The sequence below is a fragment of the Spinacia oleracea genome, chromosome 3, assembly GCF_020520425.1.
Source record: "Spinacia oleracea cultivar Varoflay chromosome 3, BTI_SOV_V1, whole genome shotgun sequence".
Classification (NCBI taxonomy): Eukaryota; Viridiplantae; Streptophyta; class Magnoliopsida; order Caryophyllales; family Amaranthaceae; genus Spinacia; species Spinacia oleracea.
Window position 1 is genome coordinate 2,051,520 of NC_079489.1, and position 112,587 is coordinate 2,164,106.

A 112,587-nucleotide genomic window follows, 5' to 3' on the forward strand; every position below is an offset into this window, starting at 1 on the left:
ATTTGCTTATCAACCTCCAAAGTTTAAGGTAATATACTTACTTAATTAAATTCATCTTAGGAGTAGCTAATACTATTCTTATTTTCAATTCTAACCTCTAGGGTTACATATTTCCTTTATTTAGCATGTAGGAAGATCGTACCAAATTCATGTATTGCGTACGCAGTTCAATATTTCTCCCGCGAGAATTAAGCGCGCACAAATGGCCCTATATTTCAAGTATCAAATATCTTGAATTAAGCGCGCAAACTTAGCGCGCCATTTAAAATTTAGCGCGCCAGTTAAAATCGTGGTTATTAGACAAGTCATCAATTTTACGATAGCTTTCTATAATAGCATTAATATCGGTATTCCTCGATTTTTATGGATAAATATATTTTATTACTCGATTGTCCGGGGTATATTTTTGGGATCATAATTCGTTTAAGGACATTTTAGAAACGGCCTAATATATTTATCATTTATTGTTAACGATATATTAGTTAATTTGTACATAACTTTTTTTTGTACATACCTAGTTTTTACAATATATTTTGGTGTAATGGATGTAGGTATTTGACATAATAAAATAAACAATGGTGTTTATCATAAAACTTATTTTTTCTACTAAATTGTGCTTGCGTTGCCTAGTTTCTATTTTTTTCTTGCAATATAAGGATTTCAATCCAACTAGTTAGATTTTTAGGCATGGATTATATTACAATTCACAAATGTGCATCCAAAAACAAATGATTGAGAAAAAAAGCACTAACAATTGTGCAATCTAATATTTTATTTACTTTTTTATCACATTTTTTTTATCTATATAAGTTATATTTAACTTTTGTAAGAGGTAATTAGTTTGACAAAAACAAAATGCAAATTATCTATTTCAAGTTGTAATTTTTTTAAGCAAATGATTAGAGAAGGTGAAAATCAAATTAATTAAACCGTACTAATTCTAAACCTTTCCTCTTTTGGATGGTAATTATTATTTTTTATTTTTTTATTTCAGTTTATAATCTTTAATCTTCCTTAATGCTAAAGAGGTCTATTGCAATTAAAAGAAAATGGAGAAACCATAAATATTTATACACAAATGAAAAAGGAAATAAATTGTAACCAATTACATATAAAAATGACTTCATATGTTCACCTTAATTCCACTTTTAGGCCATGTTCTGTTCTACTTATTTTAACTTATTTCAGACAAAATAAGTTCAGATAAGTTCAGTTAAGTTCAGATAAGTTTATATAGTATAAGTTCAGCAAAAATAAGTTTTTTTCAGACATTGTCACACACAAATAAATTTATTTCAGACAAAATAAGTTTTTTTTCAGATAAAATAAGTTCAAATAAGTTCAAATAAGTTAAGTTAAGTTCAGATAATATAAGTTCGGTCAAAATAAGTCCAATAGAACAGAGCTTATTAGGACTAAGTCTGGAATTTTTTTTATTAATTTTAAAAATGCTTATGAATACAATTTACAACTAAAATAAGTTATGATAAATTTAATATGTTCAATTGTTCAAATAAGCGAAAACAAGTGAATGTTTTTTTTTTTGGTTCTACTACGAGGAGTTCCCACCGCCTTCGGCGAGTGGACTAATCTCGCACGGGAGTTTACATGGGTACCTCGATGAGCAGCATCAAAACAAGTGAATGTGAATACACTAAAACCTCCTACATAGTCACGTTATTTTCCCACATAAACACAAAGGGTAAAAAATGTGACAATGAACTACCGCAAGTAAGAAAAACGCATACGTTACATTATTACATTATCAAACTTTACTTTTACTTTTTTTAAACACAATTCAAATCCAATTAATTAATAGGTTAATTTGATAGAAGAGGAACAAAATCATCCCTGATTTCATGGTGTTTGATTCTTTACCTTTTATGAAAATGTGGTAATACTAAGTGAATAAATTTAGTTAAAATACCACGTATTGCAAAAAAAAAAAAAGGAAATATATCTCTTTTTGATATTATAATTAATGTTTGATATGAAATTAGGTTTTTAGAGCATATCCAATGCAAGCAAATCCCTAGTTACAACCATTGGAGATGCTCTTAGGCTCTGTTCTGTTCGACTTATTTCAGACAAAATAAGTTCAGATAAGTTTACTTAAGTTCAGATAATATAAGTTGAGCAAAAATAAGTTTTTTTCAGAGATTTTCACACACAAATAAGTTTATTTCAGACAAAATAAGTTTTTTCCAAATAAAATAAGTTCAGATAATTTCAGATAAGTTCAGTTAAGTTCAGATAATATAAGTTCAGTCAAAATAAGTCTAATAGAGCGGAGCCTGAAGATATATGTATCTTGACAATCTAATAACCGTTGGAGATGCTCTAATAAAGTTAATTACTTAATTAATGTGACTTTTCTAAACACACGTAAGATGTAATACGTGGCCCAACAACACGTTTACAATCAAGGTCACACTTCACGTTTTGAGTGAAGGATGAATACTGACAAAGAATTGACCTTGACCCAACTGCAAAAGGAAATTAGCCGTTTGGTAAATAACCGTTTTAATTTCATTTGTTTTATTTATTTTGAAAATGAAAAATACACAAAAATTAAGTTTAGTTCTTTTCACCTTATTTTCACTTATTTCAGTAAAATTAAATAAGTTATGTTCAGAAAAAATAAGGGTTGATAAGTACAACTTGTAATTAAAATAAGTTTTTTGATAAGTTCACGTAAGTTAAGTTAAATACAAATAATATAAGTTCAGAAAAAATAAGTGAAAATCAGGTGAATAAACACACCCAAAGATAGTTTTTTCTCAAGACGATATCCTAATTAAAAGAAATAAATCAAAACATTAATTATGTATTCAAGGGCCAATATATTGATGACCTATTACTTCAACAAAATATGCTCAACCATTAGCTTTCTGATACACATGACGAGATGTAACTTCTTCAAAATGTGGGTTGCCGTTTTTGAGATGATGTTGTAGGGGCTCAACTTAAGCCCGAGATTGGTACCAAAAAATAAAGTCAAGTTCTTGTCGGTATTCATTCCACACTCTAGGTGAAAAGTTTGACCCTACTACAAACGGGTTGTCGTGTCACGTATTCAGAATGAGTCATCAAATACTTAACATCGTGATAAACACTCATGTAAGACATGACACGACAACCCGTATGCAACCGAGCAAAACTTTCACCCCGAGTGTAGGGTGTACACCGACGGGTTATTGTATCACGTCTTCGAAATGAGTCATCAGATGCTTATCATCGTGATAAATACATATATAAGACGTGACACGACAACTCGTATGTGATCAGGTCAAAATTTTTACCCCTGGTGTAGGATGGACACAGAAGGGTTGCCGTATCACATATTCAAAATGAGTCACCAAATGCTTATCATCGTGATAAACACTCAGGTAAGACGTGATACGACAACCCGTAAGTGATCGGGTCAAAATTTTCACCCCGGGTGTAGGATGGACACAGACGGGTTGTCGTATCACGTCTTCAAAACGAGTCATCAAATGCTTATCATCGTGATAAACAGTCATGCAAGACGTGACACGACAATGCGTATGTGATCGGGCCAAAATTTTCACCCCGGGTGTAGATGGACACAAACGGATTGCCGTATCACGTCTTCAAAATGAGTCATCAAATGCTTAACATCGTGATAAACACTCATGTAAGACGTGACACGACAACCCGTCTATATTCAGGTCAAAATTTTCATCCCGGGTGTAGGATGTTCATCGACAGGTTGCCCTATCACATCTTCAAAACGAGTCATCAAATGCTTATCATCGTGATAAACACTCATGTAAGACGTGACACGACAACCCGTATGTGATGGTCAAAATTTTCACCCCGAGTGTAGATGGACACAGACTGGTTGCCGAATCACGTCTTCAAAATGATTCATCAAATATTTATCATTGTGATAAACACTCACATAAGGCGTGACACGACAACCCGTCTGTAATCAGGTCAAAATTTTCACCCCGGGTGCAGGATGAACACATACGGGTTGCGGTATCATGTCTTCAAAATGAGTCATCAAATGCTTAACATTGTGATACACACTCACGTAACATGTGACATGGCAACCCGTCTGTAATCGAGTTAAAATTTTCACCCCGAGTCTAGGATGGACACAAACGGGTTGCCGTATCAGGTCTTCAAAACGAGTCATCAAATGCTTAACATTATGATACACACTCATTAAGAAGTGACACGACAACCTTTCTGTAATCGGGTCACAAATTTTTACCCGGATGTAGAATGGACACCGATAAAGACTTGGACTTTGTTTATTGGTACCAATCATGGGCTTATGTTGGGCCCCAAAAACATCATCCGAAAAAACATCAACCCACAGCTTTTGAACCGCTAATCTCTCACTTTCTTTCCCCTATCTCATTTTCTCCCCAATCTCCGGCAACAATCTGCTCCCTCAACCACCGTCTCACGGCGGCGAGACGGTGTTTTCAGCAATGTCAACATCCATAATCTCCACCGCACTCTCTCTCCCCACAAAAACCCACCTCCAATCTCAACAACCCCAACAATTCACCACCCTTAAACCCTCAATTCCCCTCTCCACTTTCACCCCCAAACCCCTTTCTCTCTCCTCCCGCAAATTCTCGCCTCTCTCCGCCATGGCAATCGAGAAAGAAACCCCGGAAACAGAGGCCCCACCCACATTCCTCCGTGACGGGTCCACATCATCCGATACTGTCCGAGGAAGGTTCGAGAAGATGATTCGAGAAACACAAGATAGGGTTTGCGAGGCGATTGAGGCTGCCGACGGTGGTGCGAAGTTTAAGGAGGATGTTTGGTCGCGACCTGGTGGTGGTGGTGGGATTAGTAGAGTTTTGCAAGACGGTGCCGTTTTTGAGAAAGCTGGTGTAAATGTTTCGGTTGTTTATGGTGTTATGCCACCTGATGCTTATCGCGCTGCTAAAGGTGGTGGTGGGGACCACAAACCTGGTCCAATCCCTTTCTTTGCTGCTGGTGTTAGCTCGGTAATTTGATTTTTCCCCTTTTTTTTTTTGGGGAAATTACGAGGATACAATCTCAATTTTGTGGATGAGGTTACTAATTTTAGTAGGATTTGATTTTTGTTTTGTTTGATTTGAAAGGTTTTGCACCCGAAGAATCCATTTGCTCCAACATTACACTTCAATTATCGGTACTTTGAGACTGAGGCTCCTGAAGGTATAGACTAATTTTGATCCAATTTTGTTGATATTGATTGAAGTGTAGCATTTTTGTTAAGACTGACTAAGTTATGCTTATTAATTTAGCTTGTTATAAATGTGGCGATTATAGTAAGCTTTGGCATGAATCCAAAAGTGTTCCATTGTACCAATTCGATACCTATAATTAATTAGGTAATGCTGGTATGAATCCTTGTTGTAATATCATTGTGGCATCACTATAAGGTAATAGATGATAATGATGGGATTTGACCATTGAATTTGTGTTTTGAGCCATGTCTAGATTAGTTGAGGTAGTGAAGAACATGAGGACATAGCATAAAACGGATCATATCACTCAAAGACGTTTGCTAATTAGTCGCCTACTACCATCATTATTAAATGAGTCAGAATGTTAGGCATTTAGGAAGGAATGAAGGATCATATTAAAGAAGTTGAGTGTAGCATAGACGCATGGTTTGAGATGGATGAGCTGAAACACCTTAAGGGATGATATTTGAAATGAAGATATTCGGTGTATGGTTGGAATTGCAGATACTAAGAATCTAACAAGGGAGAATTGGCTAAGTTGGTTCTACCATGTGCGATAGCGAGTAGTTGCACCAATGATTGGGAGAAATGTGATCTAGGTGAATATTTCACTAGATAGGACTCACAGAAGTGAATAGAGGAAAAAGATCTTTGTGGACGACTATAGGAGATAAGCGACCACATCCTTTTGGGATTAAGACTTTGGTGTTTTTCATTGATGTAGGGGTCTTTGTAATATTTACGGCCTTCATAAGGCCTTTTGGTAAAAAGGCGGAGCATTATGGGCCTTATGGTTGACTTCGGGAGCTAAATTCTGATTTTTTGGGTCAAGGAAAGGTTTCGTGTGGCAGCATTTAAAGGTAGTATGATGGTTCTTTGATGAATGGATAATTGGTGGCTGTTTTCCTTTAGTGTGAAATACTGCTGATTAGTTCAATTCGTGTTGATGTCCGCTTTCAACTTTTTGTAGCACTTTTGGTGTGGATGAGTGCTTTACGATTTGGGAGGTTTTTATTGATGCTCAAGTGTATGAGGGAGCGTGTTTTTATGCTCCAAAGGAAGCATCTTTAGCACCAACTTCATTCATATCAAATTGTTATAAAGGGAAGGGAAATCTTCTAGTGTCTAGGAATTTTTTTCCATGTTGAATATTTCACTGTAATGAGTTTCCTCTTGTTCTAGCCTTCTAGGTGTATATCAAAATGGCATTATGAAGTTCCTAACTTCCTACTCCGAATATCCATTGGTGTTTTCTCCTCTCCATGCTAATGAAATGATCTCTTATTCTCTTAATCATCTATAAAAAAGAAAAACACCAGGGATACCAGACAACTTATGGTAGTATTTAATTATGGAGTTGATGTTTTATGGTTGTTAACTTGAAATGGTTCGTTGCACTTAAATTTGTTGTATCTTCTAGGCAGACAGAGAAAGGGAAAGGGAAAGGGAGCTGTAGACCTCAATGATGGTGTATCTCTCTTGATTTAAATGAAAATTGCAAGTAAAGATTTTCATTTATTTCTTTCTCACTCCCTTGCTGGGCCACAAGTGGGTATCGCTCAATTAAATTGTCTTCACATATTACCAATTATGCTTTTGTTCGTAAAGGTTATGGTGGTGTTGCTTCTATTCTGTTGCATGAATTTTAAGTTCCAATAATCTTTCCTCTGGCTTTTGCAAAGTGTAATATGACCTAGATACACTGTGTATCACTAACCGAAGCTAGAAATTGATTTATAAGTTGTCTGTTGGTAGAAATTGATGTATAACTTGTCTGTTGTTGGTAAACGTTTTAGTCTTTTGTGGTTTATTTTAGGCTGATATCTTTGTGGCATGAGGTAGATTTTATGGTAGGATTTCTTCGAGAGTATTCTCTGTTGTGAAAATGTTCAAAAGAAATCCAAGGATAGAGCAGAAAAGTATGCTCTTAGAAGCTTGTTGTAAAGCTTTGTTATGCTTGACACCTTGCAATGTCTAATCATATGAGGTTTTGAATGCACAGATGCTCCTGGAGCACCTCGGCAATGGTGGTTTGGTGGTGGTACTGACTATACTCCTGCCTACATTTTTGAGGAAGATGTTAAGCACTTCCATCAGGTATTTGCCCCAGCTTTAAGTAAATCACAAGGGTTGGCATTCTCTTAATCTATGATGTGAAACTGGTGTTTACATTGCAACTTATGCTGATCTAAGAGCTTGACAATAAATAAGAGAATAAATCATTTAACGCCTGAAGGATATTAAGTAGACTATGAATTCCACATTAACAAAGTATTTTATGAAGAGTGTATAACTTGAATCTGGTCTTCATTCTTATCCTGCATTTCTGAATCATTCATTTCAAAGTCCCACGCGACTTCCCTTTTTCTTCTTGAGAAAATTGACTGAACACTTGGTGTTTTCTCATTTTTTTGTTGGTTAATTAATCAAGTCTTTGTTAGCTGATAGCTGAACTCCGTTATCTGTGCTTAACAGAATGACATTATTTGCTTGCTGCTTATTGAGTCGACATGAAATGTTTCTTTACTAGGATTCTTTGCTAAAAGATTTTAAGTTGTGGAGATGTTGATATCTTTTGATGCATTGTAATGATACAAGGGATTCAACCTCACAATCACATTACACTTATATATGGCTCACTTTGTAGGTCCAAAAAGACGCTTGTGATAAATTTGATCCTAGCTTCTACCCACGTTTCAAGAAATGGTGTGACGATTATTTCTACATCAAGGTGTGTTTCTTATAGCATTTCATCATATTCAATGCTACCGTTTGCTGTCTATTCTTCTTGCGTGCACGTGCCCATCTTATTCTTCTAATTATTTTCCAGTTTCCATAGCTTTGTTTAGTTGAATTGAGATTTATTGAATCCGAACCTTCTGAAAATTTCAAGCATTTGATATACAGGAGAATTTCGGATTTTCGGTTGTCTTGACAATTTACTGATGACCTGATGTGTCATGCTCTAATGGGCCTATGGCCTATATCCATGTCTGACACATATACGATCTAGTATATATTTATATGGATCAAGGTTCTTGTATGATCTTCCAAATTCAATTATAAATACTTCGAATTTAGAAAAGCTTGATCTGTTTGTCTTAGATATCTCTAACGAGTCTGACAATCTCTTAAGTATCCTAGTAATTTAAGGAGTACATTCTTAAATATTTGAATTGTACAATTTCCTTGTAGATAGTTTTTATTTCCACTTCATATGCTATTTAGCCAGTTGTTACACTTCTACATAAATAGAATTTTAAATTAGCATTTTTCAACAGCACCGAGATGAGCGAAGAGGGCTCGGTGGAATCTTCTTTGACGATCTAAATGACTATGACCAAGAGATGCTTCTTTCTTTCGCCACTGGTATTTTTCAACAAACAACCCTCTCATTATCTATTACTTAATTATTATAGTTCTGTTCATGCTTCCCTGGCCTGTTTGACCTCTTCTGTGATGCTTATACCCTCAAATTTGCAGAATGTGCAAGCTCTGTGATACCTGCATATCTTCCCATCATAGAGAAAAGGAAAGATACACCTTTCACTGAAAAACACAAGGAATGGCAGCAGTTGAGACGGGGACGTTATGTAGAGTTTAATCTGGTATGAAAATAATGTTGAAAGCTTGAAATTTATTTCAAATTCCTTTGAACTTGGCTCATTGTTGTATTCTTTGACGGGTTTATAGGTTTACGATAGAGGCACTACATTTGGACTGAAAACCGGTGGTCGGATAGAGAGCATTCTGGTCTCTCTTCCCTTGACTGCTCGCTGGGAATACGATCAAGTAAGTCTTCTTCTCATAGCCTTGTGAATTTAGGGGTGGCAATTCGGGTAAATGGGTCAGGTTCGGGTTTAGTTTCGAGTCAATTTTGGGCTGTGTCAAAAAGTATCAGAAATGTTGTAAAACTTAATTCGGGCCGATTTCAGGTCATTCGGGTTCGGTTGTGGGTCAGGTCAGGGATTGCAAGCCCTACTTGTGATTCTTGTACCGACTAGAGACTAAATAATTACCCCCCTCCACCCGTGGTCGCAGCTCAAAGTTAACATTTGAGAAAAATGAGTCGGTTGTTCTCAGTGAAGGAAGTAGAAAGTTACTTCCTCTGTTCTTATTTAGTTGACATAGTTTGACTTTAACACTATTCATACACTTTCCTTTAACCTAATTTATTATCGTTGCGTAAGGTAAAATATAGTCACCTGAGATCCTGATCCTATTAGATTCATCTTGATAAGCGTAAGGTAAAATATAGTCATCTGAGATCCTGATCCTATTAGATTCATCTTGATAAATACTTTCAAAACATCAACTTTTTATAATTTTTTCTTTTACATAATTTAAGGATATCAATGGTAAAAGTAATGTGCATTGGCAAACGTGACTAAAGAAATCCCTCAACTAAATAAGAACAGGAACAGAGGAAGTACGTGTTGAACCTTTTTTATAAACGTTAAACTTTGAGCTAAGACGAAGAGGGTAATTAGCAACGAGAACTTACACATTGCTATTCATTGCTCGTATTACCCTTTCATATACGAAGAGGGTAATTAGCAACGAGAACTTAAACATTGCTATTTATTACTCGTATTACCCTTTCATAAGACGAAGAGGGTAATTAGCAACGAGAACTTACACATTGCTATTTATTACTACTCGTATTACCCTTTCATGGTAAAACCCACTTATATTTTCTGTATCTGGTCATACTTGGTGTGTTTGCAGAAACCAGAAGAGGGCAGTGAAGAGTGGAAATTGCTGGATGCTTGTATCAACCCTAAAGAATGGTTATGATTTGTGACTCTGCCCTTTTGTAGAACCCACCGGCCCGGCCCGACGACTTTTTTCGACCTCCTCCGCCTCCCCGAGTTCCTTGAGTAGACTGCTTGAAGATGTAACGAAAATCCCGAGTTCTTTCTTGTTCATAAGCTAGTGATTTACCCCTTTTTAGAGGGTGTGTTCATCTGTTCAATTGTAGATTAATTATGTTTTATCATCTTGTGCAATTGTAGATGTAATAACCTGCAAATAAATGTAATCTGGTTATAAAATGTAAGAACTTCCCGGTTTCCACGCAAGCACTAGTGTTGTTGACCACTGAGAGCCTGGTCTAGGTTGTTCAGGCTTTGACCCGTGCCATCCCTTGCTAGGTTCGCCGTTTTCCAAGAACGGTGGCTCGGTTTGGGATGAGCTAGAGGTAGACCTGATCAAATTGCGGGCCCTGTCCAGGTTCAGGTTGAGCCACGGCTTAAATATTCTGCCCACTAGGTCGGGCCAAACTTTGTGCCGAGATTTTTTACCTGCTATTTCAGGCCCAAAATAGGTGTTGTTCGGGCCATTTGGGTCGCGCCAAATTGGTAACGGAAATAGCATACCTTGCTACATTAGCCGTTCTCCAAAGACGGTGGCTCGGTTTGGGATGTGCTAGAATTTTTGAAAGTTTCAGCCCAGCCCGACACGTAACAAGTGGGTTGGCCTGTTTAAGCCCATGGCACATGGGATAGTTACGAAGTACGACCCAGTTTGGCCCACATCCATCTTCAGCAACAAGCATAGTGAAATGTTTGAGCCTGGATCTAGTGTGGTCGTCTCTGGCCGAGCATACGACACGCTATGACCCATCTTTAGCAACAAGCGTAGTGAAATGTTTGAGCCCGGATCTAGTGTGGTCGTCTCTGGCCGAGCATACGACACGCTATGACCTATCCTTTAAAAGGCGCAAGGGGTTCGTAGTTTGGGTTTATTGCCCTAGACCAAGTACATGAGAGTCAAACCAGGGTCAAGCCCTTTGATGAGTGAGAAAAACAAAGACAAATATGAAGGGAAAAAAAACAAAGAGTGCCTATAGGATATAGAAATGTTATCCTGGCAGAAATTAGGGAGAGATGCAAGGTCAAGACTTACAAAGACAAATAAAGTAGGCACCTTGCCAACCATTACTCTTTTGATTTTTGTGGAAAGTGCCACAAAGGCAGTGATGTAGATAGAATTCGATTCTGGATTAAGTCAAATGTCTTAGCATGGTCAAGTAGTCGATACGTGTAGAATAGGGTCTTTAGTAGGATGGATATTGAGATTTGTTTGCAATGCATGTTCTTTAACCGTTATATTCCGTTATGGACTAGGCTTAACTCATTTGGTCGGTCTAGTCTAGTCAAGTGATGTGGCATGAATGCATGGTTAGCCCTGAATGATAGAGGTTGATAACGACACCTCAGATTAGAAACAGTGCTTACAAAGTTACGAGTTGTTACTCGGACTCGGATACCAGCGTCGAATATGAGTATGTGTCCAAGTGTCCGACTCAACTAAATTTTGAGAACTTTCCACGATTTTAGACCAAGATGAAGTGACGAATGTTCATATCTATATCTGAGTGGGTAGGATTCAACACAAGTACTTGAGGTAAATGAAAAGTGTGTGAGTTGACTTATGAGTTAAGAGATTAAGCTTGAAAGTTATATTATGACGAGTATTGTTGCCGTTATTTAGCAAAGTGTTCGTCGTTGATGAGTCAAGTCAACGAAGTTCTAAAATGGAGTAGTTAACTTCACTTACTTAATTAGTTCACATGGCTCGGTATCCTAATTTTCTAATTATAGAAATGGACCCCATTTATAGCCTCTTGTCCTTCCTACTTATCAAGGTATCATCAACTTTCATTTTCACAATCCACAAATCCTTGCACCATCAAATCCTCATCCTATATTCAACAAAAAAAATCTTGGTAGCGAGTATCGTGTACATGTGTTTATAGTCAATATCTTACATTTATACCAGTAACGATTACCTTCTTGACAACCCATACATACTCATATCGACGCAATTGGAATCTTGCAATTGCTTAAATGAACTATGTACCGGTGGCGGAGGGAGGGAGTTTAAGTTGGATCACGTATGGTTAATGGACCATGAAGAAAAAATATCACCTTAAATTTCATTCATTTTTTAAAAAATATACTAATTTTCACATCAAACGTAAATGTTATTGTTGTACATGCAATTAATTGACACTAAACAAAATTTACCCTAATGGTAAACTTTGGATTTTATAACTTTTAGGACGTGAGATCAAATCTTATTATGAGGCGAAGATTCCCTTATTCTTTCCCCCACCATCAAGGTGATTGTCGCACTCACTCTACTACAATTTGACCTACAAGAATAAACGGTCAAATCTTTTGAGAAACGGTCCTTTAAAAACCTATTGTTAAATAAGTACGCATTAGTATTAAAATAAAATAAACATTTTATAGGCTAAATGCATAGTGGTACCAAACATTTATAGGATAAATAAATATATTCATATTTATTAATACGTCAATTAAATGTTAATTAAATCTTTTTCTAGGTATAGTATCCCTAATTCCCTATGATAAATAACCAATCAATTAGTTTAGTCATCTAGAAAAGCTAAAAAGGGCTATCTAGTTAAATTGAACCATTTAAGCATTTTTTTGGGTCCAAACTATGCGCTCCCTTAACTACTCTGACCTCCTTAATACTCCACCTTATATTTTTAACTCTTTGTTTCTGATTGATAACACTAACTGAAATATAGATGAAGTTGATAGTTAGCTGAAATTGAAAAAAAGTAGTAGCTGAAACTAATAAGTTACCTGAATGAATAACTCATTTGGTAGAACTAATTATTAAAGGATCGGAGTCGGACATTTTTAAAATAAATTATTTTAAATAATATAACTAGATAGTGTACATGAAATTTTGTTTACCTTAAATTGAGATGAAAATTGCCCCTTAAATATTGTTTCATTGCAATTGGGTCGAAGTTTATATATTTTCCTTAATCTATAAGAAATAATATAACTACATAAGGTATTGTTAGATTTGGTTCGACATAAGTATATAGAATTTGAAATATCAACTTTTTAGTATGTTTTAACGTATGTAGAATTAGATATATTTATGTTTTAGGAATCGGGGTGTGTAAGTCGTTTCTTGGAGACAATGGTAAATCAGATGGATCAATTTTTAACTACTCTTACCTCCTTAATACTTCACTTATAAATCTTCGTCTCTGTTTGGAAACACTAACTGGAATATAGTTGAAGCTGAAAAGTAAGCTAAAATCGAAATGGTAATAGTTGAACTAAAAATCACAGTAGTTGTAGTAAGGTGCTGAAACTGACAAAATACCTTATGTTATGAGAAATTATCATCTTTACATTTTAAATTGTGTTTTAATGGCCGTAAAATGTCAAATGGACCAACCTTTAAGGAAACGAAAGAATATCGATAATTTTTCTTTGTGAAACTTTTCCCATTTAAAGCAATATATCAACCTTCCTTGACACCCATGAATTGAAAACACACGTCCATTATTATGAAGTATGTACTCTTCTCCATTTTCCAATAATTCAACTAAATTCAAAGTAAAATACAACCAATAATAATAATAATTTCCTTAATGAATTCTCACCCACATACCAAAATAAACAATCTCAATTTTCAACACACCCTTTCACCAATATAAATACTAAACTCTCATAAAAAAACTAGAGGGATAAACTTTAACAAAATTAACACAAAATCATGGGAGGTTTAGACTCACCACCATACAACCCAACCTCAAAACCTTCCTCTTATTCATCTTCCTCATATTGGAATCGAACAATAAAAAACACAAACAAACACAACATACTCACTTTAATCTTCATCTCTTTCCTATGCTCTTTCTTCTACCTCCTCGCTGTATGGCAGAACCGCAGTAGCGGTCCTGCCATCACAACAACCGCTACCTGCACCGCTACCTTAAACACCACCACAAACCTGGGCCCGTTAGACTTCGTGGCCCATCACACGGCGGACCATGAATCGAGCCCGGGTTCGGGCTCACACCGGGTGTACCCGCCGTGCGACGTCACGTACAGTGAGTACACCCCGTGTGAGTACAAAAGGAGGGCAGTCAAGTTTACAAGGGATAGGCTCATATATAGGGAAAGACACTGTCCAAAGAAATGGGAGCTCTTAAAGTGTCGGGTACCCGCCCCGTACGGGTACAAAAGCCCGTTTAAGTGGCCCGTTAGTAGGGATTATGTATGGTATGATAATGTACCACATAAACATTTAACGGTCGAGAAAGCGGTTCAGAATTGGATCCGGTTTGAAGGGGACCGGTTTAAATTCCCTGGGGGAGGGACCATGTTTCCCAATGGTGCAGACGCATATATTGATGATATTGGAAAGTTGATTAATCTTAATGATGGGTCTATTAGGACTGCCATTGATACTGGTTGTGGGGTAAGTCAATTTATTTTTGTTTTTTTAAAATTAATTAATTTTGTTGGAAAGCTTGTGTATTTTTGTGTCTCGTTCGGTACCATTATCAGTTTACAGTTTTTTTCATTTTTGTGTTTTGAAAGTAGAGTAAGGAGTATGAACTAAAAAATAGTCACACCTATATTAAACCTGATCAATTATAGCTCAGTCAATTGACCCGACCTGACAAAAATATGGGTTTGGACAACTTTAAATACACATTTTTAGACTAAAGACCGAGCCTGATCTGAAAACCCGTTTTGGACCAAAAAACCCGCACAAAATTTATGGGTATATACAAGAGTTTTTGTGTTAAAATCATGCTTTGTCCAAAATTTAATCACCTCTCACTATGTTAATCAGGTTGATTTTGAAATCCGAAGACAAAAAACGATGCAAACGTCCTTATTTTTTTGGAATTTCCTTCTATTTTTTTTCGTGGTATATGATTGGGTAATACTACGTACTCCATACATTGTCAACTTGTCATCGATACGAACTTTAAATAAAGATTGTACCACGTAAGTTGTAACTTTGTGAGTGTGCAACTTTCATTCCTTTGTCGTAATTGTGTAGTGTGCTAGGAATAGTCAGAAATAGGGATGTATCATTTAATGGACTATGCGAGTTCATATATGGCCGAGTCGGGCCGGGTTATCTTAACGATTAACTTGCATATTGTGATTTTTGATATTAAGTTTTATTATAGATTAACATAATGATATCTTTCATTAAAGAAAACAAAAAGAGAAATCAATTGTAATGATTCTAGTGTAGTTGTATAGCTATTATGGTAACAAATAAATAGATTAAGCACAATATCATACGTAGCACTATACATATCTTTGTATATCGTATATGTAGTATGAAATTATCATTATGTATCATATATGATATTAATTACTAGTTTAGGGTATGCAACGCACAGTTACTACTAAATTAATTTATTATAATAATACAACATAGTGTGAATTGAGTACAATTACTATGTAATATTATTTTAATTAACATTTATACATACCATGTATTATATTATTAACGATAGATTAACATTTGAAGACCATATATTCACACTTACCATGTATGAATATATGGACTTCTAATGGAGTACGTGAGTTCATATATGGTCGGGTCGGCATGGGGCTGGGCCGGGTGATCTTAACGATTAACTTGCATATATATTGTGATATTTGAAATTAAGTTTGATATAATGATATCTTTCATTAAGGAAAACAAAAAGAGAAATCAATTATAATGATTTTAGTGTAGTATGTATTTGGCACTATATCAAACCTATAAATATACATATCTTTGTTGTATGTAGTATCATTATGTATCGTATATGATACGAATTTTCATATCTTATGATATGTAATTTAATTGGTATGGAATCCTTGTGCTAGTAGGTCACAACTAGGGCCGAACTCGTTCCATGTCTCCATCGACTGTAAAATGTTTGGGAGTGGCATAAATGTAAATCTATTTAACTAGACTGATGACTAACATATAAAATACTCATTAGTTAGGCTAGACTAGGTAATGGTTTAGTAGGGTACTTCTTCTTACAAAATAAAAACAAAAATATAATGTATTCCGTATTTCAATAGTTATTTTTAGTGAATGAATGATTAAACGCAAATTTTTCAATTTTCACCAATGTCTTTTTCCAAAATCATATCAAGTTATAGCCCACGACCCCGGGTTTCAAAATACGGTCATTTAAGAGTATCTCCAATGGTTATATATAGAGATTAGCTTGTAATTTTTATAAACCTTCTAGCTACTAGCCAATCATTTGAGTACATATATGAGCAATTAGTCAACTTAAGCAAATTAGCTCTACAAAGCTTGGGAAAAAAAAACGGAAAAGAAATTGGTTATTTTATAAGCATCTGAATTGAATAATAAAAATAAACATTGTTAAAAAATTCAAGCAACTTGCTAACCATTAGAGCAAAATACACATGAAAAAATAATAGCTTGAAAAATCTGACATGGCAAATGAAAGAAATTTATCAATTTGCTTACCATTAAAGATGCTCTAATTACTCTATGTGCACAATAAAAATAATAGCTTAAAAATCTTACATGGCAAATGAAAGCAACTTACCAATTTGCTTACCAATAAGGATGCTCTAATTACTCTATGTGCAAAATAAAAATAATAGCTTGAAAATCTGACATGGCAAATGAAATCAACTTACCAATTTGCTTACCATTAAAGATGCTCTAATTACTCTATATGCACAATAAAAATAATAGCTTAAAAATCTTACATGGCAAATGAAAGCAACTTGCCAATTTGCTTACCATTAAAGATGCTCTAATTACTCTATGTGCACAATGAAAATAATAGTTTGAAAATCTTACATGGCAAATAAAAGCAACTTAGCAATTTGCTTACCATTAAAGATGCTCTAATTACTCTGTGTGCACAATAAGTTTATTATTTTGGTTAACTCGAGTTATGTTATTTTGTTGTTGAATAAATATGAAATGACTTTTAATTAGGTAGCAAGTTGGGGAGCATACTTGTTATCAAGGGACATATTGGCAATGTCCTTCGCACCAAGGGACACTCATGAAGCACAAGTTCAATTTGCCTTAGAACGTGGTGTTCCTGCTTTGATTGGTGTTATTGCTTCAAAGAGACTACCTTATCCATCAAGGGCTTTTGATATGGCTCATTGTTCTCGTTGCCTTATTCCATGGGACCAATATGGTAATTTCCACACTCCAACATTTTTGGACTAGAAAAAATTCTAATATACTTCCTATGTTTCTATATAAGTGCAACAGTTTGACTGATACACGTGACATGCACAATTTTGACCATTAAAATCTTATTTAGTATTCTATAGTTGAATTTATAAAATTTTGATATTATGAAAATATATATTGCAAGAGACCTGGTTATTGGACAAGGTTAGTAGACCAATGAGTAAAGAGTTTGGTCAATGTAAAAGGGTTTTCATTGGACAAAGACTTTAGTGGACAGAGCTTTTATTGGACATGATCGATATAGGGCTAGAACATTAGTCCACTAATTTAGTAAAAAAAGAAAATAGATAACGTAAAAGTAAACATATGAGTAGATTAGTATATATTTACATGAAATGTTTATTGACTCCCTTTTACATCTCTTTTTCTTGTTAGTTTATTGACTTGTCGAGCCATTGATCAGACTCGCTTTGGCCCTTTAACAATGACCCTCTAATAACACGGTCTGTAACAACCCTAACCCGACCGCTAACTAGGTCCCATTGTAACTAATCCAAAAACATATATTATACAACAACAATTTATTTTTATGAATTGTTAAAAAATCAAGCTAAAATTAACATTTGGATAGTGTTGCACTTATTTAGAAACAGAGGGTACTTATTTAGAAATAGAGAGAGTTGAGAATTGTATAATGAAGAATAACGTTTTTATTGGTTTGTTATTAAAATTGGAACAGATGGAGTATATTTGACGGAAGTCGATAGAGTACTTCGACCCGGAGGGTATTGGATCCTATCGGGCCCGCCCATCAATTGGAAGAAGTATTGGAAAGGGTGGGAGAGGACTAAAGAAGACTTGAATGCAGAGCAAACTAGGATTGAAAATGTTGCCAAAACCCTTTGTTGGAAGAAATTGATAGAAAAGGGTGACATTGCTATTTGGCAAAAGCCAATCAATCACAAGAATTGCAAACGGGCCAAGAAAGTCAATTCCATCCGACCCTTTTGCCCTAATCCAGATCCTGATCGGGCATGGTTAGTTTTTCTGTCCCTCCTAAATAGCTATTAGCTAACATTGGTTGTATGTAAAACTAGGGATGATAATGGTTCGGATTCGAATCGGGTAGATTGAGCTTCACCCGCATCCATCCAACATTCGCTTAACCCATCACCCACATCCATCAGTCCTCACAAATAGAAGGTACACCCGATTGTATGTAACTCTACATACAACCGGGGTAAAAAACACATTTTTACTATTTAAAAGCACATTTTACTGTTTAAAAGCAAATACTTTTTTTTCATAAAAGTTCTTGTTATTTTAATGATCGTGTTGTTCTTAACAATATGTGTTCTTTTTAAAAGAGGTGTGTTTTTTGTCTGTAAAATGTGCTTTTAGTCGGTAAATATGTGTTTTTAAGCGGTAAAAATGTAAATTTTGAAGGATTAAAAATACAAAATGACCCGATTGCATGTAGAGATACATGCATCCGGGTGTACCTTCTACCGATTGATCAATCCTTCACCCGATGATCAAATCAGTGGATCGGGTGACTAGTGGATGTTTTGTATTAAAAAAAAAATCATATCAACTCTAACCTATGGTAATTTTCAACAAAAAAGAAATTATTGTATACTTCCTATAAAAATGGTTTAAAAAAATAATCTGCAACAAGAATTAAATATATTTTTCTTGAATATTTATTATCTTTATTAGAATTTTGGATGAGAAATATAATAAACGGATGGATGGATGGTCAACAGATAGAGTGATGCATCATCCAAATCCGGCCTGATCCGTCACCCCCATCTCACCTGTTTAATTCGAATATTCATCCATTTGATAATTGCGAGTGAATTGGGGGTAAATGAATATCCATTTAATATCGTCATCCAATCTATTACGTACATATAACTGATTTTATAATATAAACTAGTGTGTAGCCCGGGCGATGCCCCGGTTGCTACATTCAATACTTAAAATTTTAGATTTTTCTTGAGCTCAATATTTGACTAAAATACATGTATTTCATAAAGTGAAAACATCCATGAAGTTTGTCAATTACAAAGACACACTACGTCATTTATCATACTAAGTAATTTTTCAATTAGATCTTTTTCCCATTTGTATAATTTGTTTTCTAGTGGAACTAAATTCTTCAAATTATTAAACACCAAATTATATATATAAAAAATTTATGTCAACATGTTTTTCTTGTTTTAATGCTATAATTATTATTACTTTTTTCAAAATAGTCCAAAGAAAATAAAATGTCATGTAAAAATTTAGTTGTGTTTAGACTTATGTTAACATTTATTTATAAATTAATGTGAATAAATAAACAACAATTAGTGGTTGGTTAAGATGGTAATGAAACTTATCATCTACACATGAGGTCTTGTGTTCGAATCTCATTGCATTAGTTTCGGTTGTCTATGACATGGCATAACACTCGGTGAGTGAATGATATAGCATAAAGGGGAGAGTACTATGTGCCACATATACATTTTCCACAACGTCTTTTAATATATTATATAGATTGTCGGATTTTGTTACCCTAAGATTTAGTGTCGTATTAACAAGAATATATTTATTATATCCAACTACTCCGTAATTATTTTCTAGGTACACAAACTTGGAAACATGTCACACCCCTTTACCAGAAGTCTCAAAGGATGAGGACTTTGCAGGAGGGCAATTAGCAAAATGGCCAAAAAGACTAAATGCAATCCCGCCAAGAATTTACCGCGGGTCAGTAAAAGGAGTTACCGCGAAAATTTACCAAGAAGACATAAAATTATGGACGAGGAGAGTTTCTTACTATAAGACGGTGAATAACCAGCTAGGGCAGCCGGGAAGGTACCGGAACCTTCTAGACATGAACGCGTATTTGGGTGGTTTTGCCGGGGCTTTGGTGGATGATCCGGTTTGGGTCATGAATGTGGTTCCGGTTGAAGCAAAGGTTAATACTCTTGGTGTGATTTATGAAAGGGGGTTAATTGGTACTTACCAAAGTTGGTAAGTCTAAAATAAGACGTTATATTTTGTATTCCGTATTGTTGTTTTGATGAATAAATGTAGTGGGCCGGGTCGGTTGGGCTCTATGTTGAGCCCATACATCTTTGGGCCCAAATAGGCCGATTCACACAAGCCCCTTGATTTTATGTCGGGTGGGGCCCACATGTCATCGTGTCAGGCTGGACCTTCGTGCTTAAGCCTAATTACCCTCAGTTAATGTGTTTTGTTGTGTCGGGACATGTCGAACCGAGCTTGTCATGCTTTTCCAAAAAAAATACGACCCCACCACATCCTACTCGTGCTCGTGTTGCGCCTCAAACCGACCTGACCCAGTGACATCTTACGTAGTACTTATTATGAACTAACTAAAAATAAATCATGTAATATTTTTCTGTAGGTGTGAAGCAATGTCCACTTATCCAAGGACTTACGATCTCCTTCACGCAAATTTGATTTTTACACTCTATGAGAATAGGTATGTTATTCCCAATTTTCGAGTTTGGTCATGAGTCAAGACAAAAATTATCCTTTTTTCCCTACTTATGTGAACGTTTTATTTTATGTAAGCTCTGATACCATATTAAATTGTGTAAATTAATAATATTCAATTCGGAGTCTATTCTCCATCATCGGCCCAAGATTAACTCTAACTCGTCTCAATATACCTCTCTCTATGTGGTGCAGATGCGAGATGGAAGATATATTGTTAGAGATGGACAGGATACTGAGGCCGGAAGGGAGCGTAATTTTTCGAGACGACGTAGATATTTTGGTAAAGATAAAGAAGATAACCGATGCATTGCAATGGGATAGCCAAATTATAGACCATGAAGATGGGCCTCTTGAAAGGGAGAAACTTCTATTTGTTGTCAAAACTTATTGGACTTCCCCTCCCATCACTACTAATGAACAAGACACCAATACTTCTCCTTAATTAGCTTCTTATTTTTATTATTGCCCTAATGATTTTTATTATTGCTATCCTGACGATGTCTTGAAATTAATTTACGAAATTAGTAGTCATATAATTACTGAGTCAATGTTATGATTAGGCGTTAGACACTTAGACCTAAGTAAATCCGATTTTGCGTAGTCACATATGAACAATTCCCGTGCCTTCAAATTTCTCCAAAAATGGATATGTATGTATGACTATTTTGAGTGTTTAAAGGCTTTGTTCTCTCCATCTTGTTCGATCAGACTAAAAAAACTAGAATAGATCAGAGCAGATCAGAAAAGAAAAGATAAAAAAATTGACAGAAAAATATTTAGACAATTTCGAATCAGGCCAAATCAGAAACTTAAAAAAGCAGATCAGAAACGTAGACTTATTGCCGATTTTGTTTTGGAAAAACAATTTTGATGTCAATGAGTTGTTTTGACGTGTTTTTAAGACCAATTAGTAAACCATGATGATGGGCCCCTTATAATTCTTGATAATGTGTAGAAAAATCTATGACTGATTATGTGACTCGGATAATACAAAGTAGAGGAATGCTACATCGCTGGTGGACAGCGACAAAAAGAGCCCATACCCAGGGTAAAATGGTATTTTCGCTACATGAGTTGAAAAGTCAAACAAATTACTAAATATTGGCAATATGACAGCAATTAATACAACAATGACAGTATTTTAATACAACAATGACAGTATTTATGTAAACGATGATAATACTTATATAACATTTGTATACATATTTTTATCTATTCATTTAATATGCAACACTTTTATCCATTTATTTAAGTGATCCCTTTACTTTTTCTATTTCATTACACTTGTATACATAATTTTCTTTTTTGGGTGATTGTGGCAGTATTTTAATACAACAATGACAGTATATATATAACAATGACAATACTTATATTACCGATGACAGTATATAAGAAGTTAGCAATACTTGTACACATGTATTTAAGTGTGGGCTATCTTTCCAATTTTTTTTTTTTTTAGGGTGGATATGGGTCCTTTTTATCGCTGGTAGACAGCGATGTAGCATGCCTCTACAAAGTATACTATGACTGATTAAGAGAAGTACCAAGTGCAATTCTCTATAATATATCAATGTGAGATATCTAGCTAGAATATTCTAGAAAATTAGTAACAACTATAAATACATACTTGTTGTATGATAATGTGGCGTGTGTGAAAGATATTATCTCATATAAGCTCACTTTTGCTCTCCATGACCATCAAATTAGACCGAAAAAATATTAATAATTGTCAAAGTTTTTTTATCTTTTACCAATGTAAGATTAAGAAAAAAAATTGATGGACGATTAGCAATGGTGAAAATTTGGGTGTTAAAAATTCAGACAAAATAAACCGAATACTTCGAAAAGTTAAATATTTGTTTGACAACCTTGTAAACCTTGTACAAAAGGGTTTATGTATTTATCAGTGAGATGATTTTTTTACACTAAGAAACTCGAATCTATTATATTGTTATTTGACTTGTGTATCTATTATTCAAACTCACATAACGTTCTTGTGAAATTCATTTATATTACATGAAAGACGAACAACCAAACCTATTCAATTTATCGAATTGGAAAGTTTTCTTTATACATCCGTACGTATTTTATCACAATTGTTACATACTCACACTATTACAATATTTAACAAATGTGACGACTAACAAAGGGCTAATGCGACGACACTACTGAAACCGTCATAATAGATATGTCTGATGCAACACACTAACGCGACGGTCCTTTCCGTTGTATTATAATTAGTGGACCGTCATAATAGATTGTTTGTAAATCGTGGTATAATATCATAATTTCTCCCGAGTTCTCTATTCGGCGTCATTCTTGTGGTCGTTATGTCTCCCTGTTGCTTGAAGGCCCATTCCATGGTGATAGTATAGAGTATTTATTGACTGAGCTACAACAATCCACCAAGATCAACCCGTTAGGTGATCTTAATGTGGACAACCATTTTACAATCAGGATAAAACTCAAGTTAGATTACCCACTTAAGGACTTGCAATTGGTAAATGAATGCAAGGGTTTGATTTGCTTGAAGACTTTTAGGTACTTGAGCCCTTTCATAATATGCAATATTCTAACAGACCAACATGGGGTGGTCAAACAGTCTGAAAGGATTTTTGTCAAGTGGTAAGCTCTGCATTGGGTTATAATGGTGCTTCAAAGCAATATAAGGTACTCAGACTTCTTAGTTCTAACATTAGGAAGAGTCTTGTTGCTGAAGTAGTGACCTCAGGGATGAATACAACAGAGTGGAGGCATGTTGGTGATTCACCCCTGTCAAAGCTAAGTAGAGTATTTCTCAATGATGCTATCTATGGTTTTTCTTGTGAGAGCAACCGTATATGGTGTTTTAACTTTGGGTCAGATTTTTTTACCCAAGTTAATGTATTCAACGACATGATTGGACAAAGAATCACACGATTAAACATATTTGAGTCTAAACTCCATTGCATAATTAATAATACTCCGTAAACAAATTTAATTTCATCCGTACGTCAGCACAAATTTAACCATTAATTTTAGTTGGTTATTAACTATTTTAATTACTCGGTTAATATATGTAGTGATGACTTACTCCATGCATTCATATATCATGATTCTTGATTTTATCCTTCAACATGCTTCATCCTTATAGATCCTACCATTATTCCACGTAACCGTTATTCCAATTTTCGAGAGTAAGATCCTATTCTTTTCGATTATTACATACTCTAATTTCATAGCATTTAACGTAAGATACTACCCATCAATTCTTTTTCTTATTGTTATTATTCATAAATCCTATGAGATACAAATTAACCTTAAGAATAAGAAAAACAATTTCCAATGACTCTGCTGAATATCTCAAAACAAGGAAAAAAAAACTCTTGTCCGCAAATTTGGTTTCTGCTCAAAGAAGGAATAAAAAAAACTCTTGTCCACAAATTTGGTTTCTACTCAAAAGAAGGAATAAAAAAAAAATCATGTCCGCAAATTTGGTTTCTGCTCAAAGAAGGAATAAGAAAAACTCTTTCTCCTTTCTCCTAATGTCTGAAATTGCATGTCTGACACGTCCATTGTATCAGGATCTAACGTACTTGAATTTGAAGAATACCTGTCGCCTCTCTGAAAAAAATCTCAGTCAGAGGAAACCACACACATTGAAAAATGGATACTAAATGCAGGTGTTATTTTACAAATCAGCAACCTCATTCACAAATTAAAAATCAACGCAAACATCAATGAGTAAAGAATTAAAAGTGTACAACACAGAGATTTAAATAGGTTATTAAACGAGTCTGATATATGCAGCCTTAGGGCTTTGCAAAAACTAGCAAAATCAACCATCTAATGCTTATTTTGTATTTTCAAAAGAATATAATGAAATGACTGACAATAATTATTACGTAATTGGTAACATAATTAACGAATATAAATCATTTTTTTTTCATTAAAAATATTTTTTATTTATAGATTATTGTTTACGAGTAATTAATAATATTCGGTAAACAAATTTAACAAGACAGAAACAGAACAAATTAGAACTAAACAAGAATTGAGTCAAATCACCAAACCCCACTAATCACATCTAATCAAAGAATCAAATAATCAGAAAATTCAATAGGTGAACATATTAATGGAAAAATGATAAAACCCCATGAATTATTCACATATTGACTGGGATATTAAACTTCACTTACTAACATAATCAAGAAATCACAAATTAATTATTGTTACTATTTTTCATTATTTACGACACTAAAGATTGAATTGAGTTCCCATCAAAAAAAATATTGAATTGAGCCTTTACCTTGTAATTTGCTAGTTTGCGGCAGATAATTGCTGAATGGTAGTGATGATCGAATGCACAATATACTAAATTATTCAGGAAATTGTTTGGTTTTTTTTTTCAACGTAGCAAAAACTTTGATTTTTTTTTTGCTGAAAATAAATGGGATGGTTTTACAAAAAGGGGAAAATAAAATAGAGAGAAGTCAGACAACTTTTATAAAAAAGAAAAATATAAAATCAAAAGGGCTTACTATTTACCGCCCTATAGTACTCAAAACCGCCACATTTATTTACCCATATACCCTCCTTTATTTATCCCCTCATTTATTTACTCAAAGGCAGCAACACCGGCCACCACCTCATGCAACGATGTTGCTGCCTTTGAGTAAATAAATGAGGGGATAAATAAAGGAGGGTATATGGGTAAATAAATGTGGCGGTTTTGAGTAATATAGGAGGGTACATGATAAACTGATGTGTTGAACAATAAGTTATGTCAGAATGAGGTTTTATCATGCTCATTCTTAAATGGGTTGATCGTTGGGTTGGACCGTTGGGCTTTGCCCCATTTATTAATCCGTATAATTTTTAGCTCAATATAAGCTAAGATTGCAATTTGAATTGATTTTTTCTTGCTACAACTTCTACGAAGTATCATCTAAAGCTCATTCTACATTTCAATTCACACAAATACACTGACGAAGAAGCATTCTATTCGAACTAGTGCAATTTTGATGACCTATTAATTAGATAATTCATGCAAAACATCACACATCCTTTTTCCACATAAAATACTCCATTTTCCCACATTATATAAATCAACCCTTCGGAAAATTCAATTCAACTCAATTCAAAGCAAACATATATCACAAAACAATCAAATCAAATCAAAACAAATTCATACAAATAATTCATAAGATATGGCAAACATTAACATGAAGTCAATTTTGGCTATACTCGTAATTGTACTAGTGGTCCAAATGAACGGCTCAGTGGCTCAAGAAAACACTTGTGCCGCCGAGCTAGGTGGGTTGAACCAATGTGCACCTTTTGTGGTCCCCGGTGCCGCCAACACAATGCCGAACTCTGATTGTTGTGCCGCCCTCGGGGCCGTGACACACGACTGCCTTTGCAACACCCTTAGGGTTGCTAGTCGTCTCCCCGCCTCTTGCAACCTTCCCGTCCTCAATTGTAGTACGTACTTTAATTTACCCTTATACCCTTTCCTCAATTTTTCATACTTTATATATTAACATGGTACGATATATGTGAACCTACGTGGCTACGTGATCACCACGTACGTAGGGTCGCATATGGTCAAGACATATTAACTTTTTTTTTTTTTTTTACTAATTTCATGGTTAAAATTTAATTGCAGGTAACTGAGCTGGAGAAGTGCTGATCAAGAAATAAAGTTTGAAGCTTTTGCAATTTTCCCTTTATTTTTTCTTTCCACTGTTTTAAAATGAGCCCATACCAAAACTATTGGGCCATTTGGTATGCAAGTATGTACGAAAAGAGTGAGAGATAAAGGCACAAATTATAAAGTGTGCAATTATTACTGAATAAATAAAAATCATACTACTACTCCGTTTATGAGAATTCGTCACTTTATACTTCCTCCGTTTTTTTGCATTTGATTTTTGATGCATTTTTTTGGTCACTGGCTCGTATTAGATCCCCGAGATAACGCGTTAATGAAAATTCATTTCGTATTATTATCGATTAAAGATCATAATTTGTACTATACAAAAAGTTAAATTTTATGTGGTTCAAAAAAAAATATATATATACTTATGAGTTATGAGTTATTAATAACTGATCATTTTCCTCAAAAATGAAAAAAAATACTGATTAACATTTAGCAGTAAACAAAGCCCATGAACACCTTTTTGTTCATTATCATATATTGGGCCTCAAAAGTCCAAGTGAATGCAAATCTAAGTTAGCCTCCTTAAGTCCTTAGCCCTTACATTAAAATAACACTATGATTTATGCACCAAAAAATAGCATTATGATTTATCAAGGTTTAATTTTTGACAATAAACATTCAACTTATTGTTTGGTTGATAAAAACGAGGGAGGTCACACTTTTCAGTTGCTTACCTAGAGTTTCCTAGGTAAGTGAAACTTTCTACCGAAATTTCACTTCCTATGTTTAACCAAACAATATCACCCACTTCCTAAGAAATGATTACATGGGGAAAAACTTCTTCATAGAAAGTTCTACTTCTTAGGGTCAACCAAACGACCCATAAGAACACACGTGTAACCAATATTCTATACAGATGTTCAATAGCCGGCTTAAAAAAGGTTTCTAAAACACGTTATGTGAGAATGTGAGGTAGTAAAATCATAATATTTTAGTGCGTTTTAACATTTTAACCTACCGTTCTAAATAATCTAAGTAACCATCTCATGCATGATATAATCGGTTGTAATTTACAAGGTACAATCACGGCTATTTTCTTCTTCTTTTTATTTGCCTAAGAAACAATAATAACCTAATAATTATATTTATTGGGCAAAAACCATCAATTAATCTTTATGTAATTATGTAGAAGAATTCTGTAGTAACTATTAAGAGGTTTAGTTGGGCCAATCGTTAATGGTTGATATTTGGGCCGAAGCCCAAAATAAACCATTACCCAATTACCCTTTTCTTCATTTTCGGTCTTTAATGGTAGCAAAGCTCCAAATTAGAAAGAGAGGGAGAAACTGAAGCAGAAGTTCATCGAAATTCCAAAATTGCGCCATTTTCAATCTAAATTTCACTAACGGTAAGCATTTTCTCTTTCAAATTTCCTCATTTCGTTTTCTCTTTCAATTTAATACTCCTTATTCAAGTATTTGATTGTGAAATTATTGGGGGAAAAAGCTCAATCGTAATAAACTTTGTTTGTTTTCCTTTCAATTATGCAATTAGTCTCCTGGGTTACCTATGTTATAAATTTATAATTGGTCTTCTGGGGTGTTTATATTATGATTTATAGCAATTTTGATGGTCAGATAATGTTGATTTTCTTTTATTTTTGCAATTTTGTATGCTGGGCATAGGAAATTATTCAATGTAGGTTCAGAATTCAGAATTTTGGGAAACTTATGATGAATTGGTTTATTTATTTATATGATGAATTATTTGACCAATAAGTTTGTGGATGTAACAGGAATATGAATTTGTGAATTGTTTTGAAGAAAAATGGAGAAAAATCAAAAACCACCACCAATCTTTTGCTTGAAATTGCCATGGGATAATACCAGTAACCAACACCAGAAAAACCCTAGTCCAAGTCCTTGCGATTTCGATACACCATGGCTCATCAAATCTTTACAAACCCTAGGAACCCTTTCTTTCAATTTCATCAATTCAATCTCAAAAAACACTTCCAACAACAACAACAACAACTCCCCACTTCAAAACTTCCAATTCAATTTCGCCGTTTTTTCGCAGAAGAGTAAAATTAACCATGAAAATAGTTTGAATTTGAAGGAGAAGCAACCAGTGGGGAAGGGTTTAACTTTAACCCCAGAAGAACAGGCGGAATCCGAGCAAAGAGCTTTTGCAATGGCATTGGCTAGTGGGAAAGAAGCAACAGTTCTTGAGTTTTATTCTCCAAAGTGTAGACTTTGCAATTCGCTTCTTGGGTTTGTGATGGACGTTGAGAATCGTAATTCTGATTGGCTTAGCATTGTTATGGCTGATGCTGAGAACGAGAAATGGCTACCTGAGGTATCATCAGTTTTTCCATATTGGGTAGTCATTTAGTTTGTTATTTTGAGGGATGTTTAAGCTTTAATTTGTTTCAAATTTTATGATATTATTGTGTTGTGCATATTCCAGATTCAAATATGAGTACACATTATGTTCCTTGAATTGTGCTTGTGATAAGCATATAGGTTTAGTGTAAACATTTATCCCTGCATTGTAGGAGTAAACTTCAAGTATTAAGAGGGAGTATATTTGGATTAGGTACATTTCATAATGAACAAAGTATGGAGGTGTAGTATTTTGAAACTTTAGATTTTGGTAGTTCTTCATTTCGAATCATCTAGTGTGGGAGAAAGGTGCTATACTAGTATTCGCACATAAATGATTCTATTTTGAACTTAAATCGATTGTGGGATTTGCTAGACTTTCCTCCCTGCAAAATTAAGCTGGTAATGTCTCAGAAGTCAGAACTTACAGAGTTTCGTACAGTACTATCTATACTCCTGTATAGTGCAAGAAAGGAAGTTCTCACTCTTCTATGTTAAACAGTTTGGGATGGAAGTTCCAGACAGTCAAACATACTATTCCTGAATGTTTCGTCTGAATACCAGTAAATGAATTAGATCACAGTCACAGTCACAGTCACAGTCAATATCCTCGATTTCTCAGTTTCATAAATAGCATATTTTTCCATATAACTCTGAATGAGAGAATTAGCGGAATGGTCTAATTTGGTATCTGATGTAGCTTATCTTGTCTCCTGTGTGTTTGTCCTGTCTTTTAATGAGCAATCCTTCTGATGTGCACAAAATTTGCTGAAGTCATAATGAAACACTATCTCAAAGATAAAGGGAGGAATGTTACGTTGTTTCACTGATTCTTTAAGTTTCTGAGATAGCATGGCTGGATACAAATTACTACCTACTGTTAGAGTGTTAGAGGGGATATGATGCTGCAGTCCAGTGTTACATAATTCTCTAATCTCCATGCGAATCGCAATCCGAAAAGAGCGAATTATGGTCGGTTTTCGCCTATTTTTTGTCCCATTTTGGGCGAACCGCCAATTGAAAAGGCGAATTATATAGCGAATTATGTTACACTGCTGCAGTCCCACGATGCTCTTGTAACATTCATAAAACTGTATTTGTTGTGTGTGCTATGTGTTTACACTAGTAATCTCGCTGCTCATAATATCCGGCTCTCTACGTGTTGCACTAGAATGACTAGATAAATCTGATTTTATATTTAGTACCTCTATACTAATTCGAACAGATGATTTTTGGTTTTCAGTTGCTATTAAACACACAGAATTTGCTTAAGCGTTATGTTTAAGAAGTGTCGTCTATAAATTGCTTGTTTTATTTGAACATATACAAGATTCTAATTAGTGATCAGTTTCTCTTAATCTTGGCGTTCACTGTTGGTGCAGCTTCTTCACTATGACATAAAGTACGTTCCCTGTTTCGTTATCTTGGACAAGCACGGCAAGGCATTGGCTAAGACCGGTGTTCCCAGCAGTCGGCTACATGTAGTTGCAGGCATTTCCCATCTTCTGAAATTGAAACATCCTCCACAGAATTGAATACGAGACTTATATAATATGCTCAAACACTGTATACTTGATATTCATTTCTCATTACTCATGTCCTCAACATTATAAACTGGTGGTAAATTCATCTTAGTGATCCTGTTCAGTTTTTCGTATAGTGTAATTTAGTAAATATATTTGCTTTAATTTCAAAGCATCAGAGATTACAATTCTAAGAGTGTGTTTGAAAGAGTGGAACTTTCGTCTCATACTGTTCAATTACAGATATAAAACTACCTTTCATGCAAAATGTTAAGTATGAGTTTTGAGACATTTCCATCATGATTTAGCAAGGGAGAAACACAGACTAGAAATGATAACAAGCTCTCTGTTTCATAGAATAAACAGTATGTTAAAGTTGTTACGAAATACGAGCTGTCGAGCTTGGGTGATGATAGAACTTCGTGCAAATGTTGTAGCTATGGCCAAACCAAGCTATAAACCACCCTCAGGACGCTCGATCAACTCCAGCAGGTTAACTTTTTCTCTGTTGTTTTTACAGTATTTTTTTTTTTGCCTTTCCATTGCTTGATGTTCCCCACTCTATTTCACAAAGTGCACTTACTTAATTTCAGAAACCAATTAGTTGTAGTATGGGCATTCAGATATGTTTCTGAGTACTTTGTCTGTATGTCACAAAAGATTGTATATTAAACAGTCTTTTCTATGTTCTTTTCTATGTCTTTATTTTATTTTTTGTGGCAAGTTGAATCTATCTCTTCCAGGAGTGCCGTGATCCGACCTTAGCTTTGTTGGTAGAGTGGACTGTAACTGTTTAGTTTAATGACAATAGATGATTTTTTTGCTGGTTTAAATCCAGTTGGTGTAATTCGTGTGAATAACTCTTTTTAGATTATTATCATTATTGCAGTTGCCATTTGTTTCTTTTCTGCATTTACCGTTTGTTTCAGTCTTTAGTCCCATTCTCTGCTAGATTGATAGATTCGTTGGCCTTTTGTTTTTGTTTCTCCCCTTACCTGAGAAATTCTAGTTTGTTCTTAGTAATGTACACTGGTCTGTCTTATATGACAACATGGTTTTTAGTAGGGTTGGCAATCTCTGACCCGACCCGATAACCCCAGTCGAACCCGACCTGAAGTTAATGAGAGAAATCCGAACCCGAGCTGAACCGAACAACCTGAAATCGACCCGATTTATCATATTTTGTGGTAATATTAAGTTTTATAATATTTCTGATACTATTGACACACACACAACCCGAAATTGACCCAAAACCAAACCCGAACCCGACCCATTGACCCGAATTGCCACCCCTAGTTTTTTTGTCGTAAGATTTCATTGAACGTGTCACAAAAAAACATTTAGTTGTGGAGTTTCTGCAGGAATGAAACCAGACCAGATAATCCTTAGATCGCTTGATTGAATCCGGCTGGTCAGAAATCTTTTTTGCCTTTGATTCCGGCCTGTCTTTTGTGTATTTAATACCTTAGGTTGCTCTGTCTAACATTTTTGGCTAATTCTTTATGTTCTTATTTTAACAACTATATGGAATGTGCAAGATGTTCAATTGTAGATAGTGGAAACAGACATTCTGCTACTGTTTTATTAGGTTCTTTTTAGTTATCCAAAGCCAATCTGTTGTCTATTTCCTATTCTTTTTTACCTCTCATTGGTTTTCTTTTAAGAGAGTGGGGTAAATACAATAACCTTTTCCTGTTATATTATCTTTGCAGAAAATAACGGGAGTAAGGATCGACTAATCATGGGAACGAGAGGTCTAGTTACCAACTTACCATCGAGGTAAACTGTAAGACCCTCAGACAAGTTTATTTATCTGTTTACCATTATACTCCCGTAGTTCCATTTTATCGTCAAGAACACGTGCAAATGGTTGAACTATTTTGGAGTTAGGCTCTGTTTGGTTCAACTGAATTTGACTGAAATTAACTTTCCTGAACTTATTTTTGTTAAAATAAGTCAAAATAAGACAAAAAGACAAACCCTTTATCATTTGATCCAGGCTGGTTGCGATCTGCACTGGGTAGAACAAAAAATTGGACCGAAATTGTGTGCTTAGATTCTTGGTTATCTTGAATCATTGAATGTAGCAAACATCAAGCCAAAACTGGTTTGCATGGGACTAGTCAGAATTTTGTACACTTTTCCCTGACCTTGTTTTTTCACCATGACAGAAATAATACATGATTCTTGTTATTAGTTATATACTATTCCATTCCAAACTAAGTAACTAATTGTCCCCTTCTGAGATTTTACCTGGGTAAAGATGGGAGAAGTAAAGTACAGCATAGATGGTGTAGAACTGTAGAATGTTAAGGCTCTTTGTTTTGCTACATCCGAAAAACCCATGTTGCTTACTATGACACTGTCTGATTCAACAGGAATAATACATTGGTCTGACAAATGACAGTAACATTATTTGATTTATGGGTCTTACCCACAGATAATAGTCTAATAATACCTAAATCAGTAATTAGAATCCTGTAAATCCCATTTGCATTTGCTGATAATTTTTCCGTATTGCTTATAGCACATGTTTGACTGTTTGTTGGCGGTAGAGATGGCCGGCCTCTGCGTTGGTTGACCCGAGCCAATTTAACAGTCCAGTTGCTTCGTGTGCTAGACATAGCCTATGGGCCGTGGGCCGGGCCCACGCCAGGCCAGACCCACACCAGGCCCCTTATGCATAGTGCAGTGCCGTGCCGGGCTGAAATGTTCAAAATAGGGCCAATGAGTTGTCGTGATGGGCCGGACAGTCGTGCCAAGCCTAATTTTACTAAATTTAGCGTGCTTTGTCGTGCCGGGTCGAGTTGTGCCGGGCCTCCGGGCCCGGGCGGGCCACCCCCCGCAGCCATCTTTAGACATAGGTCCGCGGGTCCAGCCCTGCACTATGATCTAATGGAAGATGCCAACATGAAAAAAAAGCTGGGTGACCGATAGAATGATGTTTCTGATGTCTGTTGGAAATTTTCACATATCTTCGAATTTTATTTCATTAGAACACTAATCAATCCTTAAACATACAAATAATTTGTTCATGCTTGAATGTAATTACTGGAAGTCCTGTTGTTAAAAACACATAATTTAGTTTTAACAATATGAAATGTCAAGTCTAGTTGCGAAATACGAGCAGATAGTTTGTCATCAGACATGTAAATGATTTATGCATATGTGCTCTGTCTTGCTCTGTCTCTTGGTCTGTTTTCATATTTGGCTCAGTAGTTATGCAAATGTTTTATTTTGGGACATCCCACGTACGTGGCTGTTTACGTTGACGGCCTTGAATCTCACAGGGAGTGATCCGGCTTTTGGCAACGAGTTCTTCCGGGCTTCCGGGCCTCTAACCCTATACTGAAGCTCTTCAGATTGTCGGTGTCCGGCTCATTTCTAGGTAATCCCGTTTTATCTGCTTGTTATCTGTCGTTAATTTGAATGACGCCGGAATAGTTTTATCTTGCTCCTTAGGCTGCTTGTTTTGTGCATCCTTGGTTGAAAAGAAAATTAGAGCAAAATTACAGATCTTACGCTAGACCGATGTACAAAAAAAATTTGGATTGGGCTTAATGTCGGGCCCATGTACCTTTGACCTGAATGAATTGGGCCCATGTCAAGCTCGTTTGTTTCGGTCCTGGCCGGGTCGAAAATTTCAAAAAGGTGGTCCAGGAATGGCCCAAGCCAACATGCCTTCGTGCCAAAGCCTAGTTTCACTAAATTTAAGTGGTTTACATTGTCGGGATGTGTCGCGTCGTGCATTTTCCAACAAAAAATGCGGCCTAAGCCTAGCTCATGGCCCAGGACTTTGTACTCTTGTCAAGCCGTGCTTTTTTCGTGTTGGGTCGTGCCTCGGGCCGTTCCGGCCCGGCCCAGAGTCATCTTTACCCTGTGTGACCATCTTTTACAAATACCGCGAGAAAAACATATAGGACATAGCGACTTAAACCTAAAAGCGACTTCTTTGTCATCGTACCCTCGTCTTTTACAAAAGAGGTTACGATAACTTTTTCCGGACCCCTCCCCTTCGTTCTCTTCCCCTATATTGTTTTCATCATAATTCATGAAATATACACTTTTGTTTCAAGAATTTGTCGAAGGTACAAGAAGAGTTTGTAATGAAATTTGATTAATAAAGGAAGATCCAAAACAATTGGTACTAGAAAAGGACAGTGAAAAGAGCTACTATATAATTAGCAAATCCATCTTATCACTATGATTATAGGGGGTGGACACAAATTATCGTAGAGCTATAGAGGGGGGTATGGGGTTGTGAATAGTACATTTGATTTGTCCTTCATTTCTCAAAATTTCTAATTTGAGTACTCCATAGTGTTATTGAGTTTCTTGTACGGATTAATATTCAATCAATACAATTACCGCATCATCCTCTACAACTTTTAATGAGTCTGACCTGCAAAGCTGGTTGAAAATACATGTAAGAGGTATGATTACATGTTGAAAAAACATAATTGATCTCCGGTTAACTATTGTACTCCTTATTTGTTTGAAGTAATAATGGGTGTAGTGAAAACAAAAATACTAATTTGGTATTTTGTTATTTGTTTGAAGTAATAATGGGTGTAGTGAAAACAAAAATACTAATTTGTATTTTGTAAGTTGTGACTTCTTGTATACTCTAAAACTTCACTCCTAAACAAAAAGTGAAATGTAAAATCATTGGAAATTTTCTAATTTGAGTACTTCGTAATGTTTCGAGTTTCTTGTAAGGATTAATAATCAATCAATACAATTACCGTATCATCCCCTCTCACTTCTAATGAGTTTGACCTGCAAAGCTGGTTGAAAATACCTATATGAGGTATTGTTACATGTTGAAATAACATAATTGATCTCCGGTTAACTATTGTACTACGTATTTGTTTGAAGTAATAATGGGTGTAGTGAAAACCAAAATACTAATTTGGAAGTATTGTTGTGACTTCTTGAATACTCTAAAACTTTACTCCTACACAAAAAGTGAAATGTAAAATCATTTGAAAATTTCTAATTTCAAGAGTACCAATCCGTGGACTATGGACCGTAGTGTATATAGAGCATGGTGCACCAAAAGAACATATGTGCATAAGCAAAAGAACATGACACTAACGGTAAAAGAACATGTGATATAATATTTCACTTTTTTTGTTATAAAAATAATATATTATTTTACTATTTATTAAAAACCTAAATAAAAAAAAAACACTCATGTTCTTTTATAGTAACCAGATGTTCTTTTCTCGTAACCAGATGTTCTTTCAATTGTATACTAGTGTTCTTAAGTGCACCATGTTCTATGTGTACCATGGTCCACCTTCTAAATTGCGCTTTAATTACGCGCCGTGAAAACACGGATGATCTCTGATTAACCATCGCACTCCTTATTGACTTGAAGAAATGGGTGTTATTGAAAACCAAAATACTATATTATATTTGAAACGTTCTGCGTGGGATTTTGTATTTGTTATTTTATTTTCTACAAAAGAAAAGAGAATAAAAAAACTCTTGTATTTTTATCAGGAAAGAAAATCAGACAGATTACGTGAATCATCCTTTCAGATGATGTACTTACAAGTTGTGACTTCTTTCATACTCTAAAACTTCACTCCTAGAGTCCTAGGTAAAAGTGAAGTGTAAATTCGTTGGAAAGAAGTATAATTATGGTTGACGAAATAGTAAATTCGTTGGGAAGATGAATAGTAATATTGTTGGAGAATAGTGTTTGTTTGTGCGTGTGATTAAATAAGGATGGAACTCTTATTCCATAAAAAAGAATACGGTTCGAGGAATTTTCTGTAGCGTAAAGTTTAGCCTAGGAGAAAGGACGAGGGTCCCTTACCCAATTGGCTTTACCAGAGCCGACTAAAGGGAGGTCCAGGCGGACCTACAGCACCGGGACATAAAATTTTAGGCCTCAAAAAGAAATTATGTTGGTTAAACCCCCAAGAACAAATGTTATATATTTAACAGCTGTTTTGTTATGCATTTTGTAATATTCGTCCCAGTTGGTAAGGACCCATAAGGGTGGCAGCTAAGTCCAGGGTTCGGTTCTTCACGTGTTGCCTTTTTTTATTTGCTTTTTCCATGTCCATCAAGCCTTTACATCATTTTTTCAAACCATCACACATAAAACGTTAAACCATAATATTAATTTGACTTATATTTATAAATAAAACAATATTAATATAATAATTATGTGTTTTATATTAAATAATTGTCCGTTAAAATTTATAGGGGACCAATATCTGTATTTTAGCACAGGGCCTCCAAATTACCGGAGACGGCCCTGGGCTTTACTATCAAAGTGTTTAACCCGTTAATTAATTTTTGTGTGGGGTTTATCCGAGAGGGATTATGGCTAACAACAAAATTAGTAAGAAATTATTTTTGGAAAAAAAAAAGCTTGATGTAGAAATCCTAAAAAGTTGCATTTAAACATCATAAGTATAAGTATTTCCTAAATAAAGTATTTCTTACTAATATAGAAATTTGTTGAACAAATATGAATAATGTTTGGTTAAAGACTTTAAAAGCTCAATATATATTTTCAATAATGAAACCAAATGGTTTAGTTTGGAGTTCATTCATCATTTATCGATCATTAGTCAATTATTGATGCTTATTAACCAAGTTTACTTGAAACTGAGGTTGAGGTAGTTGATTCTGCTACATCTCACATAAATATAGCATAATTTAGGATGTGTTATTTTCGCCTTATTGGTCTTATAAATACAATCATGTCCTATGAGTGGTCTTACCAAACCAATTAGATTTAATCTGTTCTAATGAGTTAGGATAAGTTCAGTTCATAACAGTTCAGATAAGTTCATTTTTTATTATTACATTCGTCAATCACTGATGCTTACTAAACTAATTAAGTTTTCTTGGAACTGAGGTTGAGGTAGTTAATTTTGACACATCTTATGTAAAAAGAGCACAACTAAGCTAAGAGTGCGTTTCTTTCACCTTAAAAGGTAATACATTTCAATAGTTCTATAAATTTCAATCAAATCCTATGAGTTTCAATCAGATCTTATAGGTTTACTCTTCAATAATTAGGTCCAGTAAGATCTTATCAGGTCAATTAATCGATTTTAATCAGTTCTAATAAATTTAGTTCAGATAAGTTCAGGTTTTTATTATATGTGTATGTTTTATTTGCTCGTTATGTAATTTGAAAGGATAATTTAGGTCGTCCGTCTAATTTTATTTTTCTTATTAAAAAAAAAAAAAAAAAATTACTGAACAATGAAATTAAATACTAAAAATAAAAAAAATAATAAAAAAAATTGAGTCATATATGTGGGGGTCAGTCCAACCTCGTCCTACTAATTCTCCCCTTTCCTCTATAACAGAAAACAACCTCTCCTCTTTTCTCTCTCTCTCCATTCCCATAACAAACTTACTCATCAAGCCTCACTCTCCTTCTCCCTCTCACCTCCACACACCATGCCTTGAATTTAATCAACAATGGCCAAATCTACCCCTTCCAACTCCTGGTTCAACAAACTCTTCCGCCGTCGCAGTCGCCGCCGCGGCAAAACCATCTCCCCTCCCCCTTCCACCACCACTACCACAACCACCACCACTACTACCGCCACTACCGATTCCAACTTCTACGACATTGACAATCTCGATGCCAACAAGCATGCAATAGCAGTGGCAGCCGCAACAGCAGCCGTTGCCGAAGCTGCTCTCGCGGCGGCGAAAGCCGCTGCCGAAGTCGTCCGCCTCACTTCTAATGGCCCTTCGCCTTCTCCGGTGGCCGGACACGTCAGCAACAGCTGTAGTAGGAGGTGGTCGTTAGAGCATTTCTCTGCTGTTAAGATTCAGTCCGCTTTTCGAGGCTACCTGGTTAGTTGTTATTCATTTAACAGAGTCAATTTTATTTTTCTAAGTCTAAATAAAATACCAATAAAATATTAATCTTTTTTCACATCATATAATTTGAAATTGAGTAACATCAAACAGTAAATATATAGTGATAATGATACATTTAATTACACTGATCGACGTGTGATTTTATAAATATATAACTCGGAAATTTTAAAGTACCTCAAATTCTTGGTATGTTAACATTTTGATTGAGAAATGTTAACTCATAACCATATTTGACACCATTTTTTTTTTTTTTAAATTTTTCTGATTTTGAGAGTTCCATAAAGAAATAAATGGTGTAGACGAGATTTAATTACACTGATCAGGTGATCAACACGTGATTTTGTGCATAAATTTCTGACTCGGGAATTTAAAAATACCTCGTATTTAAATAGTACGAGTAAATTCTCGGTATGGTAACATTTTGATTGACGAATGTTAACCCATAACTATATTTTCATTCTTTTTGGGAAGGTAACATTTTTATAGTAGTACTCCATTGATATTGTATACAGTACTCAATTAATTAAAATTAATTAATTACTGATTAATCGTGTGTTTTTGTCAAGTAAATTCTCGACTGATGGCTTATTTTACTGTATTACGCGTAAATTCTTGGTACGGTAAAATTTATGGGGGAATGGGGTAGTTAGTTTGACTTTGATTTTAGTCGGTGAAATTTTGTCATTTTTGAAGTAAATATTTATCGCATAGGCTTTCTGAAAGTTTGCTCCCAGGAAGTGTTGATTTGCTAGCTTTGCATGTTTTTGAGCAATTACTCAAAACTTAGGTGTTTGTTTGACAACTTCTTTGTTCATGAGTTCCAAGAAATCTCTATTTTTTAATATTCTTTTCCCTTTTCTTATTTTTTTTTAATGTTCTTGATGACAAATGTTGAAAACAAGTACACTACGGACAGACTGTAGGATACAGTATTAAGAGAAAACTATCGTAATTTTCTTGTATTTTTCCATATTGCGAAAACATAATTACCAAATTACATCATTTTTTACATAAAATGTGGGACAGAGGATTTTGTTTCGACAATGTGTATCTAGGAGATGATGATAAGAACATCATACCTAGACAAATTACTACGGAGTAAAATTAAACCATTAAAATCTTAATTGGTGATTGATTTTGTGTTATTTTTGGCCAGTTAGGATAATTAAAATCCACATGTTTGAGCAATTAATTTGATGTATCCAAATAGAAAAGTTTTAATGGTCCCTTAAGTATAAAATCCACATGTTTTGTTTGTTTGTGTTTCTGCTTTTGGAAAGAAAATAATGGGGGAATCAAAGTGTTAGTAAGAAGGATCAAGTTTATTAGTGGGCCTATTATTTACTTGAGTTTTCAGAAAGAATTAGTTCCCTTCAATTCACGGCAGGCAGGTTTGCATATATGACGCGTTATCGGTTCGTTTGGATCAGTTTTGGATCAGATCGATTCGGTTCGGGTCATTTCGGGGTACTCATATTTTGGGTTGAGTAGGGTTTGGTCGGGTCTATTCGGATATCGGGTGTTATTCGGTTTATGCATGGTGGGATTGGGTTTGGTTCGGGTTATATCGGATCGGGTTTTTTCGGGTAAGATCGGGTTTATGTGTGGTGGGATCAGATTTGGTTCACGTTAAGATTTTGGTTTAATTTCGGTTCGGGTCATACCGGGTTAGATCAAGTTATGAATATATTATATATGATGTATTAGTAAGCTAGCTAGCTAATATTTGGAGTAGGGTGATTCGGATCATCTCGGTTCATTATTTTGATCTGGTCCGGTTACTTGGTTTGAGACCTTCGGGTCAATCCAGGTATCAGTTAATTTCGGGTCTGTTTCGGTTTCAGTACGGATCATTTTCAGATTCGGTTCAGATCGTCTAGGTAGAGGGAGGTGATACCGTGTCTCAACTCGTTAATTAGCCAATTAGGCATTACTAATCTTTAAGTGGAAATGATTGAATATGTACGTAATTGCTTTAAATTATGAGTTTTGTATCAAAACTTGATCTTAAAGTTTAATCAAGTGACATGTTTTCGACTTAATTAAGCCACACATTGCAATAGTGCAATGTGATGCCCTTTAACTCTTTAAGGCTTAAAGTGCATAAAGTTAATAAGTTGTCACTAAACCTTTGCTTCATTCATTCATCAATTTGGGTACTTTTCTTTCATTCTACACTTTATTTAAACTTTTGATCTGCCTTTTTAAAGTTAATAAGTTAGAACAAACGAGGTTTTGGCCTAGTAATTAAGATTAAGGGTCTGTGTACGACAGTTTTCAGCTATGAATTCTCAATCCTCCGCCCCCATCTGTAATTTGCATTGCCCCTTTACCCTGGCTCAATTGCACCCAAAAAAAGTATCATTTAACTCAAAGAGATTATTCCTAATAAAGAACTACACAAAGTATATTTAATTACTATAAGTACTTACTAAAAAGTAATTAATTTTGAAGTGTATGAACACTCCTTAGTCAAAGTGACTTTGACCTTGGTTTTTGTTTATTCTTTCTTTTGTCTGTTTTTTTTTTAATTCGTCTTACACGTACAAGCTGGACCTCATAGGTACTTTTTTTCGTTTACGTCGAGGGTAAAACGGTCATTTTAAACCGAGTATGAAAGGCCATTTTCAACATTCCACCAACCTTTACTAGGATAACTACAAAAGCTTGAGTTTTTGAGTACAAATGGGACCGATCTGGGTTTCTGTGGTAGATATAGTCACCTCCCTAGTATTGGTAATGTATTGAGTACCAAGTTTTTACTATTCTTAGATTCCCTACTATAGGCCTCAATTTGTTTTGCTAGCTTTTAATATATTGCATAGTTTTTCAATCTTAATAATGAAGAATGTATGTATTTAGGTAACAAAAAATTAGTTGAGTGTTTAATTTACATCCCCTAGCCAATCCATTAATGTCGAAAGAGAAACATTCCGAAAGATTTATTCCCTTTTGCTAGTTCATTTGAATATTTTGCTTCAAATGGAACTTAATTAGTGCACCAGGATTGTTGTGGGTTTAGGTTTTTGTAGAACTTGGTTTCCTTGTTGAATAAAGACCTGATCATCTTAAGCCCGACCCAACTCGGCCCGAAAAATCAGTTTTGTCTACCAGGATTCTTGTGGTTTAGGTTTTTGTAGAACTTATTTCCCTTGATGAATCACGTAGACCTGATCATCTTGACCCCGACCCAACTTGGCCCGAAAGTCAGTTTTGATCGGTAAAAATCAGTTTTGTCTATAACTTGAGCGTGTTTTGTGAGTGTTACCCTAAATGTACGAAACTTGATTAGCTCCAATTTCATGCTTGGTGTAAAATGTAGACCTGATCAAGAGTCGGGCCGGGTTTTGGTCGGGATGCGGCCAAAAAAGTCAGCCCATTATCTTGGGTCGTGTTGACCTCTGTCGTTTTGTGCCCAAATCCACTACTTTGAGTCAAAATAGTGGGCTGTCCGTGTCAGACTTGAGAAACGGGTCTAATACACTTGTCCGGGCCCGTCACTTTCGGGCCGGTTGGGCTCAAGACGATCAGGTCTAGTAAAATGTGAACACTTGTAATAACGGTCAGCTTGTACGTGCACGGGCTATACTTTGCTAAGGGTTCCCATCACATAAAGATTAAAGACCATACTAATTCATGAATGACATATAAATGTGGTCCATTTTCGAGTTCCTGGTGCTTCCTCTAACTACCCTAGTTTCAACTTGTATCTTTCAAGTCTCTTTCACTTTCATAAAAATAAATAAAAAATAAAAAAATAATAAAAAATAAAAAATCAATTGGTAGTGCAGTGCATCACCCACTTGGGGACCTTCTGCATTACATCATGAGCTCATAAATGGTGTTGAAAAGTAAAAAAATTACCTTGTTTGTCTTACTTGCTCTTCTGCATTTCAAGTTTTCAACCCCACTATTTGATTTTGTACCCGTAAACTGTAAAAAGGTCGCCTTCGTTAAAGGAAATATCTGTAAAATTTACAGCTAATTCCTTTGTTTCTGTTACTTTATCTGATATAATTAGTTAAATAACCTTTGTTTTGATGCCCTTAATCAGAAAAACTGCCATTTTTAGTGCTGTAAACTGCTTTTTTTCCTGCTTTGATGCTCCTTTTTGGGATCAAATGAGTTGTAAAATGATATTTTTTCTGTACAATATCTTTTTAGAATGTGAAGGGCAATGATTTCAACCACCACCACTGCTTCCTTTTGTTGATATTGATTACGGGTCTGTCAAATCTGACCCGACTCAGACCTAAACGTACCTTGAATTGGATGATCCGATTGTGATCTGAACTGCGATTTTCCTGACCCGAATCCTAAATGTTAATTGACACTTCTTTGTACTGTGACTGCATCTGCATAGTTTTCTTCAAATTCCTTGGGTTTGGGCAATGATTTTAACCACCACTTATCCTTTTTGATATTGATTACGGACCTGTCAAATCTGAACCGACTCAGACCTAAACGTACCTTGAATTGGATGATCCGATTGTGATCTGAACTGCGATTTTCCTGACCCGAATCCTAAATGTTAATTGACACTTCTTTGTACTATGATTGCATCTGCATAGTTTCTTTGTACTATGATTGCATCTGCATAGTTTTCTTCAAATTCCTTGATCTTTTTAGAATGTGAAGAGCAATAATGTCAACCACCATTGCTCCTTTTCGATATTGATTACGGACCTGTCAAATCTGACCCGACTCAGACCTAAACGTACCTTGAATCAGATGATCCGATTGTGATCCAGACTGCGATTTTCCTGACCCGAATCCTTAATGTTAATTGACACTTCTTTGTACTGTGACTGTATCTGCATAGTTTTCTTCAAATTCCTTTTTTTTTTTTAGAGTGTGAAGAGCAATGATTTCAACACCACTGATCCTTTTTCGATATTGATTACCGACCTACCAAATCTGACCCGACTCAGACCTGAAAACTAGATGATCCGATTGTGATCCGGACTGCGATTTTCCTGACCCGAATACTAAATGTTAATTGACACTTCTTTGTACTGTGATTGCATCTGCATAGTTTTCTTCAATTTCCTTGGTTTTTTGGACCAATATCTGGAACTTTTTCTTTCTCAGATTTTAAGACAGTAATGTTGGAATTAGAGTCATAATACTGAAATTAATGCATGTTGATTAATCTAATTATATTACTTTTTTGGCATGCTGTTAAAGGCAAGGAGGGCTCTGAAGGCACTAAAGGGACTAGTTAAGCTTCAAGCTCTTGTTAGAGGCCACTTTGTTAGAAGACAAAGCACAGACATGTTACGGCGCTTACAAGCCTTGGTTCGAGTCCAGAATCGAGCTCGAGTTAACCGTGTACTAAACTCGGATTCACCTAGTCATGTAAGACCCCTTCTACTTTCCCTCTTCGTACTGTAAATCTCAAACTCAATCCTTGTAAATAACGAGTTGACTTAGGCTCTAATCTGTTCATCTTATTTCAGGAAAAATAAGTTCAGATAGATTCAGTTAAGTTCAGATAAGAAAAATAAGGGTTGACCAAACACAATTTATAACTAAAATAAAGTTTTAATAAGTTCAGACAAGTTCAGTTAAGTTTAGTTAAATTCGGAAAAAATAAGTATAGAACGTACCCTTAGACTATTACCTCGTCCTTTCTGGATGCAGCGCGTATTTAGTTACATGAACATACATAAAGACACCTCGACACACCAAAACAACAGAAATAAAACAAAACAAAACAAAAAAAACAGAACAAAACAGAACAAAACAAAACGATATGAAAGAAAAGGATGTAGATATCTGAAAATGATGGAACAAAATGAGCATTGGCTTGTTTCTTAAGAACCAGACTTGATAACAGATTTTACTTATTCAGAGTTATTAGTATGTACTCTATACTTGTTTAGTTAAACATGTTTTATGTTTGGAAGTTAAAACCCTTCTACTGCGAAACAACATTCCGTTAATTTCATATAATTACCAGGAATTCTTATTAGACATGGTTTTTTACTTCTGCAGGACGAACAGAATTCCAGAAGTTATGAAGTCTATGACAGGAGTGAAAAGCTTGAGGATTCTCCTATCATCAAGGTACTAATTGTGGTTAATTATATATATGCTTCTTTTACAATAACCCTAGTTTTTGCTAGATAAAGACCATCTCTGCAGTGTTTTAGTCGCGGCCATTGATCTGTACGCTCAGTTCCTAGGTGAAATAACCAAATGACTCCGATAAAGAGTCTGTTCTGTTTTCTTTATTTCCACTTATTTCAGGAAAAATAAATTCCTATAAGATCAGATAAGTTCAGATAAGATCAAATCAGTAATGTTTCTCTTATTGTAGACCCGTCTTAGGACATTTTGATGCCCTTGATCTGTACGTTTAGTTTTTCCTAGGTGAAATAACCAATTACTACGATAAAGGCTTTGTTCTTGTTCTGTTCACCTTATTTTCACTTATTTCAGGAAAAATAAGTTCAGATAAGATAAAATCAGTAACCTTTCTCTTATTGTAAACCCGTCTTAGGACATTTTTCATGTATATCCTGTTAATGCAGAGGTGTGGAAGCAACAGAGAGGCGAAGAGCAACGACAGCAAACTTTCAGCAACAAATTGGGTAGAAAACTGGGTGGAAGCCGGATCTTCGGTTAACAGCCATAGCTCGATCAAGGTTCCTTTAGCAGATGATGAAAAGAGTGACAAAATCGTAGAAGTCGATAGCTGGATCAAACCTCACACAAAAACAAGAAACAGCAGATCCTTCCAACTGCCAAGAATGCAGCACATTTCAGTGCAAGACTACCACACTCGCAGCTTTGCAGCCTCCGATTACCTAGCAAAATACAGCCCGAATGATCTTTTCAAGCCCGGTTCAAGCCCGTGTGCAGAGGACGTTGCTTCGATGAAATCCCTGCAGTTTCCCTGCACTGCAGAGAGCAGTCCTGCAGATCAGGCCTTATCTTCAGCTCCTCGGGCTTTTGGTAGTTCTAGAAGAAGCCCGAAAACCCCGTTGAGGCATGAGTTTTCGAGTAAGAGGAGCTTATGGAGTGGGTACACGGGCTTTGCAAGCCCGAGCTATATGGCTAATACGGAGTCATCACGGGCCAAGAGTCGGTCTCATAGCGTGCCTAGACAACAACGAGGGGATATCGATGTTGAGAGTAATAAGCGCGGTTCAATCAAGAGGTCTCTTCACGCGTTTTGGCAATCAAAGACGTCCTCTAAAAATAACTCGGATCCTTTCGCTAACTTATGAAAATAAAAGGAAGGTTAATTATATAATTTAATAAAGCTAAATGTGGTTAATTGTCTGAGTTTAGGATTGTAACTATGTTAATGTTTTGTGATTTTCCACTTTGGGGGTAGTTTAGTTATAATTTTATGGCAATGTCCAAACATGATTTTGTGAGTGTTTATTAATGTTTTGTAAGTTAATTAGGGGGTAATTAAGACTATATAAGTGTTCAAAAATCATGTTTGGACAGATTGTTTGATATTATTATAGTATGGAACTTCTAGTAATTTAATTAATCATGTTTCTCCATTTCTCGTTTGGTATCTGCACCGTTTGGTATCTGCACGGAATATTGCACTTGTAGCTCATTCACGCGAAAAAACAGGTAAATGAACATGTAATGTGAGATGCCTATTGCCTAACGGCTTGTTTTGTTCTATTTTGCCTAGATTGGACCATTTTTTAGCACAGAATTTTGGATGGATCTTCCATTATAAGGACAAAAAGAAGACACAAAAATTTGGCAAATTCTCTTCTCCATTCACATACTCAGATTTATCACAAGACTTTGAGTTTAAGCCTCTTCTTTTTCTACCTCGGATTTTACCTTTTCCTCTTGCGATTTCACTGCTGGTTTGGTAGGCGGTAATAAATGACGGTAATGGAAATGAAGTCAAATATTTTGATAAGAAAAGTAACATCAAAATGCCTATACTACTGTAATTTATTCTCAATCTTGCGTTTTTCTCCATATATTTTTTTATTCCCACCTAATATCAGTTTACCGGGCCATCTCCCATAAAAAGTGAAATTCTTTAGGTTAGCATTTCCATTGAGATAGGTGTGTGACTTTCTTACATTTTTAGGTAAGCATTTTCATGAATGATAATGTAATATATTAGTTGGTATAATGATCATTTGATCCAAATTCTCTCTCCTTTTAAGAATGATTTGAATATTTTTTCTCGAATCTAATTAGTGGTTAAACATACTTTCACTTTAGAAAATTAGGGATCCATCATTAGGGCATTTGACTTTTATAGAAAATTCAAATCAAAAAATAAAAATGTGCACTTTAGTTTTTAGTGGGGGTTACATACTATTTTAGGTAGGGCAAGATATTGCTATAAGAGGCAAGACCTCCCATGCACCATTTTTGGGCGCACACATTTGATCTAAGCACTTTTGGAATCCTTAATCTTGCCCTATGTTTCTACAAAAATAATAAAGTATGAGGCTCTTCCTATTCATAATTAACCGGAAAAAAAAAAAAGTCAAAACAGTGCATCCATGAAATAAATAAAAGGATTGTAATTAACATTTACTTTTAAGGTGTGTTCTCCGATCATGTTATAAACCTGACTTATTTGAACTGCATATATCTAGCTAACTTATTTGACATAATTAAGCATTTAGGACCTGATAGGAACTGATTAAAACTTATTGGATTTGATTTCGTGAGAGTAACTTAACTTATAGGACATGTTTGGAACTTATTGATTTGATAGGACATGATTGCAATTTATCTGAACTTATCTAAACTTGTACGGAGTATATATATTAGACCTAAACTAATTTATTTAAGGTGAAGAGAATGCACTCTTAAGACTTAAGTCAAACCATAAGCTAGTACATTAATACTAGGTTAATTAGTTATGTAAGAACTATTGAACTCTAGTTAATTATTATATGAAGTATTTGTCAATTTCTTGAACAAGACAAACATTCCCAATCTGAACAGTAGTGAAACACATCACATAACTGCAAGATCACGGATCTCATAAATCTTCATTTTTTTTTATTTTTTTCTTAACTTTAGTGAGCCAATTCTGTCCTACAAAGTTGTCCATAATTTGTCCTAATTAGGGCATGCAACACATTACACATGCAATAATATATTGCACCTCTTTTAGGAAAGGGAAAGGGGGGGGAAAACACAACATATAAACAAAAAAAATGTACGTTGGATTCCCATGAAAGTCCATATTTATTTGTTTTTATTTATGAAATTGATATTAATTAAAAATATATAGGTTAAAAATATGGTACCAACCGAAATTTCCAAGAGAAATTTAAGAGGGATAACATTGTTTTCAAAAGAATTTCAATAATTGCAATATATCAGAATTTATATTCTTAATAAAAAAAAAATGTGTGCGAATGAGCCACATGGTCAATATAAATTACAAATGTGTGAAAGGATTTCGAACCTGAAATCTATCGTATAAATACTCTCCATTTTAACCACTGGCCAAGATCTCATTGATAGATAGATCAACAACTTTTGTGTAATACCGCCTTACCGAAAAGATCGCTTTGATTGCTCAACTAATTGGTTCAATTGCTTAACTATGTTGTTTCATTGCTTAACTAATTAGTTACAATGCTTCACTAATTGGTTACAGTACTTAACTTTTGATTTCAGTGCATAACTAATTGATTTCATTGATTAACTTATATAACACCAACGCGGTCTTTTGTGTGTGACTTTCATATACTCCACAAAAGTCCATATCAACGATACAACATACAAACAAATTATTTGTACGTTGGATACCCACAAAAGTCCATTTGTATTTAATTTATTTTAATTCTTTTTATTATGTATAAGAAATTAAATATAAAAACTATAGGTTAAAAAAATGGTACAAAAAGGAATTTCATTAAGATACGACGTTTGTACATTTTAGGTCCACTACGTACACTATCACTCAATATTATTTTTTGTCACGGATTATTTTTCCATTTTGTCTATCTAAATTTTGGCCTTACACAAAGAATATGTTAAGGGATTGTAGGGAGGGCTATTAATGCATACTTTTGGGCATGTGAGTCCTCCCAACGGGTATATTAATAAGCTTGGAATTTTTGTTAGGGTTGTGAAAGTGACTAGGGTACGTGAGGATAGAAGTGAGCCACGAGCGGGCGGGTATGTACGTGTGATGGCGTTTTCGTCCTAGAGGAATGTTTGGAGATTTTTCGGGACCGTGAGGGTCGGAAAATTCCAAACACCGTTGGAGAACGTAGCTAATCGTGGAGGTACTCTACGTGGCTAGTTCTGGAACATTGAGAGGAATGTAATAGCTAAAGCTATGCTTTTGTAAGAGACTTTCGAAAGACCAACTCTCTCCAGTACTAGTAATGGAGTTAAGCCAACAAAGCGAGCTATCAGAGAGAGAACAACGGGAGGTTCAGTCAAAAATATTTACCGAACAGGTACATTGCTGATGTTTGGAATCATGTTGCGGGACCTGAAATGACTATGGTGGTATTTTGAATGGATATGGACTGCTCGTAAAGTTGTTGTAGGTTTTTTTTACTTGTCACACCGAATTAGACCAATAATAAAGGTGCATGCATTTCATCTGATTTTCCTTTATTAAAATTTATTTTTGTTATAAATTGAATGTGGTGACCACTATTAACCCTAGATTATCTAAACCTTTTCGTTCTGAAGTAAACATAAAGAGAACGATAAAGTATATAATTCTCTTAAGATATACTCCATAGAAATTATTGTCTCTGTTTCTCAATACATGCATCATTTCTCATTTTGGCAATATTCATCAATCAACTATGACAATCTTTTTTCCACCATTATGTAAGAAAAAACATGGTCAAATGAGATCTTATTAAATTTGTTTCAATGCGAGGCCGGATTTCAAATATCAAGTTTTTATAATTTTTAACTATACAAATTTAGAGATATTAATGTCCAAAGAAGCGTGTTGAAATACGTGTAAAAGAAATGTTACATGTATTGTGGAACGGAACTGGTATTAAATTAGAAAAATATTTCAAAATCTCATTTCATTCTTCAAAAGTTAAGATTTGTAGCTTTTGAAAAACCCTTCTTGCACCACTAGCCACTACATTAATCACTTTATTGTCAAAAGCAACTCCAAAACATGGCCTTAGGCCCTTGGGCCTTGGTTGACGCCTCCCAATACTTGAACTAACTAAACTAGTTAGCATCTACACGGAGATTTGGTTGTGTTATTAGGGTATAATTATCTGGTTAAACGAATATGGATCCTTCCCTTTTTTTTTTATCCGATCCATTTCCATGTTAAGATGATGACATGTAATAAGATAGTGAAAGAAAAATAATACCCGTTCACACTTTTACAACCTTTTACGTAAGTAATAATGGACCATATATTTCTTGTAGGAAATGGCGAGGATCCCGTTGGTTTAGTGGCAGATCTTGAACAATTTTACAGGAGAGGCCAGTAGAAAGTTAACAATTTTATACAATTATACACAATTTTAGGGGTGCTGTCACTAAAAGTTCACTATGGAATTTTCCGCTAGGGAGGGCCGGGCCGGGCCGGGCCCACCCATGGAATAACTAACATCCACCATTGGGTTGGTTGTTGTTAAAAACAGTTGTTGTTTGCTTAACTTCCTAGACAAGTGTAACAAATCCATGGCAAATTAATAGTCGTACTTGAGTGCCCCCCGTACATCGATGGTACTAATAAATGACTCACACGGACATGGCTAACTTCATACCTCACGGCCTTTGCAGGCACACAACCAGCTTTTAGGATTTTGGGCCCACTTTTTTAGAGACATTAAAGATTCATTTTGGCGCATTTGGAGCACAAAAGATAGCTCCGACCCGAGCTGGGCCGAGGCACGGGTAACCCGCGAAGGAAAAAGTGCGGCCTGACACAAGCACGAAGTCATGGCGTGAACTGGGCTCGAGCTGCATTTTTGTAGAAAAAGCATAACAAGGTACGACACTGTCAGACTTTAGAAATCACGTTAAATTTGGCTTAGACACGGCCCAGCCAGGCACATGGGCTTGGGTCGTGTTGGGGCCTCTTTTGGAAATTTTTAGCACGACATGGCACGGCCTGACATGAAACAAGTGGTTTTGGTGTGGGTTGGACCCGCTCAGCCCCAAGGCACATGGGCTCGATCCGACTCGGCCCGACACGACAAACACGTTAAATATAATGAAATTAGGCTTAGACACGACTAGGCCAAGCACAAGGGCACATGGGTTGCGTCGTGTTGGGGCCACCTTTGCGAAATATCAGCATGGCCCGACATGAAACAAATGGGCTTGGTGTGGTGGGTACATTCAGGCCCAAGACACGCGGACTCGACAGTCGACATGAACTACGGCCCGTCTCAACCACAACCATCTTTAGTGGAGCATAAGAAGTGTATTCTCACAGCAGAAGTGCTAAAATCAATTTATAATGTGTCATAACATTTGCTTGTCTGTAGACTTTGTGTCTTAATGAGGAATTTGTATTAGCCTTAAGCTTATATTTTTATGAGCTAATTAGTCATAAAGTTATGTTAGCTTAAATTTATTAGAAAGGAGCTTATTAGCCCTAAATTATGTTACGTGAATTTACTAGCTTTAGAATTATCTTTATCTGAAGTTATCTTATCTAAAATACGTGAAAATTAAGTGAAAAGAATAGAGTTATAGACTTAAATCTTGATTGCAAATAAAAAGGCACTCAAAATGTTGATACACTTAAAAGTTACATGAACCTAGCTAAAGTTTTTTTATTTGGAACCCGCCCGGCCCGGCCCGATTCTTCACATCTTCTGTCACAAAATGCTGCATAACATAGAAAAACAAGACTTTAGGTACTTCAGTATAGAAACTCCAAGTTGTAAAATGTATGTAAAAAACATAAAAGAAAGGCAAAATTCATGTTATACCTAATTTCCTATGATCCCTTAATATTGAAATTCATGAAGAACTATTGAAATATTGGAACCACAAGTGTCTTTTTTATGCATACGAATATGAATTAAAAATTCCTACTCGTATTATATGATGTAAAACCCCTAAATTCAGTGACCGTGATGATAACTTATTTTACACGAAACAATAACTCTTAAAAATATGAAGTAATAAAATAATAAAACTTGAAGTTTATGGTGTAATTAGTTTCCTCGAATTTTACGAGATTAGTTAGGTGATTGATTATACAAGACCTATCGAACTTTGCATGTTGCGCATCCGTTCTATACAAGACCTATCGAATTACGGATTATGATTATCAAATTAAGAGAGAGAGAGAGAGAGAGAGAGAGAGAGCATACTTAGTGCAATCAACAGTGGGCTCAATGACAAAGCCCAAAGAAACCCCACAAAAGCCCGGCAAAGTAGCAATAGAAGCAGCATCTGGGCTATAAGCAGCAATTAGGCCCATCAAACACCTACAAATGGACCTCCTATTCTCAATGGTATCCCCCATATTACTCAGGCCCATAATCGCTTCACAACACGGCGAATCGGGCATCGGGTCCGGCGACCCGTAGCTAATGAATACCGAACACGTGTTCAACTGCTGAGTCACCGCCGGACAATCTACTTGGGCCTCCACCGTCTTCCACGTGGCACTTGATACTAAGACTGATATTATTGCCACCATGGATATTAACTTTAAGCTTGGATTATGATCCACCATTTTTATTTAATTATATGCTAATTGTGTTACTTGGAATAGTTGTAAGAGGTTTTTAATTGAAGAGGGCTTGCTTGAGTTTCCAAGTTTGGTGGACAATGAAAGTTTTGTGTGTTTCTACATGAAAGTTGAATGAGTTTCTTGTGGGTACTTAATGGGCTTGGGCCTTGGGATATTTGAGAGTCCATAAATTAATTAGAGTATAACATGAGATAAGTAGCCCATCCTAAGAACTCATGGTGCAATTTTTAAATTGTTTTTTTGTTGTGAAAAAGTCTGAGGGGCAATACAAATCACAAATGGCGAAGGGGAGAGTGAACCTGTAAATTTGTAACTTATAGCAAATAGAGTTCAGTCTTAACTTAAGTCTCTTAGCCACTAGACCAAGATCCCATTGGCAGAACTCGTGGTGTATTGATTTAAAAAAAAAATCTAAATTTGTACCTAAAAGACGATGGTTTAATTTTATGGCGAAAGCGAAGGCGAGAAGCCAAGCTAGAAGGGGTGGTAATTAGGGTGCGGGCCTTGTCGGGTTGTACCCCGCGCTTATGCTGAAATTTTAAAAGGTTGGCCCAAACACAGTTGAAGCCCACATGTCGTGTTTACGTGCCATATCAAATATTGAAATTTCATCCAATTTAACGTGTTTTGGTATGTTGAACGTCTTGCATCGTGTCCATGCATGCTTTCTCAAAATAATACGAACTAGAGTTAGCCCACTTGACATAGTTCCATGTTGTGTTCTTTCGTGATGGGTCTTGTCGTGCCTACCATAAGCACAACAAAATTTATGTTGAAATTCGAGCTAAAATGTTCTTCATAAAGTTGGGCCACTAGAAGATAATACATATGGGCCCAACACAAAGCATTAAAATCCAACATGAAATTGTTAAGGGCCCAAAATGGAATTAAGTTTGTCGATGCAAGAATGCAACTTCTCATAACGTTACAAATATAAATCGGTAAAAACCTACTACTAATCAATTTAAACACTTAAACAATGTATTAAGTAGTTAAACATGTTTAGCTGTCTAAAACATAATTTCAAGTTAAGCAATTCCCTTCATAAAGCTGGAAAACAGATAATTTGCCAACATAAACACCATCTTAAAGTACCGCCTTAGCCCCGAAACAACATTACCAATCCGATTATGTACCTGAAAATCATTATTAGCAATAATTACTATAATTACCATAATGAAAAACTAAATTAATGTTGAATTTGAAATTTTGAAGTGTTCGATCGTTTCTTACCCTATGATGAGCAAGGCAAGAGATGTGATCCCTAACGCGTACTGATAGGGCTTAAACTTAGTCTTGGAACTAACGCTAGATGGGAACCGCCGTGTGAACCACCCAATATGTGGCCGAGGGAGCAATATAAAACCGAGTAGGAACCCTACCGCGAACCCACCAATTGGGCCCGCGTTGTGTGGATGAGGTACAAGTGTTAAGAGTAAGTTGATCACGAACATGAACGATAGCGTAAACACTGCAGCAACCTAGGGTACGTCCGTACGTAACACATGCAACAAGAATTAATATACATGATCAAAACGTATAACAAAATTACAAAATTCTGATAATTTTTTTTAATACTTTCTCCGTTTTTTAATAGTTGCACCATTTGATTTTTTTTTAAAATTATGGAGTATAAGATAACTTATGAGGTGTTTTACTTTTTTTTTTATTATCCCCCTGTTAAAATAATTGTTGTACCCTTACTATGTGTTAATGAAAAAATGTACAATGTAAATAACTATCTATTTCTTCAAAAACAATTCAAACCAACAAAAATGTACGAAGTAGAATATTGTTCAATTATCTAAGTAACTACACATTCTATTTGACCATTGTTTACTTAAATATAGTAAATATACAGAATGTCACTCGCACATCACATATATAAATAACCCGGTTGATAATATATGCCGAGATAAATCTAATACAATCTCAAACTGTATTTTTCCTTACTTATAATCCACAAAATAATTATTTACTGAAATATGTAAATAGTGTAAAAATACAAAAGATGCAATTATTAAAAAAAAAAAGAGGAAGTAATTAGTATAGACTTACCTTATTGACATAAAGAGTCCAATTTGTGAGAAGTTCAGAAAACATAGCTCCAATTAGGCCCAATAAAGCACAAGAAGGGCCCACAGAGATGTGGGTTGGGTAAAAGAGGCATGAAGCTATATTGCCCCCAATTCCTGCTATTAGGTAGATTATCCCAATCCTCACTGTAAAAAATTATTAAAAAATTACATATTTATTTAGCAACGGAGGAAATATTAACAAAAATTATATATTTATTAAAAAAAACTATTCAAAAATGGAGGGAATAGTAACAAAAATTATATATTTATTTCGAAACGGAGGGAGTAATAACAAAAATGAGTTTAAAAAGGCTAGGATACTTACGGAATCCAAATTGTTGTTCGAGGCGAATGCCGATAAATAGGAGGCATAACATGTTAACAAGAATTTGAATAAGGCTACTATGTAACCATATGGAGGTTATGAGCCTCCATCCTTGATGGTGTTCCACGATCACTGACCAATTTATAGCTCCCATTCTCATTAATCTTCATTCATGCATAAATAAAAGGAATATTAAAAATAATTAATTATTTTCCAAAAAAAAAAAACAAAAAAAACAATAATTCTAGCTAATCGAAAAATGTATAAATATAGAAATTACACAAAAAGTGTTTCGTGAGCATCATAATATATACAATACAAATTAACTTTAACTAAAATCGTTTTATTAGTATAAAACTACAGTTATACTTTATGATCAATTAGTTATACATTGTTATTTAGATAATTATACTTTATGGTTAGAAAATTGAGCTCTTATTAAGTTATTGTCAAATAATTTTGATTTTGTATTACTAGCTAGTCATTGGTTTACTTTAAATCGTTATGATTTTTATGTTAATAGTTATGAATATAAGACAGTCTTGTATTTTTGTGTTAATAGTTATGAGTATAAAACTAATTAACTCACATCATAATTGTTACTCCGTATCACACAATAATAACAACCTCGGACTACCATAGACAAGATCGCGACAAAAGTAGAATCTCATGAAGCATTTGGACGTACATGATTTTAAAACTAACCATCCAATAAAAAGACATGATTTCAAGAACTATACACGCATTTGTTATAACAAATAAATAATTCAAGTATGAAAACTAAAATATAATTCAAGAGTAAACGTTATTCCGTACCATACAATAATTCAAGTATAAACGTTATTCTGTACTCTGTAGTCTGTACTGTACAATAGTAACAACGTACCATGTACATTCGTATCACCAAAAACAATCAAGATCGCGATAAAAGTAGAATCTCACGAAAACAGTTGAACATACACGTAATTTTAAAACTAAAGTACTTTAAAGTAATTAAGATTAACTAGGATCGTGAAAACAGTAACATCCCTCGAAAGCAGTTGAACATACTTAAATATGTATACATAACCTTAAAACTAACCATAAAAAAAATGACATGATTTTCAAGAAATACATATATTTAAATATGCACAAATTCTCAATAAAGTATTAATCAAGTACTTAAAAAAAATTAATTAGGAGTTTAAATTAAGTTACGTACGCATGAGGTCCAGGACCAAGAAGAGGGTTGTAATGGAGTGGCTCAAACGAAAACCTGCCAAGGAACCTCGACACACAACCACCACCTCCGCCACCGCCACCACCACCGCCGCCGTTGTTGTGTGAAGGACAGTTGTTAATGAACAGTGTTACTAAGAAGAACACAACATTAATCCCTACAAAAATGGGGATTAACCAAGTTTTCCATTCGACGTCGGAATCGTCCCACATGTGTGATATCTTTGTTATCCCTCCGCCGTCCTCCACCACGGCTCCTCTTCTCTCGACGTCGTCGTCGCTTTCCATTTCTCTCTCTTCTTTCTCTCTCTAAATCAAAGTTAAAAAATTAAAAATTAAAAATAAAAATAAAAAGGGTTTATTTTGTTGTAAGTTTGAATGATGGTGGAAGAAATGGGAGGGAGTTTATAACTTTATAAGTAGTGTGTATGAATGGACAGTTTTCTTAACTGCTTAATTGATGGACGTGGGCATAACTGTTTGATTAAGTGGGCCTTTATGGGCCTGTTAATTGGCCCAATTCTTTTGTTTTTAGGAGGGTTGTGAATTGTGATTGTATTCTTGCATACTAGTTTGACCCGGCCCAAAACTCAACCCGAGTGAAGTAGGTTATATACGAACATTAAACCATGACAAATCGGGTCATTACGCGGTTATAGATGCGGTGTAATATTTCCGGGTATATTTGTATAATGTTTTGTTGCATGGTTATTGTGTTCATGCAAATTTGAATGTGTATATTTGTTTGAGGATCACTTTGAAAATAACCGTGGCGCCGTGCCGGATGAGGCAATGAAATTGTTTTTGAAAAGGGTCAATTCAAAAGATCGAAGAGATGAAAGTAAAAGTATATGAGCGCTATTTTCACCTGATTTTCTATCATTTGAATTTTAATTTATTATTAGTCTTTTTTTTTTTAGTAAAATTGATATTAATAAAGTCATTTTGATAGGTTAAAAAAATTATGAACTAAACAAGGTCGATAACTTCACGACAATATTTAATTTTCGAAGAAATTATAATATTTTAAGTCAAGGATAAAAATTGAAATCCTAAAGAGAGAAGAAGGGGGGCGGGTGAAATTTAATTAGAGAAGTGATATATTAATTTATTCATAATAGAAGTTTTTTAACAATATAGTTTTGAAATTACAGTCTTGAACTTCACGAGCTTGTTTTATTTTAATTTATTTTAGTTGTGGTCTGGACAATTAAATGGGTAATTCTTTATTTTGCGCAATGAAATTACCTAAACTTATTTTTTATGGGTCTAAATTGTCAAGAGTTATTTTTTCTCGAAATACTTGAAAATAAGCTAGGTAAACACGAGTTACTACGTTCATAACAAAACCTAACTGAAATTGGAAAGAATGAGTGAGAGGAAAGTGAGTATAACTTAAGAATATGAAAAAGTAATACACATTGGTTGGTATTAATATATACCTATTATGTCATTTATGCCTTTTTATAGGATTATGAAACTTTTGATTTTACATAACAAGTATGATCACTGCCAAAAAGTTAAAATAAAAGCGTTATAAACCTACTATCCCTTGAAAGTCCGGGACTACACATTTTGGGTCATAATTGTGGTGTCATGCCATCCACGATTCCACGAGCCATAAATTGGAATACTTGAAACTGACATCGATGACCATTTTTTTATAACTATAGATAACAATCACCTATAGGTCAAAGAATTTTCTAGTCATTGAAGATCTAACTAAAGTTTTTAAAGTTCGTCAAAACACTAATACTCCGTGATTCAAGCGCCCACAAAGATATCGACATGTATACACCATTAAAGTGCGCAAAAAGTTGTGGAAAAGAATATCATAGATTTTAGATATCATTATATGTACAAAAGATACTCAGTTAATAAAATTTATGAAACGTCAGTCTAATAATTTTTAGATAACCACGCGCATTACAACTTGTCATAGACACGCGCCAATGAAGAACATAGGTAATCACACACATGCATATGTTTTTATAATAAAGAAAAAACTTATATTAAATTCATAATTATTACATATACTTAACTAATTAGTAGTTTAGTACAATGATATACTAGTACAAGTACTTAAATTCAATAAAAAAAAATATCATGCAAAATTGCTAATTATGTGACAAAAGTTACAATTTCGCTTGTACATTATTATGCTCCTTCTTTTATAAGTAAGTCAAAAATCTCCTTGTAGTTCTCTCAACACCACTAAACGAAAAAAATAAATTCCTCGAGATAATAATAAATATCTCCAACTTAAACATTCTTTTACTCAATTCTTCCATAGTTTTCCAACCTAATTTCATATATTATCATAGGTTGACACTCGGTCGTGTTATTTGGACCATAATTAAAGACAAAATAGGCTTGTTAAGAGTTCACATAACCTTAATTATGCCACGTGATTAAAAATAATTAATTCCATATATGCAAATCACATTACTTGTATGCACCAAAAAATAAAGATCACATTACTTGTGCTTCTTATTTTGCTTTTATAAAACGATCTTCGTTAAATTTGCGCATATCTCTATTTTACAAACCAACAATTGAAGCGTTAAACATTCAAATAAAATACCTAAAACACCCTTACTCAATTTTTTTATTTATTTTTTTGGGTTTTGAAATGTGAAGCATGCAACCCGTATATTTAAATTTAGTTTCCTTTGAAGCAACCACAAGTGTTTTCTAAAAGCCATTTAATAGGGGATATCACGAGAAGATTTTGCACAATCACAATGTACATAGTAGCATCCAATGCAAAAAAATACAACTAGATGATGCAAAAAAAAGAAAAAAACTTTTTTCCTTAATTATTTTTGTAGGTAAAATCCAAAATAAGTTGAAAGAAGGATTTAAATTTTGGATGCAACAAAAACAATAAGAAAAACATGATTTGTGCACCAAAAAGGTAATGGGTGTAACAACTTTGGTAACATTCCCTAACAATAAGCCATCACTTAATCCCCTTTCTTAATTTAGCTTAATTTCTTCCTATCATGGTTATTTACTTCCTATTGCCACTAATCACAAAACTAGTCTACTTACTACGGAGTAATCAGTATTCCTTCCTATTCCATAATGTTAATATGACGCCCACTTCCTATTATTTCCCATCCGTTAAATGATTGCTTCATAACCAAAACTCCCCTTTCCATATTATACGTAAGTAACTTGTTTAATCCCTACGGCCCTACCTGATTGCAATGTAGCTTCTCCAAAACCAGAATAATAATTGACCGACATCGATAACACCATGAATATACATACTTACTTAATCCCCTTTCTTAATTTGGCTTATTTACTTCCTATTATGGTTAATTTACTTCCTATCATCATTGCTCACTAAACCAATATACTTGATAATTACGCTAATATCAATTGAGGTTGACATGAGTGGTTAAGGGCCTCTTGCTCCTTAACCAAGGTCTCGGATTCGAGTCTTGGGAATGAAAAAAATCTCAACTGGGAGGGATGCTGCCCATCGAGGTACCCATGCAAACTCCCACGGGAGATTACCCCGCCGAAAGCGGTGGGAACTCCTCGTAGTAGAACCAAAAAAAAATAAAATTACGCTAATCAGTATTCATTCTTGTTCCATATTGTTGATCCAACGCGCATCTTGTACCATTTCCTTGTTGTTAATGATCGCTCCCTAAGTCTCTATCCGATTCCTACTTGATTGTAATATAGATGATTTCGCCAAAACCAGGATAATAACTTAGTGACATTGATAACACTCTGAATATATACTTTCTTAATCACCTTTCTTAATCTAGCTTATTTTCTTCCTATTATAGTTATTTACTTCCTATTATCACTAATCACTAAACCCGTCCGTTCAATGATTACACTAATCAATATTCTTTCCTATTCCATATCGTTAATCCAACGCCCTCTCCTTATTCCATACGTAACCCTGTTTGATAGCAATGCAACTTCGCCAAGCTTAGGATAATAATCGAGTGACATCGCTAAAACCGTAAACACTTACTCAACCCCCGATCATTATCATCATTTGTTATCGGCTAATGTCAAAGACCTCAGAGTGATCAGTGAGTAGTTATTATTTGGAGAGTGAAACACAAACGCTTATGTTAGGGCGCGTGAGAGGTGCATGAGAAATTGAGAAGCATGAATTTAGGGGAAAAGAGGGGTCTTGTGTGGGACCCAATTTAGTTTGTCAAAGATGAAACGGCCCTATTTTTCTCTCTCTTCTCCTACGCTGACTTTCTCACTGTCCATTTTTGTCTTCAAAATCCAAATTTTCCTTTTTTTTTCTTTCTATAAAAATGCAGAGAAGAAGCCATTGATAACAGTGAAGAAACAGAGCACTGATCCCACAAGAAGAGAGAGAAAATTATATTAAAAAAAAATTAAAGAAAAAGAAATCTGAATATTTTAATATTAGATTTCTTTGACCAAAGGGAATCATCACCATTGAAATTTGTAAGTAAGTCAGCTATTATTATGCTAAGCTAAATCATTTTTTATATTTTTTATTTTTATTTTCTCCCCTGTTTCTTCTTCATCTTCTTTTTTTTATCCCCTTTTTGTTTGGTTTTTATGTTGTCCATACTATGTTGCTCGATTCGGATACGGTTACGTGTTCAAGTGTCTTATTCAACTATTTTGAAAGTTTACGTTATTCGTCTTAAAAAGTTGTTAAGCATTTTTTTATGGATTACATGATTTTGGTTAGGGTGTTTGTTCTGGAGTTTGGACATAACAACTTGTTCAAATGTGAGATTCCACTATATTTCATTCAACTTGTTCAGGATTACGATACTCGTTTTGGACACGATAACATGTTCAAGTGTCTGATTCGATTTATGTTATGTTATTAGGATTGAGTTACTCGTTTCGGACAAGTATATCTTTTGTACAAAAGAAATTCACGATTTTTGCTAGGGTGTTTTGTTCCGGCCATGACAAGTTGACAACTTGTTCGAATGTGTGAGTCACCCGACTATTTTTTAGACTTATGTGATTTGGTGTAAGGTACTCGTTTCGGACAAGTATCTTTTGTACAAATTATATTTCACGATTTTGGCTAGGGTGTTTGTTTGTACCAAACACGACAACTTGTTTGAATGTGTCTGATTCAACTATTTCTCATTCAACTTGTTCCCGATTACGATACTTATTTCAAACACGACAACATGTCCAAGCATATCTAACTACTATATTTGCACAAACATTTTCATGATTTTAACCTAAAACGAAATGTCAAAACTCGTAAAAAGTTTACTCGGCTTTTCAAGTAAAATGAAAAGTCTGAGTAACGAGTCCATTTCTTACTATACAAACATTTTCACGATTTTAACCTAAAATACTAGAAGGTTAAAATTTGTAAAAATTTTACTCGGCTTTTCAAGTAAAATGAGGAGTCCGAGTAACAAGTCCACTTTTTTTTTAACTGTACAAACATCTTCACGATTTTAACCTAAAATAGAAAGTTAAAAATTGTAAAATTTTTACTCGTTAACTTTTCGGGTAAAATGAAGAGTCCGAGTAGCGAGTTCATTTCTTACCGTAATCTGTATATCTAATTAAAAATCAATATTTCTATCTCTAAAAAGTTTTTGTATGGATCTTCACATGCAATTGGGGAGATAAAAAGGGACCACGAATCTTTGACAATTGACACTCCATACACTCAACCAGTTCTTACACTGTTTTCTCTCTCTAGAAAACAGAGTCTCTTCTGTCTTTCTCCTTCCTTTTCCCCTCCTTTCTGGGTGTTGTTTGGCTCCCATTTCTTACCCCCTTCTCGAGGATAATAAGAAGGGGAAAAAGACTAAACCACCCCCCTTTCTGAGGTCCGTTTGGCTTTGGTGTTCCTCAACCAGCAACTGAGGAAGTTGTGTAACACTTTGAAAATGGTACTTAGTATTTTCTGAGGTATTTCATTTTTGATGCAATCCAAACAAAAAAGTTTTGCCCTTTTAATCATTTTTGTAATCCAAACAGAACCCAGAAACAAAAAAGTTTTCCCCTTTTACAAAATAGAATCCAAACAAGGCTTTGAGAAATAAAGATGTGATCTTTTTTTATTTTTTTCTTTCTTTGGAGAATCTTCTTGGTCATTTTCAGGGGATCTGAACTTCTGGGGGGTCATTTTCATGGATTAATATGATTCTAGTACTTGTATTTTTAATAAAGTTTTTGACTTTACTATTGTAGCACTATTTTTGTTTTTGTTTTTATGACTATTGATGATGTTTTCCCCTAAACCCCATTTATAATTTGTATTTCACACGAAAAAAAATCACTATTTTTTCTTGGACTACACTTGGAAAAAAAACATGCAAATTTGTAAAAAGTAAAATGACATTTACGGTTTTCTGACCCTAATTTTCTGTCATTATAATTTGATTTTTTTTGGGTATTTTTTATGATTTTTTATGAATTAATTAACTTATATTTATGCTTGGGGATTTGCAGGGAAAAATGGAGAGGCAACAAGAAGAAATGGGATTTTATGGGGATCAGTTTGACCCAAACAACATAATTATGGGAAGGGATAATAATAATAATAATAATATTAATAATAATAATAGCAATAATATTAATAATAATAATAGCAATAATATTAAGGAAGATTCTGGAAGTGAGAACTATGAAAGTGTCTCAGTCTCAGTTGGGGATGTTCCTGAGCCTGAACCTGAAGGAGCTTCTCAAATTAAGACCAAAGGAAGGAGGAAGAGATATCATAGGCACACTCCTCAACAAATTCAAGAACTTGAGAAGTAAGCTCTCTTTTCTATTTTTTTAGGTTGTTTGTTATTGTTTTTTCAATATTTGGTGCAATTGTACGTTAGAGAGAGGGTCTTTTACAAGAATTTGCGTTCTGGTGGTGGGGTTATTGGAGTAAATTTATGATCTTTTGAACTTTTTTGGGTGTTATATAATTACTGTTACTATCAGACGGTCTTTTGCAAGAATTTGCGTTCACATGGTGGGAGGTTTGGAGTACATTTATGATCTTTTGAACATTTTTAGGTGTTATATAACCACTATTATGTCACACGGTCTTTTACAAGAATTTGCGTTCTTGTGGAGTTGTGGTGGGGGTTTGGAGTACATTTATCATCTTTTGAACTTCTTTGGGTGTTATATAATCAATGTTGTAAGACGGTGTTTTACAAGAATTTCCGTTCATAGGGTGGAGGGTTTGGAGTACATTTATGATTTTTTGAACTTCTTTGGGTGTTATGTAATCAATGTGTTATTGCAATCTAGCTAAAATGGAGTGTTTAGTTTAATGAAGTTATTGATGTTTTACCTTTATGATTATTATGGTGTAATTAGTTTAAAAAGGTGCTAATGGTGTAATTATTAACCCTTTTAATTGGTTGTGTAGTTTCTTTAAGAACTGTGCTCACCCAGATGAAAAACAAAGGCTGGAAATTGGAAGGAGACTGTCATTAGAGAGCAGACAAGTTAAGTTCTGGTTTCAGAATCGTCGAACACAGATGAAGGTAAACAATTTGTTCAATCGAGTTGTATTATTATTTATGCTATGAATTTGTTTAATGAAAGTGTGACATAATAAAATGAATGTATATGAACAGACACAAATCGAACGACACGAAAATGTAGCCCTTAAGCAAGAGTATGACAAGCTTCGAGTTGAGAACATCGCGATGAAGGATGCTTTAAGAAACCCAATGTGTCAAAACTGTGGAGGTCAGGCCATACTAGGGGAAGTATCCATGGAACAACACCATTTAAGGGTCGAGAATGCCCGTTTAAAGGACGAACTTACCCGTGTTTGTGCTGTTTCCGAGAGGTTCTTGGGCAAACCCATAACAGATTTGGTCGGTCCTATATCAATCCCGACTTCAAACTCAAACTCAAACTTGGACCTATCCATGGGTCGAGGTGGCCTAATGAGTTCAACACCCCCGTTACCCTTGGGACTTCATTTGGAAAATGGGGTTTCAAGCAATTCTACCATGACAACGGAGTATGAGAAATCGATGTTTATGCAGGCTGCAATGGCGGGTATGGATGAACTTCTTGGTATGGCTCAGACTGATAGTCCTCTTTGGTTTAAAGGGTTGGATGATGGTAAAGAGATGCTTAATCATGAGGAATATATCAAGAAATTCTCGACTTTTATTGGAATGAAACCTTGTGGTTTTGTTACCGATGCTTCAAGGGAGACGAGTTCAGTGTTCATTTCTAGCTTGGAGCTTGTGGAAACCATGATGTTCCCTGTAAGAAAAACCTCTTTAACTTTCGTTCATTTCACGTTCTTGCATGGAAATTAATTAAACTTTTCCCTTATTATAGTAAAATTCATGATCTTTAATAGCCTTGGAACGTTGTTGTGCAAATTGCTTAGCATGTATCATGTGTGGATTTTAGCTTCTTATTTAGATGGTTTTGGTGTAATCAACGCGTTTTGGAACCTTGTTGTGCAAATTGCTATTAGCATGTATCATGTGTGGTTTTTGGCTTCTTATTCAGTTGGTTTTGGTTTAATCAACGCGTTTTGGAACCTTGTTGTGCAAATTACTTCAAAATTGTTTCATTTTAATAGTAAAATTCATGATTAATAGCCTTGGAAGTTAGAACCTTGTTGTTCAAATTGCTGAGCATGTATCATGTGTGGTATTTAGCTTCTTATTTAGATGATTTTGGTTTAATCAACGCGTTTTGGAACCTTGTTGTGCAAATTGCTTAGCATGTATCGTGTGTGGTTTTTAGCTTCTTATTCAGATGGTTTTGGTTTAATCAACGTGTTTTGGAACCGTGTTGTGCAAATTACTTCAAAATTGCTTCATTTTAATAGTAAAATTCATGATTAATAGCCTGGAAGTTGGAAGCTAGAACCTTGTTGTGCAAATTGCTTAGCATGTATCATGTGTGGTTTTTAGCTTCTTATTCGGATGGTTTTGGTTTAATCAACGCGATTTGGAACCTTATTGTGCAAATTACTTCAAAATTGTTTCATTTTAATAGTAAATTTCATGATTAATAGCCTTGGAAGTTAGAACCTTGTTGTGCAAATTGCTGAGCATGTATCATGTGTGGTATTTAGCTTCTTATTTAGATGATTTTGGTTTAATCAACGCGTTTTGGAACCTTGTTGTGCAAATTGCTTAGCATGGTTCATGTGTGGTTTTTAGCTTCTTATTCAGATGGTTTTGGTCTAATCCATGCGTTTTTGGAACCGTGTTGTGCAAATTACTTCAAATTTGTTTCATCTTAGCTAGCTTTGTCTAGACTTTGGTTTCACATTATCAGTTCAAATTAAATTGTACTATCAACGTGACAATCATGCACATGACTGAATAATGCTCCAAAATATTTTCCTAGCTAAGATTGTTATACCATATGATTTGTTTTATTCTCCAACTCTGAAATGGATTTTGTTTCTCCAACTAAAAGAGGCAATGGCAAGACATGTTTCCATGCATGATTAGCAAGGCCGCGACTGTGGAGGTTCTTTTCAGCGGCGCTGGTGGCACTCGTGATGGTGAAATTCAGTTGGTATGTTTACTCTACACGAACATGGTTGCTATTTTCCACTCTTAGGGCTTGTTTGGTTGACACATGGGAATTTAATTCCTATAGGAAGTACTAATTCAAGGCAAATTATTTCCCTTATTCATGGGAATTCACTCAAGTTGTTTGGTTGACAACATGAGAATTTTTACTTCTTCCATTTTTACTTTTTTATGTCAACCAAACAACTACCCTGTTTATAAATTCCCATGAATTTCCACTTCTCCCGTTTTCATTTCTCAACCAAACAACCCCTTTAGCTAATCTGTTGGATGTTGTAAACTAATCATGTTTCATGTTCATGAAATCTTGTCCTAGATGAATGCGGAGTTTGTGTTTCCCTCACCTTTCGTGCCTTTCCGGCATGAGAAGATACTGCGGTTCTGCAAACAGCATTCCGAAGGCATGTGGGCCGTGGTTGACGTTTCTGTTGACATGATCCGAGACCCATCGTTTTCAAGGTCCAACAACATCAAGTGGAGGAGACTTCCTTCTGGTTGCATTGTCCAAGATGTTGCTAATGGCTATTCCTTGGTAATTACTACTCCCCTTCACAATTCTTTAATCTTAAGCAATACTCTAATACTAGAGCTGATCAAAATCAGCCCGGCCCGACCAGAAATTGGCGGATTTTGGACAGAATACCAAGGCCCGGTTACCCGGCCCAAATTTTATATATTTTTTTGACGGGTTTTGCACAACGTAAAACTACACTTCTAGTTATAAATTTGTCTCGCCTCAAAAATGGCCCGGAATAGCGGGTTTTGGGCACACAAAAGCAGCCCAAAACCAGGCCCGGCTTGACATAATGCGCAGATGAGCCCGACCCGAACGAGGCCCGGCCTTTGATCAGGTCTATTGACTAATACTATAAAAATAAGAATAATTGCAGCCTTTTTAGACATGATAATTATGATCTCAGGATTAATTTACCAGAATGAGAAGCTTGTACTAGTAAATGATATTTGGATCATTATGTCGAGTCTGTCACGAAATTTCCGTTTTTATTTTATATTTTTTTTATAGTTTTTTCACTAAAGGTGGCATACTGTCCGGGATTTCTCTGAATCAGAGAAGAGTTAGGGAGTTTCTGTAGCTGTAAGGTTCGAAACTTGTACGGCTTCTACATTTGTTTATCAGCAGGAGTAGATGCTTATTTTCATTTTTTAATAATGCGGTTTCAACTCTCGAAGCAAAGGGTTGCGTATTGTCTTCACTTAATAATTAATCTCACTTCTTCTTTAATATATACGCCTATATGGGTGAGGTCATAGACAGTAGCGGATCTAGAAATTCTAGGTAGCGGAGTCACTATCTAAAAATTGATGAAACTTCAACTAAAATTATGTATTTTTTTAAAAAAGTAATGAAAATTGAACTAAAATTGAATTTTTCTTGTTCCAAGTGGGGTCAAGGACCATCCTAAAGCACCAGTGGCTTCGCCACTTGGCATAGAGGTGGCAGACGGGTTGTATGGATGAGTTCTGGTACGCGAGTTTCCTAGGACAGGTCATATTGTGTTGAAAAATAACTATTTTTCTTTTCTTTTTAGTGATACTCCGTGCTATTTTTAGTCTGAAATCGGGTCATCCATTTTCTAGTATAGTTGAGTTTTTAGGTCACGTGATTCGGTTGGGATGGTCGAGTGTGTGTCATTTTTGTCACGTGTAAGGATATCTCTTTCCTTTTTTTATTTTAAGTTGGTGCTCTTCGTTATGAAACTGTAAAAACAATTTCTTATTTGATCATTTGTGGAGGGAAAAGTCTAGGAATTCACATCTTTTGGCTGGAATAAAATAAGCATTTGATGTTTCTATTCTGATTGCAGCCTATATTTTAACTTGAATATTGTATTATTCAAGAAATCAGATGAACTGGATTTGGGTTTTAATATGCCATCTTGGTCCATGTAATGCGATTTTGCTTCCATTTTTATTTTTCTGAAGGGGCAAAGAAGGGAAAACAAGTCACTGGATTCATTTTGTCAAACTCTTTAACAAACTTTTTTTGTTATTTTAAAGATTTGTCTGCAAGCATCTCGTTCCTTGTTTGCCTCCTCTGCCCCGTGCCTTTGATTTCCGTGCCATTTCCTCCTAGAGCGTCTAATGTGCTTGCTTAAAGATATCATTTCATGTTTCTGAAATGTATTCAGTATGTTTACGTAGTGTGCAAGATAATCCGCATGAACAGTGGTGGTCCCACAGAACTATGTGGACTCAACCGGGGTTTTTGGGCCGGGCTTGGGCTTTGGTCCAAACCATTTGAAACCAGGGTTTGTCTAATTTGCTTGCTTAAATGTTTCATTTCATGTTTTTGAAATGTATTCAGTATGTTTACGTTGTGTGCAAGATAATCCGTATGAGTAGTGTTCCCCACAGAACTATGTGAACCGAACCGGGGTTTTTGGGCCGAGCTTGGGCTTTGGTCCCAAACCATTTCAAACCGGGGTTTAGAGCGTCTAATGTGCTTAAAGATATCATTTCATGTTTTTAATGTATTCAGTATGTTTACGTAGTGTGCAAGATAATCTGTATGAACAGTGGGCCCACAGAACTATGTGCACTGAACGGGGGTTTTCGGGCCGGGTTCGGGTCGGGCTTTGGTCCCAAACCATTTAAACAAAACCTTAATATCCCGCGAATAAAAAGTTTTTCCTGATTGTGATACATTATTACTTGAAATAATCAACACTTTCCTTGCTTAATATCCCGCGAATAAAAAGTTTGATGATCAAACATTGAATTTTTCAGGTTACTTGGATTGAACATGTGGAATTTTTCATGTCTAATGTGCTTGCTTAAAGATATCATTTCATGTTTTGAAACATATTCAGTATGTTTACGTAGTGTGCAAGATAATCCGTATGAACAGTGGGCCCACAGAACTATGTGGACTGAACCAGGGTTTTCAGGCCGGGCTCGGGCTTTGGTACAAACCATTTAAACAAAACCTTAATATCCTGCGAATAAAAGTCTCTTCTGATTGTGATACATTATTACTTGAAATAATAATCAACACTTTTCGTGCTTGAACCATGATAAAAAAGATTGAATTTTTCAGGTTACTTGGATTGAACATGTGGAATACGATGAGAACTGTATCCACCAACTGTATCGACCGTTGCTGCGATCGGGAATGGGTTTCAGTTCTCAAAGGTGGCTTTCGACCCTACAGAGGGAACGGGACTGTGCTGCCATCTTCATGTCTGCTAGAGTTCTTCCTGATGACACCACAGGTTCTTTTTTTTCCTTCTTCTTCCTCAGTATTCTGACAATAGCCTTAGGCCGGGCCGGGCCGGGGTTGGGCTTCAATACGCAAAAACTCATGCCCAAGCTCGTAAAGCTAGGTGCGAGGTTATCGGGCCGAAACAGGTTTCGGGCCGGGTTTGGGATTTGATATATAAAAAAATGCGGATTTTGAGGCTGATGAAAATTGCAGCAGTAAAAGCTCAACTTTCTTTATTACATTTGCAATTGCGATAAATTACATGGAGTATAAGAAAGCACTTAACTAATTTTAATTACATCACATATTATACAAAATTTTAGAAGGTTTAAATGTGGCATAAATTTGGCGGGTTTTTCCGGGCCAGGCTCGGGCTTTGGTCTTAAAATGCGTATTTGAGGCTCATGAAAAATGCAGCAGTAAAGCTAACTTTCTTTAATTATATTTGATAATGATGTGTTTTGTTGTGTAGTAGGAGTTGTTACGCAAGAGGGAAGAAGAAGCATATTAAAGCTAATGAGGCGAATAAGCAACAATTTCTGTTCGGGCTTGTGTGCGTCATCTGCCTGCCGGTGGGAGAAGCTGCAAGTCGGAGGGTTGGGTGCTGATGTTTGTGTCATGAGCCGGGTCAGCATAGACGAGCCCGGTGAGCCCTCGGGTGTGGTGCTTAGCGCCTCGACTTCCGTTTGGATTCCGGTACCGAGGCAGCACATATTTGACTTCTTACGAGATGAGAAACTCCGTGGGAAATGGGACATCTTAGCCAATGGTGGCCCGATGGAAGTGATAGCCCGCCTTGCCAAGAGCCATGATGGGAATAACTGTGTTTCCCTATTATGTCCACCTGTGAGTTTCAGCTTATTATTGTTCAATGATTCCATTATATTGTATAGACCTGATCACCATGAGCCCGGCCCACTGACCCGGCCTAATGAACAGTGGGTTCGTGCAGAATTTGCAGGCCCGTTTTCGGGTCCGGCCCGGTGTTTAAACCTTCTGGCCAATTCAAAATTGCAATTCTAGTTATAAATTTGACCTGGCCCGAAAATGGCCCGAAAGGTCGTTATTCTGGCCCGAAATAGAGGGCCTGGGCAGAAAAGACTGACCTGAAGTTTGGCTCGACCCGACCTACCACAATGACATTTTTTGTGAATGGCGCGGCCCGAACCCAGCCCGAACCGCAATTTGATCAGGTTACATTGTAAAGATGACTGATAATTTCACGAACTGATAAAATCGCGATTTTTTGCAGGCCGCTCCAGCAAGGGAGAGCAACATGCTGATACTACAAGAGTCGTGGACAGACCGTACAGGTTCCTTCATCGTATACGCGCCTGTTGACTCAACATCAATGGAGACGGTCCTGAGGGGCGGAGATTCTGACTATTTAGCTCTCCTGCCCTCGGGTTTTGCAATTGCTGATGCGCCTATAAACCCGAACGGGCTTACATTAGCCCATGACAGTGGCCCGGGAGCAGGAACTGGTGCATCTGCATTGACTTTAGGGTTCCAAATCCTGGTCAACAGCCTCCCTACTGCAAAACTGACAGTGGAATCCATCAATACTGTCAATGATCTGATGTCCTGCACTATTCAGAAGATCAGAAATTCCCTAAATTGACAGCTTTTGCTAAAAAAGGAAATTTTTTGTACATGTTCATAGAAAACATCATATAGGAGGATTTACGGTTACATGGGGAGTTTTACAGTGGTGAAGATTCGAGTCAAGAACGAACCTTAGGCAATGTAACGTGCTGTTAGTAATTTTGTGCTGGTAAGTTCGGAATATCATCAGTGACTCAGGTTCGGGTATTGACTCATTCTAATTATAGCAAAAAAAGCCGGAAACTTTACATTAACGTTAGCTGTTTGTTTCGGTGTTCATAACGTTCTCGACATGGTTATAGAAGAGTAGGAGATAAGTGAAGAAAACAGAATGCAGTTCATGTTTGTGACTGCAGATGTTTTCAGAATTAATTCTGAATGTTTTATAGGTTTTTGAGACTAAATGAGCTTTTTTTTTTCCTTATAGTTGTGTGTTTAAAGACTGCCAAATTTGGTGTAAATTTATTATAATTTTGGTTTTTTGTTAGGTTCAAAATTCTGAATGTTTTGTAGGTTTGAAACTTGATGAGTTTTGTTTATCTTATTTAGTTGTGTTTAAGACTGCCAAATTTGGTGTAAATTTATTATAATTTTGGTTTTTGTTAGGTTATGTTTTGGCTATTAAAATTGTATTGTTCCAATGTCAAAAAAAAAATAAAAAAATAAAATAAAATAAAATTGTATTGCACTATAATGGTTTTGCGCGATGCATGTTAACTAGTTTAGTTATTAAAGTCTCGAGAGAGTGGTATCTAAGACCTAAGATCAAATCTCGTTTATATCATTTGTCTTCCGTGGCTCTCTCAAGACCAAAAGAAAAAAGAACTTTTGGTCATTGACCATTTTTTGTGCTTTTGTGAATCTCCTCCATCCTTGAATAAAATGATTTAAGAAGAATATATTGCTGTTAAGTTGCAGAGGTGAAGTTGTGCCATCTTTTATTTCGCCGAAAAGCATGAATTTATAGTGTTGTGTAAATTTTGCTAACCCTTGTAGTTCCAAATTCTCTCTTATCCCAAATCCATCAAAAACTGGCAACGCCATACGTCTGGGTTTTTAATTGAGTTAGCAAAATAAAGCCACAAACGCTGCTCACGGGCAAGTCAACGAAAAAGTCCAGTCAATGACCGAAAATTTATTTTTGATTTTCTTTTGCAAAAAAAATTTACATAACGTATGATTTTAAAATAAATAAATTATATAAGATTATTTCTCACAAAATTTGAGTTACAAAATGTTTTTATTGCCAAATTTACCTAAAAATTATTCACTTCAGTAAAAACAAATTCAGTTCAAACTGTTTGATTCGAACATATGCCATTTTCCCACTCTGCAAAACCCTAAACCCTTGCCCAGAAATCCTCCAAAGACGATGAACTATTTCAACAACATTCGGACAACCTTCAATCACATCCAAACCCTAAAAAATGCGCTTAATTTCACAAGACCCATGTCCCAAAAATCAACTTCAATCCCCAAAAACCAGGAAAGAATGCGAGACCATGCTTTTGATAATTACATGGAAATCGAGAAAAAGATGAGAAAAATCCTCAAATTCCAGGAATTAATCATCGATCAACCCCACCAATCCATCCCAGTTGCGCGCCTCGACTTCCTTGCTCGACGTATTGGGTTCAAAAGAGACGAAGCAGGCAAGTTTGTTCTTAAATTACCTAAAGTTTTTGAAATTTATGAGCACCCAGTTCAAAGAATACTTTATTTGCGATTTACTAGGAATGCCCTTTTGCAAATTGAACAAGAAAAACATGCTATTGATTCCCAATTACCTGATGCTGTTACCCGGCTTAGAAAGCTTTTGATGTTGTCGAATTCGGGTAGGCTTTATCTTGAACATGTTAGGATTGCCCGTAGAGATTTCGGGTTTCCGGATGATTTTGAGTACTCTGTTGTGCTTAAGTATCCCCAGTATTTTAGGTTGTTTGATGCTGAAGATTGTATGAATAAGTACATTGAGATTGTAGAGAAAGAGCCGAGGTTAGCTGTTTGTGCTGTTGATAGAGTTAGGGAAATTGAATACAGGAAGAAGGGTGTTAGTGAAGAAGATATGAGGTTTTCATTTGTTGTGAATTTCCCACCTGGGTTTAAGATTGGTAAGTATTACAAGATTGCAATGTGGAAGTGGCAAAGGATGCCGTATTGGTCGCCGTATGAGGATGTTTCGGGGCATGATTTGAGGTCAATGGAGGCTCAGAATAGGATGGAGAAACGAGCCGTGGCGATGATTCATGAATTGTTGTCATTGACTGTTGAGAAGAAGATTACATTAGAGAGGATCGCGCATTTTAGGGTTCCCATGGATTTGCCTAAGAAACTTAAGGATTTCCTTCTACAACATCAGGGGATGTTTTACATTTCCACTAGGGGGAATCAGGGAAAGCTTCATACTATTTTTTTGAGGGAGGCTTATAGAAAGGGGGACATGATAGAGCCGAATGATGTTTACTTGGCTCGAAGAAGATTGGCTGAATTGATCCTGGTGAGTCCCAGAAAGGAACCTTTGGGGAGAGAGTTGGTTAGTTATACAAGGCATAGGGATGATGCAAGTTATACAAGACGTAGGGATAATGTAACTAGGAGTGATAAAGAGCAAATGAATGACAGTGAAAATTTAAGGGGAGGTAGAGTGGGAGGGCAAGATTTGGGCTCAGAGTCAGACAGTGATGGTGAATCAGGTTACAGTGATGAGGATGAGGATGGCCGCCATGTTAGGGACACACGAGCTGCTCGTTGAACTGAGTGAATTGGAATGTTCTTATGAATGTTCCAATTTTCTTTCTGTACCTTGTTAGCTTCGTGCCTGGTGCTAACTGACATAGATTGGCCAGATTTTTGAAGGAGCCGACAGTCTCTTGTTGGAATGTTATTTCGAAAGGTAAGTTGCTTAGCATGAAAACATGGCATTGTGCCTGTAACTTGGTCCTTTTACATCCTCTATCACATGTACAATATACTGAAATTTCTCTATTGAGAATCTATCTTTGGCAGTTGCCGCATATTTCTGCTGCTGAACTCTGATTCTTATCTGAGTGGTTTTAGACCTTTTAGGCTTGTGTATTGTTCTTTTATGTCTTACTTGCCTACTGCCACTGGTGAAGGTAAGACAAGTGAACCAATGGTTTTATTATGGAAGTATTCAGTCATGCAATAATCTGTATTTATAGTGGTGCTTGCAAACATTCATTCTGTTGAATATACTATTTTGTTCTGAATGCATCCTACGCATTTTGATCTAGGCTGTTCCTAAACGCAGTTCTGGTGGTTTTCTGTATGCTTGACACGCCCCCCCCCCCCCCCCCCCTAAAAAATCAATCGCATGGATCCTTGTTTTCTTCATCTGAACGTTAGTGTGCCGCCTTGAATGCCTTTGGAGGATCCTAAACTCCTAGTATATTAGTTGTTCATGCTATCATATGTGAATAAGAAGTGATTTGTTGACAGTGTGAAATTTAGTCTTTCAGAAAGCAATCTCTTTGCGAGTTAAGCGAGAGATAATATTGTGTTTATCTGGAAATCTCCAGAGCCTACTGTTGTTTAGGCTGCAATAGACTATTGTTATTGATGGTTGCTGTTAAATTTGTGAGACTCCAGCAGCTTTGATTCAGAAGACTTCATGTTCAAGCCCAGAGTTCAGTGTTCTTTTGAGTTTTTATGAAAATATGGGGCTGAGAGCCTGAGCTAATCTTGAGGGTCTCACAAGTCACAACATCACGGTTTCTGTAAGGTTAATTTTCCAAACATGTCTAGTGATCCATCTTTTTAACTGTGAATACAATGAGAATAATAGCTCCAGAATTATTTATCTTTCTCTTATTTGAGTTCTCATTTCATACAACCTCAGTTGGAACTGCTGTCCATGTTTATTATTTGCAAACTCTCCTCTTCTGCCCAGCTGTCTCCATTTCACCTTACCTTCAGATGGTCCATACTTACAACAGCCTTACTCTATGTGGTTTGAAGGATTACCAAAACATGCATAGTAACTAAAAGCAGGCTGCTTGGAAGAGGGCCAATATACAGTATCTTATGTACTGAAGTTTGTTTATGACACCAACTATGTGGGATTTTGTTACCTTTTTGTCCATCTTAGCATGTTTTGTGATGATCCTCATTAGTTTTTGAGATAAACAACTGCACGAAAATTTCTGCTCTTGTTCTTGTTCTTTTAAGTAAGTTGTCATTCGTGTTACCCTGGGAATAAATCTGAGAGGTCATATTATGATAGAGGTGAACATTCCTTTTGATTTGATTTTATGCTGGACAGAAAAGACAAAAACTCATGCTTATGCTCCATGTCTAAAGGCTCCCTATGAGTTGGAGTACCCACTTTAGTTTATCTAGTGTATCATGCCTTGCTTCTGCTCTTGGTTTCATTATTAGCATTAGTTACTTTTACTATGGTTTTTGTCTGTTGTATATTTGTATGTGATGCTTATGACATTTTGCTAGCAGGCCCAGCATTTCCCCCCTTGTAATATTGGTCTGGGATTCGACAATGATATTACCGAGCTCTTTTCTTGTGACAGAGCTTGGTATGAACTTGTGAATTGCCTCGTGTATGTATTAAGATTCTCAGTAGATGCTTCCTAATATGTTAACAAATTAGGGGAATCTATTTTCTTCTGTCAAAGCTAGCTTGTTCGATCTTTTAAGTTAGGGAATTCCCTGTGTCTTAACGCGCCCCCTTGAAGTGAGGCGCACTTAATTACAAGTATATAGTCGGGTGAAAACATGTGCATCTCAGTGCATCGAGGTGTGCGTTATCTATGTGGCCTTGCCTAGACTGAAAACGGCACATGACCCATGTTGCCTTGCTCCTAACTCAATGCTATAAAAGCAAATTACTGACTCGGCCCTGCCTTGTTGGCTTGGATGAATATTATTCTTCACCTTTAGTATAGACATACACTGTGTAATGGTTTTGTATAGGGGAGTGTGGTAAGGATACAATAATATACCCCTATTTGATCCTTTTTATTGAATTTTTTTATGCTTGATTTATGATCAAGGAGTGGATACATTTTTACGTTTGAACTTCATCCCCTGTTGTTAATTTGCACTCTGACTCATGCCTTCAAACCTTCTGTTGTCCTTTTACATAAATTGATCATGTAGTTTGCCTGATCTCTATAATCTGAGTAAAATCCATTCTTTTACTTCCCTTGTTATAGTCTAAAATGTTCCTCTTCAAAGACTTATAGAGTGGTGTTGTTTTGATCTAAAGTTGTGATGTGAGTGCTTTGTCTCCATGAAACTCTTTCTGGTTGAGGAACGAATGAAAACCTTTAATGTTCATCCAATAATACAGTTTCCTAATATTTTGTATGATGCTTGTATATGAGTGTTACTTGGTGCTGAATCGTTGTAGACTGCATGACAGAGTGAACTTATTCATTATGTGGTCTACTAATGACTGCAGTTTTTCTAAAGCTTGTAGCTCATTGACATGTTTCGTGAAGGATTTTTTTTTCAACCTTTGCTTGCTGGTGCAGATTTCCTAGTGTATAGATTTTTGGATTTTCTTTTTCTTTTCTCCGCCGAAAATAGTCAATATGTATTGATTGTACTCAAATGTGGTGTTTTTATTAAGTTTTTGTTTCTGTTTCTTGACTTCTTAGTTTAGTTTTTGTGAAAGTTACATTCTCAAATCGCGTAACCAATGGAATTTTTTATTCTAATACAAATTTAATTATTCAATATTTCAGGGGAATGTTGGAGAGTATTGCTTGTCTACTCATACAGAAATTAACAATTCAACGGTTGCAAATTGCAATGCTTGTCCAGGAAGAAATGAAGTGTGATACTGACATGAGGTATTGTTGACTAACTTTATTATTATTTAGTGATCACGAATTGGACTCTATCTTCCATTTTATATTGGTTATCACTTATCAGTAAATAATCCATCTGTGGTCGTGATTTGCTTTTGTAGCATTGAGTTAGGCGTAAAGCTAATTACCTTGTCAAGTGTCAACCATGATATGGACGTCTTAGAGTGGACTAGATGTTTTACCCGATTTATCGGCTTAGAAAAATCTTCAAGCCGTAATTCTTATTATAATATTGACTTTTCTACTCTGATTCCTACAAACATGCATCGCCACTACTGATGTTTAAAATGTGGCATTACAGAAATCCTAATTTTTTTAACTAACTATTAGGACAAGCCACTATATTTTTGACCAGATTGCTCTCATCTAATCTGGTGGGCTACCCAAACAGAAAAATATCACTTATGTAAATTGTCACAAAGCAAAGAACATACGTGGGATCAAGTATTTTAATTATAGGAGTGGTGAATCTGTGTAGTGGTTATACCTAATTCAAATATTAAACTCTAGGATAAAGTTTAATCTTCCGATTGGGATAGCAAAGTGAAAATGACATTTGAAGGTTGCATTAGAGTCTTAGACCGCGTTTTCTTTGACAACTGTGTGAAAAATTATCAATTTAGTCTATAAGAAATTAACTTTTGTACACTACTATTATTTTTAGTAGGACTATTTGGGTCTAATACTAATGTTAGAATAAGTGTAGTTGATGCTTCTATTAAGATATTTTGTAATTGAAGTATGGTGTATTGGTGTGTATGCCATTGAGCTGCAATTTTCCAGCGTATGAGTGAGTATTACCTGAAGGCATTTTTTTTTATTCTGCTGAGGCCTGCATGGTTGCCTTCGTGCGATCTCCGTAAAGCTGGCCATCATGCTGTGCCATATTCCTTCCATTTAGCTGCGGATTAGTTAATATTTAAATATGTAAATTGTTGAATCACGTTGTTATTCTATTGACCAATCAGATTGAAGGGTTTGTTTTATATTTAGTACTACCTAACGAATGCAGTCCGTGTATCTAAATCTAATGCCCTAGTCACCCCTCGAACCGCGAACCAAAAAGCGTACTATAACATGAAAATGGCACATTTTTGGTCTTATTTAGCATATTAGGTGGCAAATTGCGAACCCGTACCCAATCAAATACCAGCAAATCAAGTAACGTTGGATACAGTATTAGACATTATTGTATTGCCTATGACTTGATCATACACTCCTTGAAAACCTAAATAAATTTCACTTTTGACTGGGTGATGAACTTTTATTCTCTGTAATGATATGATCCTTAGCCTGTACTGTATAAAGGGAAATAAAAGGTTTTTAGGTACTTGTAGAAGGGGACAGGTTATAGTATATATAGATAATTCACAGTTTGATGCTAATTTACCGAAAGTGTTTCAAAGTAGTCTTTACAGTACAACAGTGGAATTTGGCAATCATAAGGGGAAAGCAATGTCGATTGGTTGTGAACTTGTGATCGTAAGTTTTCAGCTAGAGCTTAGATAGTTAGATGCATTCATGTTGTTCATATTGTTTAACAACTTTCATCTTTTATTTACAATGTGGATTGGAAGAAATTGTTAGTTTTTAGCTAGAGTTTATACACAATCATGTCGTTGAGATTGTTTAACAACTTCCTTCTTTTGTTTAATTTCTTTGAAGAAAACTTTCCATGAAGAGTGTGGTGGTTTGTATTTTAATCTAGACCTAGCTACTCCATATAAGTGATAACCTATTTAATCACTGTCCAAAGTGGTGAAGTAAGAAGCTAATGATCACAGATTCCAAGCTAATGCTCCATTACCAAACATCTTTTTCATTATTATACTTTTCCATAACCACTAATTACCTTAATTTATTATGTTAACTAAATTTTATCACCATTACCTTAATTTATTACCTTGTACTAAATGAGGTGTACTGAATACCAAGCAAAAACAGGGCCAGGGGCCCGGGGGTAGCCCGTGGCTGTATTGTATTTTACTTCTTGTTTGTAAGTACCTTATTGACTTGTTTCTTTGTTTTTGTAGCTTTCACGAGCGTCTACGGAAAGAGAAGGCCTAAAATCTTTAATTTAGAAGTCAAGAACGAAATCGGAGTCCGGGAATTCTGGATCATATTCCGCATATAGCCATAAACCGTTCAAGACTTTAAGAAGACCCTAAATTTGGCTATAAGCAACAATCCTGTCTGATGCACATTGCACAAAGGTCTGTCTTAGCACTTGTCTAGCTGATGTTGAGCTAGCAGGGGTGAAATGTCGTATACAGTTCTACAGAGCAAAGTATTGCAACTCGCAAGGGCACTATCGACATTTCGCCCCTGTAACTGTTGGGCATTTAGTCGAACTCTCTATAGCAAACAATACCGTCGTTTAGGGAAATTGCGGATATAAACCCTATGTTACCTGGTCTCTTCATTTTACCTCAGATACCCATGTCGGATCCCGTAAGGGTACTATCGACATTTTCCCCCTTCAACTGTTAGGCATTTAGCCGCTCTCTATTTTTTTTTGGTTTTACTACGGGGAGTTCCCACCGCCTTCGGCGAGTGGACTAATCTCTCGCGGAAGTTTGCATGGTACCTCGATGGGCAACATCCCTGCCGGTTGAGGTTTTTTCCATTCCCAAGGCTTGAACCAGAGACCTTGATTAAGGAGCAAGAGGCCCTTAACTACTCATGCCAACCTCAATTGGTATTTAGCCAGACTCTATAACAAACAATGCCCTTGTTTAGAAAAAACCGCGGATATAAACTCCATTTTACGTGGTCTCTTCATTTTACCTCAGATACCCGTGTTGAATCCTGGACCACTTTAACAATTCTTTGGACCAGAATCATGCTATTTTCCCACAAAATAGTGTCACGTACCCGTGTCCGATATGGGTATCCAAGTCCGGTTAACAGAGTATAAACCAAAGGGAGTATTTTGCCTAAAAAGTCAAGATTATGTAGCTGCTCTTTTGTCCTTGAATAATTTTGTAGGGCTATATTGTGTGCACATGCGCAAAGGAATCCCAGGTTTTCGTTTTTGTGTTTGTGATTTTTGTATCAGGTTTCAGAAACCAAGCTGGACCTACACTTTTTTTTACCAGGAACATTGAGGTCTACATGTTCTTGTTGATCTTCAAAGGAATGTGTTTAACAGCCAGATTAATTGATTAATTATGTTTTAAAAGAATGATCAATGTACTATTTTGATTTTGTAATTATCATTGGATACCTTAATTGTTAATGTAATTACGATGCGCGATTTTTGGGTGTGTAGATCACATCCTATATGTACTAATTGTATCTCTATGAAGCTAGATCCAAGTTGTGAATCTAATTATTGAGGATCTATAAATTTGATTATGTCTACATTTTTTTCTTTTCATTTTTCACAATTAGGGTAGAAACATTATGATGTTAATGGTGATGATTACGCGTCCAATTTGTTAATAAAGAGTGGTTTAAGCAAAGGTTTATGTTAGATTCCTTTACTTGATAGTAAATTTTCATATTTTATTACCTTAGATAAATTAGGATACAATCGTGAGAGAAGACTATCATAATTTCAATGTATTTATCTTTTTTACTTTTTAAATAAAAAGTTTTATGTTAAATGTGAGGTGATATCATTTTTGTACGGGGTTATGAATGACTATTTTTTGTTTAAGGTAATGTAAACACGATCGCTTGACATGGTAGACATTTGAATCTTGGATCTCGGGGGGATTTTAACCATTTAAGCTACGAGAAATAGAAAAAATGGAATAATTTGTGATATTTCTTTATTCTTAAATAAAAGGGAAATTATTCGACACGGCCATGAAAATGATGTTGGTATTGGAATAATAATATTATCTGAATTAGTATTTGGGAACTAATTCTAATATTCCCCCTTTTCGAATTTAGGACTTATTCTAATTTGTACTTCCTCTTGGGAATTAGTTATCCTAATTGCATTATGGAATAACATCTCTTCCATTTTAGGTTATTAACATTTAATGTTTAACTTCCATTAGGTACTTTAATTTGCAAACTATATTCCATAATAAGGCATTTTGTGAGCACAAAGCACATCAAAAGTACTACGACAAAATTACTCTAAATAAAGCAAATGATTCTAGCTTCCTAAAATTCTTAGGGTACTTAATACGACAAGAGTGTTAAATTACATATAAAAGGTACTAAATTAATTTTGATTACATTGCATATTATATAAAATTTTAGAAGGTTTAAATGGGGCATGGATGAGTCAAATTTACCTAGTTTAGTATCATACTTGTTACGTGGTTTTCCTAGTTCAGGTGAGTTACAAAGTAAAAGAATATTTACTTGAGAAGTATCATATTCTTGCAAGTGGATAACGTAGCTTTTATTTTGAAACCGACTGATCAATATCATACATCTTTAAGTTGAAGTAGTGTATTAGTGTACATCATGTTTGATGTAACACAACTCTTTAAAAATATATATGGAGTAGATTGAAAGTCACAAAATACAAACGATTGTATATAAAAATGTCGTATTATTATACTATGTCCTCTCTTTCTATGATTGGTTCATTGTGGTTATGACAATCAAATTGGATTAACTAACATAATAAGTTGGTGAAACTCACCTTGTGATTTGAGGTCACAAGATCGAGCCTATTAACTGTACTATATTTAGTACTGACTCAAACATTGACCTACGTAATCGGACTAACTGACCTTACTTCCCGAGATAGGTGATGTTGTGTTGGTTTGGTAGGTACTTCCTATTATCCACCTACAAAAAGAAATGACAATCCCATTAACCACAATATGCTTTATGCTAGCTCAAACATTGACCTACATAATCAGACTAACTGACCTGAAATGGATGATTTCGCGTTGGTTCAATAGGTACTTCCTATTATCCACTTACAACCAAAAATGACAATCTCATTAACCGCAATATGCTTAACGTTGGCTCAAACATTGACCTACGTGACTGGACTAACTCACATGAGAATCTGAGATAGATAATGTCGTATTGGTTCAGTAAGTACTTCCTATTATCCACTTACAAAAAGAAATAATAATCCCATTAACCGCAATATACTTAATGCTAGCTCAAACATTGAACCTATATAATCAGACTAATTGGCCTAAAAAAGATAATGTCGTACTGATTCAGTAGGTACTTTCTATTATCGACTTACAAATAGAAATGACAAAATTAAGTTGAATCAACAACCAAATAAATTTTCATCCACCTTCAACAACAACAACAACAACAACAAAAACTTTGAAAAATCAAAGAAAACAAGATAAAATGGGAAAAAAAAGTCCAGAAACGTAAAACAGGTGAAATACAGAAGGTAAAGTTGACAATCACTCCCAAAATTCCGTCTTTCTCTCTCCTCTCTCTATCTCTCTCTCTCTGCCAACCTCAGTTTTGTTCAGGGGTAGCTGCCACGTTTGTTTCTCCCCATTTTGATTTTTTCTATCTTCCTTTTTTTTTTATTTTCATGGCGGCTTCTTTTCCCTCCTTCCTTCTTTGTTCTTGATTTTTCAATTTCTGGGTTTTCAAAAAAAAATTGATTACTTTTGTGAGTGAAAGTTGACCTAATCATCATCATTAGTACTAATCCAAACTACCCAGAAAAAGTTTCATGGTAGAAACCCCAAAAACCCTTCAAAAATTCCAGCTTTCTTTTAAAAAGAAGTAGACGGCGGAGGAGGAGGCGGAGATGGGCAATTCATTTGGTTGCTCCGCCTCCGGTGAGCGCCTTGTGTCGGCGGCGAGAGACGGTGATTTGGTGGAGGCTAAGATGCTTCTGGAATGTAACCCGTGTCTTGCTAAATACTCTACTTTTGGTGGCCTCAATTCTCCTCTTCATTTTGCTGCTGCTAAGGGTCACAATGAGGTATAATCCCACTTTCATTTTTGTTTGTTTTTTATACAAAATGTTTAATTTTTCAGCATAATTAAATTCATGTTTTTTTTATTTTTTTGAATTGGGTTTTAGATTGTGGCATTGTTGCTTGAGAATGGTGCTGATGTCAATTCCAGAAATTATTGTGGACAGGTAGTGAATTTTTTTTGGATTAATTTTGGTTTTGGAATTTTTAAGGATTCTTTGGAGCTCAAAACATTTGAATTTTGTGAATTGTGACACCCAAATTTCTGCTTATTTAATTGTTGACCCTTGTATGGAATTGGTTAATGGAGTGAAAGTAGAACTTTTGAGTGATGAATTGATTGTTTTCTTTCATGAATTCGTTTGAAGACGGCTTTGATGCAAGCATGTAGATATGGGCATTGGGAGGTTGTGCAAACTCTTCTGCTCTTTAGATGCAATGTGAGTTTGATAATGCAAGAGTTTTATACTTCTATTTGTGTGGTTTTCGGAAGTTCTGATTTTGGATTGGTTTGAAACTTTTCCATCTATTCAATTTGAGGTTGTGAGATTTGAGTTTTAACTTCTGTGTTGCAGGTTACTAGAGCAGATTACCTCAGTGGTAGAACAGCTCTTCATTTTGCAGCTGTTAATGGACATGTGAGATGCATAAGGCTGTTGTTTGCTGATTTTGTGCCGAGTGTACCTTTAGATTCTTTGAATGGTCTTATTGCCGAGGGTGGTGAAGGATCCAATGGGAAAAACAGGTATGACCATGGCTTTAAGTCAAGCCTTTTCTATGTAATTTTTTGCTATCGGTATGATGAATTACATAGCTATGTTAATGTATGTTGATTGCCATTTCGGATTTCTCAAGCGTGGAGAACGAGGAAAATAGAGGAGAGAAAGAAGACGGAAAAGGAGAGGAAATTGAGAACTCTTTTTTCAGAAAATTAGCAGAGTGAGTTGTTGTGTTAAAATGTGTTTCTCAACACCTTTTTCAAGTTGGAGGGTTTTAAATACTTCAGACTGGTTGAGAATTGAGTGATATTGAGCCGTATGAGGAACTTTAGTCTTTATATATAATTGATCCTTCTGATGAGCATTAGTCAGTTCAGAAGGTTTTCCTTGACAAAGTACACACTAATTTCGATATGTTCAGCGTGTTTAGAAGACAAGGTTTCAGCTACATGAATGACAGCTTGTCTGGGATTGAGAGAGACTGGAGTGACATCAGAAACTTGAGTGTAGCGGTATAGCCTTTAGTTGTCATTTTTTTACCACTCAAGAAAGTTTCAGTTTAAGAAAAACGGCTAACAATAATTCTTACTTTGAACTTTTTCATTATCTTATTGCATGAAATTTGATGTGGTAAACCGGTTTTAAACTTATCGGCCTTTTCTGTTGGGAGATCAGCGAGTATGATTAGCCTCTAGGGCCTCAAAGTTCTTGAACAATGGCTTCTTTCCATGCATTCTTTGAGGTGGTCAAGACTCAAGAGAAAAGAATAATTATAGTGACTAGTCTGCTAATGACATGACATTGAAGTAGATTTTAGCGGATTAACCACAGGCGGATATGAGATTTTAAGGTCAGAAAGTATCAGAATGTATTTGAGAAGTCACTATTGCAAAGGAAGGTATCCTGAATACCATAATCTTGAAGTAGATACTAGTTCAAAGGAAGTATCTAGTTTGCTGAATGACACGACATTCCAGTAGATACTAGTTCAAAGGAAGTATCTAGTTTGCTGAATGACACGACATTCCAGTAGATACTATTTCTAGATATGTTCTTCCCTTTGTGAGTTGAGGCATCCCATGCACGGTGAAAAGATCTCAAATTGGGGTTATCTGGGTTAGAGCCAAGAAGTAAATCAAAATGTGTCAAACTATCAAGTATTTTGGTAGAAAAACTTGTTAATGAAATGTGTTGCCGTGAGCATATACTCACCCCAGCATTAAGTGGTAGTTATACATAAAAAGAGGTGCTTTGAAAGCTTCAAGCAAGTGTGTGTTTTCATTTGCTACTTCATGCGGTTGCAATGCTTGAGCATGAGGTTTAGTATAGATGACCCTATCCTTCTGTGATCAAGTCTTTTTGCTGTGTTGTGCATGGAAATTCTTTCTTCCTTTTTCTGGAGGCTGATTATTCATAAAAATTACAGATGTACACAGTACACCTTGTTAAATTTCTTTTCTTCTTATGGTGCAAAGGTTTTTTCCATTAGAGATTATGATTAAGGTAGTCAATACAACATTTCTATAGGGTACAGTGTGATTAATTCGAATTTCCCTTAACCTTTTGTCGTGGGATGAAAGGGTTGATATAAAAAATAAAAATAAATAAATAAAATTGGGAGGCTTTGGAGCGCTGTACCCTTGCTAATTTCTACTCTTGTTTTTTCAGTGCTTTGGCAAAATTTGTAAATAAGCCAGCTGATGGTGGTATCACAGCTCTTCACATGGCTGCATTGAATGGGTATTTTGACTGCGTTCAGCTTCTCCTTGATCTTCAGGCAAATGTATCAGTTGTGACGTTTCATTACGGCACTTCAATGGATTTAATAGGTTAGCTCTTTACTTCAACAACTGCTTGTTCTTTTTTTTTTTTTTTTTTTCTAAAAAATTAGTAGGTAATTGTCGCATCATAACTTGTTAATAAATTTGATTATATTTACAGGAGCTGGAAGTACACCTTTGCATTATGCTGCTTGTGGGGGAAATTTGAAATGCTGTCAGGTGATCTATTTTTACCTTTTACGGTTCTCAAACAAATGATTATATTGCTGAGGATTGAGAAATATAATATTCGGGTGATTCCAAATCAATAACAGTTATTGATGAACAGTACAAATCACATAGCAAAATCATAAATAAATAGACTTTCAAACTATACATTTAAGTATTTAACTTCAATTTTTATTCATTTAAGCTAACATTTTATTTTGTCAACTTCAAATTATATTCTGTTAACCTCATATTTTATTCATTTAATTCACTTTTTTCATTTCTTCTTTTATTTCCACCTTTTTTTCCTACTGATTTATTTACGAAAATGCCATGTTATTTGCACTATTCACAAATAACAGTTATTGATATACTTTTCCATAATATTCTGTTTGCAGATTATGCTTGCAAGAGGTGCCAGTCGCATGACTTTGAACTGCAATGGGTAAAATATTTTTGACAGCCATTCTTTGCCTTGTAATTTTTCTAAAGAGTGAGCTTATTGATTGATCGCTCTCTTCCAGATGGCTTCCAGTTGATGTTGCAAAAATGTGGGGACGCCTTTGGCTCGAACCTTTACTTGCACCAAATTCTGATTCAGTTAATCCAGTATTTCCTCCTTCAAATTACTTGTCTTTGCCTCTAATGAGTGTACTGAACATAGCAAGGTAAGCTCTAAAAGTTTCTGTCACTTCTTTGGCTGTAGTTTTTATGAGTAGGCTTGATAATACTCCTAGAAAGGAAGTAAATCTGGTCCCCGGAAACTTATAAGATATAGTTCTCAGCTCTGTTCACCTTATTTCCAGGAAAAATAAGGGTTGACTGGGTTGACCAAGTACAATTTATAACTAAAATAAGTTTTGATTAGTTCAGATAAGATAAGTTCAAATAAGAAAAAATAAGTGATAATCAGGTGAATAGAACGTACCCTTAGTGAAGTTAGGGGAACAATAGTTGAATTGAATCAACTCAATGGAAGACGTAACATGTAGGCTGAAGTTCACATGATGTGTCTCACTGCTATTGCTTCTTTGTATGGAAAATAAGTCATACACTCGGTGTTGTTTTGCTAGTGGATAAGTTGCATTTTTTAAAGTAGGTTGTTGCGTTAGGATTGGAATTTTTCAAGATAACCCACTTGATTAAGTTATGGGGAGGGTGGGAGGGACACAAGTATTAAGAATTGTACATTGGTAATATGGTAAAGGGTGTTGAATTCGTAACTGTGATGGTTTTAAGACGGACTATTTTCTTAGAGGAAAAGAGTATTTCTTTAATATTCTTTGACCTTCACTACGAAAGATGTGGACTTATATTTGAGATCTGTAAATCATTTTGAAAACTTTATGTCCTTTGACATCTCTTTGTCTACGTAGGATAGTTTCATATATTCCCCTGAAACTCTTGTATCTCATACAGGTACTAATTAGCATGACAGAAATCTCTTAGTAACCTATAGTAATAGCTGGCCCAGGCAGTTTCTGTTATGCTGTTCTATTCAAGGGCCTTTTCAAACCGGGATTCTTAACAAGAAAAGCTAAACATATACTTCTATACACCCTTGTATGTTAGTTATAATTTTGGCTGGGCCCGAAAAGCATGATATTTTTGCCCGAAGTAGTGTGTTCGGAGCAGATATTTTCGGCCCAAAGTCTGGCCCAGCCTGACATAATGGGCAAAATTTTTAAGTCGTGGCCCGACCTGCACCCGGCCCACAATTTGATCAGGGTTATTTCACAGGATCAAAGATAAAACCCCAGGGTTGCGTCAGAATATTTTTCGTTTTTGTATTCGACTTGGATGGTTCTTTTTCGTTCCTTTTCTTCAATGGAAATACTGTTTATGAATCAATCTAGCAAATATCTTCTTTTGTAAAAGAAATGGTTACAAGCTGGACTGAGATTAACCGGGATTTATTTTTGTATTTTTGTGATGATTCTCAGAGAAAATGGGTTGCAGGCATCGGTATCCTCCTTTGATGAATCAGATAATTGTGCTGTATGCTTGGAGAGAGCGTGTAGTGTAGCTGCTGAAGGTAATTTCCAAACTTTTGTTGACCAAATCAAACTTGTCTTATGTTTCAACTCAAAATCCTAATTACTAAGGCCAGAAACTCAACTTTTTGTTAGGGCATCAAAATATTTTTCATCATATTTCTCTGTTGCATAGATTGATGAATTTTGATTACCATTTATCATTTACTATATGGAATTTCCATGCAAATTCTCCTTACACACTCAGTTCTTCTGAAACACTTAGGTTAGGACCATTAACTAGAAGTTCTGAACATGTCCCCGAATTGCAGAAGCATGTGGCACTTAGAATATTACTGATCAATGTTGAGGAAAGATAACGATTGAACAAAACAGTAAATCGAAAAGGGACATGCTGAATTTTCACATACGAAAACTAATAAAATACTCTCCTATATGACTAATTGACTACAGAAATCTTTCTTCCTTACAATCATCATATTTGTTCTTGATATGTGACATCAGATAGTGGACTAAAACTGGAAAGTTGTCATGAAAATATAACATGAATTTTAGACTGGTTTCAATTTTGAGGATGGTGAAACCACAGAGAAAACATCTTTGGTAAACCATAATCACCTTGTCATATGAGAAAGAAACATAACATTCTGCTAACCTATGATGCACGAACACTTCAAAAATATAAAACTAACCGTTTCCAAAACTTGCCGGACATACCGACACTTGGACACTCGGACAACCAAGCTTATTACACTATGATACCAAACTTTTTCCCCATTTTCCCGTATCCCCGCATCCATATCCGTGTCCCGTGTCCGCAACCTAGCTGCTAACCTCAATTCTCAAGCATCACCCTCCCGTTCTTCTTTGGACAACTCTAATGAATTAGAATCTAGATAATGTAATCTATCTATACCTAGTCTATAAAAAGGAAAGCCACAAACGATTAGATGACACGTGTCACCCCATCTTTCATCCACAAAATTTGTTATCATGCCAAATATCTACCCTCTCGGCTTGGGAATCTTTGTCTTTACACCCTAATTATTTGGAGTAATTAACGAGTAATTAATCGTACATTGGTTTGAATTCCCTTGCTTCATATTCATGCAGGTTGTGGCCACCAACTATGTGTCAAATGCGCGCTCTATCTTTGCTCTACATGCAACATTTCTTCCGAGACGGTAGGCCCACCGGGCTCAATCCCCTGTCCACTTTGCAGACACGGGATCATCTCCTTCGTTAAACTTCCGGGTTCTCTCGAAAAAGAGATAAAACTCCCGCTCTCTCTCGGGTTCTGCACCCCGTGCATGCTCCATCCTCGTGATTCTTCTGATAGGTCAACCGCAACCTCAACTCCAGACATCCGGAAAAACCGGGTAGCTTCAGTTTCTTCAGATATGTTCTGTCCCGTTTCTTGCAGTCCGTTCCCTTCGGTTACAATCCCGTTATGCAACTGCAATGAGGGCCCGTGCCCGCCGTTTGAACCCCGAGATTTGGGACGAACGGGTGAGGGTGAGTCACCACCCCGCCATTCACAAGGGACGGTTGATTCGGATAAAATGGAAGGTCCAAGAATTGAAAGAACGAGTTGTTCGAGCATGTTCTGGGGACGAAGGAGCTGCAGCAGAGAACATCAGTGCAATTCCGAGATTAATGCTTAGGTAAAAAAATGGTTAATTTGATATTTACCACTGTTTAAGTTTTAGGTTTTTGTATTTACCACCTTATAAAATGTAATTTCATACTTACCACCTTAATTTTATGAAATGTTTTAATTTCACCACCTTTTTAAACGGTTTTCATCCAACTTTCTATCCATATGGATGAAAAATCGGATGAAATTCGTTAAAAGGTGATAGAATACGAACCTTTTCATGAAATTAAGGTGATAAATATGAAATTACATTTTATAAGGCGGTAAATTTACAAAAACCTGAAACTTAAAAAGGTGGTAAACATGAAAAAAATCTTAGTAAAAATTACACATGTATTATTGTGTGCCTTCATTCTTCTTCGACGTTTCATTCGATTAGCTGTTTGCTGATGTATTTAATAGAATTAGGGGGGAGGAGAAGTGGTAATTCTGCTGTAGTGATTAGGGTTTGATAAATTGGGGGGTCTGTAAATTTTGGTGTCAAAGAATTGAGTTTGCTGGGATGCTCCCTTTTCTTTCTATCCAACATGTACACAGGTTCTTGTTTAAACATGAAAATAGATCTGTTTGTAGACGTGATCAAAGGCGGGCCGGGCTGGGCCACGGCCTTTAAAATCTGCCCATTATGCCAGTCTGCCGAAAACCCGTTATTTCGGGTCAAATAACGGACTTTCGGACCATTTTCAGGCCGGACCAAATTTATGACTAAAAGTATAGTTTTACGTTGCCCCGAACCCGACAAATAAGTTGTAAGTTTTGGGCCGGGCCTGGAAACCTGGCCTAAAAATTCTGCCTGATACCCGTTAAATTTTGGGCTGGGCCAAGCTCATATTGATAATCAGCTCTAAGCTGTCAGATTGAACTTGGGCCGAATTTATTCTAAACCCTCTTTTCCTTATGGTTTAAACTCTATCCGTCCCAAATTAATAGGGCCAGATTAAGTTTGTCTCAAAATAATTTGGGCCGAATTTTTTCTAAACTCTCTTTTCCTTATGATTTATACTCTATCCGTCCCAAATTAATAGGCCACGATATTATATTTAAGTTTGTATCAAAGTAACAAGCAATTTGTGAGTTGTGACCTTTTGTAAATTGGAATTTGAAATTTCTTATGTTACCCATCAAGTAAGCTTTTAAGTACTTCAAAGAAAGATTACATTGGTCATGCAAAGACGTGTAAAACATTTTTGAGTTAAATTTTAAAAAACAGATTCTGAACCAAAAGTGGCCTTTTATTTTAGGGCACAGAGAGTTGCATACTTTCCCCATTGTAACCATCCTTGTTAATATTGTAATCCTGCATTGATGCAAATGCTTCTATTAACCTAGTTAAGTTAGACTAGAAAGGTGATTAGTCACTCAAAACGACCAATGCCAAGCCCAAAATTGATTTGATCGACTCATTTGACAGGTCTAGTGAAATGATTTCGATGAACTGTGTATACTGATACAGAGATAGAACGTTCTGTTATTACGAGAAATTAAAACGAGTATATCTCTGCGAAAGCAGGACTAAATAAGTGATACTCCACCAAAAACTCTCAATTAGTTTTTCAAAAGGTTAAAACCTTTAATTCACCTCAAAAAGCGGATTTTTTTCCCCATTAAACCTCTCATAACCAAACACCCCTTATAACGTCATAACTTAATAGCTACTCATCAAATCATATCATTAAATAACCCTGAAAAGGGACTTATACAAATAAAAGTTACACCACATGCATACAGAAACCTAGTTCCACTTATGAAATACAACCCCTACTTAACCTACAGAAACTGATATTGACGCACCTCCTTCTGAACAATCGAACATACCAAAGAAAACAGTGTGCCAAAATCATTTCCCTTCGATCCCTCTCCCACTAAAAAAAAAGAGTAACATTTAGCATGAAATAATTAACATATACAAGTACAATGTAGAAGTATATATTATGTCTCTTGCTTAATTAGGGAAAATACTTAATAGAATAATTATTGATAAAATGATGTTAATATAATCATCTTCTTCTTGCAGCAGTTTCTCTCTGAGCATTGAAGTAGACCACCGCGACGGGGAGGCCGAGGCCGTTCTCGGCAGCAAACCTCCTAGTGTTGAAACAGTCCCTCGACGACGGCGTCCTCACCGTCTGCCTCCCTCTTGTTTGCTGAAATAGTATGAAGATATACCTATGTATTCCCACCACTGGTTTTGGTGTTTCATAGCATACAATCTCTTTTCCTGTATACACATTAGATTATGGTTAGCACCGGCAGACGATACAAAGGGTATACTCGTAATTTACTGTTGTTCAATATTATTTGTTATATTTCATAAGTGTTATTCTTGTTGAGTCATGCAAAGCCAAAAGAAGTATTTTTTTTGTTACTATGGAGTAAAATAGAGGATATATAATAAAGGTATACTTGTAATTTTACTATTGTACGATATTTTTTGTTATATTTAATACTTCGTACGTAAGTGCTACTTTTGTGGAGTTATATTAAGCCAACACAAATATTTGTTGTTAGAATGGAGTAAAATAGAGGATACGTAATAAGGGTATACTCGTAATTATACTATTGTACAATATTATTATTATACGAAGTATTTCATAAGTGCTGCTTTTGTGGAGTTATATTAAGCCAAAAGAAATATTTGGTGTTAAAATGGAGTAAAATAGAGGATATATAATAAGGGTATATTTGTAATTGCACTGTTATACGATATTATTATTTTCTTTCGTAAGTGCTACTTTTATGGAGTCAAACAATGCCAAAAGAAGTATTTGTTGTTACAATGGTGTAACGTTTTAGTTGGATATGAAGATTCGAAACATTGACATGAAAATGCGATGTTATTCGACAGAGGAATCGGTCGGTTTTCGACTTTATTAAGAAGATGCATATAGTGGATTAGTGGGAGGAACCAAATTAATTAACACAAAGAGTGTTTCTTAATAATATCATCAAGATAAGATTAATACATTGTTTAACATTTAAAGTATATTAACATGTCTATATCAATTACATTAGTACAACTACGTAATCCATGTACGTCAGCAATAGCATTTAGTAGTCGCGTTACTAGTTAAGATTTTACCAAGAGTATAATATAAAGTAGGACTTACCAAATGAAATATCAGTTGTTCCGGGAATATCCGTCACAATCCTGCATAATACACGGAAAAAAAAAACGGCAACTTTTGTGTAAGACCGCCTTACCGGAAAGACCACTTTGGTTGCTTAACTAATTGGTTCAATTTCTTAACTAAGTGGTTACATTGCTTAACTAATTAATTCATTTGCTTAACTAATTAATTCTTTTGCTTAACTAATTGGTTTCAATGCTTAACTAATTAGTTCAAGTGCTTAACTAATTGGTTCCATTGCTTAACTTATATGATACCAAAGTGGTCTTTTGTGTAAGACCGCCTTATAGAAAAGTTTGTAAAAAAAAAATGAAAAAAAATAAAGATGTATAAATGCATGAGATCTATGTAATAGTATCTGGTAAATACGAGCATGAACCGCACCCGGCCCGTCAGGAGGAGGTTAGTCCACTTTACAAATAAGACCGTAAGAGGTTTTACGCTTCCACCTTAAAATCATATGGCATGGGATCGAGTTGCCCAAACCCGTATTTAACGGTATCAATTAAAAAAGAAAAAGAGTTTAGAGAAATAAAAGGATTTAATTAGGAGGTTTATATTCAACAACATACCAATGGAGATGTTCTCTTAGGTATGGATCACTAGGGCTTGGAGCATCCGGGTCTACCATGATCTTCAAAAAACAAAAAAATTTAACAATGTCAACTCATGTTCATACTTAATTTATATTTTGTGCATCCAAATTAATTATATAATTGTTACTTTATTGGTTCAAATCACAGTATTAAAGTGACAGTTAATTCTGGTTATACAGATCGATCTTGTTTCTTATAATATTAATGTACCGTTACCAGTTCAAATTACATCATATATATATTGAAGTGACGGTTGTTTCTGGACGTATAGATCGATTTGTTTCTTGTAACTTTTTTTCATGCAACATATAAACTAACAAAATTCATGCATCGCAAAGGGTTTACGTATAGTGGAACAAACTTACCAAAGTATAGGCGGACCTCATGTCTTCACCACCGATCTCGACCCGAGGTTTCGACACGATGACGGCCGGCATAAGCTCATGGCCATTAGCAACTTGCTTGCTTGAGTTATAAGTAACATTTAAGGTCACACTTGGGTTGAAAATGTCAACCACCTCTCCTATCACCCTTCCTATTATCAATGGCTCAACACCTCTTGCCATGTTTATATATTGAACTAAATCTCAAAGTTTTGGGACAAAGAAGAAGTAGTTAGTTAGACAAGTACAAGTTTAATTCTTTGGTGCATTGGTTATTACCTAGATGTATGGTCTATTTATAGACACAATAATATTGTTTAGAAAGAGAAAGAGAACAAATAATAGTAGGGGAGCTAGTGAGAGAAGTGAAGTAATTAATTGATTAATATAGAAGATCAAAAAAGTAATTTTAGAATGAATTTGGACATAATAACATCCATTAGGATTTGTTCAAAATTATTAAAACACACGTTTAATTAAATTCAACATAAGGCACAAGGTGAGACAATATGTAGTGTTTGGAGATGCCCTTTTTTGGTTTTGGAAAAATCTTTCTTACAATACCTAGATACCCTTTTCTAATTTTAGTTGATTTATATTCGAAAAAACCCATGGTTGATTCCGGCTATAATGGATTAGAATTACAAATTCTTGTAAAAGATCACTTATTCAACTTTCATACCACATATACGTGTTACTTATTTTCTACCCATCTGGTCACCTTATACAATTACTTATAATTAGTTATGATCCGGCAGTTAAAATGGTCTGATATGAGACTAACAGTTACAAATTATCCTCTCATTTACTCCCTCTGTTTTAAAATGTTTGTTACGTTTGGATTTTGGCATGTTTATTAACGTATAAAATTAGCATTCTTTTTTTTTTTTTTAATTTTAAATGTTCTAGATTCCATCATAAATCTGATTCCATCTTTCCAAATTTTGACATTTATTACTCTCTTTGAATATAGTGCAAATCTGCTTTCATCTTTTATTAAAAAAAAATATACCTCAATCCACTAATCATTGAAACAACCAATAAGATTGTTTTATTATCAAAATGAACCAATAATTAAAAATCACACAGATTGCTAACTTGTCATAATATGACTTTTGGTTGCATGGGATTTATTGAGTTGAAAAGTTGGACCAATTAGAAATAAAAGTTGACTAAAAAATTAGTAATAGTAACAAGTTTATAAATAGAAAGATTCTTTATGTAACAAACATTTTGAAACACTATTAAATGAATACGTAATAAACATTTTGAAACGGAGGGAGTAGATGAGAAGATCCCAAGTGTTCTATGTTCATGATCTCTACATATATCCAACATATTCAATTGAAATTGGACTAAAAAGAATGATAATGATTCTTTCTCGCTCGATATCATTTTTTGTTTATAATTTTCTGTTTTTTAGAAAACTAAAAACAAAAATATGGAGAACACAAAAAGTAGTTTCTAGTCTTTTATTGTCGGTTTTCAAAATCAACTTTATCACTATATGTTTAACTGTTTTTAGTTTATGATTAAATTTAAATCATGAGTTTCAAAATCATAATATCAAAATTGAAAATTGTTTGTGATATCAAACGGGTCCTAAAGACAGACTTAAAAGTTACGGTCTATATACAAACTATCAAACCATATACCACATCTTATATACAACTGATATAGTACGGTCCAGTATTAAGTATGGTATGACAGTTAATCGAGATGGTTTGATAGGGGACAAGTAACAGAAGTAAGCCATGCACTATGCAAGAATCAAGTTGTCACTGGCTTATTGGTTGTAAAGAGTGGAGAATTTACTTTTTATCCAATTAAAAATCATATCTCTGGACGAATAGGAATTCAGCTTTTGTACATAAACATGACTGATGAAAAAAGATGTTATCAACAAGCATGGGATTTGTTGCTAATTAATCAAATTAATTAATTAATTAATTTTTATTTTGAAAGTTATGTAATTAATTAATAATTACTCATGCAAAAGAAACAAAGAAGGATGCTTTACCTCATTTAGTATTGATTAGACTTCTTTTTTTAATGACATTTCTTAATTTATTGTTGAGGAATGTCAGGGGAGAATCAAATTTTTCCTTAATTAGAATAACCAATTTGAGCTTAATTAAGAATTTTTGACAAAATAAACTTTTGAAATTGTTACTAATTCATTTAATTATGGATTATAATCCAACTTGGTTTATGCAAATGTGATGAGTCATATTGCACGTACATCGCAACCAATATTCCTCTCCAATGATAGAGCCACCATTTCAATAGTAACGATTATACTTCCTCCGTTTCACAATAGGTGTATCATTTAGACTTTTCACATTATTTGTTCGCTAACTTTTACCATATTTACTACTGATACGTAAACAGAATTTGTGTATTTTTAATTGTTATTTGGTTAATCTCAATATATATTTTTAAAATATCTAATTTTATTCATCATTATCATTATCATTACCCAATTGCCTCAAAGAGGCTCCCCCAACAAGCGGGGTAAGGGGGGTTCGGACGTACGCAACCTTACCCCTATCATTGCAGGAGGTTGTTTCCAATTGACCCAAAAGCGATAACGGGACGACATCTTCTACTTCATGGAAAGAAAGCGAAAAGGTTTTAAAAGCCATTTTGATTTAGTCCATTACATCCCAAAGTCAAAAGGACAAATGAATCTTTGGCTCCATCAGAAATAGACAACTAAAATATCTAAGTTTATAATATATAATTAAAGATATTGATGGTCAAAGTTATTACATAAATAGTATAGAAAATCAAAATGATGCAACTATAGAGAAACAGAGAAAGTACGTACTTTGCAATCTTAATCGGGTCATTTGGGTGTGCTCCACATCACAAAATGCATTGTTATTGTGTCGTGTTTTTTGTTTTGTTTTTATCGCTCCATAATCAAAAATGATGTTTACAATTGAAATTTTATTGTTACTATTTTATATACTCCACCAAACTTATAAATTAGATTCGGAAAGGTTAGATTTTTTGATGCTTTTCATATATTCTATGGGTCCCCGGGGGCATATTGGGTGCTTAGAATCATCAACTTCGCCTCTTAAATAATAATTTTGCTAATTTTCTTACAAAAAACATGTCGTTCAAGAGGAAAATAGATGGTTTGGTTTAAATCATCTAATCTCTCAGCTCTTCAATGACATATTAGCCTTACAAAACCATATTTGTTCAATCATTTTTCTCAATTTTCTTCTTGTAAATTTAACATTATGAAACAATAAATAATTTAGCTTATTTTTAAATTAACACAAGATAGTTCTACAAACTATATAAGAATCTATAATTAATGTCAACCCTAATTCCAATTATTACACCTTTTTTTTACAACATTTTAAGTGAATATATTCTTAAATTCTTAATATACGTGACATAAGTCCTCGTAGTGACACGTGTGATGAGCTTTTTTCACTAATGGAAAAGTTGGAAGAAATTGGCAACTTCAAATGGTAATTAAAGTTTCCCAACACCTTCTACGTGTAGTGATTTTCTTCAATGTAAATTCTTTATCAATGTCTCAAACATTGCTTAATATGCCTCACTCGACATTTTAGGTAATGTTCCATTTCCCATATTTCATGGCCTCACTTATTCTTGTTCAAATTAATTAGCCGCAAATTAGATCATGAACACATAAACATAATGATCAGATTATCCAGTATCTAAAATACACAAGTATATGTGCAAAACTGTAAAAAAAAACACGAGATTATTTTTTATGTTTTTTTGTTGTTGTATTAACTTTTATTGGGTATGCAGCAGGCAAGGGAAACTGATTTTTTACACACCACTTTGTTTATTTTGTAACACCTAAATGTGATTAGAGAGTAATTTCCTGTGCTTTCATAGAGAATGTGCCAAAATCACTTTTCGTGGATAATCTTTGTTTTTTTAATGGAGTCTCTACTTATTCCCTCTTCTTCACTTTGTCTTTTTGTCACAAACAATATAATTCCAAATTAAACACATATAATTTGTCCTAATGCACCATGATGTGACATATTAAGCACAAAGTTTGTTAATGGTATCAACTTTTCCTAAACTTCTATGGCTATTTTGATGTTAATATATGCAAGTGTTCACATGATAGGCTTTTATGGAATGTTATACAATGGACTAATTAATATAAAGATTTGAATCTAGGATAGAGATTATCAATTATTGTGTTTATTAATAAGTATGATAGGGTATTTTGATAGCTAACTCCATATATAGTTGTTTAAGTTTTATTACTATGTAGCCAGTTTTAGCCATCACTCCAAATTAAATTATGGCCACAATATTATGTTATATACACGAAAATGTTGTAATTAAAATTTTTGACCTAGTTCAAATAATTTATGGCGACTTCTTTGTATATAGTTTTCTCATTTAAATTTAGGATGGGCGCGCAAAGGGTGTTTGGTGATATGTACTATAGGGAATCCTAACTAGATTACAAATTAGGTGGAGAATGCGACATTTTTCATAGTTTAGAAAGAGAGATAACATATAAGTACATTTCACACTCAAATCACGTCATTAACGCGCGCTTTAGCCCTCTTAACTTATATGTAATACGGAGTTTGTTTGATTTAGTGTGTAGAAAGAGCCAGAAGAGTGATGATGTAAAATATATTCGATCTCAGATCTTGATAATCCTCGTTATACTAAGTTTACCTAATAATATGTCATTTTCTTGAAACTCTCCAAAGCTTAGCTTCCAATAATGAATGAGAAAGAAAGGGAAGTTAAATTGTCTAGTTAACTAATTAAAGATTATTATTAGTGATAGAAAGATAAATAGTGACATTAAGAAAAAGTAATGTGACATTTTTAATTTTTGAAAAGGAAAAGTACACGAACTGTAAGATAGTTTTTTCTTAAATTCTTAAATATTGTGCCTAACTTATCTAAAGAAATAAAAATAAGAATATTCACTATGTAAGGGTTAGTTTTTTTATGTGCCTTACTTGATGGCATGTAACTGTGTTATAATTAATCTGTTACGTGACTAGATCCCTGATACACGTTATGAGATGTAACTTCTTCAAAACTAATGTGACATGACACAAATCAAAACAAAATAAAAAGGCAAATTAACTTTAGAGAAAGTAAGTGAATGTAATATTTCAAGTTAGGAGTCAAATCATAGAGCACTTGATATTAAACAATTAAATTGTAGCCATAGTAATTTGATGTTAATTGACCGACCAACATTAGCCAATTAGCTACCAATTTAATTATTTATCGTACGATGAGACACATAAAACACGTCCATAGTCAACAATTTCATGCATTATATTATTAATACCGATGAATGATTCGATGATTGGAATTTGGAAGTGGACAAAACTTGGCATGCATTATTTAAAGACTTTAAACTAAAGTTGTTTTTAATTTTGAATAATATTTTTTCAATTGGTAGGCGATAATAGACGATGGTAATGATATATATTGTGTTTGTTTTTCAAGTATATAGTGTTGTAGTTCTAGATACGGTGTATGATTGGAATTTGGAAGTGGACAAAACTTTTGCATTAACCTAAAACAAAATTTGCAAAGAAAACTTTTAACATGCTCGCAAAATTTAAAATACAGTGGATCGTAGGATGGATTATTTCCTTGAGTTCATCCTGCAACGGATGACCAATAGCTCAAACTGGAGGGCTGTTTTGTTCTCGAGCATTCAAGTCTTCGAGAGGATGGTCTTGACTTGTCTGCTACCCAGATCATTAGAAGAAACGAAGTTCCTCCCCAGCTATTATGTGAAAACTTCTATATATTTGTGATCATTTATAACTAGGTGAATTCCACACAAAAACAAATTAGGATACAATTCTTCATAAATATACTCGAAAACAAGATAGAATCTGTGTCGACACACATTAGTGACTTACAAACATAATAGTAGGGCTTCTTGTTGTCCATATGAGATGAATTAGACGGACTCCCATAAAAACATCTTAGGGTACTGTTTTTTCTGGGTTGTGAAGACTTCTATATATATTTGTGATCGTTCCTCCCCGGCCTTTTCTAGTTCCCCACAAAAACAACTTAAGATACAGTTCTTTATAAATATACTCAAAAACAAGATAGAATTTGTGCTGACACACATTAGTGACGTTACATAATAATAGGGCTTTTTGTTGTCCATATGAGATGAATTAGACAAACTCCCCATAAAAATATATTAGGGTACAGTTTTTCCTGATTTTACTCGAAATCAAGATAGATTTTATATTGACACAGCGTTACGAACATTATAGTATGACTATGTTTTGTCCATATGAGCCACTTCACATCATAATGACGTTAAGCCATGGATGAGGGATTCATGGGAAAGATAAGCATGCGAGGGTTAGACGCAACATTACATCAAAACCTTAAATATAAATCCAAAACATGCAATTTTTCATAGGATTCACCCACTTATCTATTGGTTTGACATTGACTTAACTCCTAACAATTTGACACGTATTTAGTTTTCCATGGACAAAACAAACCAATTTTTTTTTAATCCAAAGTGATTTTTTTTTTGTTTTCTTTTGGATTTATTGTTGGAAAATCAATTTTAAGTTAATCCACCAATAAAATCAGGTGAGTCACCAACGTTTATTTGACACGTATGAATCTTTCTTTAGTCAAAATATGCCATGTGTCATCTTCTTGTTGGTTGATTAGACCACCTTTAATTCCATTTACATCCAATGGCAAAAGATGTTGTACTTTACTCAATATTGGTCCTAATAATTTGTACCAATATAATATTTCCATTAATAACATGTACGAACTATTGGTTATTACTTTTATTTTGAGAGTATTTTAAGGGATAGGAATCAACTTAGTTGTCTTATTTGAGAAAAATAAGTTTAGATAAATCATATAGTTCAGATAAATTCGGCGAAAGTAAAATTAACGCATAATAAGTTCTTTTTATCAAAAATAAGTTTATAAAATTTCAGTTAAGTTTACATACGTTCGATTAGTTCATATAAGTTAAGAGCCTTAATTAATTGTCCGTTTAGTGAGTTGGTTCTTTTTATAAAGAAGCCAAAAGTCAATTAAAAAGTCATTTATCAAACAATTCCGTAATGCGACAACTCATAAAATAATATTACTTTCATTTTATAGGTTAAGGTAAGCTTTATGACTTTATGTTATGGCTTCAATAACTCAAAAAAGATGATAGAGGAACTTAATTGCTCCTTTTGTCCATTTGAGTGGAGTGTGTTATTGTGTTAAGGATCCAAATTAAGGGTTTAAAGGCTGATCACAGAAAGGTTGAAAATAAAGATGGATATTTATTGAAGACTACCTTCTTATCCTGTAAATTAAAAATCCGTGACTCCACGTGCCATTAGGAAGTAAGGTCGTTTATTAGCTGGTAATAAATGAAGTCAATGAGAATGATTTTTTTAAGGAAAATAATGTTTGTTCTCATAGTAATGCTATTTCATCTTAAATTGACTTTTTTCTTCTTCGTAAATTATCATTATCATCCCATTAACACTTGGGATGGTATCGGGTGGTATGGATATTTATAGAGAAAAAATAGGCTTAGGGTCATAAATAAGGGATGAGATTAAGATTACAATGTTAGTTTTCTTGCCAAATTATAACTAAATGCAGTCTACACTATAAGAATTTGTATCTTTAATGACAACCTAATAACGACGAGTCAAAAATTTCGTCGCAAAAGGCTTTTGCGACGGGCTAACAACCAAACAAAGACAGGAACAACCGTCACAAATGTCTTTTACAACGGGTTCGCAACAGAATTTTCCATTAATGACGCCCCCCTTTTATGACGGGTTCGCGACAGGAAATCCCGTCATTAATTAACGTTATTGACCTTTAGCGACGAAATTTTCCGTCGTAAATCCGTCGCTAAAGGTACAATTTTTGTAGTGCTAATTGTCAGTATTTATTACCGACTATCAAACCATATTAAGGAAAATAGTTGTTTAGTATACTCGATTCATGAAAACATAGAAAGCTTAGCTTAATCTTGATGGCAAATGACTAAAATCTCTTTCAAAAGCCAAAGAAAGACAATTTGTGATCAGATACGTTGGCCCATTTTTCCAACGAAAGAACGCCTTCGTAAGCCCACCACTTTTGGGCTTTTGCAAATCAAGAAAGGGAACTAAATTCTAAAGATACATAGGTTTTACGAATAACTGCCACTCGATAACTCGTACACCTAGTTATTGGACAGAGTGTCCTAATTAGTATAGGATTAGGGTCAAATTAATAGAGTTATTATAGACATGACCATATATTCGACACGATCAATATAGAGTCAAACTGATAACCTAAGAATTTTGAAAATTTAAAATAGTATGATACAACTAATTATGTTTATAGTTTCGTATTCATTAGTACTTATACACTCGACAACTTTTTTCCCGTCATATTCCCTTCTTGTTTATTGGTCCGCCCGCTATCAAACTCCCCACCATTAACTCCCTAATATTGACTCTTTCATGACCTAACCAGTTTTCAAACCCATCGACCCTGACCCGACCCGTCTGATAACATCATGGTCTCCTCATGATTTCAATATACGAAGTAGTCTTTGAGGAGTGTTTCAATTCCAAACAAAGACTATCCGAAATAGCCCAATTAGGAATTCTATATTACGTGCCAATATTAACTTATAAAACCAAATAAAAATTAGACAATTGTAGTAATTAACAAATTACTTAATTATTACCTCCCTTCTTCCTTGAACTTTCCTCGAAATTTCTAAACCCTCCCACCCACAACTTCCCCCTATAAAATCACATCCCCTAATTATCTCAACATACTTTATAATATCTCGAGCATATCTTTTGACATCTGGTCATAATTTCAAAATTAACCCTTTCTTAATCTTAAGTTACTAATACAATGCACCCTCAAAACTTCAACCAACCACGAACCCTAGAGATCAACGTGATCTCGGCCGAGAATTTAACGATCCATGACCGTCCGATCAAGAAAAACGCGATCGCCTACGTCCAAACGGACCCATCTAACGTCGTATCAACCAAGATTGACAAAGAAGGTGGAAGTTTTCCAATATGGAATGAAAATTTTGACCTAAAACTTCCCATGCATGTAAGAAATATGGTTGTTCAAGTGTCAAGTAATGGTGTACTAATCGGTTCGGCTACGATTCCGGTGTCGGATTTTATCGGAGATTATACGCCGGTGTCGTATTTGCATTTTTTGAGTTATCGATTGAGGGATCAACGTGGAATTGGTAATGGTATTGTTAATCTTTCTGTTAGGGTTAAGGATGATTATTTTATGTGATTTTTGAAAGAGTCTAAGATTAGGGTTTTTTTTAAGGTGAAAAAGTCATAACAAAAATCCTAATACATATGGTTTTGATTTTTTTATTAATTATTTGTACATATGGGCATTGTTGTTATTTTGTTATTGAATTTTCTTTATAATTCTAGATGTAAAATTATTCTTTTCCTTCAAAAAAAAAATATATGTAATTATTTTTTGGTGCAATACTTTCAGATAATACTAATATCTTTATTAATATTTCTCCTGTACATGTCCAATAAATCTTTACTGATGAATTAATTTTCCTTTTAAAAAAATCATCTTTATTATCCGATAATTTTACAATAGAATAAAGTCAACAACTTATTTCTACCATGCCTTAAATATCCGATAATTTTACAATAGAATAAAATTATCCGATAATTTTTCCATGCCTTAAAATAAAGTCAACAACTTGTTTATAATTTATTTTGGCATTATATTAGAATCATTATGAAAAAATATATCAAATTAGTGTCGTTGATACATATTGTGCTTCAATAATGTGATTTTAAGTTCCGCTTTTAAAAACATAGGGTTACTATGATTCAAAAAATGGTTAACGTGTCTAAGAATTTTGGTGCAGTAAAAAGCTATTGATTTTGGGTCCAGACTAATATTATTATGGACCAGGTCCACACAAGAATAATCCCAAAATTAATTATAGTCATGATAACTTTTTACGAAGTACTACGTAGTTGTTAGCCATTAGTTATTTTTTCTAGTAGACTTAATCTAAAAGACTAAGAGGGAATTGCCAAACTATTTCTAAAAGACTTGACCACAAAAGGGTTATGGTCTTGGACTCTTGGGTGCCTATTGTTCATTGAATAAACTCGAATTAAAAGAGGACTAACCCTATTACATTTACTAAGATAAGTTTAGAAAAAAATACTCCCTCCGTCCCGGAATACTCGACCCGATTTGACCGGCACAGAGTTTAAGGGACTTGAATTGACTTATTTATTTTAATAGGTAGTAGTTGATAGTGGGGTATTATTTTAATGTAGTTAGTGGGAAGTGGGTTAAGAGGTGGGGTTGGGTGAGAGTAGGGGTTGAATTTTTAATTATTTTTTGTATGGAGTAGGGGGTAGGTGGGTTAATAGGGGTGGAGTGAGAAACAATATAATATTGTTAGAATATTTCCATTTTTAGAAACAGGTCAAGTATTAAGGGACGGTCCGATAAGGAAAACAGGTCATGTATTCCGGGACGGAGGGAGTAAAAGCTTATTTTAAAAGTTATACGAACGTGTATCTTTTAGTCTCGTTGTTTCTCGAATCGGCTAAAACTTTTCATTGGCTTTTGGCTTTTGAAATTGTAATAATCTCCAGCAATTATCAAACACGTTTTTAAAGTAAACCTCTAACAATAAGTCATTGCAAACCTCTGATCAAACAAACCCACTGAACAAACTGACAATCAATTGTCAAATAAGGCCAAAGCGTCTAACTATTACGAAATTACAAACTTTTATATAATACGGTCTTAAACAAAAATCACATTGATATCGTATAGTTAAACAATGGAACTTATTAGTTAAGCAATGAAACTAATTAGTCAAACACTAAAACCAATTAATTAAGTACTAAAACTAATTAGTTAAGCAATGAAACTAATTAATTAAGTAATCAAAGCGACTTTTTTTATAAAGCGATCTCACACAAAAGCTGTCGTTACGAAATTGAGATGACTATCTACTTACAAGTTATGTGAAGGTGATATTTAACGGATCCCAATAACTCATTGTGAACCCACAATTAGAACCGGATTGGGAAGTTGGGGTCTTAATTAGTTAGAGCTAATGAAAAAACCAGGCCATATTTTAGCTCAGAAGCTCAGTTTGATTTGGCCCAAAATCCTGTCAAGCCCGGTTGGACTTGTATTTTGACCCAAAACAGACCCATATTTTGCAATATGGCCCATACTGTATGCTCATATCTAGGCCGGTCCGGGTCATGCCAGATATTTTTATATGAAAACTGCTTATAAAAATTTAAACCGCAAGATAACTAACATGGTAACTAAATTATCCGGACATATACATCTCTATTCTATAAACCAGCTCCTGAGGGTATTGTAGTAAATTAACTTTTTGTGTCCACTTGCCAAAACTCAATTATACCCTCCCCCGTTAACCAATAACCAGTTACCCACAACCCAAATTTTTGTGTCCAAGATACAAATTAATAACTGATTTTTTTAGACAAATTAAATTAATTTAGAAAACTACTTACTGTTAATCATCAATCACAAAATTTTAACGTACATAATCAATCAATTGGGAAAATTTATTGCAAAGAAGTCAACAAAAATTAATCCATATAGCTAACTGATTTTTTTAATCAAATTGAATTAATTTATAAAACTGACTGTTTAATACTAATCCTCAATCACGAAATTCTAACGTATAGAATTGTCAAAATTTATACTCCGTAGCAAATAAGTCAACAACAATTAATGAATACAGCTACAAGAAGGCAAATTACAAAGTAAATAACACATTAATCACTCAATTAATGTTGTAAATCATGCCGGCATTCTCTCTCATTTTCTTCCCGGAAAAAACTATTTCTTTATAAATTTCCAGCATTACAAATCAAAAGAAGATCGTGATGAAATACAATTCTCAAATTTAACAGATAAATCAAATTAGACATCACCACCACCATTGCGGCGGAGCGATACCGGAAACCCCAATAATAGTTAGCCTAAATAAGAAAAATGAGAAGCGGTTGGTGAGGAATATTGTCGGCGTCTTTGGGCAATTGGGCAGATCTCCTTCTTTATAAATGTTGATGCTGCTGGTGTTGTCACCAAAGAAGAGAGAGCGACGAAGAAAGATCAGACAAATTGATGATTTTCTGATAAAAACAGGCGAGAGGAAGAGATTAGATGAATTGATAATTTCCTGATATGATGTTTTGATGAAAAGAGGCGAGAGAAAGAGATATGTTTGGAGTAGGGTTTATTGTTTTTATTAAGAAAAGTTTGGTTGGAGTAATTTGGTGAGAACACCACCACCACCAATTTGGAGTTAGTGGAGTACGGAGTATATAATTCTTTAAAAGAAAAGTTCTTTATTCTTTTTTTTTTTTTGAGAAAAAAAATAAACTTATCTAGAAAAGTTCTTTATTCTTGAACACATGATAACTTTATCATAGATTAATATTTGATTTTTTGAAGGATAAGTTTTATCTGATAATAGATTAATTATAATTTCTGACTTATCCTATATGGTAAAAGTGATAATTTGAAAAGTAATAATACTTACCTTACACACTACATTTTAGACTGCTTAGCTACTAAAATAAAATTGTTATTTCATTAGAGTTCAATCTACTATGACTATGATTAACGTTTATGCAGCTTAATGGACATAATAGGTCGAGTCATGGAAAAAGTATTCTCAAACTTCAAAACTTTTTCGTGGGCTACCTCCACTAATTGAAGATTTTAATCTAGGACATTCTTATAATTAATGGTAGTTATGTGATGCAAATTGATTGGGCGGAGGAGTGTTAGGCAAGTACAATGTGAGAACAAAAAATGAAACACACTATTTTATTCTATGTATGTTTTAATTAATTTATTTATTTCGGTATTACAATTAAGCTTTTTCAAAGTGTACGGGAATGAGTATTATATTGTTTGAATATTTAGATATTTTTTTTTTTAAAAGTAGAAATGATATCTAAATTCTCATTAGATCAACTTTGAAACAATAATTTTGCTTGCCTATTATTTGTGGTGATTAGCTGGAACAACACATTTTTTTATTTTTTTATAATCCTGCACGCATCGCGTGCATATAAGACTAGTATAAAATATTGACTGAGCTGAGCTGAACTTAACTATTAAATGTGAAACCGATTGAATAATCAAACTAACTGAGTTAGAAGTATTAAACTAAACTTAAGTATACTAACTGAACTGGATTTATTGGGTCTAAACATTAAAATGAAGTGAAATAAAAGGGACACTAAGTCACTAATCACAAGTACAAAGTCCATATATTTTCTATGATTTTTTAGTAGGTAAGAATAAGAGACACTAATCAACCGCCGCCTATGAGGCTATGACATGTTAGCCGCCTATGAGGCTATGACATGTTAGCCAAATCAAATACGTTGATTTACGCTTGATACATTCCCAAAAATATTTTGCTGCTGAAGGGTTCGACCTTGTTTCGACTCCACCAACTTGTGTTCTAGACTTTACGATACTTCCTCGGCTCCGAAAATATCGCACCATGATTGACTTTTACTCCTCTAACCATTATTTTGAATCTTAATATCTCAAATCATGTACAAGTAAAAATTATTAAAAAAAATATTTAGAAAATATATATCAATACGAATCTAACATGATCCCACATGACTAAAATATCTTTATGTACGAATCACAAAAAATGATCAAAATCGTAGTGTGTAGTGTAAAAAAACGAATTATGCAATATTTCTGAGCGGATAAGTAGTATTTTTTCTACCATGCAAATAAAATGTAGCACAAAAAACCTCACAATTTCCGGGAAAAAAATGAGTGACATCACACGCATATCCATATCTAGTTTGGTGACAAAATTTGTTATCAAGATTGTTTAAATCCGTCCACATGATCTTGATATTCTTGAACAAAACCCACAAAGGAACAAAGTTATGAATATCATCATAGATTCATAGCCATTAATTTTAAACTCTTTATTTTTATTTCTACATTCAGCTAAAACTCTAAAAGCCTCACAGATCATCACCCCCACCCAAATTTAGAAACATGCCCATTTACAGGCCCATTGGGGTATTCCTAATTGGGCCCCCAAGAGGGGGCACCTTACAAACCAGGGGCAAAATCGGAAACCAAACTTCCTCCACAAGCACGTGACACAAAATTCCATCACGTGCACTCTCATACAAAATTAATTTTGAACTCTTTATTTTGTTTCTACACTCAGCTAAAACTCTAAAAGCCTCACAGATCATCAACCCCACCCAAATTTAGAAATATGCCCATATTCAGGCCCATTGGGGTAGTAGTTGTAGTAACTAATTGGGCCCCCAATTGTATATAGGGGGGCACATCGCTAAATAACCTTACAAACCAGGGGCAAAATCGGAAACCAAACACAGTAACTTCCTCCACAAGCACGTGACACAAAATTCCATCACGTGATACTCTAAATTCTAATCATGATGGGATCAATTACACACCCTCTGATTTTGTCGGTGACACTGTTTAAGCCAAGGAGTTTCCTGATTTTCATCATCATCAATCTCACCATTTCCATCCAACGGCTCACATTTAATCTCCACATCCGTCTCCATCATATCACCCTGCACCCGCGTCACACCAAAACCTTCCCCATCTCCTTCTCCTTCACCTCTCCCTCTCTTCTTCATCCCAATAGCTACACCGAAGATCTTGGGTGACTTTGGTCGCTCAACGTCAACGACGACCTCCAACTCCTTACGTGGCAGCAAATCCAGCGCCTGTCTCATACAATTGGTGCTACTACTCGTAGCTGTAGTATTCCCTTGAGAAGTTGCGAAGTTCGTCATCAAGGAGAAGATGTTGTTGCATAGCGTCTTCATGTTTGTTAGCTCTTTGTTTAGCTCCATATTCTCTCTCCTCAATCTCTCGTTTTCGTCTATTAATTCTACTCTGTTGTTGCTGCTACTGCTAGAATTATTGTTGTTGATGTTGCAATAAACTGAAGTCGGAATTCCTAATGGCGGAGAATTCGATATTACCTGCTCTTCGCCGGAATCTCCTGGTGAAACTTGTGGTTGCGCCGCCGGTGTTACCGCCGTTGTTGTCGTTTTGCGGCGTTGTATTTCGCAGAGGAGCTGCTTCTCTCCTCGTCGGAATGATTCGTTTGTGAACTCCCATCGGTCTGGTACTACTTTTCGAAATCCCTAAAATAAAAGTGCAGAATTAAACGAAATTAATTAAGGCGAATTCAATAATTCAATGAAGATTTGGTTGTATGATATGATATGATATGATATGATTGAATTGAGAATCAATTAATCTTAATCAATAATTTGATGCTTACGTAGGTGTTGAGCTGACGAACGAAGGAGGAGAAATTGTTATGCTTGAAATAGCGAGGGAGTAAATCGCGAGCGAAAACCGTAGGATTCCAAACGACGAAGCTAGATCCGTCATCATTCCATGAAACTACGTCATCAATGGAAGGATCTTCAACGAGTTGATACGTCTTAGTCAAAAATGGCGTCGGAATTGACCGTTGACAATCACCGCCGCTTCCACCGCCACCACCTCCATTCTCGGCGGCGTGTTCATCTCCCGCCATCGCCGGTAACCACTAACCACTTCTCCTCAAATAATCAACTTTTTTCAACTAAATTAATGATTAATCGTACGAATAATCACAGAATATACCTCTAAAAAAGGTTGGAAATCAATTTTTGGGCAGAAAAAGGAAAAAGATGAAGATCTGTAAATGGAATTGTCTGGTAAAGAGTAGAGGAGAGAGAAAATGGAAGAAGATAGGGGAAGATATTGGGTAGGAAGGAAAGGAAAGGAGGAGAAGCTACGTTTATTGCTTTCGAGAAACTTCCGTTGATTTTATTATTTTATTTTATTTTTATTTTTGGAGTTTCTTAAATGTTCTTTTTTAGTGTGTACGTGTTAATTAATAAATGGACTAGAGTATAGGGTGGGCCCACAAAATATAAGATATTTATATTATTTTGCTAGAAATAAAAGATTTGGGAGTGAAAAAGAGAATGAATGTGCTAGAAATCCAGATCGAATGATCTTTGTGATATGTCCTGATCAGCAACAGAAATGGCTTTATTTTAATTTTTTTTGTAACAATAATAACAATAATAATATGTTGGACCATATGGTATGACATTAAAAGGACGTGAGTGTTAAGTGAAAATTCAGTTTCTGTTCTAAAATATCTGTATTTATTTCCTTTTAATTGAAATTTAGTTAAAGGGAAACAATGCGATATACGACTCGCTACATCCAATAGGTTGTGCACAAATTCTTATTTACAATGGGTGTACAATAAATATTGTACACCGAAGTAAAAGTTGACTTAAAATGCTTTAAAGTTACATTTATATATGTAAAAGTTATCTATTTTTTAATGATAAATTTTTTATTTGAATAAAAAATTATTTCTTCAAAATCACTAATAATGTATAAATTAATCATTTAACCCTTTAAAATGTTTATCTATCAACTTTTTAATTTTATAATATAAAAGTTACAGAAAAATAGGTTAAAGTTACGAAAAACTGCATAAAAGTTGTCTTGGTGTACAATAAATTTATTGTACACCTTGTGCGCGCAAGACCTTTTGTAAGTTGTGTTCTATTCACTTGATTTTCACTTATTTTTCTGAACTTATCTGAACTGAACTTATCTAAACTTATCAAAACTTATTTTAGTTATAAATTATACTTGGTCAACCCTTATTTTTCATTAACTTATCTTATCTGAACTTATTTGTCCTAAATAAGTGGAAATCTGGTGAACAGAACATAGCCTAAGTATCGCAGTACAAGATAACATTTGGCTGGGCTGGCCCGACTCGAGTCACAACACGAAGAGAAGTAGCGAACAATGAAGGGGCACGAAAAAAAACACGTCCCGATACAAGAACGAAATTCATGGGCCGAAGACTGGGCTCTGGATATATTTTTTTTGAATAAAAATGTCAGGACACAAAACGATACATCGACGACAAAGCACGTTAATTTGAGTGAAAACTGGCTTAGGCTCGAAGGCCCATGGGCTTAGGTCGTGTCTGAGCCCTCCTTTTGAAATTTCCGTCATGAAACACACATGTTTGGCGTGGGTTTGACCCGTTTAGGCCCAAGGCAAGCAACTTGGCCCAAATCACGACCATCTATATCGCAGTATGGCCGATGAAACAATATGTGTGTTGAGTTTAGATCACAGGACAACCCATAACCATCTTTGTGGCAGTATGGCCGGTGAATCAGTATGTGTATGGAGTTTAAATCCGTCTTAAGCTTTCTTCGGTTCGACTATTTTGACCTATTTTACACAAAATAAGTTCAATTAAGTTCAGATAGTACGTCGAATAAAACGGAGCCTCAGCCTCTTGGGTCATCCGTTCAAATATTGAAAAGACGAAAATAAGTTACACTTGTTAAAATTAAATTCCTTGGAAAGTACACTACTTTGAGCTCTTTTCAACTTTTACCACCTTGGTCATGTTCAAAAGGAATAGTATTTTTGCATCATGAAATGTGGCTTAAATTTAGCAGTCTACGAATCCTCCCTTTTCCACAGTCCAACTATTGAAAATTCGTTGACAAATTAGTGCTTTGGACTTTTAATTCAACTATGGTATAAAATTATGACTTTTAGTTTATCCTATAAACATAATGGTTGTGGACGTGGTTGCACTAGTGTTAGACCTTCAACGGTCACCAACATTTGTGTTATAACAAATACAAGAAAGATAATTAAGAACGTAAATAAAAAAACACAACGAGAACACTATGCTTGGTTGTTCGAACTTCGAAGAGAACTTAACCGATTCAAGACATATTCTAACCTCGGACGGCTGAATAACAAAAACCGTTGACTTTTGTTATACGATGTGTAACTTCATAACACGGGCACAAAGAAGACCCGATCATAGTGAGCCCAAAAAGTTGTGGGTTTGTGCATAAAGAAGACCCGATCATAGTGAGCCCTAAAAGTTGTGGGTTTGTGCATAATATTTAGGCCCTTTTCCTTTTCCGGCCGCATCCCGACTTAATTTCAATAAAAAATGGTGGGTTTTGGGCAACTAAAAAAATTTGAGTTCTAGTTATAATATGGGACCGGCCAAATCGGCCCAAAACCCCGTTATTTGTTTACCTGAATTAGCGGGTTTTGGGCATAAATTTTGGCCCGGACCAGCCTAACGGGTAGCTTTTTGGTCATCACCGGCCCAAACTCAGTCTGCCTATCAGGTCTAGCACAAAGTAGTCTCTTTATGGTTTTATGTTGTGTTAAATGAACATACTTCCTTACTCCTGTATTGACATATACACAATCTTCCGCAAAATATCCTTTACAATAGCCTGGGCCCTGCTTTTAATTTTTGGCCCGGCACAATGCAGATGCTTGGGCTCGGGCTGTTATGTCCACGACCCGAAGCCCGACCCACAACCATCTTTATATAGTGCACCCGGTAGTCACGCAACATTATTGATGGTATGGGCGAAGAAAGAATTGGAAGCCATACTAGGAGAACAATCATGCAACATATAGGAAAACCATAGCAATCGCTAACTGCTGTACCCGGGTACAGCCAGCTCTTGCTGTACCCGGGTACAGGCTGTACCCCCCAAAAACGACTGTACCCGGGTATAGCCAAAAATTTATGAAACCCTAGACATCACAACAGAATTAATGAAAATATACTGAGAAGTACAAAAAACCAAGAAACTCTGATGCACAAATGCACAAAATACACTGAAACAACCAGCAAGCAGAAAATCAGGTGGTGTAATTTGTGTTAATCACAGTAAAAAAACAAGTTGCAATGACTCTCTCAAATGAAAGCACGCGGATCTATATTACCCGGACACAAGCACTCGTGCAGTGGTGTTGGACACAATAGAAGCGTACATGTCTAAGGGTGGGTTATATTCACCTGACTTTCACTTATTTTTCCTGAATCATTCTGAATTTATTTTTCCTGAAATAAGTAAAAATAAGGTGAACATAAGAGAGCCTAAGTATCAAACTAAGCTTTTCTATTTATGAAAAAACAAAAATCATGATTTGAACAATGTCTTTTGAGGATCTAACATGGGTACCCTTCTGAATATATGTCTGAATGAAGGGTCTTAGTAGCAGAAAACATGGTTGAATCATGTTCATATGGAAAACTATTAGTGATGATTACTGAATACTGAATACTAATAAGTATTACTTTCAATGGTATAACAGTGGTCGACACAATACAATGAAGTTAAATGACCTAACCGTCTGACTCTATAACGAACAAATCAAAAGCACCTCATCATAACTTCTGCCTGAGCTGAATAGAAACACTGAACAATAACCGTACCAGAGTAAGAAATCATCAGCGATTTCTCATGCTGAATAATGATTCTTCATGTACTCTTTCTGAAAGCCAAATGCATTCAGCACCTATAAACAAAACTCTGGGGATGATATAACTACAAGAAGTCCCAATCAAACAGAAGCACCTCTAGGAGCTTTAACAAGATTCAACCACCAGTACTTCCAACCAAAGTAATAGACATGATGAAAAAACCTCTTTCTTTTTTTAGAAACAGTTAAAAATGATCCTTTGAAGTTAAGTTAAAAGACTTTAACAGTCGGTAAGCTATTCCATCATATGGTACCAACTCCAAGGTACATCATGTTTTCACTGAGGATAATAGAGCAGTTATTTCATTCACGAGTCACGTAATTTCTGTCCTAAATCAACAGCCTCATCACAGTTGTCTTTTTATATAGATAATCTAGAAACATCAAAAGCGAAATAACGAAGTAGTCTTAAGAATATGCTCCCGGTGAAAAGTGGTAGTTTATAAACTTGCTAGTCATGCTACTTCTCGATCCTACTCTTAACGCTAGGGGCCATGAATGTGTAAATTCCTTTAGGAACCATTTACTTGCATCCAAAATATGACCGTGTTCTCTTACCTAAATAAGTAAATCAAGTCAATGAGACACCAAGAAAACACAACCAGCTTCCACTAGCAAAAATACAGTTATCAGAAGAAGAACAAAATAGCAGTAGTAACACCATGAAGAATAGACTCTTAAACAAAGCACCAAATACCTAATGCAGACAGATAGCAGCAGAAATAGACCCAAGTATAGATAGTAATGATAATATGATATTATAGTAGTGATAATATGATATTATAAAACTGAATAAAATCTGCAAGTAAGCCCTTTCTATCATGCAAGAGTTTCTGTCCGGAGTATACATACTATGATATACTACCAGCTGAAAATTGTTGTTTCATGACATTCTATCCGACAGAACAAGAGGTATTAAAAACAAAACAAAACAAAACAAAAAACTCATATTTCAAGAAACATATAATGCAAGTAGAGTCAACAGTCAAGGATCCTGCATTTTCGAGATCTCTAATGGATTCAGCATACAAAAAGAACTTCAAAGATCTTAAGCAACAGAATATTTGTTACCTGTGTGTGTTTTAGAACTCACCAATGGACAAAATGCAACTGCGAGTATGTTT

The 112,587-nt window shown here is 35.0% G+C and overlaps 13 protein-coding genes and 1 long non-coding RNA gene across 20 annotated transcripts; 9 read left to right on the plus strand and 5 right to left on the minus strand.

Annotated features, from left to right (window-relative positions):
* The first annotated feature begins 4,319 nt into the window (after positions 1-4,319).
* LOC110782475 (oxygen-dependent coproporphyrinogen-III oxidase, chloroplastic) lies at positions 4,320-10,303 on the plus strand. The gene is made up of 8 exons (XM_021986648.2): positions 4,320-4,997; positions 5,115-5,190; positions 7,225-7,319; positions 7,870-7,953; positions 8,504-8,591; positions 8,706-8,830; positions 8,916-9,014; positions 9,951-10,303. The coding sequence occupies exons 1-8, from the start codon at positions 4,467-4,469 to the stop codon at positions 10,017-10,019; spliced, it is 1,167 nt and encodes a 388-aa protein (XP_021842340.2). The 5' UTR covers positions 4,320-4,466; the 3' UTR covers positions 10,020-10,303.
* Positions 10,304-13,556: 3,253 nt separating this feature from the next.
* On the plus strand, positions 13,557-21,403 carry LOC110782476 (probable methyltransferase PMT15). Its single transcript, XM_021986649.2, has 6 exons — positions 13,557-14,486; positions 17,016-17,226; positions 17,965-18,262; positions 19,854-20,246; positions 20,644-20,721; positions 20,931-21,403. Exons 1-6 carry the CDS (start codon positions 13,779-13,781, stop codon positions 21,178-21,180), a joined length of 1,938 nt encoding a protein of 645 aa, XP_021842341.2. The 5' UTR covers positions 13,557-13,778; the 3' UTR covers positions 21,181-21,403.
* Positions 21,404-23,961: 2,558 nt separating this feature from the next.
* On the minus strand, positions 23,962-25,339 carry LOC130469255 (uncharacterized). The gene is made up of 2 exons (XR_008929679.1): positions 25,027-25,339; positions 23,962-24,341 (listed from the first exon to the last, which is right to left on the minus strand). It is a non-coding gene; the product is annotated as an uncharacterized lncRNA (long non-coding RNA).
* Positions 25,340-25,842: 503 nt separating this feature from the next.
* Positions 25,843-26,609, plus strand: LOC110782478 (protein MEN-8-like). The gene is made up of 2 exons (XM_021986651.2): positions 25,843-26,201; positions 26,386-26,609. The coding sequence occupies exons 1-2, from the start codon at positions 25,928-25,930 to the stop codon at positions 26,391-26,393; spliced, it is 282 nt and encodes a 93-aa protein (XP_021842343.1). The 5' UTR covers positions 25,843-25,927; the 3' UTR covers positions 26,394-26,609.
* A 1,034-nt stretch (positions 26,610-27,643) lies between these two features.
* Positions 27,644-30,554, plus strand: LOC110782477 (uncharacterized). Its single transcript, XM_021986650.2, has 3 exons — positions 27,644-27,787; positions 28,175-28,737; positions 30,146-30,554. The coding sequence occupies exons 2-3, from the start codon at positions 28,207-28,209 to the stop codon at positions 30,296-30,298; spliced, it is 684 nt and encodes a 227-aa protein (XP_021842342.1). The 5' UTR covers positions 27,644-27,787; positions 28,175-28,206; the 3' UTR covers positions 30,299-30,554.
* A 7,040-nt stretch (positions 30,555-37,594) lies between these two features.
* LOC110782479 (protein IQ-DOMAIN 24) lies at positions 37,595-45,678 on the plus strand. The gene is made up of 4 exons (XM_021986652.2): positions 37,595-38,128; positions 43,343-43,513; positions 44,153-44,224; positions 44,692-45,678. The coding sequence occupies exons 1-4, from the start codon at positions 37,745-37,747 to the stop codon at positions 45,388-45,390; spliced, it is 1,326 nt and encodes a 441-aa protein (XP_021842344.1). The 5' UTR covers positions 37,595-37,744; the 3' UTR covers positions 45,391-45,678.
* Positions 45,679-50,810: 5,132 nt separating this feature from the next.
* LOC110782245 (putative non-specific lipid-transfer protein 14) lies at positions 50,811-51,881 on the minus strand. Of its 2 annotated transcripts, none has more exons than XM_056841126.1 (2): positions 51,448-51,881; positions 50,811-50,979 (listed from the first exon to the last, which is right to left on the minus strand). In XM_056841126.1, exons 1-2 carry the CDS (start codon positions 51,813-51,815, stop codon positions 50,877-50,879), a joined length of 471 nt encoding a protein of 156 aa, XP_056697104.1. In that variant the 5' UTR covers positions 51,816-51,881; the 3' UTR covers positions 50,811-50,876. The 2 variants fall into 2 exon arrangements, with proteins under 2 accessions (XP_056697104.1, XP_021842054.1); XM_021986362.2 differs by having other exon boundaries at positions 50,811-50,956; positions 51,448-51,871.
* An 817-nt stretch (positions 51,882-52,698) lies between these two features.
* LOC110782246 (RHOMBOID-like protein 3) lies at positions 52,699-55,828 on the minus strand. The gene is made up of 5 exons (XM_021986363.2): positions 55,438-55,828; positions 54,237-54,400; positions 53,892-54,055; positions 53,067-53,314; positions 52,699-52,969 (listed from the first exon to the last, which is right to left on the minus strand). The coding sequence occupies exons 1-5, from the start codon at positions 55,740-55,742 to the stop codon at positions 52,933-52,935; spliced, it is 918 nt and encodes a 305-aa protein (XP_021842055.2). The 5' UTR covers positions 55,743-55,828; the 3' UTR covers positions 52,699-52,932.
* Positions 55,829-61,117: 5,289 nt separating this feature from the next.
* On the plus strand, positions 61,118-70,305 carry LOC110782293 (homeobox-leucine zipper protein ROC5). Of its 3 annotated transcripts, none has more exons than XM_021986414.2 (9): positions 61,118-61,364; positions 61,908-62,212; positions 62,827-62,944; positions 63,038-63,685; positions 64,863-64,964; positions 65,298-65,513; positions 68,040-68,214; positions 68,677-69,050; positions 69,457-70,305. In XM_021986414.2, the coding sequence occupies exons 2-9, from the start codon at positions 61,914-61,916 to the stop codon at positions 69,823-69,825; spliced, it is 2,301 nt and encodes a 766-aa protein (XP_021842106.2). In that variant the 5' UTR covers positions 61,118-61,364; positions 61,908-61,913; the 3' UTR covers positions 69,826-70,305. The 3 variants fall into 3 exon arrangements, with proteins under 3 accessions (XP_021842106.2, XP_021842104.2, XP_021842105.2); XM_021986412.2 differs by having other exon boundaries at positions 61,118-61,345; XM_021986413.2 differs by having other exon boundaries at positions 61,118-61,345; positions 68,680-69,050.
* A 775-nt stretch (positions 70,306-71,080) lies between these two features.
* On the plus strand, positions 71,081-79,021 carry LOC110782480 (protein ROOT PRIMORDIUM DEFECTIVE 1). Of its 4 annotated transcripts, none has more exons than XM_056838311.1 (4): positions 71,081-72,702; positions 73,412-73,551; positions 75,533-75,640; positions 77,692-79,021. In XM_056838311.1, exon 1 carries the CDS (start codon positions 71,182-71,184, stop codon positions 72,559-72,561), a length of 1,380 nt encoding a protein of 459 aa, XP_056694289.1. In that variant the 5' UTR covers positions 71,081-71,181; the 3' UTR covers positions 72,562-72,702; positions 73,412-73,551; positions 75,533-75,640; positions 77,692-79,021. The 4 variants fall into 4 exon arrangements, with proteins under 4 accessions (XP_056694289.1, XP_021842347.1, XP_056694290.1 ...); XM_021986655.2 differs by having other exon boundaries at positions 73,419-73,551; XM_056838312.1 differs by having other exon boundaries at positions 73,422-73,551.
* Positions 79,022-80,884: 1,863 nt separating this feature from the next.
* Positions 80,885-88,413, plus strand: LOC110782481 (E3 ubiquitin-protein ligase XBAT33). Its single transcript, XM_021986656.2, has 10 exons — positions 80,885-81,539; positions 81,642-81,701; positions 81,903-81,974; positions 82,110-82,279; positions 83,922-84,082; positions 84,195-84,253; positions 84,640-84,686; positions 84,766-84,909; positions 86,185-86,276; positions 87,349-88,413. The coding sequence occupies exons 1-10, from the start codon at positions 81,363-81,365 to the stop codon at positions 87,897-87,899; spliced, it is 1,533 nt and encodes a 510-aa protein (XP_021842348.1). The 5' UTR covers positions 80,885-81,362; the 3' UTR covers positions 87,900-88,413.
* Positions 88,414-89,532: 1,119 nt separating this feature from the next.
* Positions 89,533-92,362, minus strand: LOC110782295 (CEN-like protein 1). The gene is made up of 4 exons (XM_021986415.2): positions 91,982-92,362; positions 91,593-91,654; positions 91,000-91,040; positions 89,533-90,110 (listed from the first exon to the last, which is right to left on the minus strand). The coding sequence occupies exons 1-4, from the start codon at positions 92,180-92,182 to the stop codon at positions 89,890-89,892; spliced, it is 525 nt and encodes a 174-aa protein (XP_021842107.1). The 5' UTR covers positions 92,183-92,362; the 3' UTR covers positions 89,533-89,889.
* Positions 92,363-100,807: 8,445 nt separating this feature from the next.
* LOC110782296 (BON1-associated protein 2-like) lies at positions 100,808-101,407 on the plus strand. The gene has a single exon (XM_021986417.2). It carries the CDS (start codon positions 100,916-100,918, stop codon positions 101,321-101,323), a length of 408 nt encoding a protein of 135 aa, XP_021842109.1. The 5' UTR covers positions 100,808-100,915; the 3' UTR covers positions 101,324-101,407.
* A 4,593-nt stretch (positions 101,408-106,000) lies between these two features.
* LOC110782482 (heat stress transcription factor B-2a) lies at positions 106,001-107,929 on the minus strand. The gene is made up of 2 exons (XM_021986657.2): positions 107,397-107,929; positions 106,001-107,256 (listed from the first exon to the last, which is right to left on the minus strand). Exons 1-2 carry the CDS (start codon positions 107,655-107,657, stop codon positions 106,540-106,542), a joined length of 978 nt encoding a protein of 325 aa, XP_021842349.1. The 5' UTR covers positions 107,658-107,929; the 3' UTR covers positions 106,001-106,539.
* Positions 107,930-112,587: the final 4,658 nt, after the last annotated feature.

What these genes read in the sequence shown, in the direction of transcription:
- LOC110782475 (XM_021986648.2), top strand. Translation starts at nt 4,467, where the DNA reads ATGTCAACATCCATAATCTCCACCGCACTCTCTCTCCCCACAAAAACC. An exon ending in TGAGACTGAGGCTCCTGAAG is followed by an intron (nt 5,191 to 7,224) that starts GTATAGACTAAT and finishes TTGAATGCACAG; the next exon opens with ATGCTCCTGGAGCACCTCGG. An exon ending in ACGATTATTTCTACATCAAG is followed by an intron (nt 7,954 to 8,503) that starts GTGTGTTTCTTA and finishes ATTTTTCAACAG; the next exon opens with CACCGAGATGAGCGAAGAGG.
- LOC110782476 (XM_021986649.2), top strand. Translation starts at nt 13,779, where the DNA reads ATGGGAGGTTTAGACTCACCACCATACAACCCAACCTCAAAACCTTCC. An exon ending in TATTCCATGGGACCAATATG is followed by an intron (nt 17,227 to 17,964) that starts GTAATTTCCACA and finishes AAATTGGAACAG; the next exon opens with ATGGAGTATATTTGACGGAA. An exon ending in TTTACACTCTATGAGAATAG is followed by an intron (nt 20,722 to 20,930) that starts GTATGTTATTCC and finishes TATGTGGTGCAG; the next exon opens with ATGCGAGATGGAAGATATAT.
- LOC110782478 (XM_021986651.2), top strand. Translation starts at nt 25,928, where the DNA reads ATGGCAAACATTAACATGAAGTCAATTTTGGCTATACTCGTAATTGTA.
- LOC110782477 (XM_021986650.2), top strand. Translation starts at nt 28,207, where the DNA reads ATGGAGAAAAATCAAAAACCACCACCAATCTTTTGCTTGAAATTGCCA. An exon ending in ACGAGAAATGGCTACCTGAG is followed by an intron (nt 28,738 to 30,145) that starts GTATCATCAGTT and finishes CTGTTGGTGCAG; the next exon opens with CTTCTTCACTATGACATAAA.
- LOC110782479 (XM_021986652.2), top strand. Translation starts at nt 37,745, where the DNA reads ATGGCCAAATCTACCCCTTCCAACTCCTGGTTCAACAAACTCTTCCGC. An exon ending in ACTCGGATTCACCTAGTCAT is followed by an intron (nt 43,514 to 44,152) that starts GTAAGACCCCTT and finishes TTACTTCTGCAG; the next exon opens with GACGAACAGAATTCCAGAAG. An exon ending in AGGATTCTCCTATCATCAAG is followed by an intron (nt 44,225 to 44,691) that starts GTACTAATTGTG and finishes CTGTTAATGCAG; the next exon opens with AGGTGTGGAAGCAACAGAGA.
- LOC110782245 (XM_056841126.1), bottom strand. Translation starts at nt 51,815, where the DNA reads ATGGTGGATCATAATCCAAGCTTAAAGTTAATATCCATGGTGGCAATA. An exon ending in CCCACTGTTGATTGCACTAA is followed by an intron (nt 50,980 to 51,447) that starts GTATGCTCTCTC and finishes AAGTACCTAAAG; the next exon opens with TCTTGTTTTTCTATGTTATG.
- LOC110782246 (XM_021986363.2), bottom strand. Translation starts at nt 55,742, where the DNA reads ATGGAAAGCGACGACGACGTCGAGAGAAGAGGAGCCGTGGTGGAGGAC. An exon ending in CGAACAACAATTTGGATTCC is followed by an intron (nt 54,056 to 54,236) that starts GTAAGTATCCTA and finishes AATTTTTTACAG; the next exon opens with TGAGGATTGGGATAATCTAC. An exon ending in CTTGCCTTGCTCATCATAGG is followed by an intron (nt 52,970 to 53,066) that starts GTAAGAAACGAT and finishes AATGATTTTCAG; the next exon opens with GTACATAATCGGATTGGTAA.
- LOC110782293 (XM_021986412.2), top strand. An exon ending in CAAATTCAAGAACTTGAGAA is followed by an intron (nt 62,213 to 62,826) that starts GTAAGCTCTCTT and finishes TTGGTTGTGTAG; the next exon opens with TTTCTTTAAGAACTGTGCTC. An exon ending in TGGAAACCATGATGTTCCCT is followed by an intron (nt 63,686 to 64,862) that starts GTAAGAAAAACC and finishes TCCAACTAAAAG; the next exon opens with AGGCAATGGCAAGACATGTT.
- LOC110782480 (XM_056838311.1), top strand. Translation starts at nt 71,182, where the DNA reads ATGAACTATTTCAACAACATTCGGACAACCTTCAATCACATCCAAACC.
- LOC110782481 (XM_021986656.2), top strand. Translation starts at nt 81,363, where the DNA reads ATGGGCAATTCATTTGGTTGCTCCGCCTCCGGTGAGCGCCTTGTGTCG. An exon ending in GGATCCAATGGGAAAAACAG is followed by an intron (nt 82,280 to 83,921) that starts GTATGACCATGG and finishes TTGTTTTTTCAG; the next exon opens with TGCTTTGGCAAAATTTGTAA. An exon ending in GAAATTTGAAATGCTGTCAG is followed by an intron (nt 84,254 to 84,639) that starts GTGATCTATTTT and finishes TTCTGTTTGCAG; the next exon opens with ATTATGCTTGCAAGAGGTGC.
- LOC110782295 (XM_021986415.2), bottom strand. Translation starts at nt 92,182, where the DNA reads ATGGCAAGAGGTGTTGAGCCATTGATAATAGGAAGGGTGATAGGAGAG. An exon ending in CTAAGAGAACATCTCCATTG is followed by an intron (nt 91,041 to 91,592) that starts GTATGTTGTTGA and finishes TGTATTATGCAG; the next exon opens with GATTGTGACGGATATTCCCG. An exon ending in AACAACTGATATTTCATTTG is followed by an intron (nt 90,111 to 90,999) that starts GTAAGTCCTACT and finishes ATGTGTATACAG; the next exon opens with GAAAAGAGATTGTATGCTAT.
- LOC110782296 (XM_021986417.2), top strand. Translation starts at nt 100,916, where the DNA reads ATGCACCCTCAAAACTTCAACCAACCACGAACCCTAGAGATCAACGTG.
- LOC110782482 (XM_021986657.2), bottom strand. Translation starts at nt 107,657, where the DNA reads ATGGCGGGAGATGAACACGCCGCCGAGAATGGAGGTGGTGGCGGTGGA. An exon ending in TTCGTCAGCTCAACACCTAC is followed by an intron (nt 107,257 to 107,396) that starts GTAAGCATCAAA and finishes CTTTTATTTTAG; the next exon opens with GGATTTCGAAAAGTAGTACC.